At 41.1% G+C, this 144,179-nt stretch overlaps 5 protein-coding genes across 14 annotated transcripts; 2 read left to right on the forward strand and 3 right to left on the reverse strand.

The window, feature by feature from the left end:
• The first annotated feature begins 14,778 nt into the window (after positions 1–14,778).
• On the forward strand, positions 14,779–39,369 carry gng12b (guanine nucleotide binding protein (G protein), gamma 12b). 3 transcript variants are annotated; one of them, XM_061239501.1, is made up of 4 exons: positions 14,779–14,957; positions 35,247–35,279; positions 35,388–35,486; positions 36,416–39,369. In XM_061239501.1, exons 3-4 carry the CDS (start codon positions 35,394–35,396, stop codon positions 36,539–36,541), a joined length of 219 nt encoding a protein of 72 aa, XP_061095485.1. In that variant the 5' UTR covers positions 14,779–14,957; positions 35,247–35,279; positions 35,388–35,393; the 3' UTR covers positions 36,542–39,369. The 3 variants fall into 3 exon arrangements, with proteins under 3 accessions (XP_061095485.1, XP_061095486.1, XP_061095484.1); XM_061239502.1 differs by lacking the exon at positions 35,247–35,279 and having other exon boundaries at positions 35,344–35,486; XM_061239500.1 differs by lacking the exon at positions 14,779–14,957 and having other exon boundaries at positions 35,128–35,279.
• Positions 39,370–44,578: 5,209 nt separating this feature from the next.
• On the reverse strand, positions 44,579–47,616 carry gadd45ab (growth arrest and DNA-damage-inducible, alpha, b). Its single transcript, XM_061238777.1, has 4 exons — positions 47,388–47,616; positions 46,642–46,743; positions 46,242–46,455; positions 44,579–45,410 (listed from the first exon to the last, which is right to left on the reverse strand). Exons 1-4 carry the CDS (start codon positions 47,435–47,437, stop codon positions 45,297–45,299), a joined length of 480 nt encoding a protein of 159 aa, XP_061094761.1. The 5' UTR covers positions 47,438–47,616; the 3' UTR covers positions 44,579–45,296.
• Positions 47,617–49,927: 2,311 nt separating this feature from the next.
• sec16b (SEC16 homolog B, endoplasmic reticulum export factor) lies at positions 49,928–70,205 on the forward strand. Of its 6 annotated transcripts, none has more exons than XM_061237288.1 (25): positions 49,928–50,067; positions 51,198–51,538; positions 52,009–52,112; positions 52,255–52,357; positions 52,477–52,561; positions 52,797–52,938; positions 55,984–56,135; positions 56,728–56,789; positions 56,978–57,116; positions 57,594–57,836; positions 59,730–59,827; positions 60,829–60,910; positions 61,789–61,906; positions 62,249–62,360; positions 62,546–62,651; positions 62,985–63,122; positions 63,862–63,972; positions 64,543–64,627; positions 64,743–65,012; positions 65,250–65,278; positions 65,427–65,540; positions 65,696–65,794; positions 67,783–67,894; positions 68,449–68,516; positions 68,748–70,205. In XM_061237288.1, the coding sequence occupies exons 2-24, from the start codon at positions 51,231–51,233 to the stop codon at positions 68,514–68,516; spliced, it is 2,880 nt and encodes a 959-aa protein (XP_061093272.1). In that variant the 5' UTR covers positions 49,928–50,067; positions 51,198–51,230; the 3' UTR covers positions 68,748–70,205. The 6 variants fall into 6 exon arrangements, with proteins under 6 accessions (XP_061093272.1, XP_061093271.1, XP_061093273.1 ...); XM_061237287.1 differs by having other exon boundaries at positions 49,949–50,223; XM_061237289.1 differs by having other exon boundaries at positions 49,949–50,223; positions 68,786–70,205.
• Positions 70,206–71,223: 1,018 nt separating this feature from the next.
• znf648 (zinc finger protein 648) lies at positions 71,224–80,228 on the reverse strand. Of its 3 annotated transcripts, none has more exons than XM_061237581.1 (3): positions 80,067–80,228; positions 78,898–79,064; positions 71,224–76,236 (listed from the first exon to the last, which is right to left on the reverse strand). In XM_061237581.1, the coding sequence occupies exon 3, from the start codon at positions 76,129–76,131 to the stop codon at positions 74,845–74,847; it is 1,287 nt and encodes a 428-aa protein (XP_061093565.1). In that variant the 5' UTR covers positions 76,132–76,236; positions 78,898–79,064; positions 80,067–80,228; the 3' UTR covers positions 71,224–74,844. The 3 variants fall into 3 exon arrangements, with proteins under 3 accessions (XP_061093565.1, XP_061093566.1, XP_061093567.1); XM_061237582.1 differs by having other exon boundaries at positions 78,898–79,069; XM_061237583.1 differs by lacking the exon at positions 78,898–79,064.
• Positions 80,229–122,418: 42,190 nt separating this feature from the next.
• glulb (glutamate-ammonia ligase (glutamine synthase) b) lies at positions 122,419–126,807 on the reverse strand. The gene is made up of 7 exons (XM_061240327.1): positions 126,707–126,807; positions 125,745–125,929; positions 125,053–125,214; positions 124,787–124,933; positions 124,551–124,678; positions 124,007–124,206; positions 122,419–123,509 (listed from the first exon to the last, which is right to left on the reverse strand). Exons 2-7 carry the CDS (start codon positions 125,908–125,910, stop codon positions 123,191–123,193), a joined length of 1,122 nt encoding a protein of 373 aa, XP_061096311.1. The 5' UTR covers positions 125,911–125,929; positions 126,707–126,807; the 3' UTR covers positions 122,419–123,190.
• Positions 126,808–144,179: the final 17,372 nt, after the last annotated feature.

Raw genomic sequence — 144,179 nt, forward strand, 5'->3', positions numbered from 1 at the left:
CATGATTTGAGTGACAGGGGATTATTGGTTTCAGACTCTATTGGCACATCCAGAGTAATTTGTCTCCATCAGGCTGTGATTGTTCTTGAACAGCTACAGATGGTAAAAATGTGTTCTTATGTTTGAATTTTTCTTTCAATTACAGTAATGGCATTGATTTTCTCATACTATTTGTATAATTTTTGATAAAGCATGCCCCGTTCCACTTCTGCATTTATCGTGTCAGTGTCAATACCATGAGGGCTGGTGAACAATAGAACTGTGATGCAGTTTAAGTAGGCATGAGTGCTGATGTTCTGCAACAAAAAAATATATAAATAATAAAATATGGCAGGAGCAAGCAAGAAGCCCAGAACAGAAACAGTAGTAACGGGTTGCTTAGCTACTGCTGGAAACAGTGGCTCACAAAATATTTGTTTCTCAGATGTTTCTCAGCAAACACATATTCAGGTATGAAGATGTTTCATCTGTCAAAGCCAGAGCGTTTTCTGTTTTCTGTTTTGAATAAAACTGAGACAATAATTATGTTGTTCTTTTTTGGAAAGAAAATGGAAATTTTGACATTTAAAGGTCCCTGTTAAGATTGCAACCAACACTTTTGTTTCTTCTAAAAAAACCATAGGCCACTTTTTACATCAGGCTATATTATGATATTGTTGTTTTCTGTGAGAGAGCCGTGTGTATACTCAAACCAAACAATTTGTAATTTTTGTATTGTTAACCATGAATTTCAATGTTCAGTTTATAATTCCATTGCCTGTAGGTGTCTATTATCTGTCTATTAATAAGGGAAAAGGAAAGGCAGAAAGTAGCATGTGCAGGACTTTGCTATGCAGTGAAACATGAATAAAAACTGGAAAGAAAAATGTTTAGACTTGACGGCTATCTTCCTCAGTTTATGACCTGGTTTACTCCAAAACCATTTTATTTGGAGAGCTCTCGCAATCCATCTCTGGTGGCCACATAGAGTAGCCTGCCTGTTGCTTGGCAATCCATAAACCAGCTTGAAGGCTTCCACCCTTTACCCTTCTCTGATAGACAGTAATGCATTTTACATTTAATACTGAGAAGCACTATAATTACTTTTAATATGATGGCCTCTTTTAATATAGTTGAGTCAATTTGTCTCTTGCAGTGCTAGAAATACAGAGTCTAGGTCCTCTATTGATGTTGATTACTGGACGCTATTTTTCTACTATAAGAGATGTTGCTGCTATCTTGATTCATCTGGTTAAATAAAGGTTAAATAAATATGTAGCTAAATTATTTTATTTTTTTCTCAGCATTTTCAGTATATGCAAATGAAAGGAGTTTCATGCTCTTTCAGATGGAGTGCACAGCAAAATTATGGCCCCTGGCAGGATGGTTATTGGAAAATGACAGCTGGGATGGATGATTATGGAGGATGATAACAGGAATGACTGAAGATACAACAAAGCACAAAACAAAAGCATACAAGTCTTGGCAAGAGGCCATTAACGGTAATTGTCTACTTATGCCAAAATGTACCTGTCCTTGAGTGCTGATTTTGTTCTTGTGCAGAGGCGGTTGAAGTACCTGAAGCATAACCATAATTAATGCGTACCATCCCTCATGTTTTGTTTTATTTTTTCCTTTTTAAGCTGTGTTTTCTAGATTACATAGCCCCATTACCATTTATTTTCTATGTCACAGTCCACAGAGTCCCAGAAATAATGGCCACGTATGATTGACACTACCACAGAAATGAGAAATTGTTGGATTGTGACATTTTAAAGCATGTGCTGCTTATAGTTCATGTTTAAACTCATGTCTGTACTGCATGTAGTGTCATTTATTGGATACTTGATTGCCTCTAGACAAGCCCTGTGTAGCTCAGGCATGTTGTCAGAGTTATTAGAAATGGTAAATAGGAATATTTCATAACTTTGGTGACATTATTTTATGAGGGCATGATTTGAAAATTGATTATACAGTGAGCTCCCTGTCTTGGAACAAAGCCAAATTTTTTCTTGATTTGGCTCAGTATTCTTTTGATTTGTAGTGAAACGGCTCACATGTGGGAAATTAATAATTTCTCGAACACTCCTGACAAAATCAGAAACACTTATGGAGCCATTTATCCCAAACATATGGAGCTTAATGTATGTGCAAGATCCTTTTAAGGTCCTGCTTCCAGTCTGATGTCCTTTCTGGTTTGCTGGTTTTTCAGCCTTCATCAGAATATTGGCCTTATCAGCATACGGCTGGTTTCATTCAATATGAGAAAACTATTTTGCCCATTTGCCCCTAAATGCATTTGGATGATTTGGTGTCCTTTTTCTGTGATCATTTTTTGATTTGCATTATACATACTGTATACTACACAGGATTGGTGGTTTGGATTTTCGGAAGTAATACAAATGTGATTCCAACCTACATCTTTTGACCTCAAACTTAATTGTCTTCAGTCTATAGCAAAAACAAAAGGATTTACCTTGCTTTCCTTTGCCATACAGACTCTATTGCCCTAAAGCACCAGTGTGTGTTACCTATCATCTGTCCCTTTCTTTTCTTTCCTCCCAGTTCCCTTATTTTTCAGCTCTTCATATTTCGAACACAAGTTCATCCTGCAGCACCAGCTGACAGTAAACCACAGTGTTGCCTCTGGCCTTCCCACAATGCAAAAGGTCAGAGAGACACTAAGTTCACAGCCCAGTAATCCGTATCAGTCTTGTGTGAACACAGGCTCAGCTAAGCATGCATGGATGCAGTTCCCTTACTGGCCTCCCCACATTCATTCCCGGACCTATTGAAATTAAATTAGGCTAACAACAGCAAACAACTGACCCACTTTATTTTAAGTGTGGGTTATCAGGCTGAGAGCCCCGGCCTTTGGCCTTGTTGTTTTTTTTGTTTTTGTTTTTTGTTTTGTCTTTCCCTTGAATGATAAATGCAAGCCAAGGTCAGTTTGTGTTGGCTTTTATTTCAGTTTGTTCTGTTTGGATGGAGGAAAGGGCGAAACAGGATCAGCAAGAACAAACGTTTGGAAGAGAGGCTCCTGGCATGGGAGCCTTTTCTGAGAAGGCCTCATTCCTCACCGTTTCTGCAGAAATGACGTGTTTAGTGTGCTGGTGATATGCGCATCGAAGAAGATGGGGCCAGCTGACTCCTGCTTGCTCCTAATTTCTCTCCTTCATCAACTGCTGAAGTATAATAATCCTGTCAGTTTCCCTTAAGCAGGCAGACAGGCAGGGTTATTATCAAGCCCTCTCTTGACTGGTTGTCAACTAAATAAATGACAACTTATGTGATTTTCAAGTGTGGTTCTTCATCTGTAATGAGAATCATCAGTGTGGGCCAGTGGACAAATACAGTGAGGTTCGTAAGTGACAACAATTGCTGTTGTTAAGAGTGAGTGGGAGAATAGAGATAGCTGGTATCTCTATCCTGGGCTGCATGGAGGGGGCAGAGGTGCTTGCTAGTTGCTGTGTATGTCCCAGTGTGATAAAGAATGTTTGGGGAGAAGCAGCAGGGTCCGTCAGTTAATGTCCGGCTTAGCACGGCAGCAATTTCTCATAGAGCAGGCTCCTCAAATCTTTTCCCTGATGGTAAATGGGAAATCAATTCAATGTTATTTGTAAGTGACAACCCTGCATCATCAGGTATTATCCCTGTTAGCATGGATGTGTATTAGTGTATATGAATATAAATAGGGTATTGGGCCTCATTTACCATCGGAACAACTTGTGTGTTCAAATCTACCTGTGAGTGGGGCTCTGCATGAGAAAAAAACTATTCAAGGCTGTCTTGGATGTCATAAATCGCCCACAATTGCTTATTTGTGTTCAGACCTAGTGATGGAGAAGGCCATGGTATATTGAGAGCATGATTTTCATTCTCTTCAAATCATAAAGCATAACTGCATGCGCTCTGGATATTTTGTCTTCCTGGAAGACACCCCTCCTGGCTGGAATGAAATGGCGAAACATGGTATCCTCCAGTACCCTTCAGTGTGTGAACAAAGCACTTGAGCTTGAGCACTGAGTCACCTTTAGTTGTGTTGTGTGTCACCCATACACTCATCCAAGAACATTGTGACTATACTGACTATATCACATTTCTCCACTGCTCTGCTCATGTTCTTCACTGTCCATTGGCTGTACTTTTTGTGCCAGTCTACTTCCAACTGTGAGTTTATTGATTTGGAGCTGCTCGCTTGTTTAGCCTTGGACTTAATGCATGGAGATCCAGGTGTATGACAGTTTCCATGCCAACATAACTTTAGACATTGCTCTTTGAGAAACATCTGCAAGTTGAGCTGTTTCCATCTTGGATGCTCCTGCAAAACATGGTCTCATATTGTAGCCATGCTGGCCATGTCACAACCTACAAGTGTGGGAGTCACCCGGTTTTAGAGCTGGTACTTTGATCAGAATGTCAGTATGTTATCGAATGTCAGTATAAACGGAGGTTTAGCGGGCAGAACATTGTTTTCTGCCCTGTGGATGTGGAGAGCATTAGCTTTTTAAAAAATCCATCAATCCTGCCATGGATTATACACAGGTCCTGTTATTTCTTCACTATTTTATGGTTTGTGGGACTTGAATGAGCCACAGGTTTTGGCTATTTACCCATGGGCATTTGTACTTGAAAATGTGCCTGCCTCTGGATCGTATTTTCCTTGCAGTGAAAACTTTCACATATTTTCTTTCCTCCCCCTGCCCTTAAGGTTCTAGAAGGTTCTGAGCAGCTATATCGTGGGCCTCTGCATCCTGGGGACTGCATTGTGGCCCTGCAGCACAGTTGTTTGTTCTCATTGTTCTGACTCAGCCCTCTCTCATCTCCTCTCCTCCAGGTTCAACATACAGAGAGAGGCAGGATACATCCAAACCCAGATCTTCACACCTGGTCAGTTTCCATCCTCTGAGAAACACTCATTGTTCTCTCTTTTTTCAAAATACAAATGTGAATTGAAGAGAGATGTCACGTGAAGTATATCCTTAACAAACCTAGCTGTTTATGTTCTGTTTGATAGTTTTTTAAGTATTGGTTCTTACCTGAGCATTGTTATGTTGTTGTTCCTAATTGAAAACACTCTAAATGTAATTGATAACTTATCTGGTTTACCTTGCACATGAAAATACAGATACAATTGTAGGCCTTCCTACTCATATGTTTCATGCGCAAGTTATCTGCACAAGGAATTGCGATAATGTAACTCCTTGACAATCATGCTTAGAATTATTATTTAGCTCATGTGTCCAGAACTTCCACCTTGGAAAAATTTAACTTGCTTAACTGAATTGTGGGATACTACTGTCATCTTGTGGTGACCTTGTGATACTGCTTGAGACCTGACAGGATTGTTCATGAGGGAATTTCCTGCTAGTCATGTCTTTGGGAATTTCCCAATCTTTATTACTTTTGCAGTCCCAGTTTATTTTCAGTCAGCCTTAAAAGTACAATGGGTAATTTTGGACTTTCGAGGTCAAGAGAGGACTTTCAGACAGTCAAGAGAGGAATTGCAGCAACAAGCACCCTCAAACCACAACATTGTTTATCCAACCCCTTCTCTGTGAATGAACTGACTTGAAACCCCCCCCCCACGCCATTGGCTGCGGCAATTAGATCCAATTTTCAACCAATGAGCTTGAATTATTGTACAGCTATACAATGTTATGGTACAGAGTGTCGGCCCGTCAACTGTATATTAAACCCGAATTGAAGGACTATAAATACGCAGAGGGTGAGTCAACATGTCAGTGAGCCTTTTTCAATCATAGGAAGGGTTTTACAACAATGGTCTTGTAACAATGTTTTAACACAAAAATCTTACGTATTGTACCTTTAAAGCCTTCATAAAACATACAGAAAGCCTTCACCAGCATGAAATGACTGCATTGCAAACTTGTTATTTACCATGAGGGCTGTAATGAATTATGTTGTATTAATGTAAAATGTTCTAACATCATGTGAGCCTGTGGTATACTCAGAGAAAACAAAATAAAGGAAGCTACAAAGAGCATTTACATGCAGCTGTCATTACTTTCCATCCACTAGAGGGTGCTGTTTGTCAATAGGTAGATTGTTTATGTTTCTAAAAAATGTTCCTGATTGCTCTCCTGACCGTTTTATTTCAGAAATATACACTCACCGAGCACAGTTTGTTTAAACCTACTTATTCGTGCGATTATCTAAATCAGCCAATTGTGTGGCAGCAGTGCAATGCGTACGATCATGTAAATAGAGGTGAGGAGCTTCAGTTAATGTTCAGTTCAACCATCAGAATGGGGAAGAAATGTGATCTAAGTGACTTTGACCGTGGAATGATTGTTGGTGGCAGACAGGGTGGTCTCTAGAGTTTGCTTTGTTAAAGAGAGACATCAGAGGAGAATGGCCAGACTGGTCAAAGCTGACAGGAAGGTGACAGTATTGCAAATAACACATATTACAACAGTGGTATGCAGCAGAGCATCTCTGAACACACAACAGATCATAACTCTAAGCGGATAGGCTGCAGCAGTAGAAGTCTAATAAATACCTAATAAAGTGCTCGGTGAGTGTATGTTTAACGTACACATGGATTAAGTTGCACTTAAGTGCTCAGCATTGTAAATTATGTTCAGTCGGCCTCCCTGTTCCTTGAAGGCAATTCATGAAATCCTGTCCACCTGTGCTTGGTGAAAGTATTACCGAGCACAAACACAGAGTGCGCACCTCATGAATCGCCCAGATAACGATGACATATGGGCCTCGTAGAATTGGTCAATGTCAGGCTGCCGGCAGAGCGTAGAGTCGCACTGCGAGAGACAAAGAGCGCTCACTTGGGAGCAGGTGCCCAGTTTTGCCCTCTGTCACTTGTAAATTACATGTGCCGAAGAGACTATTGTATGCTCATCCCCTGTAATTGCTATTGGAGCTTGTGAGTAGGACTTAGGCGCTGCCTGGATGATTGTGCAGGTGTCTGACAAAGACTCTTTCTCCACCTCGACAGGTGTGCCAAAGGGGCTGAACGAGGCCTCTGTGGAGAGTACAGTCAGTCTGCCCAGATGGCAGGAGGAGGCTATTTCTGTAAATATTGCTTTCCGGCAACTATTGTCAAAAGTGTTAGTGGAGAGCTTCCCTCTATAACTTTTACACAGGTTAGATTTGCCTCCCTTAGAACTGCAGTTATTTTTTTTGTTTTGCTGAGTCACAGTGTTAAGGCAATTCCAGGAACTGCTAGCTTTACTGCTAAGCAGACGTTGTTTTTTTCAGTTGTGTTTTTCAGACTTGGCTTTTATTGTTGCTTGTATTTAAAACTGAAAGAACATTGCTCTTGATTACCATGGGTGTTTAGGGTCGTTGTTAGGTTAATTGCTGTTTGGGTAAAATGCTTTCTCGTGTGTGGTTACCGACACGTGGCCTGGGCTGTGACAAGGTGTTCGCCGTTGCAGCCAGACTTGCACAACATGTTGCTCGCACCTAAACCTAGACATGACTGCACTTTGTGAAGTCTTTTCGCACCAGCCACACATGCCGTGAAGTCCAGCCTTAAGTCCCTGCTTGCGGGCCTGTGTTTGCGTGTCCGGATTCACAGGGGCCGGATGAAGTCTGAAGTGATTATGATAAAGAACCGCTAGGCCTTGCTGCGAAGCTGAACATTCCCAGAAAACCTCCCAGCATGTGGCCTTGTGGTTAAACTGAGGTTTCATTGCAGCCCTGCTGGAGAAAAATTTATGCAATCTGGGTTCTCTGTGCTCCTCATTAATTTGGAAATGAACATGTGCACAGACCCATTCCACCTTCATTGTTTAATTTATCTTTTTAAAATCATAAAATTATTTGCAGGAAATGTAATTATTTTACATTGTGTACAGTTTTTTCTTTACTGAATTGAAAGATGGAAAACTGAGATAATTATAATATTTTATCTCTTAACACTTAAGAACAGTTTTATGGGAGGGAGAATTGCTTTTATCTCACTATAATATTATAGTGCCAATGCTGGCCATCTCCCAAGCCTTTCTATTCCCCACTGTTAATAAGCTGCTGCCCATATTTGGGCATCTTCCTCCCTGTGGGTGTGTGCTGCTGAATCTGATTATACACAACCACTTCCTGCTTTTCATGTCGGGAAAGCGAGGAGGTTTCGCCTCCACTGCCAGGGTGTGTCAGGAGGAAGTGCGGCTTCTGATGGCTGCTGTCAAAAAGACTCTTTGTGTACCAGAAAGAGGAATCAGTATTATTTGGGAGAGGTACAAGATGTAGGCTGGTATTTAGTTCACACAAAAGTTTATATGAAGTTGCACAATTCTGCAGTCCAACTTTTATTCCCCCCAGTGTCAAAGCTGTACGTCTGTAAGCAGCTATGCAGTTCTTCATTACATTCTGGGGTAGGATACTCACTGCATCTCAGAGCAAAATCTACACTTTAATCTGAAGTAAGATGCTTGCTGCAACTCTTATTGCATGCTGCTGTGGAGCGATGTTCCCACCGCACACAGATAGAACTGTGATTTAGAATGTCACATGATTTTTAAGACCACAATCCATTAAACTGCCTTTAAATAAGATGTGGCGTGCTGTGACTCACCTGCTGTAATGAGATTTGGAGAAATTTAACCGAAGATCAATATTGCAAGGGCAAAGCCGCACCTAACAGAGGGAAACCAGATGACCAATTTTCATGGCAAGTGTCCAAACTGCTGACCTGTACTTGCATTAATATGCTGTTCTATTTAGACAAGCCACTGTATTGTCACGTACCCTTAGTTAGTCACACTAAAATGCATTGTGTTGTCTGACTGTGGAGCTAAACCTTACAATGGGGGATGTGTGGTGGATGGAAAAAATGCTAGATGTGGCCCTGGCTGGTAAGAAGTGTCTCTTCTTTGCGCTGTGGGCCATAGACCCCAAGTATCCCTAACAGGTTTTAAAATGAGATGCAGATAGCCTTGCTTATCCTATAACATACATTATACATGCCAATAGCATACAACATATGCAGTATAGTAATAGCAATAGCAAGTAATAGCAGCTTGTATCTTTTCTGTGTTATGTCATAGTCTCATCTTTCAAGTTTGCCTCTTGGCAAATTCAGATGTAAACACAAACTGGACACGCTCTGTTGATGTTTGCTGCAACCACTCTGTGCTGACTGTACTGCCTACCATTTGCCAGTAGATGGCACACCGGTGAACATTGTTAACTTGGGAGTAAGGCAATCAGTCAGTCAGTCATTTGTGTAAATGACTGTGACACACACACACACACAGATTAACCTCTGCAATGGTGGATAAAAAAATAATTAAGCCTTTGGAGGTCATAGCAAAGCATTGCTTTGTCACATAATCTCTGCTCTTCTACTTCAGTGTGAGAACAGGTGGAGGGTGTCAGAGGTACATTGTCCAAAGGACAATACAAGTGTCCCAAGGAAGAGTAGGAAACACATTATTCACAGGTTCGGCTTTATTAACCCGAATTCCGTGCCCCCAGCCCATGGCCCATTTCAACCCTTTCACAAGTAGGTCAGAGCAGATCACGTTGCCAACCACATGATTTTCCACCTTGTGTTGTTTTCGGCCTAGCTTCCGGCACTAGTAATGGTCGTGCACCTCAAAAGTTGTATTTTTCCTTCCGGTAACGAGCACAAGAAGGACCAATTTCAGCTCAACATTTAGAAATATCTGAAAGGCCCCCCCTCTCCCCAAGTCTCCATCCTGTTAAAAAAATCATATTTCCATTGCTTTTATTCTGACATTCTAGAAAAATCCTGCGGACCCTCAAACCTTGTGGCTGCCCACCCCCAGGCTTTGAGGGAAGGGCGTCGCCTAATTAGTTTGGAGGAACGCGACAGCAAACACTGCTCCGTCTCTTGTGGGTAGGGCCGGATCATTCTTTGACGTCGTTTTATGTGGGGGCCCGGCCGAGTGCGTGCGCTACCCCCGTCCGTTTGGGGCCGCTTTGAAACCCAACCATGCTAAAACACGGCTGTAAGTAGGCAAGAAATCCCTTTCGCATACTCTTTCGGTGCCATTTCGCGCGCGCGAGCTGGCTGCTAGCTCACTCAGCTACTCGCTGGATGTGAAGGAGGCAGTTGAAATCTTGATGTGGTTGAGCGCAGAGTTCTTTCCAGGGAATGCATGCCATGCATTCCAACCATCTCTCTTTAATTTTTTTCACTGCCTGTTTGAAATGGCTCTCCACCAGTTAGGTCAAGTAAAGCACACACCAGTTTCAATTCATGGCTTTCCTGCAAGAAGGAGTAAGTTATATAAAATATTAAGAGGAAGTTATACTTCAGGAAGGTACAGGTTTGTCTTCAGTCTATATGACATCTTCAATGGGAACGTTCACAGCAGAACTTGATATTAGATTTCTAGTTATTTCTCTCCTAAGTGACCACCATACATTTTCCTAAATATTAGCATGCTAATGAGAATCTTCTCCTTTTCCCAATAGATGTGGAACCTGATCCCATAAATTCCTATTCCTTTTTAACCCTTAATCCCAGACGGAGGTGTAGGGTTACACTAGCAATCACTTGAACCAGCCCTGGGCATTTGTTGTCCTGTGGGAATTTACCACCTTTACGTAACCGCTCTTACTGCCCCCCCACTGACTCCCAGTCCTGGAGAGGATTCTGTGGATTTCCCAATTGTGCCCAGTTCCTCTGCACCTCTATCTGCTGCTGCTGAATGCTCACCCTAAGGCAGGTAGGAGGCTTTGTAAAGGAACTGGGTCAAAGCAACAGTGGTGCTTCCTGTTAGGTAAGCCCCTCTCCCATATCCATTAACTGATCGATGATGTCTCAAGGGCTCTGAAACAGCAGTAGGTCTAGTGCAGTTGAAATTGTACTTCCCTCTAGGGTCTTTCAGCGAACTTATCCCTGGTTATGGGTATGCACTTTGTTGTACGTCGCTCTGGATAAGAGCGTCTGCCAAATGCCAATAATGTAATGTAATGTAGTCCACCATTGAGCCGGAACCAGGTGGATGCACTAAGTACAGAAGCCAGGTGTAATATTTTGTCACACAGTTATGCATGACAGAGAAGGAGCTAAAACCCATTTGTTTAACCCAAGCCCCTCGTGCATACAACAGGCCCAGAGCTTTTTCAAATGTAATGTTCATTGTAAAGTTTCCGTAAAGATGTGCTTTTATTGCACCCTGTGGGGTAATTTGTCCTCTGCATTTAACCCATCTTAGCAACTTAGGAGCAGTGGGAATTCACAGTGTAGCGTCCAGGGACCAACTCCAGTTCTGAAGCTTGTGCCTTGGTTAAAGGCAATGGCGTATCGCTGCAGTGCATATATTTTAGTGTGGAAGAAAACCCGGAGTTAACATGGGGAGAACACGCAAACTCCATGCAGAGCGGACTCAAATCTGCCCGTCTTGGACTCCTCCTTCTTGTGAGGCAACAGTGCTGACCGCTGCATCACCGTGCCAGCCATAAACTCACTCCTTGTCCCTCAGTGGACCCTGAAATGAGATCCCGCGACTTCAAACAGTTGAGCCTCTGCTCCATCTCTGCCTTTTTGCTGTTTGCACGTGATGGTGTGGAGATAACAGGCACCTCGCTGCATGACACTGATACCGGCATTTCTGTTGGGTATCCAGCACGTCCTGCCGGGGCGTAAGCCTATATCAAGGATCATCAACTCTGGCCCCCGAATCTAAATCCAGCCCTGGTTTCCTTTCTCCCGGGTGCTACTGATTGGGCAGATTGTCTTCACACCTGACTCCCAGGTAAAGGGAGGGTGGGAAAACCAGTGGTTCTTGGCCCTTGAGGACCTGGCCTATACTGTTGGATCAATCTGATCTGAGACCTACACTGGCAGTGCCAGGATGACAGGTGGGCTCTCTTGGAGCCGGCAGCCACAGACACGTGGTGTGCTGACACACAGGTCAAGAGTGGCAAGTTTGAGTGGCACCCAGGGTTGGTGACTCAGGATGCATTAGGTGAATCTGAAATGTGTCGTGTTGCCACGTGGGACCCAGTGACTTTTATTTCAAGTGGTAGACATTGTTGCAGTGTTGCAGTGCACATCAGAGACACATATAGCACTGTGCTGGGCCCAGTAACAAGACTTCATCTGTACCATGCTCTGACTGCTTTAATGAAGGTACAATACCTGCAAAACTGCAGCTCAGGTACAAGACTGTCCACCCAGTCACTGTTCATATTTTATTTACGTTTATTTAACCAGGAATACCCCATCGAGATCAAAATGTTTTTATCAAGGGGGACTTTTTTAACACAAAGACCAAACAAGGCCGACAGTCAACTTATAAACAATGAATGGAGAATGAAAGTATAACTGTAATTAGAACAAAGAGCACATACAGTGCAGTCTGTATTTGGACAGTGACACATTTATTTTTGTTTTGGCTTTGTACTCCAGCACATTGAATTTGAAAAAAGACAATGAATATGACTTTAAAGTGCAACTGTTTTTAGGCCTCCGTGCTGGCAACAGCAGTGGCCAGTGGCATTATGTTTTTGGGTTGTCCGTCCATCTGTCCATCCGTCCATCCATCCGTCTGTCCATCCCATTCTTGTGAACACGATATCTCAGGAACGCCTTGAGGGAATGTATTCAAATTTGGCACAAACGTCCACTTGGATCCAAGGATACATTTTAGTGGTCAAAGGTCAAGGTCACTGTGACATTGATGGAGGCATACAACTGCGAGGCGGTTATTTTGCTCTAGTTATAAATAGTACCCACAATTTTAGGGGACCAAAAGTAATTGGACAATCGGCATCTCAAAACGTTTCTTGGACAGGTGTGTTTCATCATTCGTTAGATAAAAGTGCTAGCAAAAGGTCTGATTCAGTAACTGTTCAACAGATAAAGAACACTATCCAGGATGTAGGCATAGATGCGTCAAAGACAGCAATCACGATTACGTGATGAGGGGTAGATAAGATGAATATCAACCTGTACCAGAGTAATAGAAAGAGGAAAGTGAATCATCTGTTAATGGCTTGATGGTATGGCTTGAGCATCTATGGCTGTCACTGGAACTGGCTCACTTGTGTCCATTGATGATGTCACTGTGCTGACTGCAGCAGCAGGATGAATTCCAAAGTATACATAAACATCTTGTCTGTTCAGATCCAAGCAAATGCTCAAAATTGATTGGATGACGCTACTTCATGCAGCAGGACAATGATCCAAATCATACAGCCAAGGCAACCATGGAGTGTTTTTCGAGCAGTTTGCCCAAGTCAGTCACCTGACCTCAGTCCAATTGAGCATGCATTTCACTTGCTGAAGATGAGACTGAAGGCATACAGCCCCCAAAACCAAAAGGTACTGAAGAGCGCTGCAGTACAGGCCTGAGCATCTCCAAGGAACATACCCAGCATCTATGGGTCATAGACGTATGTGCAAAGAACAATTGTACCACTGTCCAAATATTTAAGGACTGCACTGTATAAAATTGTGTATGACACTGGTGTTTTAATGAGTTTACTTTTTTGTCGGTGATTAACATTTGAGATGTCTTGGCACAGTGCAGTATATAGGCTGAACAGGGATGGCTTTATGTTTGGTGTCTCCACCTCTTCCTCTACCACAAAATGTGGCCTCTCAGGTTTGGTATCTCTTGCATTCACAGCAGGACGGCAGTCCCTGATGGCTCCCATGGGGCTTGTTGGAGCAATTAGGCATTGTAAAACTGGACAAGTGCGAGAGCGACCTGTAATTGGCCATTATGTACTAGGCTGCAAAAGATACTGAAAATTAGGTCAAACATTGGTTTTTAAGGAAGCTAGCTAAAATCCCCCCCATTTCCCATATCAGTGTTTTATTGGTCATGTTAAAATGTAATTGTGAGCAGGGTGAAGATAATTATTATGAATAATAATTTGTTATTTAGCTGATGCTTTTATCCAAAGTCACTTACATTTACTAAGCGGGGACAATCCTCCCTGGGGCAATTTGGGTTTAAGGGCCTTTCTCAAGGGCCCAACAGGTGTGTGGATCTTATCGTGGCTGGGCCGGGGCTTGAACCACCAACGTTCTGGGTCCCAGTTATGTACCATAGCCACTAGGCTACAGGCTGCCCGCAAGTTACTGCAAGTTTCAGTGCTGAGTCACCATCTGCAGGGTGCACCAAGAGACGCTAAATATTAATTATTAATTAATGATGCTTTTTTGCAGCAGTGGGTTGCATTCCGTTGTTCAGCCATTATTCACTTGCATTACTGGATTCTACTTCCTTCTACTGCTCTACTCTTCTGCCTTCAGCCAACTGATGAGCAGAGGTCTAATTTTTTGGCCAGTAGTATTTTCCCAATGCAGTGTATTTTCACAGAGTTTAATGATGCAAAGTTTTTACAGTTTTCTGTCCTGAACGGGTACTGCTTGAACCAAGCAAGTTTACACAGGTTTAATTGTTATCCAAATATATGTACGTCAGTGAATCATTGTGTGTCATGAGGCACTTTAAGGATATCCTTGCCGCCATGGTTTTTGGGAAAAGTACAGGACTCAATTAAACACATCTGTTGGCTAGAAATGTCCTCCACTGTAGGCAGTGCAAGACACTCTTTAATGAATGTTGTTTGATTTGCATATTAGAGTTTGTAATTTGTTTGAACAAAACTTTCTTTGTGAATAACTGTCGGTGTCAAGCTGACTTGCTGATAAGGCTCGTTAGAAGTAATGTTTGTGTTGGCCTGGCTCCATGTGGCCTTCCTGGAAAAACTAAATGTGTGTGTGCACATTTCGCGACAACTATGTGGGCCATCTGTTTTGTTTAAATAAGCTTTGACAGAGCTGGGCAAATTAGTACATTATTTGAATGAAACTTTTTAGTGGCGGGATCCTTTTACCCTCCCTCTTTTGCAGTGTAAGGAATGGGAAAAGGCGATCTGGCTATATATTGAGAAGTTGTCACATTATTGTCTCAGGGATGTGACACTCATCAGTCATGTATGTAACGTGCGGTGCGGGATTTTCTCAAAAACCATAAAAAAGGTGTCGAAATTTGAACTGCGCTAATGTAAGTACGGTACAGCTGCTTTTAAACCACTTGCTCAAGATGTTTCAAAGTGTCACTATGCTTCATGCAGAAGCCATTTCCTTCAGGAATGTCCACTGTGAGGGGAATTGTATTCTGAGGATCTTAAGAGGGGAAGTATTTTTGTTCGTTTACTGTAAAGCTTGCTGTGCTTCCAAGGAAAGAAGGTTGGGTTCATCCGCAATCCTGATTCCCTGAAGTTATGCAAATTCAGATGAATGTCCAGGAAGCAGTGAATTATCGTGAGCCCAGTAAATACTGCTTTTAGTATTGTTATGTTGTGCCATTTCTGTGTTATGCATATCCTTAAAAAATCTGCATAAACTAATTATCATTTAAATCCAATGGATGCCGACACAAAAGCACTCATTCTGTGGGTGTTTCAGAAATATACACTCACCGAGCACTTTATTAGGTATTTATTAGGCTTCTTTTTTTTACTTCTACTGCTGTAGCCTATGGACTTAAAGTAATGATATGTTGTGTGTTCAGAAATGCTCTTCTGCATACTACTGTTGTAATGTGTGGTTATTTACGTTACTGCTTTGACTAGTCTGGCCATTCTGCTCTGACGTCTCATTAACAAGGCGTTTCTGTCTGCAGAACTGCTGCTCACTGGTTTTTTTTTCTTTTCTTGTTTTCTTTTGCACCATTCTTTGCAAGCTCTGGAGACTATTGTACGTGACAATCCCAGGAGATCAGCAGTTTCTGAGATACTCAAACCACCCAGCTGAACCTCTTGACCATGTCTGCATGCTGTTATGCATTTAGTTGCTGCCACATGATTGGCTGGTGTACAGGTCTACCTAATAAAGTGGTCAGTGGTTATATATTGCATCTAACATTAATATGCTAAATTGCCAATACACTTTACAGTGTATTACTCTAAGATTATGAGGTTTGAATCTTAAACAATCTGCCCAGTGGTGAGCACATGTTGTGTGACATACAGCAGGCATTATACATGGCTGTAACAGGCTTTCAACAAATGCAGACATTTCACTTTAAACATTTTAATAAGTTTTTGTGATAAATAGTTTATAAATTCCCAACCTGCAGATAAGGTCTTTGAGACCCTAGCACACTGAGTGTATTGTAACTGGTGTTATATTTACCTGCATTTTTCTCTGTTGGAGATGAATAGCAGTAGTTAGCAGGAATTGAGAGCAGGGGATGGTACGAGACACAATGGCTGAGGGTTTCATAATGCTGCTGTTGCACATTTGAGCGTTGCCCGTGGCAACACTGGCATCTGGCGGACTTGGGGGAGCCCTCTATCGGAGTGCTGGCTTTTTGAATGGGGAGCATTCATTCTGGAAAGTTCCAGCTCAGCCTGCCCTTGCCAACGTGTTTGTTTTAAAAGGTGAACCCTGGACACGGGCTGTGCTGTAAAGCCACGTCCTGCTTACGCAAATCTGACATTATCTGCGGCGTGCGTGTTTGCTTTGGATCCTGTTGCTTTCCCGCTGTCATTTAATAGGGGCCTAGCCCCTCGAAGCCACGCCATAGAGGTCTTTAGAGCATGCCAGGCAGACCCACGTCCCCAGAACCCATTTGTCCACTGGTGAATGGTGTGGGGAGTGGTTTTTCATTTACAGAAATGATGGCAGCGCAAATTGATGAGACTGAAGTGCTCAGTTTTATTTGCATGCCACACCTTCAATGACTGAACTATAACAAAGAGTAATGCAAGAGAGGCCATGGCATATATAGCAACGGCCAATACAGTCACAGATAAAGGGTGTTGTTAGGCACAAGGTGTGTGTGTGTGGATGGGATGTTGGGGTCATGTAAGGGGGATGGGATGTTTGTGGACATTAACTTGGGAAGAAAAACATTTGGGAACTGTTGTGTGTGAAAATCCCAGGAGATCAGCAATTTCTGAGATACTCAAACCACCCTGTCTGGCACCAACAATCATTCTACGGTCAAAGTCTCTTCTGATATTTGGTCTGAACAACAGCTGAAACCCTTGACCACATCTGCGTGCTTTTATGAATTTAGTTGCCACGTGATTGGCTGATTAAATATTTGCATGAACAAGCTTGTGTACAGGTCTACCTGATAAAGTGCTCAGTGAGTGTAAAAAAATGAATAAATAAAAAGGGAAAAAACCTGGGCCCAATTTTCTGCAGAGCTGATGTCATCAGAAGGTGCATCACATTAATTTTCTATATATTTCCTTCAAGCTTTGTATCTAATATAGTTTGTATGCAAGTATCTAATGTTGCATTATGAACCTTAATAACAAGTGCCACAAACCTCTTGTAGAAAGGCTAAATGCTTACTAAAGACAAGAAATGCAGTTTTAACTGTCTCTGCAATGTCACTTCACCGGACAAACACCTGTCCAAATTTAGCACGTTAGCAGCAATACATCATAAGGACCGTTGTAAAGATGTAAAGAATTCTGCTGTGTAAACAGGGCCCTGGTAGCAATAGAAATTGACTTTGTAGCAGGTGCTATTTTTGTCACAAGGATGAAGTGGCCAGTCCAGATATTTTCTAATGAACTCAGTGTTAGGATATGTGTGTACATTCCAGGTAATGAGCTCACATTGCACCTCTCTGAATTCCTGACAGTCTGTCCTTCCTTCTGCCCCAAAACAAAATATCTTGGCAGCTCCCTCGCTCTGTTACATCCCTGAGCTGCTCAATATTCATAGGCAGTGCTCAGGAACATTCCAACAATCTTGCGAGTGGGAGGGGGTTTCCTGTTAGTGAGGTCAGTGGTGTGGCTGCAGAGCTACAGAGTGCCCCCCCCCCATCAAAGCTCTGGCCACAATACCGTCACCCTGTGAGGTGACTGCAGCAGGGCCTCCTTTCTCAGATCATAGTGGAGCAAGGATGTACAGGAATGCCTTATATGGAAATTCCACAAGCTTTTTGGTGATCTCATCCCCCCCTCCCCTACCCTGAGGATGATGCCATCATTAGGTCATCATCGCTGTACCTACCACTTTCTCTGGCTCATCTCTAAAACAGGAGCAATTCTTTTTCTCCCATAACTTGTTTTCAGATACAGTTGGGAAATCTTGTTATATTTACCTCCTGCTGTGTCAAATATTTGCAACGTGCTGCAAAAAAATCCATTGGGATGTGACTGGCAGTAATGCTCTGCAGTACTTATGCTACCCCTGAATGAGATCAAATCTGTGTAGCTAAGAACAGAGATACCATACGCAACACCTGCTGCCTATTTTCATCCTCATTCATGAAAGCTTCCTCATTTCTATATGCATGTAACGTTTTTGGTGTGGAGTTTGTGGTCCATCATATTTCAGTTACTCTTCCCTCAAACCTCTTGGACATATTAAAAGCAGATTCAAGCTGCGTTTTTACAATTCATGCCAATATTACGAGTGTAGAGTCACGTTCTAATAACCTTTCCGGCTGGCTCATCTGATAATTCAGCTACTAAACACAATTTATGCAACGGTTTGTGTGTATGCGTCTGCACTGTGCAGCCAACCATAACCCCATGCTCCCCATGGTCTGGTTTACAGTACGTGTCTGTCACGCATGGTTTAGGGTACATGGTGGTGCTGAAAGCACTGCTGTATAACAGTAAATAGGTAGTGGCACTGTTATGTGTGAAACGAGACACCTGGAATGTGTGGGGTTTAGAGCTGTGTCTTGTTTATGACAGATTGACCCAGTTTGTGCTAACGGGAGCGTTCCTGTTTCATTTCGGACCCAGTGCTCCACCTGGGTCAGACTGTCCCTGAAAATCAGATTTATTTCCAGCGTAGGTAGAATAGAAGGCCTGGAAGTCAGGGGAGGAAGGAGGCAGGAAGTCTCTCTCATTATCTTTTATCAGCGGATGAATCCGTCCTTTTTTTATGTGGCTAGGAGATGATATTCACTTACCGTTACTGTGAATGGAAATGGAAAATGTATATTTTTGCACAACATACTGCGTCAGAAATTGGCCTTGGCTTGGCTAAAAATAACTATTTCAGCTTGAGCATGAACCATTTGTGGGTAGATTGATTGAGGCCATCAGAGTGTGCTCAGTTTAATTAAATTTATTACATTTTTATTAAATAGTTTTATTAAAACTATCTTTTCACATTGTTCATCTTATGACTGCTGAAAATGAATATTTTAGGAGGTACATTAATCTGGGGACACATATTCCTCCATTTAACAGGGGAGCAGGGTAATCTAGTGTTGATCTAATCTAAGTTGGAGTCTGGGATGCTGTTACACTGGCCTCCTGGTGCCTGGCAGATAGTACTGTAGGTGATCTCATCACATGTTGCCATGACAAAGCGATCTGTGCCTTTTACAGCCAGGAATAATCATTAAAACCCAGCTAAAGTGTTTAGAATTACGTCATTTCATTGATGTTGGGTGGGTGGGTGAAGATTCTCTGCTGGATGTACAATACTGTTCAAAACACTGGGGTCACCTTGTCTTTTTCAGCTTTTTCTGATTTTATATTTTATTTTCTCTGTAACCCTTGGGCCCTTTATGACTTAAAACCAGTGAGCCAACGAATGTGTTCTATGCTGTATCAGCATAATTTACAGCTGAATCTAGTCTCACCCCTGCAATTCCCATAGAGACCCATTCAAATGCAAAGAGTTTTATTATTGCTTGTAGGACAACCTGAAAATAAGATGATCTTGATGGGTCATAGACCTTTAATAAAAGCTCTGAGTCTACGTGGGCTCTGAATTGTTCGATTTTATACAGAGAAAATAAAATATTTGATCAAAAAAAGACATGGTGACCCCAAACCTTTGAACGGTAGTATGCGTCTGTGGCAGGAATCGAGAACTTCACGACCCCATCTTCGCCATTTTCTCAGATGGAGTTGCATTATGAATTCTGGACCCCCCCCCCCAATCCAGACAGTCCAATCATGTTTCACGCACCCTATCCTTTGTGCCAGATCCCCCTCTGTGAGCACTCACTCTCACTTCTTCGACATGTGCAGCATGTAGCATTGTGGCTAAGGTACACCTGGAAGGTAGGTGGTTCACACTCTGGTGTAGCCACGATAACAAGGCTCTTAATCACATTGCTCCCCAGATGGTTGCCCACTGCTCCTAAGAAACTAGGATGGGTCAAATGAAACGAAAGTATGTCTTCTGCTTTCCCTTAGAGCATGCAGCGTGCTTAGAGCAGTGCGTGTCTCAGCGCACTAGGCGTGTCTGGTTAAGGGTGTGAGTTGTTTTGCTGTGGAGATTATGTGGAGATCTTCTAAATTTAGCTCAGGACATGCTGTTTTGCACCTGCAAGAGGCTTAATGACGATTGATTTTGCATTTGATGAAAAGGACGGACAGTTAATTAAAAATATTAGGTTCCACACCAGAGATTACTATTCGCAGGCCATGAGAGACTACCCTATTTGCTTGGGTACCAGAGAATTTCACAGACATTATTCCTGTTTGCACCTTTTTTATGTAAACTTTAACCCTTTGGGAGCGAGGGCATATACTGTACTGTATCTGTGTGTACATGTGTTTGTCTGCATACCGACAGAAAGAATCTACTACACGCATTCCTTACAGCTGCAGCTAATGCTTGAGTGTGTGTGCGTGTATGCATGTGTGTGTGTTTGCATCTGTGTGCGCGTGTGTGCGTGTATGTGTGTGCGCGTGTGTGTATGTTTGCACATGTGTGTGCATGTGTATACGTGTGTGTGTGTGTCTGTGTGTGTGTGTTTGCATATGCGTGTGCATGTGTTTGTGCGCATACTCACAGAAAGACTCATCTGCTACACACATTCCATACAGGTGCAGCCAATGCGATGTATCACTGATATATTCTTTGCCACAGTCCAAGCTCGTTATCTCTAATGCTTTATATCTTTTGTCTTCTTTCTGTCCCTCCTGCATTCCTTTTGAGTTGGGCCAGGTGAATTATGTGTGCTTGTGTACAGTTCTAAGCTACAGTTCAAAGAGAGCTTCATTTGTCATGAGTGAAGGTCCCGCCCAAATGGTCGAAACTCACACGGCAGGCTGTTATGTGATAGCGCGGGTGCCTGCATCAGAAATGCTATTTACTTCAATTGAAATCATCCGGTACCTTTGTGCTTCACACAGTCTCTTCACGTGTCTGTTGGTTTCACTCACTCTGCATCAAAAAATAAGGCAGCTGTCTCAAAGCTTTTTGTTTGATAAACAGGGATTATGTATTAATGCCTGGAGACATTCCATTGTTGTGAGTGTGTCAACAAGACCCTTTACTGAACATGTAGTAGATTTGTGATCTGTCACCCTGCTGCAATGGTGAGAATTTTGGTGAAGGGCTTGGTGCTTTTGCTATTGTTATAGTGTTATTAATGGATTACATGCAATTGTGGGAAATGTGCACTATATACTGTATTTTATGGCTGTGACATCCAGGCAGGACATAAATTCAGATTACTTAAAGGGATAGTTTATGCATAAGTTTATGCATATCTCTTATCTATTATGAAATTGACTGCTGTACCTACTCCCTTGCTGGAACGCACCGCTGATTGTCACAAGCTTTTTCAAAACAATTTGCATTTCTGGTGTGTTCTTTCTCTCAACCAAACATAAACTAAGGGCACTATACTGTGCAGCACGTGTACTAGTATGACGGAAAGCATAATTTACATTACATTACATGTTATTTGACTAACGCTTTTATCCAAAACGACTACAGTTGATTAGACTAAGCAGGAGACAATCCCCCCCTGGACCTGAATGTGGGGTTAGGGACCTTGCTCAAGGGCCCAACAGCTGTGCAGATCTTATCGTGGCTACACCGGAGATCGAACCACCGACCTTGCGGGTCCCAGTCATATACCTAAAACACTACACTTTAGGCTACCCCAAGCTGAAGAGCAGCCAGTGGATGACTGCGCCCCTTTTCACTGTAGTCTCAGTCATTGAACCAATTTTGGAATAATCTTGTTTATTTTGAGTTTATTTTGAATGAGTACCAATATGCTTTTATGTTTTACTGATTTATTTATGCAACCAGACTTGCCAAACCAGCTGCACATTAAGGCAGCAGTTTTTGTTTTTCTTCACTGAAGCTGAAAGTCACACATTAAGAGGCAGTAATGGCAGCATAAAACACTTTTATTTTTCCCCACAAATATAAACCGCTGTAAAGAATCTGGTCCTGGCATTCTTTCAACATAGCTGAGTGGCCATCCCTTTTTGACTCATTTCACATTCAGGTGCCTCAAACTGGCTGAGTAAGTGCCAAATAGGGGCATTACAGAGTACTAAACCGTTGCTTCTATTTTTATCATTGTTTGGGAGGGTATGTTTATTGGAAAAGCGGGAAAACTGTTTGGGAGGGTATGTTTATTGGAAAAGCGGGAAAAGGTTGACAGTGGCCAACTGTAACAGCCTTGGCAATATTATGATTGAGATGTGAACTTTAGACATGCTGTAATTGCATACCTAAGATAACGTGACTGAGTGTAGTTCCGCATCAACGGCACATACCATGAAAATGAGTGCGCTGATTATTATCCATGGGCTGGTACGACTTGAAAAATGTGCTTTGAGAAATGCAGGGTTGCAAGAAAAAAGCTTAAATATTTTAGCACTGTTGAGCATTTTATGAAGTTCAATGCAAGATAGTAATTTAAGTCAAAAGGCATTTAATTAATGTGCATACATGTAGGCTAGCCTGTAACGTGAAGGATGTCTGCTAAATTCATACAGGCTGTAAATCACCTCAAACTTCTTAGGGGGTGGGAGGAATAAACATGAATTGCCGTTTGTTATTACGAGACGTTGTGGGTTCGTCTGATTCCTCCAAAATTAGTTTGGTCTAAGCTGCTGTCTAGACGGAGACGCTAGCGGAGCAAGCATAACAACTCGCGCTCTAAGATTTGCAGGAAAGTCTCTAGGTCGTGCGTGTGGGAGGGGAGGGGCTCGCTTTTTGGCACCTTTGTTCCTCGCAGGAGCTGGACAAATTACCAGCTCAAACGTCTTTGGGTTAGTTCCAGCCGACCCGCCGTCTCTTCCCTGCATCAAGCGAGACGGTGGGAAAGTTTCAACCGCGATACTTGCAAATAAATATGTGATCGATGCTGCCTTCAAAATTGTCCAAATGAAGGCAACCTAAAATGTATCATTTTGCACACATTTCAAATGTATTTTTGCCGTTTGAGTCGCAGCTCGGCTGTAGCTGCAGGAATGCCGTCTCTGGGGAGGCCGCGACGCAGTCGGCTCATTTTCGCAACAGGAAGCCAAAACGTTGTCACGACCACCAAACCGACACTGTTTCTCAAATGCAAATCCCTGCCGAGAACAGCGCCGCTGGAAGTAAGTTGCATCAGGAGGCAGCAAAGCCAAGCTCTGGCAAATAGGGAATTACAACCGTTAGTCGTTCAGACTGCAGGCATGCCAAAAAATAAGTTCCCACCCACTTTTACTGACTTATGTTTTGAATAACCTACTTTATACCTGGAAAATATAGATTTGAATTTTTTTTAATGCAGTTTTGCTCCTTTATTGGCCTATCGTGTATTGTAAGCCTTAAATAACCATAATTTAAATAAAACCGCAAAGGGAAAGCATGTGGTGGTCTGTGAGAGTGACCAACTCTTGAGCCATCGACAAATCCCTGAATGGGCATGACCTCTGCATGGCACCTTCTTCCTGTGTGCATAAAGCAAAAAATAGGAAAGGAAGACATGCTTTTCAGATAAAACATTTTTAAAAAGCAAATTAAATGATAAAAGCATGTGTACATTGTTTGTTTTTGGTTTCTTTACTCTAGAATCTCTGAACACCTTGTTTCTTAACCTTACTGTATGAAAAGTGTTTCCCTCAGTCTTGGCACCGAGATTACACCCTTGTTTTGGTCCAGCAGGATTCTTAATTTATTACGTTTCGTTGCACTGCCAAAGTAATGCCTTGAATTTTAACATTTCCAAATATTCAGTTGACCATTTTAGTCAACATTACCATATTAGTGTTGATTAAAAATGCATGGAAGAGATGAGATTCATTTTCTCCCCACTTTTACTTTCATTCTTCTGCACTGTTGCAAGTTGTTCTAAAAATAGTCCCTCCATTCCCAAAGGCAAGGCAGTGTTTCAACTCAGAGATTTATGTTGTAGTTACTTAACCTAAATTTCATACATCCCATTGGCGTACTGATCTGCAGACCTGGGACAAATACATAATTGCTTTGGATTCAAATACTTTTCCATGCTTTACTGAGTTTTTCTGGTGCATTGATGGAAATACTCTCAGAGTGCAAACCTGGTCCCCTTTGTTGTCTCAGTTGCACCAGGCAAGATCAATCAGAGCAAAAAAACTATTTGAATCCAAAACAATTGCTTATTTGTCCCAGGTCTGCTGGTCTGCGATTGACATTCCGTCAAATGAATGCCGTCCTTGGTCAAAGAAAATGCGTAATTTTCCTCAAGGTTTATTTCCGTGTAGGAAAATGTAAAGAGATTTGTATTGCGTCGCATCTTCTGAAATGTTATGTACAGTACTGCATGCCCCAATAACCTGGTTAAAAAAGGAGAACAAGCAGGCATGCTATTACGCAGTGGGCTAATGAGCTTGCTTGGCATATGAGAGCTCTTCATTAAGGTGGTAAGGCAGAGGTCAGGTGGCCACTCGACTAAAACAGGCGGCTTAGGACGCACCGCATACTTCACTGCGTACTTCACTGTGCACTTCACAGCATACTTCAGGGCGGCTGAGGGGACGAGGAGTCCTCGCACCGGCAGAAACAGTCCGGGAGATTGTGCTGATAATCACCGATGCGGGGGGAGAATATCAGACCCGTCTTTGTCTCCCCCCATCCTGGCTCCCCAGACACGTTGGTGGACAAAATGGCCTCCTGCCCTTCTCAGTCAGGCCAGGTGAAAGGGAGCCTTCGATACCTTGTGCTTCTCTGGCGCCGTCATGCTTTCATTTCATTAAGATAAGAGGAAGAACCTGCTGGGGTTGATGAACAGGATGGGAGGCTGCTGGTATCTCAGCTGGAAGAAGGAGCGAGTCGAGAGCAGACCTGGGTCAAATACGTCATTGTTTTGGATTCAAATACGTTTCTATGCTTTACTGAGCTTGCCTTGTGTATTGAAACCTATGAAATACTGTCAAATGTGCAAAGTCCGCCTCCTGGTCCTCTTGGTTGGCTCAGTTGCACCAGGCGATTGATCAAGCACGTAAAAGTAATTGAATCCAAAACATTATCTATTTGAGGAAGGTCGGGTGGAGAGGCATGCCAACAGCAGCCCTTAATATAAGTAGAAAGCTGCAAGCTGCTGCTTCAGTTTAGCAGACGAACTGTGCCAGAGAGCGCACTCTGCACTGAATCGAAAGGTTGAACAGTGCCTCCAGGGTTTGCCCTGAAATCAGACAAGCCTCACTGTGTTCTTTGTTTTTGATATTTTTGACAGGCAGAGTGCTCTCAAATTAATTCCAAGTAATGCTTTTCATTCACGGTGGCTGCCTGCCTTTTAAATGTTACGACAGCAGTCGAGTGAAGTTAAAACTGCAACCACCAGCCACTGCCACAACATTCGCCTAACCTCACGCACACCTGGCCGCCCCGGAGCCAGTGTACGGTAGCTATTTGAACTCATCGTGCGGTGCTTCATGAGTTCTTTCCTCTATTAAAATTCGCTATGAAAAGCTTTTCTTTGTATCGCAGCCAGGATGAACACTGAATCTGAACTGCAGCTGGTGAGCATGATGGGAGATGCGTGCAAAGCGTTTTGCTCATCATTGTCAAAGTCAACAGACTTGCCTACAACAGGTTTCCATGCCTAACCCCCACCCCACCACCCCCCCCTTTGTTCCCCAGCTGGTGAATTCTTTTCACTGGTGTCACGTGGCCTTCCTGCCTGCCTGACAGGCTGAATACCGCTCTAACGTGCCGACCGGCTTCCTGCCTCACCACCTCCGGAGAAGCTGTGGCGGCTAAACGACCTGCGAAAGCATGCTTCTCGATGTCAGCCACGCGGGTTTGGATGGTTCGGCCGGTCCGGCAGGGCTGCGCGTTCTTGCTGTGATACAGATGTTGCACAGGGGAGTTGAAAGCATGCTTTCATCCCCAAAAATGTCTCACCGTCCCCCTCCGGCATGCTAGCCAGTCAGGCAGGGTGTGTGGGAAGCATTCCTCTCGCCCTTTCTGGGAACGGGAACGCGCTTGAGGCGAAGCCAAGGCCGCCGCCCCGGAACGGAACCACAAAGGGAAGTGCACGGCCGCGACGCCAAGCCGTGCGTTCGTCTGCTTGCTAGCATGCTCTGATGGTAGGGAGGTTTTGGGGGCGGGGGGGGGGAGGGGTTGGCTGCAGGGTGCTCGAACCTGCTTGTCCGCTTCCCCTCTTCTGCCCACCGGTGTTGCGCCATAGGCAGAGAATTAGACTGTGAGTCTCCATGCCGCGCCCTGTTGTAGCGCAATCGTCTCCGCACAACAAAGTGCCCCGATACGCCCAACCGGCTCCCCATCTTTCAGCAGCCGTTCACCTACCCGCAGTCAAGGAAGATTTATGGCTCACAACGCAATTACATGTTGCCTCTTAGTATTGAAAAAGACAAAACAAAGTCATTAACACATCCTTGGAATCGGGAGCAAAAATCTGTATCCTCTCATTAAATGCACGTTGTGCTGAGTAGTCACAAAGACAGGCATTTCCTCTCTGCAAATATAGAACTGAATGGCGCATAATTTATCAGCGGAAACTTTCCATATGTCCTGCTCTCAACCTGGTCATGCGACTGCTATTTATGGTGTGCTGATTGGGGAACTCTAATGTGGTGTGTTCTCATTTTACTGTATCAAAGTTAATAGGAGTCCACTGTCTTAAATGCATGCAGATGCACATTGCAGGTCATAGTACTTTCAGCCTTACTGTGTTGACCCGAGGATTCTGTTCACTGTGTGGATTCTGCACTGCTTTTCTGTGTGCTTGTGAAGTCTTGTTTGTTTGGCTGGCCTGCAGGTAGCATCCCGGCAACCGAAATGCTAATAAGACTGTGGTCAGGCATCCCACCTGTGCCAGAAAGATCCGGGAATATGGAAGAAAATAAGGGTCTAAAAGAGCTGTGACCCCCACCCCCCGGAAACATTTTTTGCAAGAGTGGGATGTCTGGGTGCACTTGAACTGCCATTTAAGTCTTCTACACTCAATTGTTGGTGCTGAAGCATTCACAATGCCCATTAAGGAACACTTGGTGTCACGATGCAGATGTGACATCTGACCCAGTGGTGTCCTCGGGTCTCCCAGCTCCGAGCCTTTTGTAGTAACTGGAGCTTGCAACATTTTTGGTCTGGCAAGTGGTGGGGGCATCCTGTTGCTAGGAGGCCAAGAGGTGGGGACTTCAGCCAACAGATCTGCCTGCGGCTCCATTGAGGCCTGCTGGTGACAAGGAGCCTGATAAGAGATTACTTAGTGAGGAGACATTACAGCTCTTCACTGTAGGTTTTCTCACAGTTGCTGAATGGTGCTCTCACTCTTGCTATCAGTAGTCTTCCCTTAGTAATTTGCAATGCCCTGGGCAGCATAACCAGTACAACTGTTTCAGAACCTACCATGCAATAAGTTAAGTTGCAATAAGTTAATCAGCCTTACCATGTCATATAAACACATTCATATCAATCAGCTCTGAAAAAGATAAGTCTGTTCTCTGCCTTTTGTCTTTAATTATGCTCCAAATCCTTGAATTAGACATTGGAAATCTTTCTTGGATTCTTAAGATTTTATGCAACCAATTGATATCATTCCAAAGTGTTGGTTTGCATGATGGCTATTTCTGTTCTAATGATTAGACTACAGTGGTTACTATGATGCTGAGTTACTATGTATTCTCGGTGCTACCGCATCTCACCTTGCTGTAGTAGAGTCCCAGTTGTATGGAGCTTTTCTTTTACTAGTACTTTGCTAAACAATCATCCTCCTGCTTATAGGGGTTTATGTAATGCTGTATTCAATTCCATTGTTTAGGGCAATGCATGGAATGTTTACACTGCTGTATAATTTTAAAGGCTTGTAACAGTACTAGAAGACCGAATGAATTTAATGGCAAATCAGTGAAGACTTCCTTTGCTGTGTTTCAATGCTGAAGGTGGTCCCATCAATGTTTGTGGTGGTCCTGGAAGAGGGATCCATCCTTTCTTAGCCCCTGTCGATACCAGCTAGGTGGTCCTGCCACAGCTTTCCTGCACAGCATGACAGAGCTATTTCTGGAGTGGCATGTTGGAGGCCAGGAACTCCAGATCAAAAGGATTATGGAAACGAGATGATCGGTTGTGCTTCTCCTGGAGCCGGAACGCCAACTGTCTTACCCTGCGACAGGGTGAACAGCCAGTCACTGCACACTGGCACTGCTGGGAAATATAATCAGTGCTGGCCAGACCTCTGTCAAATGCGTAATTTAAATACTTTTCTGTGCCTGATTGATCTTGCCTGGTGCAGTGGAGCCAACCAAGAGGACCAGAGCACAGGGTTTTCCCTTTTTGAGAGGATTTCATAGGTTCCTATACAACCAGACAAGCTCAATAAAGCGTAGAAAAATAATTTTGAATCCAAAACAATGATGTATTTGACCCCGGTCTGGTGTTCATGTCCTTCAGCTGCTCCAGTTATACCATGGGGCCACTTTGTGCCCAATCTCACACTGCATCTGGCGACAACCGTTCTCTAAACTGACATGATGAATTTGTGGATGGCAGGCAGTCAGAAGCGGCAGATGACTCTCCCACTCAATCCCCGTGCAGGGCTGATAGGCATTTCGTATTACGCAGCTCACAACAGCTCCTCCCTCCAGTTATGAGTTGGACTGCTGGTGAGCTGTGCAGGGAAGACAAAAGAAACCCCGAGGGGTTTATCATGTGGCTCCCTTGATAAAACAGTCCTATTGCGATGGATTACATTGTAGACAGACATTATTAGACAGTTCCGGTACGCAATAGATCAGTTATGAATTAAGTGCCATTTGACTTTTTTTTAACTGATGGGGAGAAATGTGAAAGTAATCGGAAGGAAGTTGTCTGAAAGTTGTAGGTCCTCTGACATGAAGACTGAATTGAGACGGTTGTTTGAGTAAGAGGCAGATGAAGTTATCTCTTGCCTTGCGTTATAGTTATGAGTTTCCTCTTTTCTCCTGAAGAAAGTCTTATTGGGGGGGGGGGGAGACTGGCCTGACACAAGACTTGTAAGCCATAGTCTCGAGTCAGTCTCAGCAAAAGCATCTTCAAAGGATGGGGTGACTCTGATCTTAGATCAAAGCTCTTGTTCAGCCACAAGCCCCATGGCCGGCCCCTCATCCTCTGACTCATCGCAGAGCTGGTTATGAGCTGCCCTCGCCATCTCCTTTTGGCCCGCTTCCTAGCACAAATCAGTGCGTAAGTCAAGTTCCCCAAAATTGCTATGCATGGGACACTATTGTGTCATTTCTGTCCTGGACTGTCACGCAATTACATCCTGGGCATCACGGTTGAAAGGGGAAGTGCTCAACCGTCACAAACCTCCAGGCTTTTCTGCAGCGGGTTACCTGTGCAATAGCTCAGTACCCAAGCTTAAATGCCGCCCACCTTGCTGTGCTGCATGTAATGTCCTGGTATAAAAAGCTTTGGCTGGCAGTCAGACCCCCCCCACTTTATCCGGTCCTACTGTCAGTGCCCACGCCCGCCCCATCACAACGAGCTCGAGCTGAACCACTCCACTTCCTGCCGAACCCTGTGGCCCTTGGGCTGCCGTCTGGCTCGCAAAACCGCTGCTTGTTGCCAAACCCGGCTGTCATCGCACGGAACTCCAGCAGCTCTCAATTCAACTCTGACGGGGCCTCTGCTCCTCCTAAAAACACACTCACACAGCAGCTCTCACTCGCGCGCACAGTTCCGGCAGCTTCTCGAAAAGGGAGCTTGTGAGAACGGTCCTCCCAGGCAGTCTGAAAGCTATCGCGTCCTGCAGGAGTTTCTCATGTTTCATATGGCCAGTCGCATCAAAACGACATGCAGAACTTCAGTATGCACTTCTTGTGTATCGCTTTGGGTAAAACAGTCCGCTAAATATGTGATGTAATGTAGAACTCACTGCAGAGAAGACTGTACTTGCTGACCTGCTTTCATTGCCTCTTCAAATTATAGTTTCTTTCTACATTTATATTTAGTTGTCTGCATAAAGTAGGAAAAGTCTACAGCCCTTGAGGAGCATATTTCTGATATTTCTTTGCGTAGGTAGAGCACAGGGTACGGGGATGCAGCAATGTCCTGTCCAAGCGCTAATTACCAATGTTTGTCCTTTCATATACTCCTTGACGAATGTCTGCTCCTTGGAAGTTCTTCAGCTCCTCTTCCTGTTCCTCTGCTATTTTTACACACCAACACATCTTCAATCATTTATGCTGCACCGGGCAGGGGAAGTGGGGCTTTAGGATCCTGCAGAAAAGAGGTGGGAGGGGCTGATTAAAGCTATGTGGGAGCTTTATGGGCTCCAGCGTGCTCTGCATCCTGTTGCGGCTTCCGTCCGTTTCCATTTCCACGCAGCTCACAGCTAGCCCCCGCCCCGGCCAGCCATCGTATTAGCCCCCAGGCCAGCAGATGGAAGAGTCAGCCTGAAACGGAGAGAACACTGTCGGAAGTTGTTGGGGTTGGATGGCTACGGGTCGTGGAGTTCTCTTTGGCTGCACCGGAGCTCCCAGCAGCTGGAGCTGTGCCCTCACAGAAATGGAATATATTACAATGCACAAATGTCAAGCTTAACAGTATAGTCAAGATATTGCAATACTTTGATTGTTTGGGAAAATTACTACTGCTGTTATGCCTTGTAGTTAAAAGAAAATACACTACTGTAAAATATTGTGAGCTGAGAATTAGAAGGTTCTATCTGCGTTCTGAGAGTTTTGAGAACTTCAAAGATTCGAAAGTGAATGGGTTTCAAGCAGATACGACTTAAACATTTAGCATTTTTTCATACTTTTAAGCAGTACGTTTGTGTAAGAAACATGTATTTAGTGCCTTATAAACAACGGATTTCATGACACTTAACTGATTTTGTCAAAAAATGTCAGTTAGGACCTTCTCAGCTCACGTTATATTTATTGTTGTTTAAAAACTATATAATGCATATAAACAGAATAATCAATTTTCATAAGGGAGTCTTTGCATTGTTCATCCGCTGTCCTCTGTGTGGTGTGCTTAATGAACCACTGAAAGGCGTGTGCTGGAGCCTGTGTTTAGAGCCTGCCGGAGAGCATGAACGCTCATTGGCAGGGGTGCTGTATGGGGTGGGGGGCAGTTGGGACAATTCCAATGGCCCTGACTGACAGGGGCCCTCTAAAAGTTGTGCTGTAATTAGGCAGGGATGGTGTGGCCTCAGGTGGTGGGGCCCAATGTGAGATCATTTCCTGGGTCCCAAAATCCGTGGCGGTGCCTCTGAATACTTTGCATAGCTGCTCCGCCCTCTGCAGCCTTACAGGAAAGAGCAGATTCTGAGTGATGAACTGTAAATGCCCTGCAGTAGGGCTGGGCGATATAGCCATTGCAGTATAACAATTTGTTTTTGTAAGCGCAATAACAACTATCTCCGGCATGCAGTGTTAGATTTCTGTCTTTTTTATTTGATCATACCTGATGCGGTAGCACACCTCCAATTTTCTGAGCCAAAGTGAACTGCTTTTCAGGGTTAAAAAATATCAATGTTGATATGACAGCAACAGGGCCATGCTTTTTCCATGTGGAAGATAAAAACATGACTACAAGGATAAAGAGCTAAAACGTAAGCAATGTGTTTTTCAAAACTAGTAGGCAAGTTAACAAAGTTAACCAAATAGATACAGGTGATGTTTTTTTTCTCCCTCAGAAGCATTTTGCTGAAGTTTGGAGACGTGTTACCATATCAAGTATGACTAAAGACAAAAAGAAGGAACAAAACCTACCACCACTGGCCAGAGGTAGTTCTTATTGTGCTAAAAACTCTTTTACCTATTGCCTTGCAACTGTAACCTGGCCATCCTGTTTTTGCAGCTAACTGGTTTGCATCTTGCAGTGTAACCTTTGTAGATCTGTTTGTGAAGTCTTATGCAGAGATTATTCACTGACTCATCCACGTATGTCTCCTGAAGAGTGTTTCTGATCTGTCCGACACGCGTTTGGGGATTTTTTTCATTTTGACAAGAATTATTTGGTCATCAGCTGTAAATGTCTTCCTTGGCTTACAAGTAGCTCAGCTAACAAATGTTACCCAAAATGTACCCAAAAGGCTTTTGCAGAGATGCAGAAGTGAACAGAGGATAACAGCCCCACCAGTGACAAGGACAAGGTTCCTGTGTGCGTGCCCATGTGTGTACATTCAAGCACAAAGGCGTCAGTCCTGACGATATCTCCCATTTATGGCCCCACGTGTAGCCTCATGTAACGGCACACTGTGTGTCCGATAGGAGATCATGTTAAGGGCGCAGCTAAGTTTCATAACTTAGAAGCAGCTCCTTCTCTGGTGCATGTTGGCCCTTTACATGCACATTGAAAAATAAAGAAAAATAACCTTCCTTCCTGGCACGTCGTATATCGGTGTCCTCTGAGGCTATCGTTACTGTGCGCCTGCAGAAGAACTGCAAGAGTAGCACCCTGTTTCATTGTCTATTACTCTGTCATAACCAATGCAACAACATATGCCCAGCCAATCAACCGCTTAACCGCTCATCTCTCTACAAAAAGTTCCAGCGGTGCTCAATATTGCACGCGTCAGGAGTTGACGATTAGATTAGGCATGTTTGGGTCTTAATTGTGGTGTTAATTGACGTGTGATGTGCCTCAGACCTGCTTTCAGTATGTGGTTCTTAGGCTATGTTTTCTTCTAATCCCATTGTGGGGGGGGGGGCATGAATGTTGTCATTGGTGCTATCGCCCCTGCTGAGTTGATGGAACTGGAAAGCCAGAGCAGAGATATGGGGCCGAGTTTCACCAAGACTAACACCCACGAGCCACATGCCGTTCTGCTGCATCCAGATGTGCGATAACATAATCGCAAGGAGGAATGCCAGGCATTTCATTTTCTTGCGCTGAAGAGGGTGACCATTGCGGACATTCGGACACTCCTCTCATTTCCCCTTATCGTCAGAGCATTTGCCACTCTGCCTCCCTCTCTTAAAAACGCGCATTCATGTGCGTCAGCTGCTTTAACCACATGGAAACGCAGAGAAGGAGCTGTGTGCCTAAAAACCGCAGGTGATTTTTAGTGGGTTTGTGGTCAACGTGTTTGGATGGACAAAGCAATGGTGTTTGTGAATGACTGGCCTGTGTTCAGTCTGTGGTAGTACTGTATGTTCAAACAGCAGCGCTAAACTAAGACAAACTCCTCCCCTGGACCGGAAACATTCAAAGCACTGACTCACAACTCATGAGTCCTGAGGATAAAGTTTCTCACACCCTTTTATTTATTTTATAAAAATATTTTGCATACTGTATGTGTGAGTGTGTGTTTGAGTGGGTCAGTGCCCTGCAGCTCGGCTCAGTCTGAGAAAGTATTCTCCCTTGAATGACCTTTGACTCTTGGCTTCCTCAAACAACATATATTTGACAGTAATTCCAAGCTTACAAATGACTGCTCAGCTGAAACTAGTGAGCAGTTGCCTGTCAAACTGGATTAGCCCAAATGTTGTGGCAGTAGGGTGTGAAATAGCTGTGTGCAGATATTCAGTGGCTATGTATAGTATGGAAATACATGGTTGTGGAACACTAGGTGTAGACATTGGTCAAGTATATCATTATTTTCAATTACATTTTCAAATACTTTCCTGTGCTTGATAGATCTTGCCTGTTGCAATCGAGCCAATCAATCATTTTTTGAGAGCATTTCATAGGTTTCAATAAACCAGACAAGCTCGGTAAAGTGTAGGGAAGTATTTAAATCCAAAATAATGACACATTTGACCCAGGTCTGGCTAGGGGCGCTCGAGTGTAGCCATTGAGAATACAAGAGAGCAAGTGAGTACCTGTCTCTTACAGAAACTTTCATCATCTCAGCTCAACTGGAAACATAATCATTAACCCCCCCTGCCCCCGCCCCTCCAAATGAATTCCCGGCTTCCTCACTGCAACTGATGCTGCAACAGTCTATTTCAGAAGGAGAGGGGCATCTGAGCACGGTGTGCGGAGAAAGTGTTTATCTTTACAGCCAGAGAGAGGAGCAGGATGAAGACACGCAGGAAGCACAGGAGTGGGGCTGTGTCTGGGCATGTTCCTTCTGTTCTGTAGATCATTGACAGGAAGAGGAAATGTGAGCACAGGCTAGCGAAGCGGAAACTAATAGTCTGTAGACTGCGGCCGAACGTCACGGTAGCGGCAGAGCACTGCCCCAAACTGTTTTCCCAGAAAAAGATCACAGGTGTCCGAAAAAGAAAAGTGGCAAAACAACATTTGATATAAAGCATCTTTGATGTAAAACTCTTTTGTCACTCCATTAATCCTTCCCAAGCTTGCAATCTAGACAAACATGTGTCTGACAAGCTGCACAAATTGCCCTTTTCCTGTCCAGAATGACTAGTTTTGTTTTTTTAATTCAATTCACTGCACCGGTTCACAAGCTAACTGAAAACATGTAGGTCCTGGTGCTGAACTTTGAAGCTTCCTGTCTGGCCACTGTCCGAAAGTGAGAGTTTGAATGTGTATGTGTGTGTGTGTGTGTGTGTGTGTGTGTGTTTGTCTGTGTGTGCACTCACGTTCACCTTCACGTAAGATGAGTTGGCCGATAACCAACAGATGTCACTTTCGGGAAAGTGCTCTTGAGGGGCGCTCTGTTTGGCCGCGCTTCAAAGCTAAGCCACTCCAGACGTCCCGCCATCCCGTTTAACCCTCCAGGAAAGGCTGAGCATGGCGTGACACATCGCTGCAGGAGGACTTTTGAAGTCTGACCCCTCCGTCTATCCAGCTGTCCGTCCCAGTGCTGGCCCTGCCGCTGGTCACAATACTCCTTTTTAAGGACGTCAGTGGGGGAAGTCGGGCAGCATCTCCCACCACGTTACTATTAAACTGGGGAAGGGGGGGTTGGCGGATTGGCAGGGGGTTTGGCAGATTGCCAACTTGCCTGAAGTAGGAACTTAATATAGGCTGACAAAATTATATCTCAGGCATTTATAGATACGGGTTGTTATGACATATTTTCTAAAGCTGTTCATAATGTGCGAGGATTGCTTTGGTGTCAAATTATGAGATTCCAATCTGCTTTGAAGATTGGTATTACTAGGTGCAGGCCTTGTTTAGTGAAAGGCAGCTTTGCAAAGTTTGGTAGGGGACTGCAATGTGTTGGGGTGAAATATGCATGCAAATATGATCATTATTTGTGTTTTATATCCAGGAGTGAGACGTTCATTTGAAAGAGCGGGATAAGGTAAGCGTTTTCATTCAATATGCATGACCTTGCAAGCTTTCGTCATTTCATGTCTCCATTTCAGGCCACGCGATAACGTAGCCGTTATCTGCCTCGGTTTGAACGCAGGCTAAGATGTCCTCCAAAATGGCGAGCTCAAACAGCATAGCGCAAGCAAGGAGGACCGTGCAGCAGCTGAGGATAGAGGCGAACATCGAGAGGATAAAGGTGACCGCATGTTTTGACAAACAGGAATATCTGAGCTCTTGGTCTCATTCCACGGGAGCAGCACCAACCAGGCTTCCACAACTTGGAATGTGCTGAAGTTCACGGAGTGGGCGTGGTGTGGCCTTCTGAGTGGAGGTTGCAGAGGCCCCATTGGCCGAAACTGTTCCAGGGGGCGGCGCCGCTTCCAAGAATGTGCTGATGTTAATGATGTGGGTGTGGGGTCAGGCCATCTGTCTGGAGGGCTGGCCAAAACTCTTTCGGGGTTGGTGCCTCTTCTTAGAACCCTGGGAACTTCCTAGAAATGGAAAGCCCAAGGGGCCCTGTTTCTCCCTCAAGGGAACACATTCGCTCACCTATAGTACACAGAACTGTATTTCCTAAAATCCTGATTTCCCAGGAACGTGCACATCTGCTCACAGTGTTTGAGTGTGTGTTTGCTTTTCACTGCGCATGTGTGCATATATGTGTGCGTGTGTGTACGTGCTTGTATGTGTGTGTATGTGCTCGCATATGCATGCATGTGTATATGGGTGTGCATGCATGCGTGTGCGTGTACGTGTACATGTAAATATGTGCCTGTGTATGTGCATGTGTGTGTGTGTGTGTGAGAGAGAGTGAGTGTGTATGTGGATGCGTGCATGCATGTGTGTATGAGTATGTGTGCGTGTGTGTGTGTACGTGCATGTACATGCATGCATGTGTGTAACTGTGCATGAAGGGTGTGTGTGCATGTGTGCGTGTGTGCATGTATGTGTGTATGTGTATGTGTGTGCATGTGTGAGTGTGTATGTGTGTATGTGTGTGTGTGTATGTGTGTATGTGTGTGTGTGTGTGTGTATATGTGTGTGTATGTGTGTCTGTGCTTGCGTTATGCATGTGTGTGAGAGAACATGTCACACAGCAGTAACCCCTTCACCTTTGCCTTTCAGGTATCCAAAGCTTCAGCAGACCTCATGCACTACTGTGGAGAACACGCCAAGTATGACCCCCTGCTCATGGGCATCCCAGCCTCAGAGAACCCCTTCAAGGACAAGAAGCCCTGCACTATATTATGATGGGTCGCCCGATTTTTTATGTTGTTTTTTATAGACCAATATCCAAATTATAACAATCATCCTCTCATTGCCTTATGGCCTTTTGACCCCCAAAACGAACCCCTACTAAAACTACAACCCCAAGTCACCCATACTGAATTGCAAGTATTGACTATTTTGCTTTTCCCATTATATTCAGTCAGGACAAAAGATAGATACTAAGAAGCACAAAGATGAACTTGCGGCAGTTTTCACCTCAGAAACAAATCACGTGGATAATTTGTGAATGAACGCTAATTTACGCTTGGAGTGTTTCACCATTTCTGATTGCTATCTGCTGTGGTCGAGGCCTGTTGTCTGAAAATAAAGAGTGGGGTCAGAATGGGAGTTCCCTGAGCAGTGTAATCTCTGTGAGCACAAAGAGTCAATTTTGTATACCACAAACTTTCTTCACTCTGTTTGGGCCCAATTCTGACACTATCTACTAGGTCCTGGAAAATAACTTGTTTGAGCTGAATGGTACTGATAAGTGGTATCAACCCAGCAGTAGATCTCGTGGTGTCACTATCTTTGAACCAACTGGCCTGCACTGATAATGACCCCTCCAACTGAAAGGAAGTTCCTACGGCTGTTCCTTTATGCCTTCTGCCCGCTGTTTCTTTGTGCAGGTCGATACTGAATCGCTCTTTTCTTTTTGCCTTAAGTGAAAGACATTTAGTCGTATTTTTATGAGCCTGTGTTTTTGCCTTGTGTTGTTCTTTCTCATTGTGTGACTTGATGAAAGATACTTTTTAAAATCTGATCCTAGCCTAAAGACCTGCGGGTACAGCTCATACCCGTATTAACCTTTAAAAATCTCAAATCAAAATGTTTATCAACACTGCATTTTCGCTACTGAAATGTGCAGATGTTGTGCTCAAGGATTTCTAGAGATGTTCTGTGTTTCCAAGAAATGATCCATGAGTGGTTTATTGTTTTGCATTCCTTTGCTTGAGATATTGTAATTGCAATTTGCGAACTGCTAATACAAAATATTTCTGATGCTTTGAAATCTCACAAGGAAAAAGGTGGGGGTATATTTACTGCAAAAAATCTGTTTACTGGTGTTTTAGTCTTGCAATGAGACTTAAAACTAATTGGCAACTCCTGGAATTAGTAAAAACTCTCACCTCATTGGCAATCTTTTTGTGTTATTCAGCTGAAAAGTAATATAAATTGGATTTTAAGATTTAAGTCTAAATATAAGACTAAAATGCTTAAGATTTACTTATCTTTTGGCTTCTGCGGTATTTTCATGGAAAGTGTCAAGTCAGGCTTTTGTAGTTGCATAATTCAGCAACTCTCATTTCTCAGTATTCACTGGAGCAGTGCCAGAAACCGTTGACTTATCATGAGCATACCTGATCCTTGGCTACTTCCTGTGCCGTGAGACATTGTTTTACAGCACTGATATTTGCTGTACACTTTTAAATGAACTTATATTTCAGAAAACAGACAGCATCATGATAAAGCACTATTCAAGTTGTAACTGCAAAAGAAAGCGGCCTGAGATTTGCCCAAAATGGCTACATTAGCGCTTGAATGACTCCTGTTTTATGATGTGCTTGAAAAACTATAACCCACGGTGTATGTCCTGTACCCTGCGTCTGCCTTAGAGATTGTGCCCTGTGACTAGCATAGATAACTCAATCCGTTTGTAAGAATGTAGTATGCAGCAAGTCATGGTACTACAAATCACTGTAATATATTGTAACCCTTTAAATGAATATGCCTTACAATAATATGAAGGATATTTCTATGTTTGTTGCTTTGTATTGATTGGTGTCAACTATGAAGTGTGTGAAAAGAGGCTCAAGCGTGCCATCACATCTATGGATTGTACCAGTAATAGAAATGATTAATCTGTCTGATTGTACATCACCCATGGTGCTCTGGACGCAATGCTCTCAGTGTTTTTTTCCTCTTGAGAGTTTTGCTATTCGATAAATGTGTATTTTTGACATGACCAGAGATCAGTGTTCCGTAGTGAATGTGATTAACGTGACAACTGTAGAGCATCTCCCATTATCGACATTCCATGTTTACAACGACTTTTCAATTTCCGTGGGAACAACGAGGTTCCCGGCAGGTGCATGTACCACAACATGCAGATTTTACCTGCTCACAAGTAAAGGTAAATGTAAAGGTAAATATTTTACCTGCTCACAAGTAAATTGAAGTGTGTCTGCCTCAACTTCGCTCTACTGTTAAGTAACACTGCCAAAGTGCTATGCTGTGAACAAGCTGGCACAACACAAGCAAATGCAACCCCTACCCCACTTTATAGAGAATACCAATGGTTCGTATTTCTGCCAACGCTATAGTTTAATATTAAATATCCCACAGTAGCTGCGCTAACTGCACAAAAGATGGCAGGATGTCTCAGTATTGAGCAATGTTACATTGCTGTACCTTTGCCCAACAAGAAACCCACTAAATTAAAAGTGTTCTTACCAGTATTTAATTCACAATGTATTTTACATTATCACAGTGGAGGCCTACTAACTACATTGTATGAGATTAGTATATTCTGTCTTCATCATTTCAGTTGCTTTTGTATTTGTAAATTAATTAACCTGAATAAATAGCTTATTTTTGCAGTTGTATCTTTTGTACCTTAAAAGGGGCATCTCTTAAATGTAAAATGCATTGTTTTTGCCAACCTGACTCATTCTTCAAATGGATTTACTTTTTTTAAATGCTCTGTTTGGGTTCCCCTGAAAATCCTGGTGCTCCATTTTGTTTCTGGTTCTGTAAATGTTGATGTTTGCCCACTACTTCATCATTAAATTGTAATTTTATTTGAACAATCTGTACGTTGGTCTTTTTTGCTCTTTGCCTTGCTGTAAAAGGCTATTATAAAGTATGTATAATGCATGCCTGTAATTCTCCTTATCTTTCTCCCCTTGTATTCTCTGACCTTAATCAGTCACAGCAATCTTGTCAGGAGATGCATCCGCTCTATGTGTTAATCGACTGTCAGGCTTCGCCCTTTCCCTGACCAGGGTTGCCACAGCTCTCTGGAGTGAGATAAGCATTCTGGCCATAGTCCACTCCGTTCTAAATTCCTCAGCTCTCGCTCCTCTCGTCTGTATAGGCTGAATTCCTCTCCCTCGGCCAAGCCGTGTATGGGGGGGCTTTACGGCTGGTTCCCGCCCCGCTGCTCGGCTCCTGGATTACCCCCCACCTCGGGGGACTTGGGGGACCCCCTGCCGGGCGGAAGCTTCTCTCTGCATTCCACGTCATCTCACCGCATACCGAGGGGGAATGCAGTATTGTCAGGCAACGGATCTCACCGAAGAAGCATCGACCCCTTTAGCTGTTCATGGGCATCGGTTTAGAACAGACTTTATACAAAGTGCTGTGCAATTAATGCTTTCCATTCAGCCATCCACACACACTCACACACCAACAGCAATGGGTTGCAATGCAATGCAGCTCATCAATAAAGGAATTGGGAGTCAGGTGACTTGCTTAGGGGCACTTCGACCCACTGCTGGATCATTACATTACATTACATTACGTTACATTAATGGCATTTGGCAGACGCTCTTATCCAGAGCGACATACAGTTGATTCGACTAAGCAGGAGACAATCCTCCCCTGGAGCAATGCGGGGTTAAAGGCCTTGCTCAAGGGCCCAACGGCTGTGTGGATCTTATTGTGGCTACACCGGGGATCAAACCACCGACCTTGTGGGTCCCAGACACGTACCTTAACCACTACGCTACTGGCTGGGATTGAACCGGCATGCTCGTACCAATGTTGCCCCAATTGCCGCAATAATCTCTACTGTGTGGGCCTCTCTGCGTGGAGTTTGCATGTTCTCACATGTTACATGTCAGCATGGGTTTCCTCCGGGTAAAGACATGCAGGTTAGGTGAATTAGAAAGTGCTCCCCAGTTGGTCCCCAGGCACTGCACTGAGGCTGCCCACTGCTCCGAAGTTTAGCCCACCCAAAGGTTGATTAGTTGATCAGATCAGTATCTGCTCTTAAATGATGTTGGTGTACTGTTGGTCTCTCTGCTACACTCATTCACATTGGGTCCTGATGCATGGCTTTTGTGTCGCAAATTAAAATATCTCTGTTATCGTCACTAATGGATCTTTGCTTAAGATGGAGAATGATTATTTTGTTATATTGCTTGTGCCTGTCACACCCCTACCCTTGTAAAATACCCACCACAGCATAACCACATGAAAATGTGCCTCCTTCCAGCAATCAGAGTTGCCACGTTACAGTGAAGTCCATTCAGCTGCCAGTAGCAAAGCATCAACTATTTGAGTTATGTTTTCTTAGGTCTCTTTCCTGTGAAGCCTTTATTACAGTGCATTCTGTAAGTATTTAGACATTGACACATTTTTCTCTGTTCTCCAGAAAACAAACAGTTGAAATAAATCACAAAACCCTTTTTACGCATAGTCAAATTAACGCAAACTGAAATAGTCATCATATTCAATATCAATGTTTGTTTTCTGGAGTACAGAGCGAAAACTATTTTTAAAAGATGTGTCACTGTCCAAACACTTATGAACTGGACTGTACTTGTCTGGAATATTCTTTCCATTGCCACTAACAATCTGCTTCACCATGACTCTTTTCTTTGTGGACATGCTGTCTTTGGCGTAGTCCACCGCTTTCTGATCAAATCATTGTCAGTTGATGTTTTGTTTTTGTTAGCCTTCGCTACCTCATTGTTTAGCCCCTGTCCAGGATTGCTCACGTAATGTGTAATGGTGCAAGGTCTCCATGCACCGGTTGTCACAACAAACAGAGGCATAAAAATAGAATCGTCAGGAATTCTCGTTTCCTCTTTACACAGGAGAACCTATTTTTAGAGACTTTCGATGGTAGCCTGTGGAACTATTTTTACTTGACGTCCTTGAACATGAAAAAAAAAGGTTATTTCCGCTGAAGGCAAAACAGTCAATTGTGAGAACATGACACAAAGCTAAAAAGGTCAAAAGGTTTGAAGGACAAGCTTTTTCTAGATGAGGGAAAAACAAACATTACTTATACCTCATCGTACTATACAAAGTACTGTGTTGCGCATACTTAAATACCCACAATACAAGTGTGCATTTTAAAAGGTTGGATTCCTAAAATATTACTGGGAAATTTATACATTGAATTTTATACACAGTAATAAAAAAATCATATTAGTATACAAATACAAATATTTTTTCTAAATTAAAATTTTGAACCTAAGGTAAGCTGTAGTTGGCCAGTAATATACTTATGAAAATGTATCAGTCATTACTGAACTGCTAAAACACTCAGAAGTTTAGACACAACACAGACTTAATCTGTGGTTTACCCATCTCCTTGAGCATCAGATTATGCCCCTAATATTTATTATTCTTTTAATCTTGTGCTTTCATCCAACGTACATCCTCTTTTTCTCTGCTAGCATTGGAACACTGGGCCCACATTAGAACCGGACATTGTATATGCTTTATAGCGGTGTGTAACTGATCATACAGTATGTGCATGATCTACTGTGTTTGTCAATGATGTGCGTTGTGCCTTGAGATTTTCTGAGATTAAGCATCACTCCCTATACCCCCCCCCCCTTCCCCCCAATTATTGCATAAATATACTGATTAAATATGTAATTGCATATTACATTTTATGTATTGATCTTAAATTATGTATTTCCAACATTTGCAAGTTGTGTTGTGCTGTGAATGTAGTTTTTTTCTTTGTCTGCAACAAATTCCCAATTAAGTGTAAGGAGTTAGTGTTGCACTGTGCAGTATTGTATGTACAATTCCCATTTATGGGAATCTCTAGTGATTATTAGCTTGGAGTTCCTCAGCGATAAATTACATTAATCATGAATCAATGAAAAAGGCAAGCAGAATCTATCTAATTCTATACCACCTCTCTGTGGAAACAATATTACTGTATTTAATGTACAGTAACTGTCTGTCAGGATATATAGCTTTGTTCTCTGTTGAAAATGACATGTAGTCAACCATCATATGAACTCTGACCTGATTACCCACTTGCTGCAGTCCTGTGTGCTACTGAGGTCACTGTACTAATTAGGTGAATTATACTGATGTCTTGCTGGAAGCTAATATCTGCTGGGAGCTAATATTTGCAGTGTTGTAATAATGACAAGCCACTTCCCACTGTAGTGTAATTGTCCACCAAGAGAACTGAGACTAAATAATATGAATAGCTGTAGATGTTCCACTGTTTACACATTATTTGAGCACATTACTTGTTGTTTCAGAGCTGCTATTCTGTTGATTGCCTCTGGAATCTCAGGAGCAGAAACTCATATCCATCCAGTTCAGAAGATAACCTGAATCCACAGTTCATATGGTCTATGGTGTGACTAAGTTAGAATCAGTGCACACGTGACACAATTGGCAAGCTTTAAAAGGCAGTGTGATTAGAAGGAATGTGTTTGATGGGGAATACAATATGTGAGCACTGTTTGTGCACACCTCTGGTCACAAAAGGGGAACATCCCCTAAAAATAATGAATAAAAGAAATTAAATATATATAATGCAGACATAGTGTAGAAGAACATGTGTGTTTTTTTCCCATTTACATTAAATAAAAACTACTTTTAAACTTTTGTTGAAACATGATGTATGTTAAATGTATTATTTTGCCATAAAAATACTAAACATTATGTTGACATTTCATATTCAGTTTACATTTCATAACAGTCCTCAGACCATAAAATATTAATTAGCTGCATTTCAGTACAGAATAACAGTACTCATTTAGCTTGGTCAATGGTCATGTGATGACACCCCTGCAGTAATAAAAAGAGCTAGAATATGGATTATCGATCCCTTCATAAAGAGTCACAGTTAACAGGGGGATTGCCTGGCTTGCAACAGTGAAAAAAAAACAACCAAAAAAAACATACACCCCCATCAGTTTCGTCAGTTGGGCTACAGGTTCAATTACACAATCAGCATACCAGTACATTTCCGTTTCTGCCTGCTCCAAAGGTTTACAGTCTAATATACTGATTGCCTTTTTACTGCAATATCTCAGAATGACAAATTAAAGTTTGATGTATTTCATTAACAATACAGCAATATCCGGTTTCCTCTACTACAGATATTAGTGGAAAAAACCTGTCTATTAAACACATTTATAACAATTAAGGAATTGCCACACTGCTCATGATCTTCCTATAGTTGGGGAAAAGTACAAGAAGGTAGTTGAAACATTTGGCAATAATCATACACTTTCCTATTGTTGCTTTGAAGTACTGCATGTACCCACGGACATTGAACTGGCAGGCACCCAGGATGCTTTTAATAGGCCATCTCCTGCACTTAACTGTAGGGGGAATCGCTAATTTGCGGGAAGATTTATTGGCTCAACTTTTATGACATTCTAAGGCATGAAAGCAAACTTCAGACAGTTTTGTACACCAGCGAGACCTTAGGGCAAATTTGCAGCCACCTGCAGAGAATGTGTATGTTCATTCAACTCTCAGTGAGCACATTATTAGGTATTTATTAGACCTATTGTTTAGACTAATTAAGTCTTCTGCTGCTGTAACTTATCCACTTAAGAGGTTTGGTTGTGTGATCACAGATGCTCTTCTGCATACCACTGTTGTAATGTGTGGTTATTTGCATTCCTGTCACGTTCCTGTCAGCTTCCACCAGTCTGGCCCTTCTCCTCTGACCTCTCATTAACAATGTGTTTCTGCCCACAGAACTGCTGCTCACTGGATATTTTTTGCACAAATCTCTGCAAAGATAATTGCATTAATTAATAAGTAGGTGTAATAAAGTAAAAATGTTCCTAATAAAGTGCTTGTTGAGTGTATATAAATTAGTTGAATGGGATTACCACTTTAATGATTACCTTGGATTCAGAAGTGAAAACTTTGCGACATAAGATTATCTCTGAGGTCATGGACTAGACATCCATAATCCCAAAGTGGTTAACATGGCCAAGGAATGAGCCAAGTCCAAATAAACATGCAGTCTAATTTAAGTAAACAGAAATAAAGGTACAGTCACTGCCCATGTTTGGTTCAAACATTTTATTCCATCCATATACAGGTTTGTTGTCAAAGACAAATATTGCAACATAAATACAATTAAGTTAGTATAATAAAAAATAACTTAATGACAAACAGAACACACAAACCATTCGATATCATAAACGTCAAATGGATTGCTCATTGCTTTCTAGCCCTTCCCTTTTAAATAATTATGATTAAAAAAAAACATCAACAGTGTCAAGAGAAAGTAATTGCAGTTGCAGAAAGAAACTTTTGACTTTCTACCATGTGCATCTGCAATCTCTCCTGAAATCTTAAACCATCTCTAAGGCCCTCTCTTCTTGTGCACTCCTGAGCTGATCTGAGCTCGATTCAGCCCAACATATGCTCAATGCTGGCTGCCAATCCCTTGCATGATATGATGCCCGAACAGTGTCTCTTTTCCAATACAGTCCAACTGCATTTTCATGACCTGGTCATCCAGCGGTCCAAACTCCACATCGTTACCGGGTTTGGCCAAGAATGCATCTCATTCAGCTGGGCTGAAATCCATCACCCCCATCGCCCATCAAGACAGCTGGAACTTTGAAAAGGCGGTTCATTCTTTCTTCCTTTATTTATTTTTCCCGATTATCTTTCTGAAAGGGGGATTTCTCTCCTGAGGGGGTCCACCAGAGCATTACACAGATCCAGTGCAATTTCTTGGAAGGTTAAAAAGTGAAGAAATCCATGCTCTCCACTTTCATCGCTCCGGAAGGTTAATGACCGGCACCCACTGGTCCAGACAGCGGCTGTCTCTGCAGAAGCCGTTGACTTTGCTCAGAGCCGGGTCTTTCCATGCGGATGACTGAGGATTCTGCAAATTTAAAAAAAGCATAGAAAGAGTTAATTCTCTATGTAAGCCGCATTAAAAGCATACACTCGAGCAAAAACACACAAATATTAAAGGAGACCGGTATCATTCCCAGGTGCTCTGTACGCATGGTTTACTGGCAGCACATCAGCCATAATCATTTTAGTGCTGGAAAATATAGCCAGCATGTGTGTTTTTGTAAAGACACGGGCTTGGCTTACGTTTGGGAATTTGCATTCAAAGAACATCCTTTCATGATGTGGACTCATTACCCTAGCGAACAGTTCCTGGAACATCTGCTTGCATAAATGCCCCAAAGGAGGTACACATTCTGCCAAGTCAGCCACCCAATCTCACAAACTGGAATTAGATCACTTGCTAAGCAGCCAATTACCGCAGACTCCTGGAAACCTTAGCCCACAATCTACCTCATAGACAAATTAGCTTCTGTGCAGCAGCTTGAAAGAACTTCAGTCTGTTCTATCAAATAAATTACAGTATACAGATTACACTCCAAATGGGGGGTACTTTGTACTGTCAGAAAGAAAACCAAAGAAATATGCACATGCAACCAATGCATACTGCAGTATCTAGTCACCTCCTCCATTCCACAAGCTGTTCATTTGAGAGTGTATGTGCATTAGCCTCGCACTGCTAGGTGATCATTTGCATATGAATATTAAGTGAATATGTAGTTTTGAACAAGGTCACACGGTGGACTTTAGTGACTCAGAAATATTAGGGAATTATTCATTCCAGTACAATAGGTCATGTGAATTAATCATGGAACACACTGTCTGTCCTTTAAGATAAACATCGATATATGAATCGTACCGTGACTAAAATGCAGTGTAGATCCATCGGCTCTCCACCCTGTTTTACTCCCCCAAGGATCTCTGCCAGACGTCTCGTGTTGTTCACTCGCAGGATGTTGATGTCATTTTCACAGCAGAAAGCCTGAATCAAAGTAAAATGGATTTGGAGAGCAACGTCCTTCACATCCTCTTCGTCGGTAGCCAACAGGCATAATACCACGTTATCCGGATCTCTGGTGGGAAGGAAATGAATCACGCTTCGTTAGGCAACTTACCGCAATAAAGCAACACGCCAATGATTCATTCATTTCAATGCTCTAAAGCCGCAGTACCACTGTTTGAACATTAACATTATCCATACACACGCGTTTTAAACCACGTTAATACAGAGTAAAACGGACGGAATCAATTTCACTTACATGTTCAGTGACTTTGCAGCTTCGTAAACGCCAACAGTAATACATCCTTGTGGTAATGCAGAACTGAGAACTTCTTCCAATGCTTTTGCCACTGAATCCATCCTGTGAAGAAATTCAAACATTAATATGTAGTTGACAAATAACTTTTTTTTAAAGATGCTGCCAAGTTTACGAAAAGTTAGATATTCTTGCTAATTGTTCTCATTTCCATAACGTCGCGGGCTTCCACTGAAGAGAAATACTCGTAACTTAGCCAACGTTACTCAGCAGCAATCAAAGTGTGAACTCCACTTCAACCGAAACAATTATCTTACAAAACGATCCCGCAAATATTTGGCTTTTCAAAAGAATGTTGATGAAGTCACCTTTGCCGACTATGCATGCTCCAAAACATAATAAAATTGACGTTTCAGTTTAAAATGCAACAAAGGCTATATTCGCAAGTTACACTATCTAGCTAGCTACTTAAGGTTAGTGTGGCAAGGTTAGCTGGTACCTCGCAAACGTTTGTTACAACTACGCCAGCAATTAAACGGCAGCAACATTGACAGGAGCCTGTTTTAATAAAATCTTCTTTCATTAATTTCATGAACTTCAAACAATAGGGATGTCGACGTTTAGTTTGTTAACGCATGATCCAAATGCTGTAGCAGACACTCAAGCACCATCGTCAGCAAATAAAATGAATTGGTCTGAGCATAAAATGTATGTTATCGATGCAATAACAATATGCAAAGCGTAGCTACCTTTCTGCAGAGTGTTCCCCACTTAGCTCCTCAAATGTCATATTGCACATAAAATCCGAATAAAATCCAATGACGTCCTGGTTGGCGAACAGTAACTGCCGTTTGCGTTGTAGCTATTTCTAGACTACTAATGATGTCTATCCCTGTAGTAGCTATGTTCTCACAGTATCTGAGCAACTCGCGCTTGGTGCTCGAATATAACTTCGACAGTGTACAGTAGCTCCTTCTGACTACACTGTCCAACATTTGCATTTTGAAGCGTATTGGCCACATGCTAATTAAGGACCAGGACGTGCATGCGGATTGGTTTCCGCTGAACTCTCGAAACAGGATAAGCTTAACTGAACGAACAGATTGGATACACCCGATTGAAGAGGTGTGGCCAGTTACTACCAACAATACTGTCTCTCTCCCTCCACCTGGGATAAGGCAGGCACTTTTCACTCACTCACACACAAACAAACAAGTAAACAAACAAACAAATAAGTAAGGTTATTATATAACACATAGCATGTGTTCATGAATGATACATTTTGGTATAGGCTTCTATATGGTTTATATATATTTTACAGAGCAAAACAATATCGTTCCATTAATAGGGAATATGACATCCCATCTCGACATTTTTCTCAGAACGTTAAGCGGGTCATACGGTCCAAGTGCGACGTCCCGTGGCTGAATAGAGTAATCGAAACCCATTGTTAAAGAAAATGCAGAAAGTTAATTGAAACGAACTTAGGTAAGCCTAATAAATATGCATGTTCCTTTTGGATTTTCTTTACTTGGAAAATGCATTTTCTTTCATTTTATCTTAAAGAGATAATAAATATAGTCGCCATGTGTATATTTACACCTTTAAAAAAAAAAATTAGGTCATTCATACGCACTTTTTTATTTCTATATATTGCAACATAACCAATAAGTGGATATTCCTGAATTAAACTAACGTCATAGCCTACAATGTAAAAAGCGAACGACCTGCTTTATGATATTTATTAGCGCTTCTCCATTCTAGCCACAAGGTCGCGGTTTACGACCGCTAACACTGATTTTGAAATGTATGCATGTTCCTTTTGGATTTTCTTTACTTGGAAAATTCAATGCCTACAAGAATTGCAGACATAAGGTTCAGCTGTGTAAACATCCGCATTGGGAAGATATGTGATCTTAAGTGACTCTGGGTGGTTTGAATACCCAAGAACCAAGAGGTCTCCTGGGATTTTCATGCACAACAGTCTCTAGAGTTTAGAAAGAATGATGCAAAAAACTAAAAACATCCAGTGGGCAGCAGTTCTGAAAAAGCCTTAAAAAGCATTAAAAAGCCACTGAGAGAGGTTAGAGGAGATGACTGGTTCAAGCTGACAAGGAAGGTGACAGTAACTCCAATAACCACACATTACAACAGTGGTATACAGAAGAGCATCTCTGAACAGAGAACACACTGAGCATACACTGAAGTGGATAGGTGACAGCAACAGAATAATAAATAAATAAATAATAAAAAATCTCATACAGTGGGTTCCAGAATTATTGGCACCCCTGACTGGCAATGCACAAAAATACTTCAAAAAATAACCAATGTGGTTACTAAGATAAAATGCTGAACACGTTAAAAATACAGTACTTTATTGACATTTCAATAGAACCCACCAAAATCAAACATTTATAAAAATGTTTGATACAGATACAGCATAGTAATATTGGCATTGAAACACCGATGCATAAAAGCAGATTTGCCCATGGTGAAATTTGGAGGTGTGTCAGTGGTATAATGGGTTCCACCAAGTATAATAAATATTAAATATATATTTTTTGTGCATTGCCAGTCAGGGGTGCCAATAATTATGGAACCCACAGTAAATACCAAATAGTCACTGAGTGGATATATTTTATGCGACCAGTTGCAATGGTCGGCTACTTATTGTTTGTCCTTTCAAAACATGAACTCAGATTCTAAATCATGTAGGCTACTTCTGAAGTGATGTAGTTTCTCAATCAAACTTGTAGTGCGCTAAACAAATTCTGTATTCAGAACAGTACGGAAAACAATGTTATTACAAATCATATGTTGATACAAAATTTTTTGTTTATTTGGAACAAAAATTTCCTTTTTGAATTGCCAGCTGCATATTTTCTTTAACAATCTTATATTTTCCAAAATATCTATATGAATATAAAAGCCTGTGGTTGATTTGTGCTGTTTTAAGTAAGATAATTCAAAACCTTACACTACTTGTTTATACTTTCTCATCACCTTCCTTTTGGATCTATATGACCTAAAATTACTTTTTGATTTTGTTTAATGTCAAATCTTGCCTTACCTTGCTACTTATCCAAACCTGAGTGTTGATGATGACATTTATGAAAGCCAAATGAGTACTAGGCTAACCTAGTAGGCTACACAATTAAGCGCTTTTGCGTTTCCCTTCTCAACATGGAGTTTATCTGGTACCATAGCGGTTTGGTTGCACTGATTCATTTTCCGTATGCTCCAGCATAGCCTGCGAATGGTTCCGCACGACGTGGCAACGGAAAATCTCCCAAAATCGAGAATTTGGAGTTCTACAGTAGGCTGATAAAAAACGAAACATTAGGCTACAGTGCAAACGGTCGTAAATTCAAGATGACATAGATGACAATTAACTGATCCTAATATATGCACATGTTTTCGAATTCACGGGCAAGTATGACTTTTAATAGTTTAATAGTTTTACTTTTTAAAACTTTTTTTGATTGCAAAGGGTGTGTTGCTTATTCGCCGGCAGCGTTAATGTAGCCTAACGTTATTGCAGTCGAAGTACGACCATTGACATCTCGTCCTGCAGTTTGAACTCAGGTGAGGTTATAAGATGTATCTAACTTTAGCTTTCTTAATACTTTAGTAAGTTAAGATGTTTCACTGAATTTGTAGGTTAGGATTGTGCAAAGAACTCTTACCAATAAAAGACCTGAAGAGGAGCATCACCAGTCATAAAATTAAATTACGTAGGCTAATTCATATGCACTTATTTGATTTTTATATATTGCAACTTAGCCAATAAGTGGATATTGAATTAAACTAACGTTATAGACTACAATGTAAAAAGCGAACGAACTGCTTTATGATATTTATTAGCGCTTCTCCATTGTAGCCACAAGGTCGCGGGTTACGACCGCTAAGATTGATGTTGAAGTAGTTTGATGCTGATTTCATTGTGGTAGCATTATAGTCTACTACGCCATAGCTTACTTATAGTCTACATAGCCTTAAAATGATCTAGTGGCTGGTCGATGCGTAGGCTGAGAGTTTGGATTGCTATTGCCTAGACTGCTATATGATGCCATAAATCAAAGCAGTTGTACTTTGTCCACGTGAACCAAGGGGGAAGGGGTAACCTAGGTTAAAATTGGCAGTCAGTGTTGTTATTTGTAAGGTGATGTGGAAGGTGTACTTTGACAGCATTATAGAGCGCTTTGAACCGAGCAGAGCCGAGCTGAACCGTGAGTCTGAATCGCTACCTTTGCTTTCCCAATTTCCAATTACTTTCTTTTATTATTTGGATGAACAGTCTCTGCAATTAAAGTAAAAAGTGCTGTACCTGTTCTGTTATATTTGTGGCTGATGTTGTCTTTTGAATAATATTCTGTTGGAGGTATCATAAGGGAATAAACATCTCGGGAATTTTTTGGTTAAGGTTGAGGACTGCTAAACAATATCAAGCCTCTGACAAAAAAATCATGCGAAATAACATTTTGAAGATTTTTTGAATAGTTACTGTAGGCAGATAAGGTTTTGATCTCAGTCGGTTGTGCGGGTCTCCTATGCTACAGCCCTAAGCTGCCAGTAAAGGCTGCGAGAGCAGGATGGATCCCAGAGATTACCCATGGCATCGATTTGAACCCCAGGGACCTCAGTACTACCCTCCCAGGCCTTCTTACCCACAAAGATCCAGGGACAGGGATGGGTACTACAGAACCGGACACAATGATGATGCATACTACCCCCACCGGGATCCTAGAGTTAAGCAGTGGCCGGCTTTGGACCCCCGGTCTGGGAAACACGTCATCCGTCCCCCGCCCCCGAGACCAGACTTCACACCCGATTACTGGAGCGGCCCCGCCACTAGACCAGGCTATGATTCTGATAGAACAAGTGGTCGAGCCCACTCAAGGTTGGTCTACACGGGCTAATGTACGTTCTAGAATCCAAAAGAGGGAAGATTGTACGCTGTCTTTGCTCCTATTCAAAATGAGGAGCAATTTGAGTGTACAGCCTTCCTTTTTTAAAATGTTTATCCTGGGTTGATTTGCACTCTCTTAACAATTAGGCCACTAGTAGAACCTCTCACTTACAAGAGTTAAGGTTTTTAAGAATTAGGAGAATTACACATTTGTTATATTATGTTTAGGACAAAATACATCATTGACATCTGAACTTAGACTCTAACATCATAGAAGATGTACACTATGAAGAGTAAAAGAAGTCCACAAAGGAAAAATCCATATTTCTTTCTAAAATGCTGTAATGTTAAATATTTTTTAACTGGCCACACAGGTGTATCATTATCCATAGGCCTTGATTAACACCTTGTAAATAGAGCATTGTCACAGCTGTTGTCCTTGTATGTCCATTTGTGTTCAGACAGGGTTATGAGCATCATCCACACAACTATTCATCTTGGGACACCAGAGAAGACTATGGGTATTATGATCATGGCTATCACACAGGGCATTACCAGCACCCAGGTACATATATACGACTGTGCTGTTAGTTTATTTCCAGTATTTGTACAGTTTTCAAGGATGTGATTTTCACCAAGTGTGGAAATAAGTGTTCATAATTACTTAATTACACCGATTATCAAATACACATGTTGATGATGTCCAGATGCTGTCCGATGGACTCAGCAAGATTACTGGGGGTCAGGGCCCTATCAGGACCAAAGATATGAACAAGACTGGACTGGCACCGCCTACCCAGATCAGTACAGGTCAGTCAGATTATTTTGGTCAATACTGAGTGTCTGTATATTGGGAAATAGTAGTTGTTGCCTTCCAGCCCAGGCACTGTGTTCTTGACCAGACACGACTCTGTCCCTTTAAATTTCAGAATCAATCAGCAAACAGACAATGGCAACGACTTTAACAGTCCTGACAGAGACCATGCCAGGGAAAATGGAGAAGGTTCAGGGCAGGTAAACTCCAATTAGGCATTTTACAGAAAGGAAATGGCTGGTCCTTCACCTTTCATTCTTGCTTGTGGCTGGATGTTTCCTGTAGATACAGCATCTAGTGCAATTTTGACATTGAATGTACAGTGTGTTATACAGTATACGCACACATTACATTTGTCAAATTAAGGTGTTGTTGAGAGCTTTTTAATGTAAGTAGATCCAAGTCAGGCCATTATCATGTGTTGTTGTCTTTCAGGCCTCTCTGTATGGAACCGGGACATTGGCAGAGTCCAAAACCTCTGGGCTCTCCTCCAGCAGCTACGAGTTGAGCCAGTACATAGACGGCACGGATCAGAATGACCTGCCCCCACAGTCTCGCTGGAGTCCCTCAAAAACAGGTTTGTCTGAAATGCAAATCATCCATCTTTAAAGCCAGGGTGTGAAACTCCTGGATCTGTGTGTATGCTGGTTTCAGTTCCAAACAATTGCACTGATTTAATTGGATCAGTTAATGTTATACTGTGGTTTTTCACAAAATATGAAGTATCTTATGAGTACAAGGCGAAAGAACAATGCCACAAGATTATATTAACCCTCCTATTAAGGTTGGGTTCAATTTGACCCCACTCAGTGTTTGACATGTCTTAAAAACCAGTTAACCCTTTTTTTATAATAATTAGGTTTTTCTGTGGATAAAAGGCTAGTAATTTGTGTGACAATAAATTGACACTATGTGTCAATTTTTCACACAATATTTTTGTGTTTATTTCAACTGTTGGGCTCAATTTGACCCCAAATGTAAAACCGGTCATAAAATCTGTACATAATAGAATAATGTTAAATGATGGGTTAAAATGATGAGAGCCACCAATCAAAATTTTTTAAATGTAAAATAAATGGAAGCTAGGAAAATTAAATTATAGGTAGCGTTTATCATGTCTTTGGCATTTAAGAGATAACAGATAGATAAAAAATTAGTTTGGCTCCAACTACTTGCCCATACTGCAATTAAGTGCATACTGTCTACTTCAAATCAAAAATATTTCAGACATGTTTGCTTTGTGTTCCAGTAGCAGTTAAATAATCATATTTCCATAAATGAATCAGTAGAAATATATTCCATCCCTGATGAGGGACATCACTTACTTGGACCCTATTTACACATGTCTTTAAAAACAAAAATCTCTATCCAAACATTTTAATAGATGCCTATCAATCATTATAATGTGTTGTAAAACAATGCACTATTGTCCTACCTTTCCCCTTGTTTTTTTTTTTTTCTTGCTTTTCTAATATTCTCCTAAATGGGAATGACTGATCTTATATCAGCATTCATAATGGAGAGTAGCGATATGCGTACAGTGCAGTCCGTAAGTATTTGGACAGTGGTACAATTTCTGTTCAATTCGCTCTGTACTCCAGCACATTGGATTTGAAATGAAACCAAGAATATGTGGTTAAATTACAGACTGCCACCATTCATTTGAGGGTATTTACATCAATATCGGGTGATCCATGTAGGAATTACATCCTTTTTATACATAGTCCCCCCCACCTGCTTCTGATTAGTCAGGTGTATTCTTAGTGCAGGTATAAGAAAGCTTTCAGAATCTAGTCTAGATTCTAGGCTTTTGATTGGCTGCACTGTATATGCTCTCAAAAGTGTGTGAAGTGCCATTTCTTATCGTAGCCCAGCCCAGCCCAGCCCACAAGTTGGCCTTTCACTGATATAAGTCAGAAGAAGACACATGCTCAGTTTAATACGGATTCAGTAGTGTAAATTGTTGTAATAGATTATGATAATCAGCATGGTTGCTAATTGCAGTGAAAGTGAGTCACACCTCTCACGGTGAAAAAAGCATCATTTACACCTTGTAATTATCAATGAATTTCTAATGGGACTTCTGCTCAGGGTTTATGTTGGAAACACCTTCTAACTGATATGCTGATATAATATGCGAGTAGCTTTGGGGTTTGTCAAGTGTGTATGTATTAGATAGCTAATTATTAGTGAATCATGGTTTTATGGTTTTAAACACCTTGTTTAATCACTTTTTTGCATTTATTAAGTGTACATTATGCCACAAGATAACGATTATAGTTTCCCCAAAAAATACTGGAGACAATAACTTTTTTTTTTTGTGCATTTCATTTTTAAACATGCTATATAGAGATATGACATGACTTTTTTTATTATGTATTCACTTAAAGTTGGCTTGATTAGGATAAAAATGTATCTTTTGGCTTTAAAGGTACAAAAGGTAAGATTTTTCTGTTAAAACATTGTTACAAGACCATTGTAAATCCCTTCCTATCATTGAAAAAGGCTCACTGACATGTTGACTCACCCTCTACCTGTGTTTATAGTTCTTAAATTTGGGTTTCAAAATATGCAGTTGACAGGCCGGCACTCTACCAAAACATCTATAGCTGTACAATAATTCAAGCTCATTGGTTGAAAATTGGTTCTAATTGCCTCAGCCATTGGCGTTTCAACTTCAGCACGTTCAAAGAGAAGGGGTGGTATAAACATTGTTGCTGCAGTTCCTCCCTTGACCGTTACCTCATATCTCACAGCATCTGTTTTCTTTGGTTCTTTACATACAATAACTTCATTTTCTTTGATTGCACAGGTCTTTTAATTTCGCTGTGAACATTTTGACCATAGATTGTTGATGGTTGGTTGTTGCTTGTTGATGGTCACTGTAGTTACTCGACTGTGTGGAAGCCTTAGTTCTGTAATGGGCATTTGGATGGCATGTTCAGCTTGAGCTCTAGTTCTGGGTGAGGTGATGTGCCCTCTGGCCTGCAGCCTGCTGACCGCACCATTGGCAGTCGTAGCAGGGAATCCTGTGGGGCGACACATAATTAGCGTATAGCAATTCCCTGAGAGGGAGAAAACATGGCGTTCATTGTCCAATGGCAATTCCTCTTCTCCACTGCACACAGTTCAGTTTGGCCGGCTCACGTGGAGCGGTGTAAACGGCTCGCCGCTCTGAGGGAGGGGGGAGGCTCGCCGCTCTGAGGGAGGGGGGAGGCTCGCCGCATACGACAGCAACGCATCAATCGCCTCGGTGTCACGGTCACGGTTGGAGATGTTGTGTCTTGGAGAAGGCGGATCCATCTGTGCTTCTGGGGCACGTGGTCGTATGAATGCGGTGTATTCTAGATAACATGGGTAATTGGTATGGATGGGGTACAATTTGCAACCAAACTGGGAGGAAAAAGGGAATTTTCTTTATTTTTTTATTTTTAAAGTTGCAGTGACTGCTCGGCCTACCTGGTGAACTGCAGTGATTGGCATTTCGGTGCCAGCCTGCACACTTCTGATTTGACTGTATCGCAATGATAACACCGCTGTGGGAAGTATTTGAATCCAAAACAAATACACCGTTGGCCCAGGTCGGGTGTGAGGTAACAAGAGCTCCTGTGTGTTGCTGCAGATGTCAGCGCTTACCCCCGGGTGGAGGCCCCGCTGAAGCACTGCCTGCCCCACGTGAGGGCCAGCTTCGGGCCCACAGGTCAGCTGGTCCGGGTCAGCCCCAGCCTGGCCTCACAGGGAGAGCCCGCCCTGGTGGAGCTCCACAGCCTCGAGGTACTCCTATACAAGCAGAACCGGGGAACTTTGGATCCAGACATGACTCTGGGTCAATTATGTGTTTCCCATCAGATTCATCTACAGCACAGGTGTCAGACTCCGGTCTTGGAGGGCCGCAGTGTCTGCTGGTGTTCTCGGTACCATTGGTTCATTTGAGTCATTGATTGGCTAAAGAATCCACATGCCTTGTTCTCAAGGCCTTAAATGGCAGCTGATTGAAAGGGATCCACAAAAACCTGCAGACACACTGCAGGCCCCTTGGGAATTTAGTTTGACACCCTTGATCGACAGGGTTCAGGGTTTTATCTATGTGGTCACTTCTAGCATTTGGAACTCTACTTCCCTCTAGGGTTTTCAGTGCTCTTGTCCCTGGTTGTGGTTATGCAGTTGTAATGGAATGTAAAAGTAATGTAAATGTTGTAACCCAAGTTGTAACATCACCAGTGCTTAAAAATTAGATCTAATGTGAAACAAGTCTGATTTGACTGATTTTGCCCTTGAATAGACATTCCAGGTATTTAAGGTAATAACAGTTATAACCATGTTAAGTGTTAAGCTCAGCGTTAATGTGTGAACTGGCTGCCTACAGATAATCCTTGTGGAGACTCAGGATCAGCAAGAATTGCGAGACTTCCCTGGGCCACTGGCGAGGTACACTTCAGTATAGCCTACCCAAAATCTCCTCAAAAATGTTGAAATCAGACAGACTTTCATAAATGATTGATTTACACCTCAGCAAATAATCATTGCAAAGCAAAGAAAGATGATTAACCTGGCCCTGGTCAGTTTACTGTGAGTGTGTGTCAGTCCCTTGACAGTAGCTTCTGCTTATTTTATAGGGAAGACCTACACAAGGTGGATGCAATTTCTTTTGCCCTGAAGAGGGCAGAATCCTGCCTGAAGGACACCTCACTGCAAGACAGTGCCTCTGCTGCCCTCCTGTGGCAACTGCTGGTACTTCTGTGCAGACAGAATGGTGTAGGTGTAATATGCATAAACTCATCATTGTGTTTTTAAAAGGGACAGTTCAGATTATACCGATTTTCAGCCTACATTTTCTTATCGATGTTTCTTCGCATTTGGAATGTTATAAATCATCAGTAATTAGTGATATCTCTCTCAGATTCTGTTTCAATAATTTGTACAAGGTGAGTAATTTATACACTCTACCTGATGTCATGTGAAAACATGGCACATTTGCTCCATGTTTATACTTCCGTTGTAATTTTAGTAAGAAATGAATTTATTATTGTGGAGCCATATAAATACCTAACTACCTTGTTAACATGTTACTCGTTTATACTGGGTATTGACACTGAATTAAACCTTCAATCTTGTGGTCGAAGTAAAAATCCACCCACACTGTCTACCAACTCCATGCAATACATCTGCTCTAGTCAGTGACAAAACCACTAGGTCGCTTTCTACAAACGCAAAATGTCTGCTTCTCTGCAGAGGATTGTGGGCTCGGATATCGCCGAGCTCCTGACCAGAGGCTCCCGGGCCCCGGGAAAGTGCGATGGGGAGGTGGGTCTCTCTGACGGGCCCAGCCTCATCGACCTGAGTGAGGACCCCACTCCTGAAACCGAGGTTCTGGAAGGGCCCGACCTGCTGACCGGGGCCCCGGCCCCGAGCATCCAGTCCGCAGACGAGGACCTGCAGAAGTACGCGCAGCTCCTATTGGCTGGGAGGAAGAAGGTTAGAGTCACACAGGAAATTGAATGGCTTTCGTCTGTATTCTTACAGGTCCCGTATTGTACACCGTTCCAGTGTTTTATTTTAGGTCCTGATGTCCATAAGAATCCGTTAGTAGTTTTATGTACCAAAAACAATCTCTATCCAGTTTTACATGTCAATTTGTTAGCGCAGGGGTGCACAACAAGGGCCGATTCGTTTCAGGATTTTTTGCCAACTTCTTAAGATATGATTGAGTCAATTAAATAATTATCTGACATGCGTATGAGTACCGGCTACAGCTGCAGACTACAAGTGTATCCTTATAATTATACTGTGCTCAAGTACAGTTTTGAACCAGGGTCATTTATAGAGCTGTCAGCAAATCAAAAACAAGGCAGTTGGTTGGAACAAAAACCAGTATGCAGACCGGCCCTCGAGGACCGGAGTTGGGCACCCTTGCGCCTCTCATGAGCTTTACCAAGAACAAGCTGTCACTGTGTGAAAGGGGATTGATTGGAGGGCTACCTGAAATTGACAGACATTTTATCGACTTACACACCCTCTGGTACACAATGATGTAAAATCTCAATTCAAATAGTTTTCCAGGAAGTGGATGGAAAAAAGCTTTGCTGTGAAAATACACAAGTATTACAATTTTATTAATTTTATGGAATATTTACTTGAGCGTATGGTTATGAAGAATTAATTAAGACTAAATTATGGAAAAATCTATTTTTGATTTCATCTTGTCTTTTAAAGAGGAACGCTAAGGGGACAAACTCCTACTTTGTACTTCCATAATTTACATTGTTATTCATCAGGGGTTATGGGTAGCTCGGTTGGTAAAAAGCGGTGCTTGCTGGGTGAGCACCACGAGTGAGCACCAGGAGTCAGCACCATGAGTCAGCACCGTGGTTTCAGTGTCGGCAGCAGGGGGTGTATGTGGTCATTCTTGTACAGTTTGCAAATTGGATATTCCAAATTTTAAAAATGAAATCATCCTTTTCAGATGAATATACCCTTTGGTTCTCTGACTGATGAGTATCCCAGTTCATGTATGGGCGACATGGCTCAGGCAGTAAGAGTAGTCATCTGGCAGTTGGAGGGTTGCCTTTTCGATCCTCCGCCCGGGCTGTGTCGAAGTGTCCCTGAGCAAGACACCTAACCCCCAAATGCTCCTGATGAGCTGGTCGGTGCCTTGCATGGCAGCCAATCGCCGTGAGTGTGTGTATGAATGGGTGAATGAGGAGCATCAATTGTACAGCGCTTTGGATAAAGGCGCTATATAAATGCCAACCATTTACCATGTACTATGAGTTACCCATGACGACCATAACAATGCGTGTCACTGTAAAACATGGTGCCACAGAGCGAAAATATAATGCCATCCAAAGCAAAGCTTGCCCTGGCCTCTTAGTAGACTAAAAATGAGCATGCACCTCTAAACGGTTATTTAGTAGACTACCTATATCAGAGATCTCCACTCTAATGTGAGAAGGTCTGGATTCAGCCTAATAAGCTAATCATGGTCTTGATTGATTCCATCAACTGTTTTGTCACTAAGCTTTCACCCCCACTGTCCCTCTGTCAGATAAGAGAAATTTGCCCTAATTCTAGTTGTGTCCTCAACTAGACTTTACTCAACCATTAAAACAGACACATTATATAAGTAAGGCATTTTGGGTCAACCAGTGTCCTGCAGTTTTGGACCTGTGACGCACAGGGACCTCACGATCTGGTTACCTCGCTCCACACACCCTAAATCTTATGCCCGGTAAAGTTTAGTACCTGCCTGTACTGTAGGTCAACTCAGGGCATGTTCAGATGACACATCTCACTTGCAGCAGTGACCAGTGTTGCATTCAAGCCCATTCCCATGTTAAGTGACACACTGTACTCTTGCTCGATTCTCAGGAGGCTCTGGAGTCGGCCATGAAGAGTGGACTGTGGGGCCATGCCCTGTTTCTGGCCAGTAAAATGGACAACAGGTCCTACACCGCTGTGCTAAACAGGTACTGTTACTGAAAACCCTTTGAATGTATGAAAATATTCACACTGCCATTGTTTAGTTTAAAGCAGAACATGGGTTTACACACTGTAGAAACTGATATCTATACATATAGCTAAGAAGAGTTACATAAATGTATGTTAAGGGGCAATATTTTAAAGGAGGAGAATGTGACACTCAGCAGTTGTCTTTAGGCAAGCATAAAACAAATGTCCTTTTTTTTATTATTCAGTCATTTAAATCAGTTGTCAATTAGCTGACATTATTTATTTGACAGTTGTCAAATACACTTTCCTGTGGGCCAGTGGCACAAACTGTGGGGCACAAATTATAGGGGAGGGATAAGGGTCATCCTCATGTGACGTACTTCTAGGAGAACGTTCTCAACCAGTTGAAAATAGGACGATAATTTTAAAACACCAAAACTAAAGAACGGACATATTTAATTTAATACTTTCATTGTGTTTCTTCAATGCCCTCTTGTGCTACTTGCATATAAAAAGCTAGAAAGTGTGAGCAACCACCATGTTGCTTTATAAAGTTTATAACTGCATAACGCAATATCCTGCTTTGCTGTGTGAATGCAGGACTGGTAAACTAAATACAACACTTTATTTCCTATGCCAACTATTCCATTACAGTGTCGAATTAGGCTGGCCACAGTAGAGTTAGCGCAATTCCTTGGCTGTGTATATGATACGCATGCTGTTAATTATGGAACTGCTACATACTTAAGTTACTTCCCTAAAAATATCCTTTAACTTACGTTCCTGACAGGTGTCTTGTTATGAAAGACCGGTAGCCCGCCTAGCATTACAAAAGGGGAGAAGGCTTTATCACTAGACTGCTTATCCTGCAAACTGCCCTCAAACTCTTGCTAGCTGGCCATGTGCTCAACAATATGTCCATCTTGACTGTAAAAAAAAGGGAGGGGGGGGTGTTAACGACAGGAGTGTGGCATTTACAAGTTTGTGGCTTGGCCTTTTGGCTGCCGCTGCATTGCAGGTTTACAGGAAGTTTGGCCGCCAGTGACCCCCTCCAGACTCTGTTCCAGCTGCTGTCCGGAAGAATCCCTGCTGTTGCCACGGTACCGATCTAGCACCGTGCCGTTTTATTACACAATTCCTCAACACAACGTCAACGCCATCAATACTTGGCATTTCTAGTTCTGTACATCCAATTTTGTACAGAACATCATCATTTTTTATTAGCTTGAGCACTTATAAACGTATTAATTTCTTTTACATATTGCCTGCATAGGTTTCTATTTACTCTGTAAAATGTGCTAATTTTCTCCAGTCTCCAGCTGTCTCGCTGCCTCTAGTGCATGAGCCAGCAGTGGGAATGTGGGTATCAGTGATTGCGCTGATAGTGTATCCTGTTCTTCATGCTGTGGCAGAATTCTAACAGTATAAATGTCCACTGGTAATGCTGAATGTGGTATATCCTGTTCTTGTACTGTGTGTTCCAGTAGTATGAACGTAAATGGTAAATGGTTGGCATTTATATAGCGTCTTCATCCAAAGCGCTGTACAATTGATGCTTCTCATTCACCCATTCATACACACACTCACACACCAACAGCAATTGGCTGCCATGCAAGGCAGAGGAGCATTTGGGGGTTAGGTGTCTTTCTCAGGGAAACTTCGACCCACCCAGGATGGGAATCGAATTGGCAACCCTGACCGACTGCCAGACGATGTCACCCCAATGTCCAGTGGTGATGCTGGTGGTGGTGATGCTGAGTGTGTTATATCCTGTTCCTAGTAATGTGGCAGTGTTCCAGCAGTTTGAATGTCTACTCTGATTGAGTGAGTGTAGCGTGTCCTGTTCCCTGTGCTGGGGCAGTGTTACAACAGCATGAATGACCTCCGGTGATGCAGAGTTTGTTATATCCTGTTCCTAGTTCTGTGACACTGTTCCAGCAGTATGAATGACCACTGGTTTGGTCTGTCTTCATCCTAGAGTTGTCTCAGTGAGAAGTGGGGAGACTGGAAGCCTCACCTGGCGGTTATGCTGTCCAACGAGACTGGAGATAGCGCCCTGCACCAGAAAGCCATCATCACTATGGGCGATACTCTGGGTACAGACCACGTCAACTTCAGAGCTGAACACATCGGCACACATATGGGAATCTTTTGCCATAAAGGAATGTTTAATCCATAAGCTTCTGTGGAGAGTGTTTGACTATGGTCCACTATAAGCAGAGGTGTGAAATTCAGGTTCAGAAAGTGAAAAGTCCTCCCCAGTATTTTGTGAGTGATATATAGAACTAATGGTGAAATTACCTGGCCGAGTTCATGTTCAGAAGGAATACATGGCAGGACTTTTACTTTCCGACTCCTGGACTTTTACTTTCCTACACCTCTGACTTTTAGCTAGTCTCCAATGTTCTTACCGTAGGTTTCTTCATATCTTTTTCCAGCCACCAGGGGTGTGATGAACGGAGCCCAGTTCTGCTACCTGACAGCACGTGCCCCTTTTGGTGTTTACACCTCCAGAACAGATAGACTTGTCCTTCTGGGAAGCACTCATAGGTAAGGTCTGGTTCAGCTCAATCCAGCCTGTGAGAGATTGACTTTTGAGCCAGAAGCAGCTTGGTACTGAAATGAAAGGCAATGGCCTGTATTAGCAGTAAATTGAATATCCTGCTTTCTCTTCAAAACACATCCAGGAAGACACATCACCTTTTCCTCATGCATAAATCTGTCCTTTTCTGCAGTTTGCCTTTCCGGAAATTTGCTCGGAATGCTGCAGTCCAGTGCACAGAAGTGTTTGAGTACTCCCAGAGATTGGGAAATGCCACTTTCTTCATTCCTTCATTCCAGGTAACTGGCTATATCCACTCCAAGTGTCAATCAAAATGAACACTTCTGCTGCTGATTCCAGGCCAAAATTTAGGGTGCCGGTGTATGTGTCAAACCTGGGTCAAATACATAATTGTTTTGGATGCTATGCTTTACCAAGCTTGTCTGGTGTCTGGTGTATTGGAAATACTCTCAAAAATACTCTCAAAAGCACCTTCTGGTCCTCTTGGTTGGCTCAATTGCACCAGGCAAGATTAATCAAGCACCGAAAAGTATTTGAATCTAAAACAATTAATGAATTGACCCGGGTCTGGTAGCCGTTGGCTGTAATTCTGAACATGTGCATGATTCCAGGTCTACAAATTTCTGTACGCCTGTCGCCTGCTGGACTATGGTCTGGCATCTCAGGCCTTCCACTACTGCGAAGTGATCGGAAAGGCCCTGCTAGGGCAAGAGGTCTCTTGTGCTGTCTTGCTGGGAGAGGTCATTAAGGTAGTGTATCATGTACCACATGCCAGATAATCTATGTACATGGACAAGCACTCATGCAGGTTTCTGCATGCAAGCACAAACTTCCTAATACATAGACCTACACACCCTAAGCCATGCATATTTAAACAATTTCAGTTACTTTTTCTGAAAGTGTTTTCAAATGAAGTTATGTTTAGACATTTGTGTGATGTATATAAATATCTGTATTCATTTGTGCTTGCAAGTGTTTGATTTCATGGATATTTTTGGAACCGCTCTCATTCCCATTATGTAGAATAGCAATCAAGAGCATTGATTGGACCTGTTTCACATTTTTATTACAACGTGCTCACAGTAGCATACCCACATTTGCTAATAATAAAAAAAGACATTTTCACTTCATATTATAGCATGTCCAGGAGTGTGTATGTGCGTGTGCATGTGCGTGCATGCACGGGTGTGTATGTGTGTGTATGTGTTTGTGCATGAGTATGCGTTAGTGTGTGTATGTGTGTGCATGCATGTGCGTATGTGCGTGTGTGTGCATGTGTGTGTGTGTGCATGTGTGTGTGTGTGTGTGTGTGTGTGAGTGTGTGCATGCGTGTGTGTATGTGCGTGTGTGTGTGTGTGCATGTGTGTGTGCGTGAGTGTGCGTATGTGCGTGTGAGTATGTGCGTATGTGCGTGTGTGTGTGTGTGTGTGCTTTGACCCCCTCTACATGTTTTGCATGTTCAGCACTGTTCCTGTCTATTTCCTGCAGCTGGCTGAGAGGCTGAAGCAATCAGAGCCGCAGTCGAGCGATGCAGACGCACACAGTCCCACCCGGGAACCTGAGTGGCTGGCACAGCTGCGTCTCCGACAGGGGGGTCAGGTGGAGATGCATGCGTGCTTCTGGGAAATGCCACGCATACGTATCAGTCAACTCACAGCCCTCTACTTTCAACACATAACGTTTAGCTCTTAGCAAGAACTGTCATCAAACGTATATGATATTTAATAAATGAAGAATATCAATAGTGCTGATATGAACTGAGGTTAATGAAGATAACTAAGAAATAAGAAATAATATTTAGCACTTATGTTAATGATTTATAGCTAATGTGAAGGATTTATAGCTGATTAGAAAGTGAATTACTACCTTTGTGACACTCTAGATGAGAACCGCGTAGGTTTTAGCTAGTTGTATTGGAAGACTCGATATTTCTTACTTTACTGGTTCATTCAATACCACATAAATTTTACACAAATGTCATTTTCTGTTTATTTTTGGCTGAACCACAAACCATAAAACGTTATGGACCTCATTATGTGTGAAAAGTGTTTAGTACTATTTATTACCACAGAGGGCAATGGCCACTGTAAACTAAAATGAATTGTAAAGCATTTTTCACAACAAGCAAATGAAGATGCCCAAGTGAAATTAATGTTCATGTTTGCATAGATGGGGAGCTATGGTTATAGTGACACCAGCCAATCAGCTGCTGAAGAAAATGCATTAGCAAACCAGGAGAATGGAGTGTACCCAGGTAGCTTCTCGGTCCCAGATCATTATTTCTGTGTCAAACTGCATGATATTTCCAGAATATGTGTAGAATATGTGTGTCATCACAAAGTTGAGATTTATGTTTGTGTTTCCTGTAGATCCCTATGCAGAAGATCAGGAGTTCCCTACAGGTGGAATGGTAGATGACGTCCAGCCACCAGATACTCTTTGCCCACAGTTTGAAGGTGCCATAGAACAGCAGGTTTCCCATCCCTGGCCACAGCAGCCCATCTGGCAAGCGCACAGCCAGCCTGCAACACTCCCAGTAGTCGGAGGACAGCAATACAACCACCAGTTTGATCATAGCACATACCCACCAACTGCACCTCTGAATCCGCCACTTAACCATCACCCCTTGGCTTGTCAAGGTAAGCAGGTTAGAAGAAACCTCAGGTTCTGGGTTTAACAAATGTCTAGGAGAGACTATACATAGTAACAGTAAATCTGGTATGGCCTGAGCTGTGTGGTGGTAATTTTTTTTCTTCTGCTGTTGGTATTCTGCACATTGTATTTGACATTGAATCTATAAAGAAAATGTCCATACAATGTTTTCTTTTATTGATTCAAATTGTTAATGTTGTTCATATTTTTTTTTGTTTACACAGGGGATGAGATTCAGCTTTGCACAGTGGGGGTAAGTGAACAGAATTCTTTGAACACTGACCACTGGCTGGTTGGGGTCTCATGTGATTTTTCCTTTTGCTGGAAACAGTTGCCTGCAGTGAAGTTAAGAGCTGTCTTTGAGTCCATATGAGTGAACACCCTGTTTGTGTCATGTGAAGGATCTGCAGTTGAATGGGCCGGAGCCAATCACAGAGGGGGAGGGAGGGGGCAACCATCTGACAGCCAACCAGGACAGGAAGGCTGAAGAGAAGAACAATTTGCAGCCTGAGAAGGTGTGTCATGTCTACAATCAGGGTGGGGTTAATAATTGAATCAGGTCTACTTCCCAGCCTTTACTCTGTACAACTCCTGCATGAGTCTATAAAATGGTGGCGTCCATAATCTCTGGCTCCCAGTTGCAGAGGGTGACATTCAGTTTGTTTTCCAGAGCACTAAATCAGGATGGTTTAGTGGTTGGTTCAAGTCAAAGCCTCATGACGTCCAGAAGGTGGGCAGTGAGGATGCTGCTCTTGCCCCTGGGGTAAAGGTAAATTAGAAAGTCCATGAGTGAGACAAATCGCATTCAACATGGCATTGTGAGTGGTTTCGCTTGCAGTTGGTCAAGTTGTTGTTTTCTGTGAGATTGGGAGTAAACATTCTTTGGATATAAATGGTTATTGGACAAGAAGTGTAGCCGAAAGTCCTTAAGGCGACGTGTACCCTACAGTGGAGTAGGGTGAAATGAGTTATTTTAGCTATATATTTGAGGCATTTGGATTTCATAAAAAAGATGAATAAGAAAAGTACAGACAATCAGCTTTTTTTCATGGTATTTATATGCATACATAATATGTTTTACCATTTTCCATGGAGTCCCTCCATTTTCAAGTGTTAACGGATGACTGACAGGCATCGACAGCGTTTCCTTTTACATGGATTGTTCAATCAGAAAAAAAACAGGGATTGTCTAGTCTTAGTTTTAGCCTTTTTTCATCTACGGAGATTCCATTTGTAGTCAGGAGGCACCATCATGAAGAGCAGAGGACTAACTCTGTCTGTAAGCTGAGAGGACAGAATGATTCATTTCGAAAGATAGCACAGAAACTGTGTATATCTACAGTACTACAGCAGGTTGGAAAGTCTTGAAAAAGAAAAGTCTTGAAAAAACCCTGGTGAAAGACAAATCCTGGCTGAGAAGAGCTGGGAAGTAAAACCCTAAAACAATGGTCTGAGACATCACCAGCTATCTCCACAGGGAAGGGCAGAAAATATAACAATCCACCTCATACCCAAACTAAATATGAAGCGGCGCGAGCGTGGAGATAGATAAATCACTCGGACACATTTGTTTCTATTAAGTCTAGTTTGACAACAAATGTTCTAGGCCCAAATATTATTTCAAAAATATTTCGCTGGTGTGTAACAACCTCTAAATTGCTACTATTGGTGGAAAACCAACAATGATGGCAAATGCCGCTAGGAATGAAGGAGAGTGCTTGTAGTTTCCATACATTGAGAAAAATAAATGTTTTTGTTTCCCTAAATAACTAAGTTTTACTAAATGTAATTTGGAAATACACACACATTTTTCCGGAAAAGAAGGCATAAAACTGAGAGACTGCCTAGTGTGTTATCCGATTGGTTGCAATCTCATCATGGCGAAATCCTCGGATCACATCAAGACAGGTTTGCGATACGACCAAGCCCCGTTATGCAGAAGACGTTGAGGGCAGAATTTTAGAGCCAACATTGCAAAATGCAAATCTCTCATCAATCAATCAATCAATCAATTTTGCAGAAAAGTGCAGAATCATCATGCAACAGCTGTTTGTGGGCAGGTTTTATGGGCAAATGAGACCAAAATAAATCTTTACCCAAGTGAAGGAAATCTGAGTGTAGAGAAAGGAAGGAGGGATAAATGATTCACTGAAATTTGTGAAATATGGAGGAGGTATTGCCATGTATGGCTCACTCATCTTTTTTGATTGTGTCACAGAGAATGGCAGCAGTAGGATGACTTCAGTAGAGTACAGACAGGACAGATATAGATTTTATATGGAAATAAGTACACAACGAAAGCATTCACCAATGGGAAAAAGTGGAAAGTTTTGGACTGGCCCAATCAGTCACCGGATATAAATCCGATAGAACAGCGCTACTCAACTTCATGTCTTGTGGGCCACAGTGTCTGCAGGTGTAATGGATGTGGAGTTGAGTAGTGCTGCAATAGAGCATACATTTCACTTGCTGAAGAGGAAACTGAAGACAGAAAGCCCCCAAAGCAGCGACAGTGAAAGCCTGGAAAGGCATACCAAATAGTTGGTGATGTCATTGGGTTGTTGACTTGATGCAGTTATTGCTCGAAGTTGCTTTTCATAAGTTCATCCCTTAACTTCTGCACAGCTGAAAATGGGGGGATTCAACGGCAAAGCAGCTGTTTCTATAAAATGGTAAAACGTTTGTGTGAAAAATCTGTGAAACAGATTTTTGAATTTTTTTGTTAAGTGTAATGTTATATTTGGCTTGCTTCCACAGGACACCCCAGCACCTCCTCTCTTCTCCACCCCTCCCCCATCAGCCACCATTCCAGCCATGTTTCCTCCTCCACCTACGTCCACAGGGATTAACCCATTCTCCAAAAAGGCTGGTGAGTACATGGTTGTATCATGATTGTTTGGTATTTACATACACTTCTTTGCTCCATGGATCTTGCCTGGTGCAATTGAGCCAACCGAGATGACCGAGAAGGTGGGGTTTGGACTTATTTACTTTTCTTATTTTTCCCTTTGAAGTGCTTTTCAGGAAGATCTTTTCTTTTTCACGATTTTCTCCCAATTTGGTTGCCAATTGTACCCTATCTATTCCAATCACACATGCTAACTGCTTAGGATACACTCTACATCCTCATCCCTGGGTGGCCCGGTGAGATCTAGCCCCACCGCTCCAGCCCGTGACCTTGATTCCTAATTGAGGAACTTTATCGTGATTTTTATTAGGAGAATAATTCTATACTATAGTAGCGTATTTTCGCCTTTGTTTTACTCTTTGTAAGCCATTAGCAATTCATTTGCAACCAAAATTACGGAGTGGGGCTTTAAAGGGGTAATATTGCCGCATAGCATCATTGTAAATGATACTGCATGCAGTACAGCCAAGTTGTGACCGTGCTAACCTGCTTGTGATGTCACCTGGTGCCTACAGGGAGGCCGCAGTCTGCAATGCAGGGTCAAGTTCCGTTCCCCAGCTCCACCTCCATGGGCCTCCCTTAGGTAAGAGCCTGACCACGGTGGCCATAACAGAGCCTGGCATCAGTGAACAAGAGCATAACCCTGCAGAAAAAAAACGCTCCAGCTGTTTGACCAGCTTATGACCAATTTGACCAGCTCGGTTTTCAAGCTGGTCAAGCTGACATAGATGGATTTCACAGCAGGGAAATCTGTTCCGTATCAGTTGAGTATTTGATGAATCAACTTTGCTTTCTTCTGTGTTCTCATTAACAGGACCTTTTCCTGTTTATGTTTTTTGGCAATACTCAAAGAAGCCGGGTAACAGGAGGAAACCTGGCAAGAGAATTTGATCAACTTGAAGCTGATGGCACCCTTCAGCCAGGAGCTTGTCGCTCAGCCAACGCTCTGTATATCTTTTTCTGGATCACCCCACGGGCCCCCAGTACCCCCTCATCAGCATTGCGTGGTTACAAAAATACACGGGATGCGCTAGGCCCATCAGTGGGGTTTTAAGGTCATGTTATCCGTCACGTTCGATTCGCTGAAGAACCTCGACAGCTGAGGCGGGGCGTGACGGAAAAAACACGGCCTGCCATAAAAACCGCCACCAAAGGTTTTTTTCGTTTCGCATAATACGTACTTCGCCAAAGAACAGCTGATGCCTTTTACAGAAATGTATATGTGTTAATGGTGTGTTGTGGAATGCCCGGAGGTTCACAATCTGGTTTAACACTTTGTCCGTTTATTTCAGGTCACACGCACTAAAACATTCAGTATATAGAAAGTATAGTATCTAGAAGTAAAGGCCTGGTGTAATGCAGGGTTTCTGTCGGATGCCGCCACGTTGTTAAGTTCGCATTGAGGACAGTGTCTGCTCAGACAGCATTTATATATTTACAGTAACCGCACTGACGAGATCCTGTTACACTATGCTGATTCGCTAAATTGAATCCAAAAATAAATCCAATCCAACCTGGAAGGTGCCTAGTGGAGAAGTTTGATACACACACATCATTAAAATTAAAACATTTATATGGCACTTAAAGTGTATGTTCAGGATTGATTGTGGTACAATATATTTCAGCAATAACTCACAAGAGGCGGTGAAATATTGGGGGCTTTGTTCCACCCCATGTGCAGCATTGTTCATTTTTAACAATTTGATTTTACGGAGTGCATAATTGAAACTGTAAACACGCATTGGAAGTCGTAGCAGTGATATATCATTATCTTATCTAGTTGTTAACCAATCAGATTTCGAGATTTGTCTTGCCGTTTTAGAAAAATATATTGTTGTTAATGAGGCAGTGTAGTTTATATCTATATCGTAATGTTTCCTGCAAATTAATTGTGCTGTGTGATGCTCAATATGAACCTTTAACAGTATTTTATTTATTCAATGAATGCCACTTATGAACATGCATATATAGAAATAAGCTCACTCATTTTAAAAATAAGCACAAATTCCTATTTCTCAAGTGGTTTTTGTTTTGGTGACTGATGAACAATGATGAACAACTGATGTGCAATCAATACATTTTTGTCATGTTCAGTTTTAAATGACTGAAGAATTATGTAGCCAGAAATCTATTTTATTTTTATTCAGTTTTATATATTCCTTTTGTATTGTATTGGATTGACATATTTTAATGGAAAATGTCATATTTTTTAATCTTGCCGTCTCTGCTTTCAGTTAATTTATGGTTTATAAAATACAGAAATGCAACCCAATTCAGCATGTTTGCGTGATCTGGTTTGTCCATCTGCCCATTTTTGGGGATATAATAGGTGATCATTTATTGAGAGGTGTTTTCTCTGTGTATTCAGATGGTTTCCCTAACTACTGTTTCTACTTGAGTGAACAACAGCTGTTGATTCCTTTTGCTGTTGAGCTAACTGAATTGGGCCAGTTAGGATGACCTGGAAGCTGATGGCTGGACCTTGGCTGGAGCTAATCCTGGAGCCTCCTCGTCGGCCTTTATTTCATTTAGGTTTTGTTGTACTTGGTTGCCTGCAACCAAAATTAGCATTGGATATTGGATGAAAATGTCATGAGACTGTAGATGCCATGTAAACGAATAATGCCAAGCCAATATCCCCCACCACATTTGCCTATATGTGTGATCTTTTCAACATACAGTAAGTATGCTTATGATGCCAAACACACTCCTGGTGTGTGTCGCCGAAGAGCCCATTTTTGTCCTCACCTGAATATAACAACTGGTTTTAATCAAAGCTCGAATACTGAACTTTGATTGGAACAAGATGTTGTGGTCAAATGAGATCAAAATGTTTGGTAAAGGACGATGATCAATGTACTCTCTTGGAAAGATAAAATAGATAAAATAGAAAAAAAGATTTGATTCCTGATTCATGAATAATAATAATAATAATAATAATAATAAAAAACAATATCGTTGCCTGTATTTGCAATCATTTTACCAACAAACCCACTAATGGAGCATGTAAATTTATGCAACCCAGTGCAGTGTTTGAGTAAAATTGTCACTGTTTTTCTTGTGATACCTTATGATGATTTTTTATACAGATTTATCCGTGGCAACACACAGTCTTGTCTACACACAAGATTTGTTACCGATAGACTTAGCGGTGGAGATATGTTTGCCACATAGCATAATTGTTGTATCTTAAATGCAAATACCAGCTCAGGAGAATATGGTAGCCTTTTGCTGCCATTAGCAAGAATATCTCACCATAACATTAAATGATGCTGAGGGCACAATTCACATCAAATATATTATGTTTTATTGAGCTCAAATAACAATGTTTAAGTCAGGAGGTGAAATTATAATCTTGATGTTCTGAGATGAAAATGAATGATCAGTGTGTAATTACAAACATGAATCAGATTATGAAGCTAATATCTGACACATAGTAAATTGCATAAATTTTATCCAGAGCAACAAACAGTAGTAGAACACCTGTTACTCTCAGGAATACAATAATGTGATATCACCATGAAAGCATGGGGACCCATTGATAATCACAAGTGTAATATTAACCTAACCAACAACTTTGTAACAACAAAGTATGGTGATAAATATAACCTTAGCCAGCTATACCTATAACGTTATCGGAAATAAATACATACATTAAAAAAAACTAAAGAAAGGAAGAGGAAGAAGAATATGTCAAATGGTTAGGAGAGCCTTTAGTCTGTATCGATAATGGGTAGGGTTTCTGCTGTTCTGACTGCAGTAGGAAGCTCATTCGACCACCATGGACGTGCAGACACACAGGGGGCTGGGAGGGAACTTGCCATGAGAGGCTGTGGATCGGATGAGTGGGAGCATTCTGGATGAGCTGCAACCCTGTCAAATTGCCATCAGGTGTGACAAGCCCTTGGGGCATTCACGTTTTGGCATAATGCAGAGCTAGACACGTTACAGTCAGTAGGCAGATGATGAGCCGAGATGGGCTGAATATCCTGTTCCCTTCATATATATCATGATCAGGGTCCTTGGGCCAAGGGAGGGGGGCTGGTTTTGGAGGTCACGGAGGAGGGCAATGGAGCTTTTGTACCTTTCCCCAGTTTGAGGCCGACTGGTTTCTTTTATATTTCATAATAAATAAAAGCAGCTTTCTACAGCATTTCTTCCTTACTTTTTTCTGCTGTACCAAAAATGCATACTGAACTGTGAAGTCAAAACCAAACCAAGACTTTTGTGTACCTTTACACTAACAACTGGTCCATTAAGATCAGTATGTATTTCATAATATTTCTTCAAGACGTTTTATAGATTAAGTGAGGGAACAGAGTGGTGCACCACATTCTTTGGGGAAAACCCTGCTTATATATACTGGTTCCAAACTGGAACTGTTTTTTATCACACTCAGTGAGCACTGTATTAGGTATTTATTATACTTATTTTTTAGACTTCTGCTGCTGTAGCCTATCCACGCAAGAGTTTTGAGGCATTTTGATGCTCTTCTGCAAACCACTATTGTAATGTGTGGTTATTTATGTTTCTGTAACCTAATAAAGTGCTCATTGGAGTTTATGGAGGAGGACTAGGAGGACATGAATTCAGCAGTCTGTCGTCATCCTATTTTAATAACCTGAGAAATTTGTCCCACCTAATGTTTTCATTAAGTTCAGCAAATTCCAAGCATTAATCACACGAATAATTATATAATTAAATGAATCTGAACATATCGACAAAACTAATACCAAAAGTTTATTATCATCTTTTTCGCCATGGCATTACTGTTCCGTTGGTTTCCATTCTGACAACCCCCAGGTAATCATCTGAATCAAGTATAAACTGAAAATTTCAGGGTGTACATTTGGTACCTGATACCCATAAATATTAGATGAATGTGCAAATAAGGTTTGTAATAAGAACTTGGAAAAGATCAACATGTCTTCCATACCATAGGGTTGTAGCACAACAAACCTACATCGAAACTAAGCTAACCACTAAATTAAGATGCAATGATGCACCAACAGCTGTCACTTGCATGGTGCTAGGGCTCAGGTTACACGTCTTGGCAAAGAAGCAAGGAAACAAGCACACTCCAGGAGAGCCTTATCCATATTATTCAGCCTGCTCTCACTGTGTGTGTGTGTATGTACATGTGTTTTTGTGTTCAAATGGAAAAAATCTATTTAGAAAATAAGTAAATTGTGTATTCTAAGAAACTATCTATACACTTATACTTTTTATACATATTTTAAGTACATTGCTAAGTTTAAGAAAGGACCCTTCCTGTCATAGTGTGGACTATATATTATTTATATACATATAAATTATTTCCCGTGTTGTATTTTTCTTGTTCAATTACAGTACAGGAAAGCAGACGATGCTGCGTTTGAATTGCTTCATGATCTCTTCTTAAGACATTTTCTCCCAAATTTGGAATGCCCAATCATATACAACTACTCTGATGCTGCAATCTCCACAGCTGAGGGAGAGTTAAGACAAGCATGCACACTCTTCACCTGTGATGTCACCAATTGCTTCTATTCACCCAAACCAGCCAAGTTTGCACAGACGTGCGATGGGAGAAGACACTTCATTCGCAGCTTTAGTGAACTGCAGGTGCCCAACTGACCTGTATGGGTTGCTGGAGACCAATGACACAGGGATTCTGGCTGACAGAACCCTCCCTAACACAGCTATCACACATTAAATATTGCCCTGTGGGTTGGAACTGGTATTTGACAACTAAACAAAACCATGAAGAAATCTGGCACCTCCAGAAGGTAGGATTCTCAGGACTTCCTTAGTCCCACCTGGACTATTGCAATTCTCTGCTGGCTGGCCTTCCCGCATCTGCCATCAGACCCCTACAACTGATCCAGAATGCTGCAGCCCGTCTGGTATTCAATGTTCCCAGACATTCACATGTCACCCCCCTGCTCAGCAACCTCCACTGGCTGCCTGTTATGGCTCGCATCAAATTTAAAACTTTGGTGCTCGCATACCAGGCAGTTAAGGGATCAGCCCCTGTATATATTCAATCCCTTATCAAGACCTATACACCAACAAGACCCCTCCGTTCTGCCACTTTGTGCCGTCTGGCGCCTCCCCCTCGCCACACCTGCACTTCACGCTCACGACTGCTGTCTGTCCTGGTCCCACGGTGGTGGAATGACCTCAGAACAGCAGAGTCTCTGACCTCCTTCAAGCGCAGACTGAAGACACATCTCTTCAGGCTACACCTTTCCCTCCCTAACTCACCACCATGATTAGCCTTAGACTGTAATGGCACTTATGTATAGATTGTATAGATATTGTTACTTGTATAGATATTGTTGTTGTTTTATTGGCTGTTGTATTGTTGTACTCAGGGTATTCTAGCTGCCAACTGTGGCATGCTAGTTTGGAAGTTGATTGTACTCTTCAAGGGTTCTGATTATCTGTATGTTTACATTAGGACTTGGAACTGTACTGTCCTCTCAGGTCCTCTTTGCACTTATACTTATAATTATGCTGTAAATATGAATATTAGCCCATTGCCTCTGGAAATTAATGACAGACTTATACGTTTCATTAATTTGTTCTTAAAACAATGGGTTCAAATACTTTTCTATGCTCAACTGATCTTACCTGGAGCAACTGAGTCAACCAAGAAGACCAGAATGCAGGGTTTGCTCTTTTTGAAAGTATTTCACAACACCAGACAAGCTCAGAAAAGCGTAGGAAAGTATTTCAATCCCAACCAATTATCAATTTAACACTTTGAGATTTACTAGGATTACTCTGCATAGCAGGATGATGGATTTGAAGATTCTCTGTTCTTTGCCAGTAGCAGGTGTGTGTGGCTTAGGCCAGCTGCTGAAAGCGTGAGAAGCCGATGACACCCAAGGACCCTGCGGTTCGACGGAGCGCGGCCGCAACGCGCGCTAACCGCAGAGCTGCTCCTGGTGGCGCTTGAGCGCGCTGGGACGGCTGAAGGCTCTGCCGCACCGGGGGCATCCGAACGGCTGTTTCCCCGTGTGGACGCGCTGGTGTCGAGCCAGGCGGGAGGCCATGGCGAAGGCCACCCCGCACTCGGAGCACTTGTGAGGCCGCAAGCCGCTGTGCAGGGTCTGGTGCTCCAGCAGGTTGGAGGACTTGGTGAAGGCCTTGAGGCACACGTGGCAGGTGTACGGCCGCACGCCCCGGTGGGTCTTCTGGTGCTCCACCATGCGGCTGGCCACGGCGAAGGCCTTCCCGCAGTCCGGGCAGCTGAAGGGCTTCTCCCCGAGGTGGGTGCGCTGGTGGCGGAGCAGGGACAGGGGCTTGTTGAAGGTCTTGCCGCACTGCGGGCAGGGGTAGGGCTTGTTGTTGGTGTGTATGTTGCGCTCGTGCTTGCGCAGGTCGGACGAGCGCACAAAGTCCTTCCCGCACGACCCGCAGACGTAGGGCTTCTCACCCGTGTGGGTGCGGATGTGTTTGCGGTAGTCCGACGACCAGATGTAGGTCCTGTCGCAGAAGGGGCACAGGTAGGGCCTCTCTCCCGTGTGCAGGCGTTTGTGCTGCTGCAGAGTGCCTTGGTGGGAGTAGGCCTTGCCGCATTGCTCGCACACGTGGGGCTTCAGACCTCTGTGCGTATCAATGTGGCTCAGTAGGTTGCTTAACTTTTTGAAAGCCCAGTCGCAGTGTGAGCACTTGTAGGGACGGTTCACATTGTCTCCCTGGACACCCTGTTTCTTTATAGCAGGAAGCACAATTGGGGTCGTCTGCTCTTCCACAGTTTTTTCTACATTTGGTCCACCATTTTGGGTCCCCATCATTGAATGCTCATCTGAGGTAGGTTTCCGGTGGCTGCTCTGGTCCCCATCTTGTTGAGTTATCAAGCTGTATTTGATGGGACCAGCTGACATGCTCTGAACATGGTCACGACTACATGTGCCTCTCTCCTCTTCAGAGACCATTCTACTAAATTTGTCAGGTAGTGTCCAGTCAGGTGAGTCATCAGAAATGGAGAAATCTGACCCACTGGTGCTGCTGGCTAAAGACAAGGGTAGAGGGTAGTGTCCTACTAGTCCCTCAGCATTGATAAATGTGATGTTCTTGGACAGAGGGTAAACAATCTCATCCCTACCACAAGCTGTTTTGTTTCTTCCCTGTGAATAACCCTCATCATTAAAACTCTTTGAATTCCCCTCCAGTACAAGTCTGAGCTCTGCTTGCATCTGTTCAGCCATCGTACATTTTTTGGAGCCTGAATTTATTCCTACTGGGGCCAAGTGCAGTGAATATGATTTCTCTTCACAACTGTCTTATTTTGTGGTTAATTTCCATTTCACAACCTGAAACAAATCACATACAATAAAAAAAAATTATTACAATGGATACTGTAATAATACAGAGATTACACAATAACTACAACAACTGTATGTTGAAGAGATGAATTTATATCAGATTTTGAGGTATTATTTATGTCTTTTCAGTAAAAGTTGACTTTTCCTGGCATTTTATGACAATATACATTCAGTGAGGTATATTGGTATTTATTAGATGAGGTATTTATTAGACTCATTAAGTCTTCTGCTGCAGTAGCCTATCCACTTAGAGGTTTGACATGCCAGAGGTTCAGAGATGCACTTCTGCATACCACTACATTGTTATTTGCATTGTTACCTTCCTGTCAGCTTTGACGAGACTGGCCATTCACCTCTGACCTCTCTCATTAACAATGCATTTCTGCCCGCAGAACTTCTGCTCACTGGATGTTTTTTGGGTTTTTTTTGCATTATTCTCTGAAAACTCTAGAGACTGTTGTATGTGAAAATCAGAAGGAGATCAGCCGTTTCTGCATGCTTTTAGGCATTTAGTTGCATAATAATATTTGCATTAACAAGCTGGCACAGGTCTGCCTAATAAAGTGATCACTGAGTGTATGGGTAATGAAATCAATCAATAGGAAAAATTTCCACTGAAAATTATGCTTTGGATCATAAGGTTCAATGAGACAATGCAGTCCACACAATGGCTGAAATTGGCTGTTTTTGAAGATGGGATATATAACTCATGATATAAAATCGGATTTTCTGCGATATAATTCATAAGGTTAAACGAGCATTCTCTTCACATTGATTACATTACACATTGATTATAATCAGTAATAACGATCAAAGAATATGTCTCTACAGGATACATTTGGTACAATGTAAATATGACTGTGGTAGGATATTGTCACTGTAAATTGTGTATAATTTTCTTGAGAGAGAGAGAGAATGCTCAAAGCTGCCATCCAGTAGCAGGTGCAAGTTTAGAAATAAAATATGCAGTCGGCCATTGAGCTGAGCTGGGCAATGAGGGTTGTGTCCGTTTCTGGTTTTCCTGCTAACTTCTGTCCTTAATTACTTACAGTAATTAGCCCTTAGCACACCAATGACAGCCAAAGACTGTTCTTGTGTCCGTATATGAAACGCATTACTGTGAATGAACCAGTGTCGGTGTACACAGCCAGTTAGTTCATTTAGCTAGGGTAACTGGTGGAAACAAAAAACACTGGTCGTCCAGGCCCAGAATTGCCCACCTGTGTTATAGTGTCAAAGAGCCCCACACATTTACATTTACCATTTACATGTCTGCATGATGAAGTGAGGTGAGTTTTTGAATGTAGAAGTTGCAGCTTTACCCTCTTTTTTGTTACAAACCTTTTTAATTTGAACAAAGAAGATGCAAATATACTGTATATTTCCAGTCATGTATCTATAATTTCTTATGTGTATGATTGTAATTGTTCAACATATGGGTCTGCAAATTAAAAAAGTATTCCATGTTGGCCTGCCTCAGAATATCAGCTATCTAACTCTCATTTGAAATATAAATGTTTTGAAGATACTCACTGTCCGACTGAACCAAACACACTGCAACTGTTCTCAGTGACCTGTTTTGAATGTCAAACATCTGTGTGGCACTGTCTCTGACCTTGAGATAAGGGTTTGCTTTCCCTTACAGAAGCCAAAAGTACACATAGTGTACTGTAATTAAAGTGCACTTTAACATTGTTTAAAATGCTTGATACCAATTTATGATAATATTATATAACATAATGGCAAGAACAGGCCATTCAGCCCAGCAATGCTCACCTTTTTCCTCCCACTAAAGCACCGTATCAAGCCTGGTCTTGAAAACCCCCAGTGTTTCTGACTTCACTACATGTCCTGGCAAGCTATTCCACACAGTGAACACTCTTTGTGTGAAAAAATACTTAATATCTGTGCAGAATTTATCCTTTGCCAATTTCTATTTACGCCCCCTCATTCTGCTCACCTTGAAGAATTGCCTGTAGTTCACTTTGTTAATCCCTTTAATGAATGTAAAGCCTCAATCAAATCCCCCTACGTCTCCTTTTACCAAGCTTAATGAGATTAAGCATCTTAAGTCTTTCCTCATAACTTTTATCTTTTAATAAATGAAATCAATCTGGTTGCCCTTCTCTGAACCTTTTCTTGCGCCCCTATATCTTTCTTATAGTACAGTCCCCAGAACTGCACACAGTACTCTAAGTCTAGTCTAACAATGGTATTGTATAAGGTGAGTATAACTTTCTCAGATTTATACTCAATACTCTTAGCTATGTATCCTAGCATCCTGTTGTCCTTTTTTACTGCTACCGCACATTGACTAGAACCTGAAAGGCTTTGATCTCGAATCAAATTATTCTTGTAACCCACTTGTGTTTGATTGGAAGGGTGATTTGAAAACTTCATCAAGAGTTATTAACACCCTGAAAGTAATCTAATGTAAATGTTTTTCGATTAACTGATGATGCGTAAGCCACAGATTCCAAATATACGTAATTGAAATCACTTCCTTGTGGGTTATAAAGGCTAAGCAGTATCATTTTGGCACATTTCACTGGCAAGCAGAGACTGTGAGTCATGCAGGAGTACAGAACATTTCTACAGGGCAAACATTTTTTCATATGAAAAACAGCAAGAAATGCTGGATTCACCAACCTTTGACTTGTATCAAAAACCCATTTTCCAGTCCGTTTTCCGATATTTCGGACGCTGTTTAAACTTGCCCCAGAGCTGTTTAAACTTTCCACATAGTCTGGGCATTTTGGAACAGTTTCACTCACGCTGCTTTCGATTGAACGGTAATAGCCAGGAATGTCCTAGAACTGTACTGACAAATCGTACAAAGCAAATCGTCAAAGCAGAACATGTGACTTCTTTCTGGATTAAAAATATTCCCTCTAAATGTGTAGGGTATATATTTTCGCACTGAACGAAAACGTAAAAGTATTTGAGTATTTAAAAATGACTAAATGAAATGGAACCTGTTTAAAGGTGATTGGACAATTACAAATGTGAACTAGCCTAAATGCTGACGTAAAGAACTTCTGCAGTTGAAAATAAGACACAAGATCTAATTTTCCCACGTAACTATAACCTAAGATTCGATAGTCGTATAGCTGCGTTCACTGAAACTTCAAAAGAACCTGACACTTTTTTTTTTTTGCACAAACTTTAGTTGAACGTTATTATTTTAGAAAATGCTAACAAGTAATTCCATAAACGTAAACTCCCCAACATATATTTTTAAAAATAAGACTGGCACCGATTATATTTATAATCATTCATTCAAGCTATCTTCATTTAAGCTATTTTCACCCGGAGAATGTGAATCAATAATTTCCCGTTTACTTTAAATGTTGTTAACCAAACATCTTCGTAATTAAGAATGGATCGAAATATCCATCTCATTTACTTAATTTTCACAATTTGATTACACTTTCCAGGCCTAAAATTCATTCATGAATTCAAAATATTTGGGAGACGTGAGCACGTGCCGTAGTAGAGAGTATACATTTAATGTAGCCTCGTTGTTTACCTTGGAATAGGCCTACACGCAAAGATTGCCAAACTCTATATCGGTCCAATCTATGACTCCGCTGCCACCAAAATACAACACCGTGCAAGGATCCATACAATGAAAATAGACATGAGTACATTATAGCTTAGCAATGGAGGTATGCACTCGCATATAATCTTAATTAATTGGAATGTACGAAGCAGCTTCTCGTACTCTAGCTGTCAGCACGTCCCCTGCAAATGTATTCTCTTAACAATGACACTCTTAAGTGTAGCCACTGCGCACTGACAGGCATTCCGTTTCTTACCTTAAATACATCACCGTAGCCTATAGCTTCCCTGTCTTTCCACTGTCATATTTATTGATTAATATATAACAGTGCCTGCAAGTCTGTATATATAGAATATAGACTAGGGCAAGTTAAGCGATGCCAAACTGAACCCCAAACGGCAAACGAGCGAATTTAACATTTCTCATTCTGAGTCGTCAGCAGGTTCGCTTCACACAAGACGCCACTAGTTGACTACTTGAAACCAAGTTGAAGTAAGATATCATATTGCAACAGAAGTCATAGGATATCCCCCGTAACGCTCCAGAGCAGAGTTCCCTGAAACATGAAGTTGATATCTGTGCGGAATAGGACAGAAAGAACGATTTTAAGATTTATCTTACAAACACATTTCTGTTTAAAATTCTGATTAGAGATAATCTGGGACAAGAATAACATATGCTGATGCCTTGCATAACTGACTTCTTGATATGCTCCTGGTAAGTGTAGATATGGATGTAGAGGGAAATGTGAGAATAAGAGGGATGTCCAGAGGAGTTTAGAAAAGACACCTGCTAGCAGTTACATGTGCTACTCATACTTGGAGAGAGTAGTACTGCAAAAAAGTAGCAAGAACACAGTCTATTTTACACTTGGCTACATATTATGGCCTGTATTGTTACTTCGAACTGTGTCGATAGAACTTGGGGAACTTTTTTTTCTGTCACATGAAACTTTTGAACAAACCCTGAAAAGGTCTGGTGGGTTAGGGTTGGGGATGTAACAAGTCTCATTACATGCATATCTCTGCTAGCAGTGGGTACTTTCATATTGTATTTTTACATATTTTAACTCCTCTTGATGTGGGAGAATGATAGTTCAATTGTATTTTGTGTACTCTCTCTCAGACCAATGATATTTTGTACATTCTCTCTCTCTCTCTCTCTCTCTCTCTCTCTCTCTCTCTCTCTCTCTCTCTCTCTTTCCTTCCTAGGACATTGACATTTCTTTCCATCAGGTGACTGACGCCTTGAAGCAGATGTCTTCAGGCCATGTGGCTGGTATTGATGACGTCCAAGAGACTTTTTGGGGGTGTGTTGGCAAGGACTTGTCTGTTGTGCTGAGACTGCATTGCATAAGCACTCCCAACGAGCGGTATCAGCAGGCCGTCTTGGCTCTTCTCCCTAAAAAAGGGCATCTTTTGCCTCCTGAGGAAGTGATCTGCTTCCCACAGACAATACATTTTGTCTTAGGTATTGTCTTAAGTTACAAACAAAGTCAAGCTGCAGCTGGATGCCAGTCATACTGTGTGCTTGTTTGATCCATAGACAGTACTGTGCACTCAGTGACCACTTTATCTGTTATTTATTCATCTTAGTCCTCTGCTACTGTGGCACATCTACAAGGTTTGACGTGTTCTGTGTTCAGAGATGCTCTTCTGCCCTCTTGACCATGTCTGCATTGAGTTGCTGCCACATGATTGGGGGGTGCAGTGTCCATTGTGGAGGAAACTAACAGTAACTAACTACGTCTCTGTGCAGGGAGGCAGGGGGGCGAGGAGAGTTACTTAAAGATGAGGCTGCTGAGAAGAGTTAAAGCTCCCATATTGTAAAAAATACATGAGCCTTAAAGACCCTTAAAGACCCAGTAAAACAGTTCTTGGTAAAGCTCAGAAGAGGTGCTGAAGAATGGACATGTAAAATTGGATGGAGATTGTCTTTGGTAAAACCATGAGCTAAATAAAACTCTGGAAAGGTGTACAATATGGGACCTCTAACAGAAGACAGTATAATTTCTGAATAATCCTGCTACTAGCAGACCCCTATGGTCCTGATTTGTAGATTTATTTTAGACAAAAGACCTTATTTATTTATTTATTTTTATTAAAAATGTATTTCAGCCAAGCTGGTCATGAAGCTGGTCTAGCTGGGTATGAGCTGGTCAACCAGCATGGCCAAGCTGGTCATGAAGCTGGTCTAGCTGGGTATGAGCTGGTCAACCAGCTAGTGCTGGTAACTTGTCTGAGTTGTCCAGATACCAGCTGTTTAAAAACATAGCTTGGGATAGTCAGTTCTGGTATGTGCTAAAAGTGCCATGCAATGGGAGTGAATGGAGAGAAAAACATAATTCTCCATTGGCCAGTTGCTGACCTTTGGATCAAACCATGGAGATGAGTGTGAAAATTAGGACTCATGTATAGCCAGGTAGCTATACAACATTATCAAAGTCCTGCCCTTCAGTAACTGCATGTATAACCGATGATGTCTTTGTTAGCTGTGAATGTAGCAAGCATGTGCTTTACTTATTGGCAGCTACAGTACTGTGCAAAAGTTTTAGGCAGGTGTGGAAAAAATAAGAATAGAAAAATAGAAGTTGGCCTATAAGTTTAATAAATAGTAAATGTACATGCAAATTTGCAGATATGTCATGTTTAAGTTTGTACCCCGCAGAGGTTGTAACTTATTTTTGCTTCGAGATTCAACAAAACATGCTTTTAACATTTAATCTGGGGTGCCCAAACTTTGTCATATCACTGCACTTTCAGTAATGAGTAGCATCATACTGTAACAGGAAGTAAAAATTAGTTACATTTCATTTACATTTTAGTCATTCAGCAGACGCTTTTAATCCAAAGTGATTTACAAGTGCATAAGTTCCTCAACAAGTGAAAAGCATCAAATCCATAAAGAGCAAAACACGCATGTAGAGCAGTCATTAACAAAAACAATAGTCATAATAAGTGCCAAAACAGTGTCAAAAGTATAACTCAAAGAGTTTCGACTTCATAGAATGACTGTGTCATTCTATCACGATATGTTGGGGATGAGTATTCATTTTTCAAATATGGGCAGCAATATAGCATCTAATATAGTGCACTTTATATCACTAAAGATACTTTATGATGCGTAATGTTACTCCATGTGCTTTCAAGTAAAACCATTCGGGGACGCCAAAGCACTATTACTGAAACTGGATTATGTAATGTTGCAATTATACTTTTTGCCAACAGATGTCAGTACGACATAATATTCACCAGAGCAATAGCTCTATCTGCCTGCACGTCTGTCTGTCTATCTACTGCTCTGCTGTGCCTAATGTTGCAGTCTTTTTCCTATTGCCTGTTAATAAAAAGCAGTTTTCAGACTAAAGACACAACTGACAGATAAGGATAACAGGAGCAGGGATGGTGCTGAATCTCTAACTGATATGCTGGAGATTTGGTCAGTACAGGAATACTCGGATGGAACAGGTACAAGCATCCCTGGGTGAAAGCGGGATTTGAAAGCACAACTCTAGGGCTTTGAGTTGCACAGCATGCCTAATACAGCTGACACGACTGATACCCTGCTTCCCAATGAGAGTTGGGAAAAAGATTCATGAGGTTTATTTTTTTGGCCTGGAGAAGGTTGATAAAGGTTGTCACCTTTCTTCAGAACATCTGTAATAATTTGTCCTGGTTTTGTCCTTTCAAAAACATTTATTTACTCAACTGAGAACCATGATGTTTTTAGTGCTTGCACAATACCTGTCCATAGTGTTTTGAGATCCAGCGAATGAGCAAATGCTTACAAATATTGAATATTTACACAGTTGAAAAGAACAGTTGTGTGTAACAGCAGTAATGTTAAGAGGAAATAACCCATGTGCTTTTTTCTAAGTCGTTAATTAACAGAAGCAGTCATGATCCTACTGGATAGATTTATCAGCATGATACTACTGGATAGATTTATCAGCATGATATACTGGATAGATTTATCAGCATGATATACTGGATAGATTTATCGGCAGGTCACTATTAGCATCACAATTCAGCATCCTTTGACTGTTTTACATTTCTCAGAGGCAGATGACATTGTATTATGCATGCAAAAAAAAATATATTGCAGAAAAAACAGAAGAAAAAACAATTAATATTCTTAGCTGTCATCTTCAAAGATGCAGTCTTCTTTTTCTATCATTCCAAATTTGGAATCAATGCTGTAAACTCTTGTGTCACTGAAGGTAGAATTGAAACACTATATACAGTAGACTAAAATAATCTTTAAAAGGTATCTGTGCTATTATTATCACATTTATCATGTTTTGCATAAAATAAGATTTTATAATTTTGTCAAATTAACCCCTGAACAGAAATTCTGTCCACTGTAGTACTGCAAATGTGAGTACTTGTAAGTTGTAAGTACTCATTCCTGTTCCATATTGTTTAACAACTGTCATAGACTTATATTTCTTTATGCCCTTCATACTGTATAGCTGTAACTATAATACATGTTCAAACAGGGCAAAAGTGTATTATTTTATAGCATCCCAAAGATGACTCCAAAGATGACTCCAAAGATGACCATATCAGCTGACCTAGCATTAGGAGCAATGGGAATTACTTGTGGATAAACTGAATTACTTAATTGGTTTGGATGATTATGGAAAATGTTGGAAATATAAAAATCCATGTTTCTTATCATCATACTGTAATATTAGTCATCCTTGATGTTTGAAGACCTGTTAGCTTCCCATTGCACTGAATGTAACTGGTTTTATATCTTAAATAATGGACCACTGTTCTAACCACAATTTGCCACTGCATTTAACCTACTTTGGTTATCTGAAGCAATACAAATGTGTTCTCTGTCAATTTAGGCGATTTAGTTAATGACGTTGTTCATCATGAATTATTCAGAAAAAAAGTACTGTAAGACTTACAGGAGAAACATACAGTATGAGCTGGAATACTGAAAATGTCAAGTCTATGAGCAGAGACTTGACATTTAACATATGTGGACAGAGCAGCACTGTTAATTTCTTTACATAAGCCGAACCACAAAGCCCAGGCAGAATGAGAGTATAGGAGGGATGGTAATCTGGAATAAGATGGGGTTGGGCAGGGAGGCAGATGCTGTGAAATGAGAAAGCCGGTCTGAGGTCTCAGCCTACAGCGGTTATGTAACACTAACCTACTTAATTTTCACCGCTCTCGCAGTAAATCACTATATATCAGTCTTCCTGCTGAAGTCTGGAGAGCAGCTTTGCATATGAGTATGTTCGGCTGAACAGCAATACAAGAGGAAAGGGGATATGGGCAGAGGGATATTAAGTGTTGTATTTCCGCAGTGATGATATTTCAATATTGTTCTGACAGTCATAATACAATTTCAAAGGAATGTCAAATGCAAACAGATGTGTAGCCTTCTGATAATCATTTATATTACTTAATCTCGTCTACTGCAAGTGTCATAGTAGTAATACCTTAAGACCATAGCAACCTTACTTGACTGTATTTCAAAGAGTGAATTTTTACTTTTTATGAAAAATTGTTATTTACCCGCTGAGGTAACTAAAGAAGTACATGTTTTCCATTAGGAAACAACTGGTGCTGCATTATCCTAACCCGCTTATCCTGAACAGGGTCGCAGGGGGGTTGGAGCCTATCCCAGCATACATTGGGCGAAAGGCAGGAATACACCCTGGACAGGTCGCCAGTCCATCGCAGGGCCCACACACCATTCACTCACACACTCATACCTACGGGCAATTTAGACTCTCCAATCAGCCTAACCAGCATGTCTTTGGACTGTGGGAGGAAACCGGAGTACCCGGAGGAAACCCACGCAAACACGGGGAGAACCCGCACAGAGAGGCCCCGGTTGACGGGGATTCAAACCCAGGACCTCCTTGCTGTGAGGCGGCAGTGCTACCCACTGCACCAACCGTGCCGCACAGTAGTCTCAGCCTTTCCCAAATTCCAAGTAGCGGGCAGTAGCTGACAGGGTTAAGTGAAGGTAAAATCTGAAGGAGTCACAGGTGGGAAAAGATTGCCGAACCGTAATCGCGCTCTGCACAGAATTGTTTGGGATCTCGCTCGGCCGGGCCTGCAGCCGTGCCACTGTGGCTGGCGGCATTCCGGTGCCCCTGTTTGTGCCAGTGGACTCACCAGTCAGGCCTTTCTGAGATCTCAGGGACAAAAGACCCCATGCCTCCGGAACAGGAGGGAGCTTCAGATTGAGAGATTTAGACATCGCTCTAAACGGGCTTTTGAATACCAATTGGTGGCAACAAAGCGTCTGACAACTGTACCTCTTCATGCTGCGGACCACAGATTGTTCCAATCGCCAGGCTGTTACATAACACTCCTTTCAGACTGTCCGATAAAAGAGCCCTGAAGAAAGTCCTTGTACGTTTTGAAAGGAAAGTCTTTCAGAAGCACTTTCAGCTAAATAACTACCACAGATAGACAGATGAGTTTATTGTTTAGCAGGAAGTTGCTGTGAAAATATATTGCTATCCTCGCTGTATTTTACCATTTAAGTGCAGACATTGATTTTGAGACAATCGAGTCCATTAAGTAGCCTACAGTAGCACTACAATAAATGATTACTTGAAGATATGTTTTGTTGATACATTGATGAATGGCATCCAGATTGTCAGAATCTAAAAGTGTTTTTGGGATAAAAAAAATTTTTTATTTCAATGAATTAATTTACTTATTTTATTATTTAATTTTATGTTTTATGTCTACCTTTTCCTGAATAGTCCGAGAGTGTCCATATGGGTTTAAAGCATTAAATGACAACAAGGTGGGGCCTGTAGATTTAGGGCTGGGATGTGGGTACAGAATGTTCTGTACGTTTCCCATTTATCATCATGGCTTTTTGCAGCCTTCTTAAACACAAGGGGTTTGGTAAACAAGGTGTAATTCCGCTTGTATCCAGTAGAGGCCTCTATGTTTAAAAAAGGTTAAAAAAAAGTGTCCTTTGGGAGGGAGAGCACTTCAAAACATTTACTTTTTACTCACACTAAAGATCATGTTTACTCCTGTGCTTCTCAATTTACTGAAATGATTCAATGCCTGCCAAAATTTGATTTGATTTCACAGCGCAAACCATCTTCTTAGCCTGAAGTAAAATAATGACAATAAAAACACAACAAAGCATGTACTGTTTTTCTATATTGCTAACTTTGAATAAAACTATGCTCCCATTTTATGACCATAACCTAAATGAGCACAAATTAGTGCTGTTCTTCTTTCATTTTGCAATACAAATGCTAAAACATTTATTGTGTGGAGTTGTGTTTTGCAAATCTATGAAGTAAATCATATCAAACTATAACTATCAAAGTATTTAGTCCTGGTTGAAAGAAGCTCCCGCAAATGTGCATATGTACATTTATTCAATGAAAATCCAATCTGTATTCAGACTAGTATCTCAGAGTTGGTGTTTGGGATAAGCAAGAGGAAGAATACCCTGTAGAGGAAGGAGGGTCTGGATGCACAGTGGTAGAGTGGCAGAAAAAGAAAGACCCAGTGTTCCAGGAGAAATCCTTGCCACAGTATCTGTTCATGCCATCAATCGAGGCCATTCATCATCATGTGTCAATGGTCAAAGAGCTGCTATCAATACGCCAGGCCAAAGCAGAGCCAGCATAACCACAGGTTCCATCTCATCTCCAATGAGAACAATCGCACATTCCACAACTGGGCCATACAACACACAGCACATTGCATTTCAATATTCTCAAAGATACTTTATAGCAGAAGTGAGTATGAAAGTATGGAAATAGGATCATTTAGACAAGGCCAAGCCCTCAGAAATGTAGCAGGTCAGGAAAACTCCCTAGTGGTGAGAAAAAAAACTCTCTGAGGAGATATCTTGGGAGGAACCATTTTTCTTAAGAGTATTGTAACATATATCAGAAGTGAGAGGGCAGGAAATGCCTGACATATCACACTTTGCAATCATATGGGAACTAGTGGGGGCGACATTGGCTCAGGCAGTAAGAGCAGTCGTCTGACAGTCAGAGGATTGCCGGTTGGTGCCTTGCATGGCAGCCAATCGCCATGTGAGTATGTGTGTGCATGGGTGAACGAGAAGCATCAATTGTACAGCGCTTTGGCTAAAGGCACTATATAAATGCCATCCATTTACCATTTAGTCACATTTCAGCACTTCTGTCAGATGACTGAATGGCTTGCATCCCTCCCCCGTGGATAACAATGCAATTTCGCCCCCTTTTACTCCCTGGAAAAGTGGCCAAATAGACAAAGAAGAATGGTTTGAAAGTGAAGTATTGGGTATTGTATTTGTTTTGCCATGTTGACCTGACTTTGTTTCAAAGAAGTACCCATTTTTTAAATAATTGGCTTGGTATATTTAATTTTGTTCCCTGCATTTACAGCATCATTGACTTTGTAAAGAAAACAATGGAATTAAATTTTTAAGTAGCATTTTGTTCTTTATTAAAGTTCTTTCTGCCTTGGTCTCTTTGGTAAAATTGGGTTTATTGGGTGAGTAATAAACCCCCCCCCCCCCATTTTCAGAACCCCAAAATAACTGGATGGTTGGATTCTGAAGGCCTTGCACCAACTGGTGGTGGCCAAGTTCGTCTGGCACAGGCTCAGAAAAGAACTGGGCTAACACCTGTGTGGAGTGTCAGCATGCTAAACTGCATTGCCATACCTGAGCTCCATTGGCACCGTTCATGGTCCCCGACAGGCACTTTGACCACGTGAATGTAGACATCTGCCCCCTTCTTGTGGGTTTACACATAATAGTCCACAGGACAGTCATCATGTATAGTTTCAGCCACACATACTCCCACTTAGCTACATCAGGGTCCAGCCAAACCAGGCTTGCCTGGTCTTGTTTTAAATTACAGTGATCTGACTTCCATACTTTAAGCTATTAAAAACCCTGGTGGTTTCACCTGCTACTCCATAATTGAACTAAACAATTCTAGAGAGAACTAAAAGCCAAATTAAGAAAAATGCGTACCACATTATACAATTCGGACTATTTTAATGGACTCGTGCAGGAACAGATCTTTTTCCGTAATATCTGTTTGACATCTTCCAAAATCATCAGTCATATTAGCAGTCTGCTAAGGGGCAAAAATGCAATTGACTTTAAAGGGAATGGAAAATACGTAACATTCTGATTGGTTTATTGTATATTAAGACTATGAAAATACAGTTGGTACACAAAATACTTTCTTGGTTACACATAACTGCTAAGCAATATACTTTTATGTTATAAATGCTATACACTCAGTGAGGTATATATGAGGTGAGGTACACTTAGGAAGACCTGTACACCAGCTTGTTAATGCAAATATTTAATCAGCCAATAATGTGGCAGCAATGAATAACAGCACAAAGACATGGTCAAGAGGTTCAGCTGTTGTTCAGACCAAATGTCAGAATTGGGAAGAAATGTGATCTAAGTGACTTTGACCGTGGAATGATTATTGGTGCCAGACTGGGTGGTTTGGGTATTTCAGAAACTGCTCATCTCCTGGCATTTTCATGCACAACAGTCTGTAGAGTTTGCAGAGAATGATGAGAAAAACAAAAAACATCCAGTGAGCAGCAGTTCTGCGGGCAAAAACACATTGTTAATGTTAATCAAACCTCTAAGTGGACAGGCTACAGCAGCATAAGACTTAAGTCTAAAAAATGAGTCTAAGCTCAATTTTAAGTGCTCAGTGAGTGTATGTGAAAGGTTATGACATATGTAAGCATAATACATTCAGACTGCAACAGGCTTACATTGCCAGACTCAAATGAGACACTCAATAGAATGTTTCATTAGATTTTGTACGTGGAGGCCCTGGATCAGACATATGCCCTGGGTGTACCTTTATTCAAAAGCAGCCCAATAGCAAACAATACCTAGCACCTAGTCTCCTCCCTCATCCGTCATGAAACATAATCTTCCTCCAGCATAAAAACTCCCTTAAAGAGAAATAAAGGGGGAAGTATACACTTTAATGAATTTCCCACAGCCTTTCAAAACCCACTCTGCAAGAGGCTGGGTAGAGAACCCTCCCACACAAAAAGGCTGGGCTATACAAGTCCTTCTCGTTCCACTCTTGCAGTTTGTCCCACAGCCAAGAAGTTAGATAATCGGGCTTTATCGGGCCTGGACTAGGGGGACAGCGTTTGCATTGTCTGTCCCAACACTGTTTTACACTCCAGGGGCCACGGCAGGGTAATCCTGCCACTTCCAATCCAATCTTAAAATTCCAAAATCCAATCTTAACCATAGGTAGCATACACTTTATTTTTCTGTGTAAAGCGTCCACGATTTTAATAATTAAAATTAGGACAATGTCCATGCCAAGAATATATGTCTGAAATCAAAATTGCTTTCAATTGCTTGGATTCTTGCAATCCAAATTGCACACAAGGATAATGACAATCAAATGAGTATTGTGGTGCTGATGTGGAATTCTTTAAAATGTTTTTCGTATTTTGTTTTGTGATTCTCTGTTAAACCTCAACCAAATGAATGACATAACAATTGACACATCAAAAAATCTATTGATGACTGAAGATTGCATCTTGAAGTAAATACTAGGACAGAAATGTATTAATGATGTCAGAACTGATTCAATACAAAATACACCTTCTTCATGGTATAACCGTTAAAAAGTTATTTTAATGCTGTCGGGTGAGAAATATTTGAATATATTTGAAATATTTGTATGGTGCTTGCAAAAGATTTGTATGCTTCAACAACTACACTGTTTTAAGTAATCAATAATATAAGAATTTACTGTATTTTATTCCTTGTTTACGCATTTATATACAATGTTTATTTGATATTGGACATTTTTGTAATAACTTGTGAATTTCCTCTCTTTGGTTCTTCATAATATTAGCCATGAATTTAGTTTAAATCTATAAAATTATAAGCACAGCTCATTTTTAATAACAAGGATGCCACATTTTTGTGGAATTCCTGAAAACAAAATGTTACAAAAAAAAACTACCCTAAGAAACACAGCAGCGATAACCTGCAAAAATAACTAGCTCCATCTGTCATCAGACTTCACCAAATTGCAATTTCCATTGCATCGTATTCTATTTCACTTTGGACAAAGAATTACTGAACAAATTATAAAACTGCTTTCTCTGGGTATTCACGTCATAGTTGAAGAACAGGAAGTGGAACGATGACCTTACACAACCCCAAAAAACAGTGTTTATTTGTTCTTTTTTATTCAATGTATAAAGAAGTTACCTAAGTGCACAAGGAGTATTGCAAAATGTTCAATGCCCAAAATGGCCCTGTGGCTGGCAATTCATAAACAAATCACTGGCTGCTGAGCAAGGCTGGCCACAATAACTGACAGACTGCATGCCTTCCCTTACTTGTCATCTCCAACCTTAGTCACAAGTTCTTCAGCTACATTTAAAAGCCCCACTCAAGCTGTTGTTACCTGTAATGTAAACAGCCCATTGATCAACGTCACTGTTATACTGTTAGCCAGCACTGCCTTGCCCCTCCCCCATCTCAGTGTGTTTTGAGACAATGGAAGTGGAGACCATCTTGGTGAGCACAACAGTGCAAGCAGGAAGTGACGGGGCAAAGAAAGGGATGAATCCTGGAAAGGAACCACTAATTAAGCACAGAAAATGATTGACAGTAATTTCAGCGTATAGAACTGCACATATGAGGCAGACATTTTATAGTGTTGAGCAGTAATATGTTTTCCTAAGCAATGAGAAGTAGGTCTACACTTAAAAAGTGCAATTATTTTTGCCTACACAAAAATGTTAAATAAGGCTGATCAAATAAAATAGTTAGCAGTGGTGTAGGCTTATCAAAAAATAGCTAAAGTGTCAGGTGACTGTAGTTAATTACGTACAGTGACCTCACCGGGATTTATTTGGTAATGTAGGTTACAATAATTTTGTGCAACATGCCCTAGATAAACAGGTGTGCCTGTTCACAAGGCAAAACTTATGTTTCATTCAAATGGGGTTAGCCTGATTCTTGATCTAGTCTTTTTACACTCTTGCGTGAGAGTAAACACAACAACTAACTCCATCAGCAGCTTAGTGGATTGCCTGGTCGCTTATTTCCACTGCAGTGGCTACACTGCAGATCCTCATTCCTAACAAGCCTGTATGGCGTAATGTGTTTCCTATGTGTCATAACTCCTAAAATCCACTCCTAATCTATACCTTGACACAGAAAGCCAGACATCTGGGAACTTTATTTTGCTAACCCTTTCATATGTACAATACACATACAACAAGGGTTGCAGAAAGCATCTTTTTGAAATTCACAAGAATCCCGCTGGAGAAATGTTCCTCCATGTTCATCTACGTATATACTTCATTACATAATTGATGACAACCTACCAATAAAGGATCCTACTGGTATCTGGAATGTTATGTTCACCTGTAAGGTATGGTGATAGAATCAACATAAACAGGAAAGCAAACATTCTTGGGTACACACATATCTGTTATATCTAAGTCTATGCCCTAACTCACTACCATGATTAGCCTTATATATGCCATAGACTGTAATGGCACTTATATAGTTGTATAGATATTGTTATCTATATAAGTTGATGATGCTGTTTTACAGCAGAAGCATACCTCTGTTGGTGATATCAGGTACATTTCGTTCTTATCCAGATGCACAGCAAAACTACTTGTCCCTTTACCCCTCAGTTGACAGCAGACATTCATCCTCATAGCTTCTCATTAAGTCATTGTTCTCCACCCATTTTCAGCCCCTTGAAAAGAGGACCCTTTTCAAACTGCGTCCTCCCCCTCCAAAAGGTTCCCATGGCTCTATCCCAGTGCTCATTTGAGTTCAATTTACTGCAGGCCATGGACAAATATGTAATTGTATTGGATTCAAAAAATGTTCTGTGCTTGATTGATCTCGCCACGTGCAACTGAGCCAACCAAGAGGACTCGAAGTAGAGAGTTTTTCATAGGTTCCTATTCTCAAGACAAGCTCAGTAAAGCACAGAAAAGCATTTGAATCCAAAATAATGTAATTGTGAAAATTAGGACCCAAAAACGTATCAGATGGCTAGGGTATGCTTCATCACTGTTTCTACTGTTTCATTTCTACTGAAAGCCTGCAACACAAGTGACAATAGATCAGCAATTTATATCATAAGCTGCAGCTGTCATGTGACAAGCCTGCAAGCTGCACATGTTGAATGTTTGGTGAAATACAGTTCATTTTGGCATACTTTTAATGATGTGGCCCCAAGCAATTCGCGAGAGTTAGTTCATCCTACAAAAGCCTTTTTACATCTAATGCCCACACATTTGCCCAGGATGAATTTCGATGTGCAGAATAATACAATCTCATGCCTCGTTCCACCCCCCCAGGCTTCACACTTCACACATACTCATCAACACCAATTCCTGTGTCTCTGCTACAGGAATTTAAGGTTACAAATCTTAGTTGCCACATATATATTAATTTAGAAATATTAGTTCCAGTGAAAACTCCTTTCAGGATCTTTCTTGGCCCAAAAGGTTTCGGAGGAGTGAAAAACTCTTGTGTGAAAAAAGTCAGCATGGCACTTTTGGCTTATTGGCTATGGGGTTTAATCCCCTCTCAATCTATTTACAGTCCATACTTCCTGGAAAGGAGAACAGTCATGAAACCTAAAACCAGATCACATTAAAAAAATATTAGTGGCCCTGTGTTCCAAGAAAAGAGTGTTGGATTGCAAGTGGAAGGTGAACTGGAGGTAAACGTATGGTGACACTGACACATTGCCTACAAGGTCTCTTGTGCTTTCTAATATGTGACGCTATTTTTATTTGCAATAACAAATAGTGCAAAATTATGAGGGTCCATCCTACAACATGAATGCATTAATAATTATTAATGAGCTCTTATCAGCTCTTCCACCACTTTTATTCAATAGATTGTATTCAATAGATCCTTCAAAGGATTGTCAAAGGATCCTTGATAATCTGGGTCAGTGCATTCCCAGTGGTGGCTGGTGGCCGTTTACCTGGGTGGGGTGCCATACACAAACATACACACGCACATACACACACACACACAAACAGTACTGACCTCCAACCTCTATAATTACAAAGGAAAGACAAAGCAATGGCAATTATAGGGAAGCAACACAAAAGATAAGAGGAATAGAAAGAATGCAACTCAAACAGCGTACCCTCTCTTTAAACCGAAGGGATTTCCTCCACAGTGCCAAAAATAGTCTTAAATAAAAGCATATATACAACTCTGATCAACAGATCTAATATATCAGACAACAAAACATATATGTAATGTAAATAAACCGCCAAGCAAGGAATCACAAACCATCGCGAATTGAGACACAACGAGACCAATTTCCTCAAATGAGGAAGTTAATAATTGAATTAGCTAGGTTACAAAAACACAAACTGTGCAACTATCAATAGGCTATACTTACGACCATAATTCTTTCAAATTTGTATCAACATCAGTAGCCTAAGGAGTACAAGAAATAACCACCTGGCTAGCTAGCCATCTAGGATGATGCCTGTGTTTGGTTTCCTGTCAGAAAAACATTGTAATAAAACTAAAAATGCTCACAAGTGGTGGAAAATACATTTTTATATTGTATTGCCTATATGCTAAACTAAGCCCATGTGGGATGGGGCGGTGCTTGATGCGCCACTATTGAGTGGCCACCGCTGCACCTTCCTCTCATTCCCATGTACTATTTGCTATTTTTGTAACAGAAACAAAAACATCTAAAGGATTTATTTTAAAAACTAGGTAGATAGCTAGCGATTTAATTACAATTCGGGAAAGGATATGATGTTAAGTTAACTGGTTAAATATTGGCAGTGCACAGTAGCCAGCATCTTGCTTTTTTATTCAAATATTCAAATCACAGGCAGGGATCCCACTGACAGATCAGGGGCCACCACTGCTGCTTACTCTCATTCCCATGTACTATTTACAGCTATTGTACTCTGCACAACTTAAATTTTTTTGTTTATTGATTCTTTTTTTTTCTTTACAAAATTACAACTTGAATAAGGTAGAAAGAATGAAGCATCAAAGCCTCTTAACATTATGGTCCCCAGAGTTGTCATGCCAACAGCATGGATGTGTATGCATCTGCTGGTTTGTAGTCTGAAATTGTAACGCGGGCGGCCTGTAGCGTAGTGGTTAGGGTAAATGACTGGGACACGTAAGGTCGGTGGTTCTAATCCCGGTGTAGCCACAATAAGATCTGCACAGCCGTTGGGCCCTTCAGCAAGGCCCTTAACCCTGCATTGCTCCAGGGGAGGATTGTCTCCTGCTTAGTCTAATCAACTGTACATCGCTCTGGATAAGAGCGTCTGCCAAATGCCAATAATGTAATGTAATGTAATATAATGTAATGCATGCTGGAGTATTGCATTACACCAATTGAGTTGAAGCTATGGAGCGCTGGATACTTAAATGTTTTGTAAGAAATCCAAATTGCCTTTCTTCTTTATTCTGTTATTTGTTTTGTTATGCACAGCACAGTGGTCAAAACAGTTATGTAATGACAGCATGTCATCCTTATAAATATATATATTTTAAATGTTGTATGCCTTCATGAAACAGCTGCTTTTTGCTTTTCTGCCGCATGAGAAATGCTGTGAAGTATTTCTGAACATAGTACACCCACCCCATTTTTATTCTCCTTTAAGTGTCAGTTTACAAGCTACTTTGCTACAATGGCAGCCTGGGAACCAATCGTAATGGACACAGATGTGAGGTAGTGTGTGCAGAGTCTGCAGTCCTGTTGAGGCTGCAGCATGTGTTCCAGATTGAAAAGGAAGGGAAGAAAGATGCTTTTCTTATGGATAAGAAATAAGGGACTTTAGACTCTTTCACTGGTAATAAAAGTGGAACAATTGCATTGATTTCTAAGAAGCTTCAATGCTTTTGGCAGAACCCTGCATCTAGTCTAGTAACAGCATACAGTAGACTATCTAACCATATACTGCTCTGTTATCTAACTGAACTTATAGTAGAGGGAGGGGCCAGGGATTGAGGAAAAAATACTGGTTTAGTCTGGTTTAGTTTTCAAATCCCTGTGTGTGTTTGTGCGTTTGTTTGCGTGTGTGTGTGTGTGTGTGTGTGTGTGTGTGTGTGTGTTTCAAATGGCTACATTAGCAAATTCAACCAATATCAATTAGCCACTTGAATCTCCAGTGCAATTCCAGGTACAGTGCTGTGAAAACAATATTTAGACAAAATGTAATATTAGACAAAGAGAACCTAAGTAAACACTATCCCAAAATACATTGATGTTTCTCTTGCTTTCTGCCTTGCTCCTCTCCCATGAATCCCATTTTTTCCCAGTCTCTTATTGTGGTGTCATGAACACTGACCTTCGCTGAAGCTAGAGGCCTGCAGCTCTTTGGATGTTCTTCTGGGATCTTTTGTGATTTCCTGGACGAGTTGTTGCTGTGCTCATCTAGAAAATTTTGCATGCTGGCCACTCCTGGGAAGATTCACCATTGTTCCATGGGTTCTTCATTTAGAGCTCTCATTGTGATTTGGCGGAGTCCCAGCGCCATAGAAATGTCTATGGAGTGGGCTAGCCAGCGTCTTTACCTGAGCCCAAAAGACATGCAGTGGGAGGACCTGAAACAAGCTTTCATGCTCAAAAACCTACCTTTGTCTGAATTAAAGCTGCACTGCAAAGAAGAGTGGGTTAAAACTCATCCACAGTGATTACATTTTGGTTAAAGACCTTTCGGCGTAACATATATGCAATAATAGAGTAAATCAGGAAGGGGGAAAAAACCTTTTCATGCCACTGTACATACAGTATACACTGTACTAGTTTTTATCTGGTTAGCAGTAGTTCTCTGTTCGATGTGATGTATGACTACCTTGTTCCATGAGGTGATATCATTGTACAGTATATGTTTTGTAGCTGCTCTTTCTTATAATTGTATTTTTGAAGATGCACAACCAACTGAACTGGCAGTATTGATCAAGAGGTATTGATCAAGGGATATTGCCCAGAGTGATCTCTGAGAATGATCCAACGAAGGACTGATTACTCCTGTAATCTATGTCTGAACTGATAGCGCAGAGAGACAATGCAAAATGGCACTCTAAATCTTTAGGTTCTCTGTATCTCTTTCATCCCAAACTCTCTGTCCCCCCAATAGTAAGGCCATACATGTAGTCTGGTAATATTTGGTGCTGGAGTAAAAAGTGAGTTTTGATCTGTTGCATGTTTGAAGGGGCCCAGCTGTAAGAATCCATATCTTTAAGGTCAGCATGTTACGGCCATATGGTGTAGTGCTTGAGGAAAGTTAACCCTTTAACTGCCAGCTCAACTAAGTGGCTGAGGTATGACTTGAAGAGTAAAATCACGAGCATTGTAGAATTTCTGAATTACATCAATAACACCCAGGAGGAACAACAAATAATACTGGAATTCTGTGCCATAGCATAGATGATGAAAGTGAGGATGAAAGCGTTCATTGACTGATTAACAATACAGTGTCCTTTCATTGTTTGAGTGTGAAATATCTAATGTGCCTTGTGACCGCAAGAGCGTGATGATGATGTCATTCATCATCTCAGCTAACAAAAAGAGCATTGCTAATATTCCAGAGGCCCGAGTGACCTGATCATTGTTCATGAAATGATTTTACCCAATGCTCTATAAAAGTGGTTGCATTCATGGACATAAACACACTTTTTAAGAGAAAATAAAAATAACCTCAATTACAGTGATACTTATTGAAGCCCTGTGAAAATACTTGATTAGACTTCAAAACAAAACCACAATTGAATGTGTGTTAAGGCTTTCAAATTAAACTTAAAGTGAAATAACAATGTTCAGTTGAAAGCCATACCTACATTTCAAATGACAAAATGACAATAACAAATACAATTCTACACGATTTCTGTTGCTAAACAATTAGAAAGCATAGATTTTGGAGTCACAGTTGCTATTGCAATTGATTATGAAAACCAGCTTAAAATGCAACACCACAGCGCTCTCAAAGTAGTGGAAGTAAACATGCTATTAAGATCTAAAGTCTACCGCAAAAATACGTAAGCAGTGAGGCCGGCCTTGCTCCATTCTTCATTCAATCAAAATCCCTTATTGCAGTGGAGCAGTACCTTAATCCTGGGATTGGGCCCATTGGAGACAACATGGACCAGGCAGTGGAGGAAGGGCTTAGCTGTGCAATAAGGATAAACTCAGAAAGCGGGGCTGTAGAGCCCGCTGATGAAATGATGCAAGGAAAATTTGCGTTGCTTAAATGCAAGCGAATATTACTGAATCAGTTTTTCAAGAACAGAAAAGCACAAAGTCACAACTGTTTGTCACAACTGTATTTACTGTATGTGAGCGTAGGGAAAGCTAGACAGGATAATATTTACAGTCACGAAAAGGGATGCCAAACTGGAACAATTCCTGAGCCTTTCGTTGACAGAAAGTGCAATAAGGGATTTTGAAAGAGGGTAGGGTGTAAACTACTTTGCGATTATTATTACCTTCCCATTTTAGGATAATATAAATATAAATGAAATGTAAAATTCTTGAGTGAAAACAGAACTGGCTGTTGTTATTAAACATAATTTATCTCAAATTAAGGGCACTCTTGTTGGGAGACTTCAGATATTGGTTCTTTGTCCCAAGACCCATACAGGTATAAACATTCAACTCCAGAATTGTTGGCACCCTTGATACAAAATGAAGAAAAAAGGCTGCATTAAATAAACAACACAGATAATAATCTATATTATGTTCAAACATATTAAAAAATATATACTTTTATTTAAATACATTTATGTTTCATTATGTAAAAGTGTCAAAAGTAATGTAACTAAAAAAACATAGTTAAAATTATTGGCACCCAGAAAACTGGATTAAATCTATATCGGATTACATTATCAGTTCCTTTCTTTTTTAACATGAAGGCAAGAGAAAGGCCTAGTAATGCAATAAAACACTAAAATGTAACATTGCTCCTGGTAACATGGACTTTATTTGATTTAGGTTAATTAATTATTTGGATCATTGAATCCACAACTAATTTTACTGTCAAATATCATCTCATTGACAATACTGGTATGAGCTGCCATGCCTTCAATATGTGGTGGACATAATAATCACTTTAACCCTATCAACTTTGCTCCTTTGTGGTTTCGTCATCAACGTCTGAAATTATTGTTGCATTCATATTTAACATATAAAAAACTATCACGTAATAAAACCGCAAAACAGCAATGCCTGATTGACCCCGCTAGCGAGAACAGCAGGTTAGACGCTTATCAGTCTCTTATTTGCAGAGTAGGGCAATACAACTACAGCCTCCCCATCTCCACACTCACTGTTTACAACCCTCACCTTGACTCAGACAATAAAAGGCATATTCTAACAATCCTTGATACCATTTCTCAAAAAATCATGTTCCAATATAAGAACAAAAAAACACAATTCAGAAGTTGCTTGAATGAACGAATTGGTTTTTTTTTGTAGCTCACTTTTATTACACTTCCGGCCAACATATTTTTCTGGTTTGGCAGAAATATAAGTCAAACCATCCTTCATCTTAACCGGAACAAGTTCGGCCTATCCCAGCATACATTGGGTGAAAGGCAGGAATACACCCTGGACAGGTTGCCAGTCCATCTCAGGGCACATACACCATTCACTCATACCCACAGGCAATTTAGACTCTCCAATCAGCCTAACCTGCATGTCTTTGGACTGTGGGAGGAAACCGGAGTACCCGGAGGAAACCCACGCAAACACGGGGAGAACATGCAAACTCCACACAGAGAGGCCCCGGCCGATGGGGATTCAAACCCAGGACCTCCTTGCTGTACTACCCACTGCCGTTAGTTAGTTTAGCAAATTATTAGATACAGACATAGTTATGGAACCAAATATCCAACATGGTTATGAAGCTACAACTGTTTTCTGACTGTAATTTTGAAGTTTATTTTGTAATCCGTTCAGCATTTTCGAGAAAACGATCTATTTGCTGTGACTATACCTAAGTGAATATTGTCTTGAACTACTTATTGTTGTATAAATGCTTTGCATGGTAATTTCTGTACCAAACTAATGTAAGACATGGTAAGCTTCTTGTACAGGGTTTCCTACCCTTTCCAACAAGGTACAATGTCTCATAGCAGAATGAATATACAGATGTGCATAACTACAGGATTTGGACTTACTGTAGATAAACCTGTAATTCTACGGCTTAACGGGGCTAGCGGGGCTCTGGTTAACCTCATTTTGAAATAAAGTTCCATTTTAAATGTGATGCAGGTTGGTTAGAAAGCATTAGAGTGAGCAATCCTTTTTGGAGAGCTTTTTGGACACTTTGGCCATTCTTTATAAAAACATACTCTCATACATGTGAATAAAACACATGAGGGTTCCTTTTCTTTACATTTTGTGTCAAAATGTTTGTATTGGTATTTGGATAGATGTGGGGACACTTAAGGACATCTGGGAGCAGTTTTGGGAAAACTCATGTGGAATTTGAATGTCTTTCAATATCTTTAAAAATTTAGGTACATAAGTTGACATCAAGTGCATAAATGCCCAAAGATAAAGTAGGTCTGGGTTGGTCCTTGACTTAGGAATTAAGATTCAGTGCTAAGGATAAGGCATTTTATGATTTAAAAGAAAATTATTTTAGTGTAAGTTTGGTGTACACTGTATGTTCCTGCTCCGACAAAAAATTGTTCTGTCTCAAATTTCTGAATGGTACAAGCCTCTTCTTTAATTTATGTCTTCAACCATGTGTTGAACTATTGACTATTGATACAAATAAACTATTTGTACAGCATAATTAGTGTACAGCCTAGGAACATTTCTTACATTTCTATATGTTTACATACCGAAATAAAACGGTGCGAGGACTAGTGCTGCTACAGTGAGGAAGTTGGGCTACGCAAGATAAAAACAAACAATTGCACCAGACAATAATGCAAGAAAGGACTGGACTACAAAGCTCAAATGAGACCTACCTGAACTATCGGTGTTGAGCAACACTGAAAGGCACCGCAGCTTCCAAGGATAAGCTGATACAAACAAGGGGGAAGTTAATACAAGGCATCTGGTGATTCTGGCAACATGCCGCAACACAACCAGCAGATCTACCTCTCGAACAGTGGAAGTCAGGTGGCAGTTCAAGTTAATGTAATTTGAGCTCACTGACATGTTCCTGCTTGGCTGTTGAATGTTCATCTCTGTGTATATGTCATTCGATCTAAACCAAGTCTTGGTCATTTCATGGTGTCGCACTTAATTTGTTAATTTCTCAAGTGAGACCACAGGGCATAGTTTAAGATTCCCCAACACATCAATGGTACAAGAATAAATTAATATCTTCTTCAGTAATTAATGCAAATGTTCTTAAAGTGTCTGGAATATGTATTTATACATATACAAGCCAAAGGTAATTCCTTACTTCAAACCTAGCATAAACATCTGTAGCACTTAGCCACTGCACATAATATATGTGGCATTGTAGAACATAACAGGTCTTTACTCCCAGGTTCTGGGTTTTTTCTGAAGTAAGTAATTTATTGAGCAAGGTACTGAAACATAACTACTTCAATTCACTTGAATGAATTTCCAGATCCAGCTGAATTCGAAAATACGTAAGTTGATTTGCTAAAAGCCTAAAGTAAAATATAAATGTTTCCTACAGTATTACAGAATACAGCCATTGTGTAATATTGAGTGGAATGTGTTCTGTAAGCTTTTATGGACATGACCATCGACTTCATGAATGTAATATAATGAAATGTAAGATAATGTTATATAACTGTGACTGTCCGTTTATTGTCAAAAAATTTGGACTATATCAGTGATGTGTGAAGCTGTAACAAACAGTGATACATGTTTATGCATTGTTTGTCAGATTGGTCCCTTACCACTGAAATACTGTAGCGTATTGGCATAGTGAAACCCAGTTGTCAGTAACCAATAGTGTACTCTTTTATGACCCATGAATTACTTTTAAAACAAGACCTGGGCTTCTCATTATACTGCAGAATAAAATCAACCCCCTTATCCTCTTAGTCTGCTAACACAGAACTGAGATCAGCCAGCAAAGATCTCCTGATTGTTCTTAAGTCTAGACTTGGAACAGAAGGAGACCTTGCATTTTAAAATAAACTCTGGAATTCTGGAACTGCCTCCCTGATAAGATAAAAACTGCCAGTTTTTGAGTCCTGAAAACTCATTTAAAAAAAGCTTTCGATTAATTCTTATATTGAAATGCTTAGAATGCTCTGTGTTTTTTCATTATATTTTCTTACATTTATTGTATTTGTCTTGTCATTTTAATCAGGATTGTGAAACACCACAAGCTGAAAGTATCTACCTAAAGTGTTGATGTCGCCGTTGTTGTCACCATTCGCAGGAAGGGATTCACAATATTCTTGTCACAATGTTTTAACACTATTTTTTTTACCTATTGTACCTTTAAAGACTTGGCCTATCTACCTTGTACTAGACTTAAGTTTGTAAGTTCATGGTTTTCCAACCGATCCTATGTGAATTGTACCTTATCCGACCTGTTCTGTAGTTTGTTCCATGACCTTGGTATGCACTTGTACCTTTGTACGTAACTTTGAATAAAAGCATCTGCTAAATAAAATGTAATGTAATAATGAAACAGGCAAAGGCATTGTTGTGTATTGGGTTGTGTTCCTAAGCACTTGCTTTATCACACCAATTGGGTTCACCATGAGCTCCCTGGCTGTTCTCAGACTAAGCAAGTAAACACAGGTTCTCGGACATAATAGGCATACCTATTCTTGTTGCAGTGTTACATTGTTCTAATCATTAGCCCCAAGCATCAATAATGACACAAATGACAAAAAAGGGTTCAGGGGAAGAGTCCTGGTTATATTGACAATAAGAAAACATTACGGGCCTCAGATAATATTTGTCAGTTACCCTAATCCAAAAGTTCAAAACTTATCATTGACTTCCAGTCCAAAGTTCTATCCTGTTCTTGCCCAGGTAGGTTATTCACCAGGGTTTCCCTGATTTGTATTTTTCAAGCTTTCATACTTTTGTACTATTGGCCTTTTTCCAAAACAAAGATAAAACGTATCATTTATCATGACAGGGATCATGAAATGTTTGTTTTCAAATTCATGATTTACCTTCTCTAATAGTTGGACATTCTTGTATCTAACAGAATATCCAACTTGTTAGCTACAGTATATCTCAATGTTCAACTTGCCAGCTACAGCAAGGAGGCATGAGCTAAAATAACTGGCAGATGGGTGAGCTATCTAATTGTAGTCAGAAACTATTTTTATTTTATCCTGCTATCTGATTTTATTTATTGCTAGCTGGTTATCTAAATAGGTTGCTTTGGAACTGTAAAATGTTTGCAACAGTTACTCGGGAATAGGCAAATCTCTTTGTATGTTGGCCTACTGTATAACACATCTCCTTTTGCAATCAGGTTTTCCCTGAATGTCACTTACTGCTCATGACTGCCATTAGTTAGCCTGAGATTAGAGATTGTAAATTGCCTGCACACACTTTAAGAAAACTCTTTGTAATGGTCCTATCCCTCTTCACAGGCTGATAAGAATATGGTTTTGCAGTTCACTCGATATGAACAAACTTTTGTGTGTGACTTTCATGGTGACCGATATTCTGTCAAACTACATGTTGGTATTTAGACCCCTTTACTTTTTGCATACTTTATTGTGTTGTAGTTTGTGGATGCCATTTCTGCCCCAATCTACACTACAACGCTGGGCTTCTACAAAGTACTGAATTAATGGTCTGAATACTTATATATAGATTTCAGTTTTTGAAGTAATTATAAAAACATATTTTCACTTTGTCATTATGGGTTATTGAGTGTAGATTGATGGGCAAAAAAAGTGAAGGAGTACTTTCTGAAGCCACTGTAAATATTTGTTCCTGGATGGCATCTCTGCCCAACACTAGCTAGATTCCGTGACACCCCCATTGTCCAGTATCTAATCTGTGTAGCCAGTCCCATCCAGCCATGGTGGTGAATTTGAATGTGAGCTAAATAAGAATGAGCTCTCATATAAACATGATGATGCTGGCCTTGCAGGCTGTAAAGTGTAAAAGGGAACAATGTGATTCCTTATTGGTAAGGACACATACTGTATGCCTGTCCCCTGGAGCTCATACAGTACAGACCCCATGGGCAAGGCCATCTATGTTACAAATGGATTTGTGATTAGGGAAGCTGATAAATTGAAGCAGAATATTACCCATTTTCAATTTTGCAATATGTTGTCCATATATTATTACACATGCAATGGTACCTATCTACCTATTTTTGTTGGGGGGAGGACTCAGCAAGGGAGGTTAGTGAAATCGGTGTATACAACAGTACCCTGGGCGTCGTGGGCAAGACAATGCAGATCACCAACCTCCATCCAGGCTGCCGAGGGATGGGCGTAAGCAGGGTATCCACAGTTAATACACAGGGAACTGGAATAGATAGGGTATAATTGCCTATTATTGAGAGAAAACTGGAAAAAAAGACTTCGGAAGCAGCTGAGAAGCCAACTGTCCAGTTATTTTTGGTCCCCTTTTTATTTTTTCATTTTATTTTTTTATTTTTTTGGGGGGGGGGGGGATGCTATGTATAAAAAGGATGTGATTCCTACACACATCACCTGATATGGCTGTAAATACCCAAGTTAAATGGGACAGTCTGCACTTCACATTTCACATTTATTGTTTCATATCCAATCCAATGTGCTGGACTACAGAGGCAAAAGAACAGCAATTGTACCAACTGTCCAAATACATATGGACTGCAGTATAGATGGTACACAGATTTGCATTCACCCACCTTCAGCATGATTAGTAAGGGATACATACAAGACAGAAAACTGTTAGCATTATTTACCCAACAATAATACCAAATCAAATGTATTTTTAACACACTTTTACATACAGGAGATACTGGATATCAGAATGTCACAGGCTAAAAGTTTAATTCAAAAGAGCACTTGCAAACATTTTTTCATAGAAATGGTGTTGTTTTAAATTGCTGTTAGGTTCCATAGAAATGATGTGGAGTTTGTCAATAAATGTTTGCTAACACAATTCAATGGCAACATGTTCCCTTGCAGCTGTTCAAGGAATGGTACATTCCTGGAATGGGCGACATGAGTAAAACACTGGAGTGACACCATTTATACAGAAGATGACCTCTGTCATTCATTTGCTTTGTTGGAGATATTTTTAGAGGAAAGAAAAATGGTTGCATGGCAATCCCGTGGGAAGATTTTGCCTTGACATACTTTCCTCACGTGTCGACCAAGCGGAAAACAAGGCCGGTACAAGGGGGGTACTTGATAGGTAATGCATGTGATATTAAACTTTGAATATCACATGTTGTTTTGTTTGTTTTATTCTGATAAATAACAGGTGATCCATAAAAGTATATCCTGGAACAGCTAACAACCTTGTATAGTTACATAGGATTTTATAGCAGTTATGTGATGTTTGATTGTTGTGCCAAAACAAGTTTTTGTGACTTGTTTGTGGAGAGGTTTGTGTGCAACATTGTCTTTGCCTTCAGCTCCAAAAGCATCACAATGCACCAGACATGCTCATGTTCCTGCTAACAACAAACTTACAAAGACCCTGTCTATTATTTCCATCAAAAACACAGCTTATTGTTAGGGAACCTAACAATAAGCTAAGAATGTCTCAAAATATACACTCAGCACTTTATTAGGTATTTATTAGACTTATTAAGTCTTCTGCTGCTGTAGCCTATCCACTAAGAAGATTGATGCGTTGTGTGTTCAGAGATGCTCTTCTGCATACCACTGTTTTATTGTGGGTTATTTGCGTTCTTCTTCTTTGATCATTCACAATGGAGATGACACGAGAGATGGGTGGAAGGGCACCATATAGTATGTTGTTTGGAATGTGATCCTGTCAGGAGACGTCACAGCATGCAGCATTCGTGTGGGTGCCATAGATGGACTTGGTACTATTACTGGTCATGGCCCATGACTCACTTGCATAGAGAAGGATAGACTCCACTGACATTTTAAATTTTAAATTTTAGAACTTTTGCGGATTGAAGATCGCCAAACTTTCTTAAGTGAATGTAGAGCAGACCAAGTTGCGCTTTTCTAGATTATTTGCGTTACTGTCACCTTCATGTCAGCTTCGACCAGTCTGGCCTCTCTCCTCTGACCTCTCTCATTAACAATGCCTTTCTGCCTCCAGAACTGCTGCTCACTGGATGTGTTTTGTTTTGTTTCTCTGCAAACTGCAAGAGACTGTTGTGGGTGAAAATCCCAGGAGATCCTGGGAATTTTTTTTACGTTTCTGAGATATTCAAACCACGCTGTCCAGCACCAAAAATCATTCCAGGGTCAAAGTCACTTTGTTCACATTTCTTCCCCATTCTGACATTCTGACACAGTGAGCAGTTTATTAGGTATACCTTTTTAGAATTTAGAACCTCCCTTTGTCCATAGAACAACCTGTATTTTTGTGGAATTCTTTATTCTTTATTCTTTGTTCTTTTACTGGTCCATGTTGACATCCTAGCATCACACAGTTGCTGCAGATTTGTTGGCAGGACATTAATGCTGCACAACTCCCATTTCAGCACATCTCCAATTCTATTGGATTTAGATCTGGTGACTGTGGAGGCCATTGCAATACATTGAACTCATTGTCATTTTTGTGGAACCAGCTTGAGATTGTGTGTGCTTTGTGACATAGCGCATCCGGCTGGAAGTAGCTATTGGAAGATGGGTAGACTCTGGCCATAAAGGGTCAATACTCAGGAAGGCTGTGGCATTTATACAATGCTCAGTTTGTATTAAGGGGGAATAATGTGTTCCAAGAAAACATTCCCCACACCATGACACCACCACCAACAGACTGACATGTTGACACAAGGCAGGATGGGTCTATGGATTCATGTTGTTCACACAAAATTTTGATCCTACCAGTCACAGCAGAAATATCTCAGAAAGAGATTTGTCATTTTTCAGATCTTCCTGCGCCTGTGCACACTCAGTTTCCTTTATCATTCAGTGGAATCTGGTGTGGTCTTCTGCTGCTGTAGCCCATCCATTTCAAGATTTGACCTGTTGCATGTGCAGAGATGGTCTTCAGCATACCACATGTCACCTTCGTGTCTGTTTGAAACAGTCTAGTCATTCTCCTCTGACCTCTCTCACCAACAATGTGTTTTCACACAAAGAACTGTATTCAATGGATGTTTTTTTGTTTCTCACACCATTCTCTGTAAATTCTAGAGAGTATTGTGTATGAAAATCCCAGGAGATCAGTAATTGAGATACTCAACTGGCATCAACAATCATTCCATAGTCAAAGTCACTTAGATCTGATTTCTTCCCCATTCTGATGTTTGATTTTAAGATTCCATTGCAATAGTGACAACGGTTCCTTATTTCATAACATGTGGGTGGAAAAAGAAGTATGGGGGACCTCACCTTCTCTGCATTTTGAAAATCCACATACTACACAAAATAAGGTATCGAGTGCCCTTTTCACAGGAACGGTCCAGCAAACTCAATGCATAATACATACTTTCTAATTACAAAAACTTGCTAACTTGCTAGAATGTCCATTGTTCACCTAGAATTTCTCTGCAGGAATTATAATTGTTTTGCCGTTGCATACTTGTACAAAAGTAGTTGTACGTAGGAATGTTTTTATCCATGGTTTGTATAGGTTCTCTGGAACAAGGTGAGCTCACATACAAAGTTATGTGACCAGAAACTGCAATGCAGTTGCAAAGTGTTATCAGGCACTCAGAACAGGGGATCCAGATGCAAGACCAAGGCGTAGTGTGTATAATAAAAGTCTTTATTATGAAGTTGCAGGTCAGACAGGCGAGGTTCAATAGCCAGCAAACAGATACAGCAGGGATCAGGCAGTTCCTAATACAAAGTCCAGGCAATGGGTCAGAATTCCAGCAAACAGGTGTATCAGGGGTAATCCAAAGAGAAGTTGAGGTCACAGGCTAATCATACACAAACAAAATCCAGAAACAAAAGTCAAGGTACAGAAACGGGTCGAAAAGCTATGGTTCAAAATCAGACAAGCGGGATAAACAAAACTCGGAGGTCGGGGGCAAAACAGGTCGTAACAGGTATCAATCTGAAAACTCTGGAAGGTGTGGTACAAACACATAACAATCTAGCAGGGAACTGAACAAACAAAGGGGTTTAAATTACAGAGGTAACAAGAGGGAATGGGAATCAGGTGGGGGAAACAATCAGGAAGTGAAACAGGCAAAACGAATGAATGAAGTTAAACAAACTGACAGGGTGGCTCCGGTGTGCAGAGAGGTAACAAAAACATGGAAACACTAACAACATAGACAGAATACAATACATTGAAAACATGAAACCTAACAAGTATACAATGCGATTTTATGGCTAAAAATGTTGAAGTTTTACAAAAATCTATTTTCCGATGTCTACCTCTAAATAGAACACTTCCAAAGAAGTGATAAGTGAATAGTTCTGAGGAAGACAGTGAAAGCAACTTTGACTCCACAATAGAGGGCATTTGCAGTGACGTGACCCCATTTCATATTGGTGAGCATCGACTGTATATACCTTCACTGAGCACTTATCCATGTGATTATCTAATCAGTCAATCGTGTGGCAGCAGTGCAATGTATACAATCATGCAGATATGGGTCAGGAGCTTCAGTTAATGTTCAATGATCAACCATCAGAATGGGGAAAAATGTGATCTCAGTAATTTCCACCGTGGCATGATTGTTGGTGCCAGATGGGCTACTTTGTGTATTTCTGTAATGAGTGTTTCTCCTCGGATTTTCACGCAGTTTGCGGAAAACAAAAAACATCCAGTGAGCGAAAATTCTGTGGACAGAAACACCTTGTTGATGAGAGAAGTTAACGGAAATTGTCATCACATTTTTAAGTAATCTGTATCCACCGAGAAAATATTTTCAGTGAGAAAAAAAAAAATCTGTAAAAACATTCTAATCACATAATTGTGATGTTAAATCTATTAGGCACATGGGATTTGCTGTTTCAGTTTTAGTGCTGTCTTGGTGTTTTATTACAGTAGATGCAGATGTACTCACAGGTAGAGAAACATGAAGACACATTCACATCCCCTTCACCATCTGCCAGAACCTGAGATGATACCGTAAGCGCAGGTCTGCTGTGCGTCAGATGTAGACATTAGGCAGTGATGTTCAGGCTGAGCTGTATCCTGCATATCCACTGGAGGGCATTCCCTGACCTGCTGTTCTGATTGGGCATGCCAGTCACAACCACAGCCTCTGCGGCCAGTCATCCCCATGTCCTGATGACTTTCATGCCAGACAAATTCAGTATTCAGTCGCACCTGGGAACTGATCCTGTTTTTTGCATCTGTCTTACCTGATTGTGTCGGGTTTGTACCGTATAGCAACTAATTTGCCTGCCAGCTACCTTGGCATCATCTTACTGACTGGTATTTTTGTCTGATATTTGCCTTTTAGCTTCAGAAAGGATTCTTATGTTATCTCCTGTTCATTACATATGTGACAGAGGTGTCTTATTCCTGGAAGTGCTGCTGAGCCTGTTTTGTTTTGTTTTGGCTGCACTATTGACCTAAGGCTGTGGTCCCAAACCTCTCCTCGGTTATGCCCAACTGGAGCCAGGTATTTGATGTGTTTCATCGCAAGCACATCTGATACAACTAATCTACTGTACATATTATCAGATCCCATGCTTTCCCCACTTTTGACAGACTCAGTATAATTTACATTTACATTTTAGTCATTTGGCAGACGCTTTTAATCCAAAGCGATTTACAAGTGCATCCTCAAAAGTATCCAGAGTTTAACAGTAAATTTAAATCCCTCTACTGTTAAGGTGGGTTTGTGTCTTTTTGTGCGTTTCTTTTTAAACCACAGTCACACTTGCTATGTAAATGTGACATTGAATGATATAGCCTATCTAACTTCATTGTGTTCAATCCCTACTGTGTGACACATCTTAAAACAATAAATTACAAACTATCTCAGGAAGGAGTTGTACAAATCCAGTTCAGATGGAAGAATCCATTGTGAGGAGGGCAATAATGAACCCATCATATAAAAATGTTGCATGAAAACCTAATCACGTGGATAAGTGCTCAGTGAAGGTATATGCTCACCAATATGTCACTGCAAATGCCCTCTATTGTGGAGTCAAAGTTGCTTTCACTGTCTTCCTCAGAACTATTCACTTATCACTCCTTTGGAAGTCCTCCAAAGGAAGTGTTCTATTTAGAGGTAGACATCGGAAAATAGATTTTTGTAAAACTTCAACATTTTTAGCCATAAAATCGCATTGCATATACTTGTTAGGTTTCATGTTTGCAATGTATTGTATTCTGTCTATGTTGTTAGTGTTTCCGTGTTTTTGTTACCTCTCTGCACACCGTAGCCACCCTGCTTTGTTGCTATCAACAGGGTGTGCACATGCAAGAACTTTGTAGTGATCTGTGGGATGTTTTGCAAATTCGAACTCAAACAACTGTACACTGATAGAAAGACATGAGAAGACCTCCACAGACTACTTTCTCTCTTAAGTACCATTCGCACGTGTTGTTGTCCAGTCACTACTCTTCGGATCTGAACTGGAAGTGTTTATATTAGCAAGCGCACCTACGGTGATAGTAGCTGTTTATTTTTAAATTAAATTAAATTTACTGTATACATTCATTATTTTGTAGCAATATTAGGTTATTATAACAACATTTGTTACCCACGTTCACACACTGTCTGGTAGTGAAGACTAATAATCGTTATGCACTGGCAGGGCATGCTTGCAGGCGGACATTTTGTACATGCACATACACTACAGTGTTCCCATTGGTTGATGTTACCTGCTTTATGTTTTATTGAGAGGAACTAGCCAATGGTAACCTGACTCTATCACCTTCTTCATTCAGCTGCTACCTCTCATCTCCAGCACAGAGATTTTTAAAGATCACAGCTGTTACGGTGGGTGTGCTTTAAGAATGATTGCTATGATATAGCATAACACTTTTGCCAAAGTTTCCAGCCAGCATATGACTATCTATTAATTATATGTATTGCCTGGTCAAATAATGTATACTTGCAGGTGCATGGGTCTACAGATTCAAATCACCAGTGGGTCAAATTTTGTTTTGTCTGAATTCGCCAGACTCAACAAGCCAGACTTAAGCGCATGTAATCTGTAACACCTAAATCTACAGTTGTGCAGTCTGTGACCTCTTTTATAACTGCTATTATTTTATGCATCTCCGGTCGTACATAGTTTGTCACAATGTTGAGAAAATTACCATAACGTTTTTCAACAATGGGTTTGCGGCCTTGCAGTTAGAGCAGCATTGCTGATATTGTAGGATCTATACCCAGAGAAAGAAAAAGAAGGTCAAAGGAGGTTAGCACATTCCACTTTCCAAACCCCTTTCCAAATTGTGAGTGCTGCGGTGGGCCAAAACAGGGCAAGAAGCAAAGACCCTCAGGTCATGCTGCTCTGCTTCACGTGTCATTGTGGGAACACATAAACCCGTGACTCCATTGATCTTACTCAAGCTGAACCAACAGAACAAAAACCTCAGACTGTTTTTTAAACGTGTCAGCAGGAAAGGTCAGGATGTGTTGGACCATTTGGTGTTTTCCTTCTCTTTGGGACAGGTCCACTGGCTGCATCCTTGTTGATATTTTTGTGTCGAAACCATGGGGGTGATGCAGCAGGGGTCTCAAATATGCAGTTCTCCCAGAACCAGCTGCACGGAGATTCCTGACATGTACTGTACTCACGTACTCATGGGGAGAAATACTGTACTTATTTTATTAAGAACATCACACAGTCTGTGGATAATTAAAATAAGTGGCCAAAAAAGATGCTATTTTATAATACAGTCACTTTTAATTTAGAGGAATTTGACATCACTCTTACAAGAGAAAGGCAATGAACTTGTGCTTTGTTGATAGAGGTGGAAATTGCTCCCTGTTGTCATTCTTGCATAAAATGCAACTATGCAACATGTTTCAACATGCTGTCATGGCGGGGAGGACAGAGGAACCAGAAGCAGACACAGGGGTGTGGAAAATGGCAAGTTTACGAGCAGGTGAAGGGGCAGACAGAGCGTAGTCACAAAACAGGCCAAGGTCAAAAACCAGGGGTCAGTCCAACAAAGCAGAGGTACAGATTTCCACAACAACGAAAGAAGAATCCAGGGAAGCAGGCAGGGGTCAAAACAGGCAATCCAAAAAAAAACAAGGGCAAGGACTCAGGAACAAGGGCAAGGACTCAGGAACAAGGGGGCCAGAACTGGGGGAAGGAATAAGGGGCTCAGGAACAAAAAACAGGACAAGACGAATTAGCAGCGTGCAACTGAAAAGGACAGGTATAAATACACAGGGGAATGAGACAAACTAGGCGGGGCATGGGAGTGAGGGCGGTCTAACAAACAAACATCAGGTGAGACACATGAAAGGTTAATAGCACAATAACAAGGGGGAAACAAAAATGTGGACTGGATTCACAAAGACACACATATAATACAAACGGCTCCGGACTAGGGAGTAGACAATTTGCAGAGAATCAGGAGATGCAGAGATACAGAGAGACAGGTGCGAATACTTCGCTGAAACTAAGCAAGTAATCAGTGATAGAATAGGGAGGCGGAGTTACACAACAGAATTGAAACTGGAGATGCGTTAGTAAGTTAGTTAAGTGATTTAAATTACAAATACCCAAAACTAGTGAATGTTAGTTTGTTAGTTTGACAAACATATTAGTGTCTTAGTATAATTAGTACTGTACAACTTCTCTGTTAGTTGGGATTAGTATATTAGTGCTATGTACAAACATGAAATGGAGAGAAAGCAGGAAGTAAGCAAGATTGGAAGGAAGGTTGAACTCCGTAACTACCGTAAACACCCGAATGGGGCACGCAGACAGGGGAGTGACTGGGCTAGTAAACATTCAGACTCAGACATCACAGGGGAAGACGAGTGCAAAGACTAATGAATACAAACAGAACCAGACATGAATATGAAAAATAATAAATTACAAGAATAATGATAATAAACAATGATAAACTAACAGACAGAACACAGGAACATAACACATGCCCTGTGTCAGTATTTAATTTGGCATATAGAGGCAAATAAATTCCTCTGAAACAAACAGTTACACTGACAATAAGCTGAATGCTTTGGTAAGAGAAAGGATCTGGTAATAAAGATTATGTTGTATCTCTCAAGAATAGTTTCTACTCATGAAAGGGAAAGTTGTTTTGTGAAAGTATGTCCATTAAGATAATAAACCTCAATTTGCTGTCATCATCCTGGAAAAGTAATGTAAACTGATACGGTCAAATACCTTTGGGAAAAAGATCTGGTGTCAAGGTGTTGGCCATCACTACAGGAAACTAAAAACTGCAAAGTCACTGTGAGGATGAGTTATTCCCCCTTTGTGTTCGGGGAAACTTGACTCTAATTAAGAACATACCTTCGAAAATGTTCGACAGACGGTTCCACTTGTGCTGGAGCAGTATTGGATTTAGAAACCTAGGTTAAAGCTGGGTTATGCAGAGAAAGTTGAGCCTTCCTCTGTTTAAATCATGTTTCATTTGTCTCTGCATATTAACAAAATGTTCTATCTAGATATCTTTAAAATGTTTGTCAATTCCTAGAAACTTATATTATGAGTAACATTGTATTTTATTCAATGTCTTGATTTACAGTGCAACCTAAAGATGTTTTCAATATAATGAGTTAGAAAATATCTTTTTGGGGGTATGCTCATTGCTATTGGGGAGGGCGTGGGGAGTGATTCTTCCTGGACCCCTGGTAAAAAAACTGGTTCAAGATCAGGGAGCCAAATTTTATTTGAAAAGGGCCTCTCTGTGTGCAGGCTTTTGTTTTAACTCAGGACTAAGACACCTGCCTCCATCCAACAAGGTTCTGCTGGATTCATTAACTAATCATGGGAAGCACAGTTGCCGCACAAGAAAGTGCTTATGTATTTCAGTCCCGGTCTGGGTCCTCTTCCTGTGTGCACATTGGTTTCCTCCAGCACCAAAAGACATATACATATAGTAAGGTCTGTAAGTGTTTAGACATTGGTAGAGTACAGAGCTAAAAGAACAGAAATTGTACCACTGTCCACATACTTACAGACCTCACTGTATGCCAAGTTAGGTATACTCCTGCCGCGTTCCCTCTTAAATGCTCTTCTTACGAAGCTGCCTCGTTCATCGACAAGAACCTTGCTTACCAATGCTGAGCTAATTTCTGCTCACTCATTTCTGAGTGTGATTGCCTTATATTGGCTATGTACATGTTATCTTAACCTTAAACCTAGGGTTTTGCAGGTTTGTGCTCAAGACACTGTTGTCCCAGCAACAAGCCCATCTAAAGTGTGAAATCCATTCGAAAAACCAAACATCCTGACTTTATCGCAAACAATCTCTTCGGGCTAACCGAGTTAGTGGCATATGGGTCAGTGACGTTTTAAGTTTTCAAAAAGGCAAAAAAAAAATAAAAATACAATTGATTACAAGTTATTTGCAGCATTATTCAGGTAAATTAAAGTGCCAATTTAGCATTTTATTACGTGCCCCTCAAGAAAAAAGCAAATTAGGTCATTATTTTGTGTTTCCTCAGATGTCACCCCTCCAAAATATCATTCAGCAATTTTTTCTAAATAAAATCAATTTCATAATAATGTCATATAATAACACAGTTACACTGTCAATGTCACATTAAAAAGTAATACCTATTGAGAACATTCTATCTTAAATGTATACTTGTGAAATATTTAGCATTTTACTGTTACTGTCTCCCATATGGTAGCAATTTTCCAATGCAATTATAAAAAGTAAAAAATGAGAGAAGAATTTCCAAAAATCTATTTTGTTGTTATAGTTAAGTTTCAAATTTAACTAATTATGACTATGTTACCGTATGACTTTCTGAATGACACATTGTCATTAGGACAGAATTACCTGTAATATAACTGTCAATAGTTGTGTAAGCCTACACTTTTATCAATGGGGGGTGTAGACCTAAATATAAAGATACACATCTCCCATATTTGTTGAACTGTGAATCCTTTAATGACATTTAAAAATCTGATGGTTTTGTGGATTTCACAATACATTGGAGTCTCAACTCCGTTTCGTTACTGAAATACAAATACAGTTTTTGTATGCATAGGCTACATATGAGCAGGTAAGTCTCTGAACGTTTAATAATTTGTATCACAATAATCCACTACAGGAGGGGAGGAGAATAACAACTGATTGTGTTTTGTTTCTTGTTTCTTCTCTTAGGAAATTAGCAGATCGTATCTCCAGTACAAAAAAATGTTAAAAACTTTATTTATCGCCATCTCACTTCCTCACTATCCGTTGATAGCTACAAATCAATAACAGCATTCATTCATTCATTCATTATCCTAACCCGCTTATCCTGAACAGGGTCGCAGGGGGGCTGGAGCCTATCCCAGCATACATTGGGCGAAAGGCAGGAATACACCCTGGACAAGTCGCCAGTCCATCGCAGGGCCCACACACCATTCACTCACACACTCATACCTACGGGCAATTTAGACTCTCCAATCGGCCTAACCTGCATGTCTTTGGACTGTGGGAGGAAACCGGAGTACCCGGAGGAAACCCACGCAGACACAGGGAGAACATGCAAACTCCACACAGAGAGGCCCCAGCCGACGGAGATTCGAACCAAGGACCTCCTGGCTGCCGCCTCACAGCAAGGAGGTCATAGGTTCAAATCCCCGTATATAACAGCATGTATCTATTTATATATGATTCCAAGGGCCCCTGAAGAGACAGACACACATTTTGTGGTCCTCAGTGGTCCTCTGAGTGATTGTCATCATGTGATTTAAGTTCAAAAGGGCTTCTTATGATTATGTTGCTGAAGGACATTGAGGAATATTTGTGTTTGGGGACAAAAGATATTTATTTAAAAGATATTTAATTCTGTTTCTAAAGGGGTATCTTGTCAATATTGCTACAATGCTTGGTTCCTGCCGCACCTTCCTCACCTAGTGCTCACTGGTTTTCGAGTTTCAACCCTATTAATTCTCTGCCATCAGGGGAAGGCTCGTGCCTGGGGAACATGGTGTGCTGGGAGTCAGGGGACCTGGCCATTGCTAACTTTCTGTCCTTCTCCTCAACCAGACAGTTGGACACTCTGCAGCACGACAACTGCTGCGCCTCTGTCAAGAATAGGAATCAGTCTCTGACTTTTCTAGAGAGCAGAGGACGACAAGATACACCCCTACACTTCTTCTTGCACCATCTCTCTGCGGCAGAGAGGAATTATAGCATTGGAGACAGGGAGCTGCTGGTGGTGAAGATGGTGTTCGAAGAGTAGGGCCATTGGCTAGGGGCAGCCTCAATTCCATTTCTTGTGTGGACTGATCACTGGAACCTGGAGCACCATCACTTAGCCTGAAGACTGAATCCGCGTCAAGCCTGGTGGTTCCTGTTAATTTCACGATTCCACTTCACCCTATCCTAGCGACCGGGATCAAGAAATATCAAGACGCCCTGTCCCAAGTGCTCACCTGGGCTCAAGCCTCCCCAATGGCATGTCACCCCAGAAACGCTCGCACCCTGGCCCTGCTATCCTGCCTGTTCTGGTGGGCCACCATGAGGAGGGATGCCACTGAATTTTTTGTGGCCTGCAACACTTGTCAATACAAGCAACTAATGCCCCAGTGGTCTACTCCAATCCCTGGCTGTGCCTCATCGTCCCTGGTCCCACATCGCGCTGGATTTTGTGACAGGATTACCAGTTTAAGAGGGGAACACATTGGTCCTGACCATCGTCAACCACTTTTCCAAAGCAGTACATTTTGTGGCGTTGCCCAAACTTCCCTCCATCAATGAGACAGCGGAACCTCTGATCCTGAAAGTGGTTCTGGTCTTGCAAACTAAGATACAATAGCGAGCGGTGATTAGGAGCAGGTGGTGGTGATAATGAGGAATGATTACAACTCTGGAGCACTGAAATCCTCCCGTTCCCAACACGCAGCCAACCCGGGCCAGTACTGAAGCAAGCCCTACGGAGATAGGAGTCCAGGAGGATCTTGATAGCAAATGTGGGGGGGCCTCAACGTCAAGGGGGGGTGAGGGTCATCATGGGGAACAGCATCTCCACCGGCCTAGGGAAACCTTGCCGTGCCCCACAGACCAGGGGCTCTGCTTTTGGCAGAGCAGGCACAGGTGAAGGTTCTTGGCGGAGAGCCAGGTGTGATCCCCAGGCTGGTAAATAATGACCTCACTACGGTGGTGGTCAGCTTGCTCCTTCTGACTGCTTTCTGTCAAACATGCAGGGAATTAGGCTGAAGGGAATCAGGCCGATAGAGGAGTGATGGAGGGAATTCAGCACATACTCCACCTAGGGAAGGAACTGGGCCCTCCCTCTGCTGGTTCTGGCTGTGTGTTGAATAAGGCACAATAATTAAGGCAAAAAAGTGAAGTCAGGACAGAACTAGGTTCATTTAACAGGTAATCAAAAGGGTAACCAAGGCTGGGTTTAAGTTAAGGCAAGAGTTAATGGGTGATATGCTAAAGAAACAAGGGATAACCAATACTGCCTGCTGACTACAGAAAATAGAAAAAGGAAGATAAATAGGGAGTGGTGATTAGGAACAGGTGGTGGTTATAGTGAGGGGCAGGTGCTGATGATTAGTACTCTGGAGAGGTTGAGTGCTAAAACAAGGGTGTGGGCATGGCAGTTGAACTGCTCCTCCCTCCCTTTCCTTTGGCATATCTGATAATTCTCATGTTTGAGAAGCTTTGAAATGAAACCAAATCTTCATTTGGGATTTGATGATAAAATATGATTTGTTTTAAAGGCGAAATCTGGCTAAGGGAACGCCTTGAAGGTGACTGCATTGTCTTTCCTGTTGTGGATGGAAAAACAGCTGCTCTGTCAGACAGGCGGATGTGGGTAGTAGTTGACGTCTTCTCTAACCTCTCAGCTATGTGTCTCTGCTTTCTTAGCTGTGCAGTTCCCCAGTGTCTGATCACATCCTGGCCCTCTTTTTTTTGCTTTGGTTTCATGTAAATACATGTCACAACAGGTCAGTGGAACAAATTCAACTAAAAGATCTGTTAAGAACTTTTCTGTCAACTAACATCCATGTATAAACAGACTATGCATTGCAGTAATTAAACATATGCATTTGCTTTAACTATGGTACCTAACCTACCAAGTCAGCCACCACTTTTGACCCTTTAATGATTTGCTGAACTGTTTGGTAGAGCACATTTTGAATCACTATATCTTATTGAAAAATGTGTTGAACTTAAGTCAACCTGATTGAGCCATCTCTACCACTCGGTTGAGGTATGTTGTGGTAAAAAAAATCAACTAGATTTCACTGTCTCTTTAAATAGTACTCATTCCCAGTCTGCCTCCAACCAGGAAGCTAACAACAACAAATTCACTCCTGACATGTGGACTCTATTTGGCGGAAATTTCAATAGTAAGCATATATTTTCAACATATTATTGTTTGAAAGGTCTTACTAAACAGAGTTATGTAACTTGATACAAAAATAAAATAAGCAAGTAGCAGTTCTGCAGGAAAAAATGCATTGTTAATGAGAGAAGTCAGAGGAGAATGGCCAGACTGGTCAAAGCTGACAGGAAGACAAAACACGTCAAACCTGTAAGTGGACAGGCTACAGCAGCGAAAACCAACAAGTATAAAAAAATAAATCCAATAAATACCTAATAAAGTGTTCACTGAGTGAACGTGCAATGTATGAGCAAATGACAAGGCTTTAGGTTGGAGATATGTTTTGCAGGAAAGGATGGGATGGCGAATCTGGCTGAGGGAAATTAGGAATGCTTCCAAACCTTCAGTGTGTCTCCGGTTCATTTCACACTGTGGTGTCTTTGATGGGATTATTGGAAGTAATGACAAAGGAATGGTGCCTGGCTTCTATGGAAAAAGAGATAACAACCTGAGATCTTATTTTTCAGTTACATGCTTAATATAAAAATGCAACCTGCATGTTGCTCATATCTCTAGTTTTATCAGCCACTCTGCATTGATCTCATAACAGGGGATACCCAGAAGTATTAATGTATTGTTGTCAAATATTATTACTCTCCGTTATTTGCCGTAGTGAGAAGGAACAACAATGTCCAAGGGTTGAACAGATATGCGGTGTATTATATTAAAATAAATGATTGAACAAGAGATTACATTCTCAATTCCCACTACCATTCTGACAAAACAAGAAATTAATAATTTCATGTCACTATGAATCCTTTCAGATTTTCAACTGCACGTTCACCTTGGAAGTGATGGATATTTTCACGTTCATTTTGCAGTTTTGCATTAGGGGCATGCGACTGTTTCTGAATGTGCACACTGTCTGAAAGGTTTCCTCGTTACATAACAGCCGACCCACCCTCCTTCCATGCAAGCGCTGTCTTGGCTGAGCCTGTAAATTCCGGTTGGCACCATGGCAACGGAGGAGCATTTACCCCAGTCCTCACTCACTCTCGCTTCCTCTCATTCACCCATTTGCTCAGAAAAGCATATATGCACACATGATTACATGCGAACACACACAAACACGCTCATGTACGAAGACACACGTGCATGCACATGCACACACACACACGTACATGCAGTTTATCTCGCTCTTGGGCGGGTGACGTTCATAGTCGGTGTGCTGATAGAGATTTGAATTAGGGGTGATCTGCTGTGGTGATGGTGCATGTGATAAATGCGTGACTCCCACAGACCCAGCTGCCCGTGATCAGTAATGTGTTGGAAGAAGGCCGCCGGGCTCGTCGCGAGCATGAAGAGAGCCGATCACCCGTGATGTTCGCCTTTCTAATTACCAGCAAGCTTGCGCTCAATTAAGAAATCAGCAACAAAGAGTGACTGATTGCTTTTTAGTTTGAAGGTTGACGCTAATGTCTCCATTTTAGGTATTTGCGCATAATACTGCGCTCTGTAAGATGACAAACAATGGAGTCATTTTTCTCAGCAAGCGCAGCATAAATACTTTTGTGATTCGTTCTTAGCGCTTCAGAGCAGTGGATAATTCAGAAACTAGGTCAACAACTCAATTATAATTGCCTGACGTTTAATTAGAATAAACCAGCATTATTTCTGAGGGAAAATAATGACGGAATATATCCAAATTTTGGTACAGGTTTTGTTTATGAAAGAAAGATATGGTATCTCGGAACTGCCTATCTTAAAAAAGCCCATGTATAATTATATGACTGGTATAATTATATGATACCAGTAAGGTTATGTTGTAGTACTGGTCAAGAAGACACTCTCAAAATGAGTACAGTAGTACAGTGTACAGTGCAAGCACATTGAACATGGGATCTGTTGGTGGAGTAGTTCATTTATACAGAATTGTGCTCTTTTCTCCTGTTTCACCATAATGCAGTTTATTTCTGCCAGTTGTCCTACCATCCATTTTGATAGCACCCATTTTCCCCACAGAGGGAGTCATCAAAAATATTTCAAACAAAAGGTGTTTGTTTTTCCTGTAAATGACAGTAATGCAAATAAAGCAAAAATGATCAATTCATATTTTAATCAGAATAAAAATATAGATAGCAGCTAGGAAACTAAATATCCATATTGCTTGCATGTTATATCCTCCCTTTTCTCATGCAACACATTCAGTTTTAGAATCTGTTCTGTATACTCATCCACAGGTATTCTCATCGCACCTGTACTATTTACAGCATAACTTGTTTTTATTCAGCTTTTTTATTTTGAATGTGAGTGTAGCTGTTTGTTTGAACTCTCCCTTTAGTTACTAACTTACCCTTTAGTAACACAGCTGTGGCGTTTATGTCATCATTGATGCTGTAAATGATAACTAAATAAGTATTCCTCTCAAACATAAAAACTTGTTAACTTGGGAGGACTTACCAAGCCAGATGGAGAACTTCTATTATCCTAAGTAACTATACTGTAGCTTGTTCAATAACTTTAGCTCTAGTTTGATATATAGTATAGAACATCCTCTATGGATTTATACACAGATTATTGTCTCTGTTAGCTTCCAAAAACCAGACAAACACTTGTATGCACGCACGCACACAGGCAGACATACACACACTATGAAAGGATGTTAAGTGTGGCAAGTTGGCTTGGTTTGCGGGAAGGAAGCGGGGCAGTCCGAGGACTATGCCTGCTGGTTAAGTAGGTACACAGCGTATGACAGTAATCACTATATAATAAATACAAATAATAATATATAATTTAAAATCATCTGTCATATTTTAAAACATCACATTACAAATTTACAGCCGTTTTGATTTTCAAGTATGGCTACAGCATCTCAATTGACTGAGCAGTTTGTCAGGTTCCTCAAAGTCTTTTTGGTCTTATCTTACTATGCAAGGCTATGGCTTATTTAACAATCTACTGGAGTGAATGCATTATTTTATTTTTTTCACAAGAGAGCTGCCAGATAAATGCATTGCCCAGTGTCACACCTCTGCCTGCCAATCAAAGCACATTATTACTTTTCTTGTGTTACAGTACAGAAACATATGCAGAAAGCCTGAATGTTTTGTGCCAATCATTGAATCCCTGAATACTGTCATATAGAACAAAATCTAAGTCAATATTCAGGAGGTATAGTCTTTCATGTAATGTCATGCCACAAGATTTCTCATATAGTGTATGTACTTATTCAACATTAAATCAAGATAATATGCTGTTCCTTTGCTCCAAGTTTTAGATATTGTGCAGTTTATACAGTGGTGGACCACTATTTCCTCACGTAAGACTCGACAACACTGAAATAAGCTGTCTGAATCGGCCCTTCTAGTTTTCAGATGGAAATTGCTCAGAAATAGCTCAAATAGCTCAGACGCTCTCCTTAAATCCTCCCTTCAACTAATCACATTTCGTCCCGTGATGTTAAACTGATTCTATTTGAGATGTCCGTCCTGTTCATGTCTGTCCTGCATGGGCAAGACAAAGGCTGCACTGTTTTAATTACCGGGTGCTGTAAATTACAGTGTAATTCGGCCAGAAACGTTGACAATTTCTGTGCGGTCCCTGTGCAGCCTGGGCCATGTGAGCTCAATCTTATTGCAATTATTCTAATGTTCAAAGCTATGACAAGATCGGCACATTTCATTCCCGGGAGATTGGAGTCCAAGAGAGTGCCAAGAATGGAACTGCTATTAGGACACTGTCTGCTCATCCATATTCTTAGATGTAGATGTGTGAACTACATTTGTATCAATCCATATACTCATACGCAAATAAGTATTTCTGTTTCCCGTCATATTTGAGGCAGTCAGCATCTGTCAGCATTTGTCAACATCAGGAAGGCTCAGCCGTGTTGAAACAATCAAGGGTGTATAAGTTGAATAAGTGGATTTCCAACCCATTTTGAAGTCTTTCCCATGTGGGGGACACCTTAGAGCTTTTTGGTTTTACTTTGTGCTATTTGGGGTTTAGGGCTGGTATTTCCATTTGGGACAGTCTTCTCTGAAAAGCACTTTACAAAGAAAATGTAATATAGAATTGAAGACATGTCACTGGTAGGCGCTCAGGAAAAAACAATGCAAGTTTTTCATTGTGGTAAAAATATAACAAAATGTTTTAATGTTTCAATAAAAACCACCAGGTTCAGCAACTTAAAAGTATTACCAAAACAGGTGCCATAAAACTATATTATAGTACTAGACAGCGAGATGCAAAAGGTATCGAGTCTTCCATGAATGTGATAAGAATTATACACAAGGCAGACAAAGGGATCCACATGTATAAAAACAGTCAAATGCATTTGGACCCTTACTTCAGAAGTACCATACAACATGAACCAGTGCGCAAAGTCCAAATGGACAATGCAGTAACAGAAGTTGCCATTTAAGAAGAAATGTACGCTTTCCGGTTAGTTAAACATCACGTTATGACATTACAGGCTCGAATAGCAGGTCAATATACATGAACATAACTAACTGAATCGAGAGATATCCATTAACCCCCACCACTGAATGTCCAAATATTAAACCTACATCCAAAAGTTCAGAATAATTTTAGTCCATTTTAAACATTGGCAGTGACAGAACTCAATCTAGGGAATAGAGAAGATATCTTCACTTCCTCTAACAAAGAAATATGGGGAATACGGTCACACTATCCACCCCTCTCCAGTTTATCGTGCTCAGCTTAAATTTGATCGAATTTCGTTTCTCGTGTGGCGTTGACCAGTCAACTTACCGTTGAACGTCATTTCAAGTGTACTAAATAAGCGATACAGTACTAGTTTGTAAGCGTTTGGCCCTTAAACTGAAAGCACGACCGGGAGTGTGGAGGAGAGCGATCTGAGGGGAGGGGTTCAGTTCTTGTAGTCCACAGGCTCTTCCCCGGTTTCGCTGAGCAGACAGGTGCGGATCAATGCCTCAGTCACACCGTAGGGGTCACAGTTGGCGGAAGGGCGACGGTCTTCGAAGTAGCCCTTTTTATCCTGGCCTACGGTTCGCGGGATGCGGATGCTGGCTCCGCGGTTGGCCACGCCGGCCGAGAACTCGTGAATGTTGGAGGTTTCGTGGTGGCCAGTCAGGCGCCTGGCATTGTCCAGGCCCCCCTTGGGGTCGTAGGCACGGATGTGGTAGTGATGCCGCTTGCCCAGCTTCTCGATCGACTCCTCAATGAATCTGTAGGCACAGAACTGAGTGTTTAACCCTCGTTTTTGGAACATTGTCAAATTACGTACACGTCTTCTTGACTGTATCCGAGGCCTTAAGTTGTCTAGAACTTGCTTTCATTTACCATTGACTACATTATAATGTTCAGTTAAGAAAATGCGGTAGCATGTAATCATTAATTCATGTTAACAACTACATTAGTGAATGCCAATTAATATTGGAATGAAAACAAAACTGTTTATGCATTTATTAATGATTAACTAATACATTCATCCTATGGTTTGCAAATGAATAAGTCATGTAATGAATACATTAATTAGTAGTTAAATTCATTAACTAATGAAAAGGCCGTTTCATGCTTAATTGATGCATTTGTACATCAATTAATGAATGTTAACAACTACATTATACCTTATTGTAAAGGGTGACAGAAGATTCTAGTCACATAGTTGTGATCTTACATCTTAAGGGTTAACCAGAGACAAAAAGAATAATAATGCTCTTACTTCAGGCCGTCGTCTTCTCGCATCTCCTTGGTGCTGAAGTTGGTGTGGCAGCCTGCACCGTTCCAGTTCCCCGGGATGGGCTTTGGGTCAAACGAGGCCACCACGCCAAAGTCCTCGCACACCCGGTGCAGGATGAAGCGCGCCACCCACAAGTGGTCTCCCATGTTGATGCCTTCGCACGGGCCCACCTGGAACTCCCACTGAAGCACAGAAACCCCACAGTGTTACAGCACCTCAAAGGCTGTTCGTTCTGCAGGATCCTGCTAAGTACACTGCAAAAGAGGTCCACCTTAACAAGCATTTTTTGTCTTGTTAGAAGACTTAAGGTCTTTTTTTTCCCAAGTAGAAAATATTACTATTGTTTTAAATTATGGTTTACTTCATTCTTCAGTCAAAACGGTCTCACCTCCTTGGCAACATGTTTGTCTTATTTAGCAAACACATACAAGAAACATGATTCAGTTTCAACATAAGTGCTAAAATACTTGATTTACCATTTCTTTTGGTTTTGCAGTGTTTATCATCACAAAATGTAATCGCTCACCTGTGCGGGCATCACTTCAGCATTTGTGCCGCAGATCTGAACCCCGGCATAGAGGCAGGCTCTGTAGTGAGCCTCTACGATGTCTCTGCCATAGGCCTTATCAGCTCCAACTCCACAGTAATATGGACCTGCGTGCCATGCAGACACCTCATCAGCTAGGTGTACACTGCACTCAATTTACTCAGTCAAGCCCTAATTTGACACCAGAACCATGATGTGCTGTTCGGAGTTCTCACCTTGGGGCCCGGGGAAGCCATTGGAGGGCCAGCCGTAGGGGTGCCCATCCACACCCAGGATAGTGTACTCCTGCTCCATGCCAAACCAGGGGTGCTGATTTTCTACCATGTCCATGACCTTTTTACAGGTCAGCCTAAGGTTGGTCTCTGTTGACAGGAATGGGAAGGATTACAGTGCTGTACTAAAACACATCGTTTCCTCCAAGACATATTTTAACAACAACAGCGGCTTTCAAAAAGCGACGCAAGGTCATGATATTTCTCACCTGCGGGCTTGCGGTTGTATTTTAGCACTTCACACAGAACTAGTTTGTTGGGGTCTTTGCGGAAGGGATCTCTGAACATAGCCACAGGGATCAGGTACATGTCACTATTTGATCCTTCAGATTGGTAGGTGCTGGAGCCATCAAAATTCCATTCAGGTAAATCTGAGAAATGAGACAAAAGTTAAGATTCAAAAACTTAACATGAACTTCTAGTCATTAATGGTCAATAAACAAAAGCCCCAATATAAAATGATTTAAACTAATAATCCACCCTGGACAGGTCGCGAGTCCATCACAGGGCACACACACCATTCACTCACACACTCATACCCACGGGCAATTTAGACTCTCCAATCAACCTAACCTGCATGTCTTTGGACTGTGGGAGGAAACCAGAGTACCCGGAGGAAACCCAGGCGACACACGGGGAGAACATGCAAACTCCACACAGAGAGAACATGCAAACTCCACACAGAGAGGCCCCGGCCGAGTGCTACCCACTGCACCATCCGTGCCGCCCTTAAAATTATAATTATAATTATAAAGCTTCAGCCCTAGAGTTAGAACCAAATGATTTAATTAAATTAATTAATATGCAAGCAATGCAGTGCAGCCTAAAGAATGGCCTCTGAACAATGTCTGTCAAAAAACATTGCTTGCTGCTAGATAATCATAGTAACATGCATTCTTACCATCAATGGTCTTAGGTTCAGAATCTAAGGTTCTGGTCTTGCAGCGAAGCCCTTCTCCTGTTCCATCAATCCAGACGTACATAGCTTGCACTTGATCTCCCTGAGGAAGATCCATGTACTGCTGTTTGACAGCTTTACTCAAACTCGAGCTGGCAGACGTGGCCATCTTTATTACTATAATAACCCTGGAAAAACAACATCGAAATAAGTCTATAATCACACTAGCATGCCACAATCGGTAAAACATGCGCTCATAAGTAAAACGTAATGTTATGCAACACGAGTAGTTAACCGAAATGGAAGCACGGTTGTATTTTTACATAATAATAATAATAATAATAATAATAATAATAATAATAATAATAATAATAATAATGTGTTAAACGTTAGTGAATAGAAGACATAATGGAAAACACTTGAAAATCGGGGGGAGGGGGGGGGACACAAATCCCAAGAATTCATTGCGTGAGAGGCAAGACAAAGAAATTATTTCAGTCAAACAATGTTAGCCACCTGATATAACAGTCTTGAATTCTGGGATTTACACATGCCGTCGTCGTTTTAATGTTTTCAGTGCGAGTAATTGAAGAAAATAGTCTACATGCCCATCGATAGACACTGGCCACCGTAATACAAGTGCTGTATTGAAGGCACATCAGTGACATCTCTGCTACCAGTATTGGTATCATTATGGGAGTACAACGGTTAACATAATTTCATTCGCGTTTATTCATCGCAAAAATATATTGCCTACACATTCGACATGAGAATATCAATAGATATTCCGCAGCCGGAACCCAGCATGATTTAAAAACAATGGCTTTTAAGCCATAGTATGTACCAGCTTTGAACAAAGATAACAGCATGCATGCCAATAAAAAATAGAGCTCTCATCACCAGTATCGCCACTATTATACAACCGAATTGAAAAGAAAATGGAGGTAGCAAAGACAGTGTTTTACCTGGAAATAAGTGAAAATTAAAAAAGTAGAGAGGGGACTGGCGCTGACTCCAGTTCGTCTGTACAGCTGGTCTCGTATATTGCTCTATCATTCTCCTCTCCAAAAACTGGTTTACACTGAAACTTATAAAGTGGAAAACTGGATCCCGAGGCTTCTGATTGGTCAGAAAAAAACGTGATCTATTCGTGCTCAGGTGATGGAGGGCTCATGCGGTGAACTCATTGGACGGAGACAGTCGTTTCGTCCCACAGCAAGCAAAAGGACCATTGTGTGTGTAAATCGGAAACCGCTTTTGTTTGGACATGTATAACAAACGTTGATATTTCTGGCAGATTTACATAAAGTAATACTTTCACAATATCACATTAAAAGACTTAAAACGTTACCTTATTTTACAAATTAAACATGACTGTGTAATGTCTTCCGAACTGAAATGTTCGGAAGATTCGGCGTCTGGCACTGCATGAATGAATAAAACGCCACCTCGTGGCTGTGAAAATGCGGCTGATGAATGCCAGGGTTATGTAAAGCGTCTCAATCGCATGGAGTTCGCCTTTATTACCAAGCAGCAGCACTGTTTTTTGTGACACGGTACCAGTTCTGTCGTACCCAGGTCAGTCGTTGCATACCAAGTTCTGCAAATTATTATCACAGGCACAGCCAAAATCACAAATGTTGGCAAGATAACTTCTACCATTCTGAAACTACCACTGTTGGAAAATGACACCTCTGGTTTAAATGGTCAAATAGCGTCCTTACAATGGGGTTCATGGAAATTTCCAACTTCTAGCTAGTCCTCTTCATCCCTGTTGGGATTGAAGACATTTATCAGTAATTCATAGTTTATTTATTTACATTTCCCATTCATGTGCATTTACCATTTTATCATTTTAAAGACATTAGCTTCACTTAATTACTACATTTTACTATTCAGCTCAATCAAGTTATACTAAATGAATGTTCAACATAGGTTACATGTATTCATGCCACAATGTTTCTTGCTTAGTAATGTTTTCCTATGTATGTTATTTATGAAGAATTAATGATTTATATTCATTCATTCATTCATTCATTCATTCATTCATTCATTCATTCATTCATTATCCTAACCCGCTTATCCTGAACAGGGTTGCAGGGGGGCTGGAGCCTATCCCAGCATACATTGGGCGAAAGGCAGGAATACGCTGTGGACAGGTTGCCAGTCCATCGCAGGGCACACACACCATTCACTCACACACACATTCCTATGGCCAATTTAGAATCTCCAATCAGCCTAACCTGCATGTGTTTGGACTGTGGGAGGAAACCGGAGTACTCGGAGGAAACCCACGCAGACACGGGGAGAACATGCAAACTCCGCACAGAGGGGCCCCGGCCGACGGGGATTCGAACCCAGGACCTCCTGTGAGGCGGCAGTGCTACCCACTGCACCATCTGTGCCGCCTAATGATTTATATATGAAATATATTATTTGTTTTATTATTGATCATCACAAAGTAATGATGGTGATTTCCTGGTATGGTATTAAACAGATTTCCGTGCCTAGCTGGAACACATGGAAGTGAAGAACAGTAACCAATATCTACTTCTTAAGTTTACCAGCTCTTGAAAGCGCTAGTTCTGTCCTGTCAGACCTTCAAAGCCAACCCTCTGGTAAAAAGAATTGCCTGAAAATAAGGGATGTAAAACTCAAATCCTGGACTACTGCAGTTTATGTTGGTTTTTGGTGTGTTTCAGCCAGTTTCAGCATTAAAATGGTTCAAGCTGGCAAGCCTTTTGATGTACATTAATCTGCTATGTAATTTTGATAACTTACTTTTTTCACTCAACAAGAGGGGCATATCTTAAAAATATGGACTACTCACACATTTCATTCTTACCAAAGAATAAAGTATTCTTATTGGAAAATTTCTTATTAGAAAAATTGCTTATTGGAAAAAGTACCAATGTCCTTACTTATAAATTTGAAATATGCTCTTTGGCCTTAAATTATAGATTGTAGATAGAGTATCTAAAAGTCAATTGGATAATGATTATTTTATCTTTTAGGATGTTTGTAATGTTACTTTGTCTAGAGTTTTGTTTTTGTTTGTTTTGAAGAGGACAATTACCCACCTCTCATGCTGCATGTTCAAAGTCCGCAGTTAGACATCACCGACCACATGAATAGGATGACAGATGCTCATGGATCTATAAACCAGATATCACTCCGCAGTAATACAATGGCATAAATGGAAAACCAAAAACCACAGAGGACATCAAAATAATTCCAGCAATATCAGTAATCCACCGCACTGTCCCTAAATCTCCTCGTCTTGTGTTCATGGCTGTCTCAGGGATTGGGACCTGAGGGTCTACAGCAGGGCTGTCCAGTCTTATTCAGAAAGGGCTACTATGGGTGCAGGTTTTTGTTTTAGCAAAAATGCATAATGCACAAGGTCCGACAGAATTCCTTGACACCACAGGCTGAATTCAATGACACATACAGTACAGTAGCCTTGTTGCTTATTTTTTATAAATCCTTGCACTGGACAAGGATAAGGAGACATTCAAATGTATCTTAATTTATGATACACTTTTAATGATAATGACCATTTTGAGATAACATTTTTTTAAACAACATGATGTGATGATACAATACAATGAACTGAGAAAGTGTGTTGCCTGCAAGCTGGTCATTCTCTTAGTTTTTTGATATAATGGAAAGCATTAACTATCAATTGTGAGCACACAGGGCCATCTAGTGGTGGCAGTTATTTACTTCAGTAGTTGCTATGGAGATTTGTTTTTGCTATGCAAACATTTTGGCACCCCTGGTCAAAAAGCCTTTTACAATTCATATCTTGGAGAACACAAGCAATTGTTCCTTCTGTTTTGCCCTGTGCAAAACTTTGGGAACCCTTTTGGATTATTATCTGTTACGTTTCATGAAGATGATTACTAAGGCCCAGACCCAGGTTATTTACTTGTTAGAGCTTCAGTGAATCAGGTGAATATGATCCTAGGGCTGAACTTTTTTTCTGAAGTAACTACATGACTTCTAAAGTATACAATTGCAGTGGCTGTTCTGTCTGGTGTTAACAACCATGGATTCCTCTAAACAGTTGTCCAAGAATTTCAGAATGAAGATGGTTCATTTCCACCAGGAAGGAGAAGGCTATAATAAATAGAATGGAATAGAATAGTTGAAGTCAAGGCAAGGTCTGGAAGACTAAATGTTCAGATAGAATGGCCCAAGACCTGGTTAGAAATGCTCAAAACCACTGCAAAAGAGCTGCAAAAAAGAGTAGCAGGCACAGGTCTAGCTGTTCACAGGACAACAATACAACATACTTTAAACAGCAAAGACCTACATGGCAGTGGAGTTTTCAGAAAGAAGCCTTTCCTATGACCTCAACACAAAATGAAGCCTCTGAAGTATGCAAAATAAAACAATTTGGAACAATGTGCTTTTGACTGACAAAACCAAAATTGGCCACCACCACACCACCAAAGGGTGAAGCCTTTGTAGAGAAGAACACCTTGCCAACTCTTAAGCACAACATTATTCCAGAACTTTGCAGGCTCTTTCATGTAGTACTTAGCACTGTAACATGGCTACCCTGGTTTTGCAGCTAACTAGAGATTTACATCCTCTGTATATCTGTTTGTGAAGTTTTCTGCAGAGAGTAGTCACTGACACATCCATGCCTGTCTTCTGAAGAATGTTTCTGATCAGCTGTTTGGCCGTTTTTCTTCATTATGGTGAGAATTAGTCATTCATCAACTGGAGAGGTCTTCCTTGGCCTACTAGCCTGTTTGCAATTACTGAGCTCACCAGTGCTCTCTTTCTTCTTAATGATGTACCAAATAGTTATCAGTCTCATAATGGTATCCCTGATTGTCATTGGCACAACATTGACCAACTGAGTTTATCCATAAAAAGTGATGAAATTCCTACGTGGATCACCCAATATTGATGTAAATACCCTCAAATTAAAGATGACAGTTTGCGCGTTATATCTCATTATTTAATTTGAAATCCAATGTGTGGAAGTACATAGCCAAAAGAACATAATTTGTACCGCTGTCCAAATACTTATGACCTGCACTGTAAGTAAGACTACGAGGGCCATTGCAGAACATGAATGTTATTTTCACATAGCATTTCTGCGTGGATTTTGATACATGTTTAATGTCATTGTCCTACTGGAAAATCCACCTCTTAGCAGAAACAACAAGATTTCCCGCCTTTGTTGAATTCATTATGTCATTAATCTTAAATAGTTCCCCTAGACCATTTACAGCAAAACATCCCCAAAACATCCACGAACCACCTTTAGATTTGACAGTAGGTATGAGGTGCTTCTCCTTGTATGCATTAATCTTTTACCGTGAAACATGTTGATGGTGTGTATGGCCAAAAGTTTTGATTTCGGTCTCATTTGACTACAGCACTCTTTTCCAGTAATAATTCCAATGACGTCTGGCAAACTCCAGATATTTGGTTTTGTTACTTGTCCTCAATAATGGCCTTCTTTGTACAACCCTTCCAAAGACTTTGTTGGTATTTTGGTACAACCTATGGTCCTTTTTGAGACCTGGTGACCCCAAGATGAAACCAGTCTCTGCCATTATTGAATATGATCCTTGGGTTCTTTATTGCCTCCCTCACCATATTCCTCAACGCCCATGAGGACAATGTACACTTTCCTCTTCCTGGTAACAATTCCATGTGTTTAAAATGTTTTTATTATTGAGTTTTCCTGAGGATTTGTTTTTCTGAGGACTGTGGAAATAGGTAGTTTAAAACATTGCATTGAGAGAGTTTTTGTAGCCTTCTCCTTCTTCATTCTGACATCCTTGGACAACTGTTTAGAGGAACCCATGGCTGTTAAAACCAGACACCAGCCATTGCAGCTGGATATTTTAGAAGGCATGGAGTTACTTTTGAATAAAAAGTTCAGCCCTAGGATCATATTCACCTGACTCATTGAAGCTCTAGCGAGTAAATAACCTGGGTCTGGGCCTTAGTAATTATCTTTATAAAAAGTAACAAAGAATAAACCAAAAGGGTTCCTAAACTTTTTCACTGGGCCTTTTTCCTTTTTTTATCATTTATAAACAGTAAAAATGCAATCTTGCTTTAAAATTTGCCGAAAGGTCCACTGTTTAACTTTTACAGTTCAGGTTTGCTTCCGTTCACATACAGACTCATTGTGACAGACATTTAAACTAGGGGTGCCCACTGTATTTAGAATTTGTACTTCGGTTTTTAGTTAGTTACGATACTAGTTAATGTGCAACTGATGTTATTCTCCACTTCCTTACACACCAGTCTGGGAATGTGGTTAGCACTATATTGCTCATATCAGGTGAAATTGGTGAATGCAAGGTAATGGGAACCTTAGCTGTGAGGTAAACTACTACAGTATGTATGCAGATGAGGTGTTCCTTTTTCATGATTGAAAAGCAGATTACTTTGCCAGGTTCTGCAATCTCCTACGTGGGATTTGTCAACAGAAAATGCTGCTGTTCTACTAGGCTAATTGGTCACCAAAGATGTCAGAGTGGTGACAGTGCATGGGGGTGGGGGTCAACATGTTTGCTATTTGCTTGCTAGGAATTCACATAGTTATCACCTCCACTCTAGGGATGTGATACTCTTTAAAGTCCCTCATCCTGCTACTGAATTTGGAAAGCTTGGTTTCAGATATTTTGCAGTTTATAGATGGAACTTGAAAAATGGATTATGTAAACTATAAACATGTAATTCACTGGGACAAGACTACGGGTGGGCAGAAGGGTTGTCTGCCCACCCTGGAGAGACCGGTGAGTGGGCAGAAGTCTCCCTCAAATTGACTATCGGCACCATAGGCAGAAGTACATTTTAGAAATGTACATTACCCTGCTGTGAATTGTTGACAGACTATCATCTCCTCCCTCAACCTGGACACGTACCCAGCAGCTTTCTTCATTGCTGATCTGCAAGTCCATCCAACTTCCATACCAGTGTAGCATAGATCAGTCATGGGCATGGAGTCGCTACGAAGTAAACAACAATGTTTATTTTATCTAGGCAGGATCAAGCCGACACAGCGCTTCAAGTAATGATTGACTGCTTTGTTTTTCATTTTTATTTAAATTTTGATGAAGCCACAAGCCAAAAGCATCAGGTGTTCCTCTGAATGAAAGTCAATTTACATTGATGAAGCAGTGTTGTTTAAAGGCTGTCCTTGAACCAGCACATCTCCATTTTCCCTCTAAAACAGCTTATGAGAAACATTCATTTTACTTTTGATATTTGAATATCAAAAGCATTTAATTCAACCACTCTCGTCTCAGATCGGTGCGCAGCCAATTTTACTTCATGGCTTCAATTCCCTTTTTAGAAGAGCTGGCCTGTCATGACTCATTAAACACCTTTCCATGTTTTCGTGGCAAAGGGTCTAATATAACTGTAGATTGCAGTTGTCATTGTGATCAATTTTGTATTGTCTGTTCTGGAAAGGGCTATAAAATGGAGAGATTGCCCTCTTAGAAGCCTACTTTATATAATGTCAGTGTAATGGCACAGAATGCAAAGCCAGTCTGACAGGCATATGTGGGTATTATGCATACCCAGTCCGACGTGCATACGTGTCTATCATCTTGAAAGGCGATTCATTCAGTTCAGACAAATGAGAGTTTATAAAGAGACCTAAATTGCTCCAAAAATGGACAGTAAACTGAAAACTAAAAAGCCAGAACAGAAGGACTGTTCTGTCCCTAATGGAAAGACTGACTGAAGCAGAAACAAATTGATAAATATTGAATATGAGGTCATGAGCAAAGTTAAGGATTCAACATGCAGAGGCTTCCTCACAGGTGTGGATCATGCATTAATTAAGCCAGAAAAAAGCCTATTTGAGGATACTTCAGGGGGTGACCTCGAAAGGGGGGTGATTGTTGGGATGTGTTAAGTGGGAGTTTTAGTTTTCAAGACAGTCCAGCTTGATAATGATTCACAAGCAGTGTCTAGTGTGATGTCAGCATGGAGCTCTGGGGGGCAGCAAAGGGCAACAGTATGTGGAAGTGCAAACTCCAGTATGTGGTTGTCTGTGTATTCATTTGAAATCTAAGGCAAAACAGTTGAGCAATCACATATCAGTTGACCACAAATTTCAGCCGAGGGTAAGAGGGTAAGCTTGTTCAATAAAAAACGGTAGTACTTCCATTTTCATAGATCACAATAATATATACGCAATGGGTCAAACTACCATTTACAACAGACTGTAGCAGTCTCATGCAGTATAAAACAAGAAGCACATGCAATTAGGATATATAGAATTCAGAAATTAATTGGGATATAATTTGACTTATCAATTCCATCTGCAAGTTTAAAAGGAAATCCCACTTCAGACTGCTTTGTTGTAAGATCATCATTCTGTTGTGGTCTGTTAGAGAATTGGCTCAATAAAAATCACAAAATATTTGCATTAAAACAAATGAGTTATTTGATCCGCAGGGTTCAACTGTTCTCTGAGGTATTCTGAAGTCACTAGAATGCACCATCCACTGGAGCTGTGTTAACCCAGTGGGTTATTCCTTCTCAATCCAAGCCCCTCGGTCAAATTGTGTGTTTACAGCTCTGCAGAACAGTTAAATATGTCCAAGTCCAATGTGAAATATGTGGCATGACATGTGAAACATTTAAAACAATGCGGCCTAATAGAATAATAAAGCCTCTATGGACATTTAACAATGGGTGGTTAAGACTGTATTACCTCCATAATTACTGATATTGTCATGTGCTATCTATGACTTCCTCACTTGAGCCATTAAAATAGTTATTTTAGAGAGGAACTTTTTTTTAAAATTGGTCTATGATTGACAGTACATGACAGCTCCATTCATCCTGAGGTTAAAATAAACATTCTCCCACTGCTCTATAAAATATACAGTATGCTTTCTTTAAGATTTTAGCTTTATAGCAACAATGTTTCATATACTCAGCTGTTATATTGGAGGTATCTAGCATAAAATTTAAAATTGCTCAAATGTGTTTTACATGCAAATGCAGCCTGTTTTAATTATGTTTCTTTTTATATTTTTGAGAACTTTAACCGAAGAGCTGGCTGGTGATTAAAAGAGATATCTCTTTGGACTTTCCATAAATCTGTCAAGCTGCAGTCTGGCTTGAGTGGTTAAGAAAAAAGGAAACCACTCAAAATGGTCTTACTCAGACAAAATCTTCACAAGAGTTCCTGTCACATCTAAAGCAGGATTGCAGTCATCCAATGGGCTGAGTGAGTGAGATATTTGTTCTGTAGCAAAAGAGAAATTGTTTGAAGTAACACATGAAGCCAAACATATACAGTGGTGTGAAAAAGTGTTTGCCCCCTTCCTGATTTCTTATTTTTTTGCATATTAGTCACACTTAGATGTTTCAGATCAATAATAATCACTTTTTCACACAGGGCCATGTAGGTTTGGATTTTTTTTCTCCCTTAATAATAAAAACCTTCATTTAAAAACTGCATTTTGTGTTTACTTGTGTTGTCTTTGACTAATATTTAAATTTGTTTGATGATCTGAAACATTTAAGTGTGACAAACATGCAAAAACATGTCTCAATTGCCAACATTCAGAGAACAAGAAGCCAGTGTTATGTTTGGGGACAAAACTTTTTTTTCATCTTGATACTGTATGATTTTTCAAATGTTCTAATTTGGTGGGCAATAAGGCACATTTTTCTATTGCAATGATTTTGTGTTTAAACTGTCAATTTGAACATAAAAGCGGTCATACAATCTTTACATAGCATTGAAAGGGTGAATAATGAATGTGGTTGCTTATTGGCTATCCCAGACCCTAAAACACTTTGATTGCTGTGAATTGGAGCAATAGGTATATGGAGTTACTACAAATAACTACGCAACTTCCCTGTGTTAAGTATTCACGATGTTTAGAACAGCACCAGAAGCACAACTACAACAGTTTTGCACTCTGTTATGCAGTGAAATCTCTATTAAATCTTTATCTGGTAAATCTTAACATTAATTAAAAACTGATACCCTCTACATGAAACGATGTGCACACGTGCGTGAACAATTTTACAGGGAATACTTTTGGCTGAGCAATATAAGCCATATAAGCCCCTCTTCCCGGTTCGTAGTCTCTCTTTAGCAACAGCTTCCCCACCACACTATCACTGGGGGGCACCATTACCTTGTCATTGTATGCTGAAACGGATCGCTTACATGACTCGGACCAAGTCTTTATGAAAATTTTTATGTATGCTAGTTTACAGTGTGATTTGCAGTTAAATAGCTGAAAATTATGGCTTGCATAACAGGCCAATCAAAAGTGTTTGCTTTAGGTGCAGTTAGTTTGGCCTATGCGAATGAGACAGCGTGGGGGGCACGCAGATAGGCCTACATTTTGCGTAAGGTTTTTTTATTTTATTAAACGTAGTTTTATATGTATTATATACTACATAAACACATGTTTGTTGTACTGTAATTAAGATAAGACGCAAGCCTGTGATTGATGAATAAACAATTGAAGACATCTTGGGGAGGCCGTTTCGGCAGGGGAGGCCCTGGGCTGCAAGCAATGTCATCCAACATGGACATGGCTGAATAATTAAGAGATGCATGTTGGAGGTTTATTCTGTAATATGACACTTTGGTATGAAATATCTCAAAGGCTGGATGAGAATGGTTTTAATCTGTAAACCTCATAATACCTTTGCAAACCCCTCTGACAACAACAAAAAAAATAAAATCTGTCATCAAGACCTCATCAGAACAGCAAGTTAAAGATTATTAGTGATCTCTTTCAGCATGTTTACTGGGTAAAAAAACTATGGAGTCCAAGGTGGTGACTCATTATAAACCAAACTGAAAACTAATTTCCATCAGTCAGAGTACAGCATGTATGCCAAAGTCTCTCAAGCTTGTGTGTAACAGCCTGTCAGCAGATGAGACGTTGAGACTTCAGACCATATGCAGCTCTTTCCTCCTTAAACTAATGTGCATGCGTGCATAATTAAGCTACACCTGGGCCTACGCATGGATGCACATGAAATGTTTCAGTAAACACAATACAAATCCAATACAAAGAGCAGCATCTGTGTCTGTGATTTGCAAGTGGAAAACAGAAGCTGGGCAGAAGCAAGAGAAGAAAAACTTACCTATAGAACATGATTAGTTATGATTAATAAATTCATTGTATGGCAAATTTGGATATTAATTTACATTATGCCTGCTAATCATTTTAAGCATATTTTAAACACATTTACAATTTTAACCTGAATGACAAAATTGCAACAAGCTCTCACCATTATGGCCATCGCAGTGACAGGCCACTGTTGAGAGTGAGGGTAAGCAATGACACATACAGCCAAATCAGTTTAGTGCACATATATATTTCTTATTTTATTCAAATTAAATATTTTCAGAGGAAAAGAATGATGAAAAGGAAAGGGTCAGCATGAGAAACTGCTGAGTAGATTATTATTGCTTGAATATATTCATATTGGTAATTTCAGGCATTCTGCAGTCAAATATTAATGGACCGCTTTTGCTTAGAACTACTTTCATGTTACTCCACAGAAATACGTGTTGCAACGGTCAATTTCACCCATGTCATTTTAAAGGTACACTTGGTAAGATTTTTGTGTTAAAACAATGTTACAAGACCATTGTAAATCCCTTCCTGTTATTGTAAAAGGCTCACTGACATGGTGACTCACCCTCTGCCTGTGTTTATAGTTTATTTTCCCTATAGGTATTGTTTTCTAAGTCGATAAGCAATAGTATACAGAGTTTCAGTGATCGCTGGAGTGCAATTTGGGCAGCTACACATTCCTTTTATCTCTTTACGTGTTCAATCATCCATGTTTTGCGAAACCGTTATTTCTCTCAAATTGCATCGTTTGTGGTAGACTATTATATCTGTTATATGGACAGCTAGTTACATAGCCAAATAACTTGCTTGCTCATAATATTAAAGTTAGTTAGTTAGTTAAAGTGAAAACTTTAAAAAGACATTAAAAATATAATTAGTGTTGCGTAGCACACCAAAGTGACAAAAGACGGCAGTCACTGTCAGCTTTACAAAAAACGAGAGCTGCACGAGAACACTAAACTGTATAATAACGCTTTATATTACACGTTATATTAATCGACTGTTGGAACAGTGTTGTGGTTTGTTGCTGCAATTCCTCTCTTGACCATTAGGAGTCCAGAATTACCTGTTGTACCTTTAAGAAAATCAGTCTGCCCTCTTGAAATCCATTTGGGTTTAAATCTTTTTGACTTTTATTGACTTTTATTGCATTTACCATTGCTATATGTCATTTGAATATCAATATTGCATAAGGGAATAAGGTTAAAAATATTTTCTAAATTAGCCTAAATTGCCAACAGCTGTAGGCTGTGCTTCATCATTTTTATTGTGTTGTTGCAACATGACACGGCTGTCTATGCAACACACACTTATGTTGCCTAGTAATTCTAATCATCATTAGTCATGTTACAGTACAGTCAAAGAATAGTTTAGAATTTGGTTTAAAATGTTCCCATGATTTATGGCATGCATACCCTACAGACACATTATTGAGCCATTCTATACACAAGCAAACAAAGAAACCAATAGCCAATAGCCAATAATTCTGCACTATACATTTTATATAAGCCAAAATGTGTCGTCCACACACAAATGATAAATTATGAGTAGTAATGAGGTAGCCATGCAAATGAAAAACTGTCTCAAATATATCTATTGCTGTGAGTCCTTGTTCAGTCCAATGGTCCTCAAGTTTGGTCATGTAGGACCCCTGTCTATGCTGGTTTTCATTCCAATTAGTTACAATTCAAATCCCAGAATTCTAATAAGATCTTTTCTTAATTTCGCTTTTCAGATTTTGCAGGATTATTTACCTTCTTTAGCTACATGAATGCAACAACGTTCCGGTTTTCTACATCAAGACATTTCTCATTTCTGTGTTTTTTTTTTACAGAAAAGTGACATAATTTCCTCTTTGATATAACATACAGATAACAAGATGGAAGACTTTTAGATAACCTAAAAGTGATACTTTGAATGGAAAGAACAAGAATGTAGCCAGTTAGAATACTGCACCAGCCTTTGACAGTGTTCAATTTCCTTGTTTAATTTTCCTGTGCCCTGCTGAATGATTATGAGAGCTCAAAGCCATTGAGGTTCCAAAATAGAAATTAATAACAAGGGGAGTGATCATTTTCTTCAGACAGAAACAATGTCCCTGTCTGCATCTGCACTGCACAGAGAGCTACATTCTACAGGATTTCATTCGACCATTAATTATGCCTGGTTGAAAAGGTCTGGTTTTCATAGTAAAAGAAATCCCTGTCACATTGGAATGCAGACCAATGTTTTACCTATCAGAAAATTAATCTATATATAACTTGAAATTGCACTTGCCAATATCAAATAGGGCCAGCAGAGAATCATCTTGTCTTGTTATCTGGAAGAATGTAAAATTACCCCGTTGTTAAGTACATGGAAAATAATTTAAAAGATTGAGTGGGGTTTGATTCTATGAGAAATTGCTAACATTGATTTCTTTCACATTTTTAAAATCATATGACCACTTTTTAATTCATAGCAAAATGTGTTCAGATGTATTTTGCACTGTGTGCCAGGGAATTATGATGAGTCGTCTAATCTGAAAGAAAAAATAACTGGAAATGAGCCGATGGCAATAATGCCTTGCTAATGCTTTGTCTAGTGTCTGTGATTGTTAGGTGGAAGATTGGTATATCTGATACCACATTACAGTTAGTAACAATGAAAGTGAGCACAATGTAAGCCTTCAAGTGGCCTGAAATCCTTACGATTCTTATGTGTCTTGAGGTATGTCTGGTTAGTGTTTCATTTTATAGCCTACCCGTGCAAGGTTTTGCTTCTGTATCCTGGAAACTACATTGCCAGGTAACATCAGAGCTGCACAGCAAATATTTACTTTAAAGTCTCTTAAAAAACTCATGTCTCCCACCTGATGATGTGGGGGGTGGGGGGGGACTATGGATCAGTCGCTGTCAGTTTGTTTGTTCGTCACACTGTGGTACTATCTGTCCCCCACAAGGTGGCGAACACACCATGAAACACAGCACTGCTGTAGGCCAACTCTATCGCACTGATCCTCCAGCGAGTCAGCCGCTGCTTAGAAACAGCCTGGCATTCGCACTGAATTCCCAAAATAGACAAAAAGCTGATCTGTCTGTCTAATCGAGCAGGTGCGAGCAATGTAACTCATCAGTGCCCAAACTGGGCAGACTAGCTGCAGCCTAGCCCCTTCTGGAGACCCTTGAGGAGGAGGATGAAAGTGGTTGAAAACCAAAGGCCTCACCAGAAAGGAGCGAGTCACAGCCCTTGGTTGGAATGCCAGGTTATGGAGGAGAGAGATGGCTGAGCCTTCACCTCTTTTACGCAAAAATGGTGGGTGCATCGACAGAGCTCTGTAAGGGAATTCAAGACCAACCTCAGGTTCCATGAGGGGACCAAACAAATCTTTGGCGGGCACAGCCTCTGTGCCCCCTAAGAGGCAGCTGACAAGGTGCTGACAGCCCACTCACTGTCAGGCCATTAACAAGCCTGTGGCGGCTAGATATAGCTAGATATAACCCCAACTCTCCAGAAGGGACTGAAGAAAACCCCTGCACCTGAGACAGCATGGTCTGGCTGGGAGAGTTTAGGGGGATCCCCTCAGCATCCTACCAACTCGGTCGCTTCTGCACTCTTCTTGCTCAACAAGAGGATCAATACTTATGTACAGCCCTACGGGCTATGGCAGGAAGTACCCCAAACAATGCCTCCAACTCAAGCAGGTTCACATGAAGCTCTCTCCAGGAGGTGTCTGTAGTATTGTCACTCTGGAACTCATTGGACCTATAGAAAACCCTCTTGAAGACCCGGGGTTGTAAGTCACCATACAATGGCTTGCCAGCAATCTGGGCCCAATCAGGGGCTCCCACTGTGCCGGGCAGACCACTACTGCAGTGACCGCATGTGAAGCAGCTCGAGCAGCTTCTCTTCACAATCACCTGCTTCCTCACAATGATAAGGGACAACGTTCCCTCAACACTGATAGCCTCTTGGGAGTCAGGGAGGCTCCCATCATGGTTGAATCCAACCAAAGCCCAGATAAGTTGCTATGCTCAAAGGAGTAAGGCAACTTTCTTCCCTGTACAAGATCAAGCCCTGCTTGCTGAGATGGGCCAGCACAGACTCTGTTCTGACAGGGCACATATCAACCAATAGTCCAGGTAGCTCACTTGTGAATACCCTGGCACTGGAGTGGAGAGAATGCCACGTCCATACATCCGTAAAGGTATTGTCAGATTGGTCAACGGTGGTGAACCAGTCCCCGTGCCTTACGGACAAAAGAGACAGAAAAAGGCAGGAAAAGGCAGACACCTCAGACAAAGGCAGATTCAGGATGGGCCAGAAACGCCCATCCTACTTGCCATCAGGAAATAGGTTGAATTACACCCCTGTCCCATTGCCTCTGAGGGCAGGAGTGTTATAGCTCCTCTTACCAACAATACTTGTGCTCTGCCCGGTCCCTCAGAATGGAAGGAACAATACCCAGAAAGGTCTACTTGGTCTGAATTGGAGCCTATAGCCTGATACGAAGGATACTGGGTACAGTGGCGCCAATTAACAGGTGTAGAGGTGGGAAATGCAAAGCCAGAGGCTGACGACAGTCAGTGATGGCCTTTGCCTTAGGAAGGCTGTACTGTGGCTGAGCCACTATAGCAACCTCAGCAAAGGAGACCCTGATCAGCCTCACCCAAACCTGGTGAGGGTCCAAAGGCAGAGGTGTATGGGGGGCCTGAAGGGACCGGGGGCGATGCACCACATCATGGCCCCAGCCACACCTGATTTAAGGGAAGCCAGTGCCCACTGCTCTGAGTGCATCAGCTCCCTTGTAATGCATGACTGCTCCAAAGGTGGCCTGTAGCGTAGTGGTTAAGGTAAAGGACTGGGACACGCATGGTTGGTGGTTCTAATCCCGGTGTAGCCACAATAAGATCCGCACAGCCATTGGGCCCTTGAGCAAGGCCCTTAACCCTGCATTGCTCCAGGGGAGGATTGTCTCCTGCTTTGTCTCATCAACTGTACGTCGCTCTGGATAAGAGCGTCTGCCAAATGCCAATAATGTAATGTAATGTAAAGTGCTGCCTCACTGGGAGCAGTGGAGAAAAAAATCTTGTGGCAAACCCTCCAAATACACTAGCAAGAGGGAGTTGCTTTCCCTTCTTTTTTCCACATAGTAATAATAGTGCAAGTACAGTATTAGACTAAGCACCAATAGCACGCTCACATTGGCCTGCTCCCTTAGCTAAGAGAGATGCGTAATATGATGCTGCTGCAGAAGCAGAGTACTCAACAACACACAGCCGGTATAGTAATACACGTGGGGACTGTGCCTGATTCACACATTTCTTAACTTTCAGCTTTATTCGTAACGCAACAAGCTCAGTGCATAGCGCTTATGCAGGCTGTATACCAGGTATTTCCCACAGACTTTTGTTTATTAGCTGTATACACAGTGGATGAAGTAGCAATTAGACTAGACCGTATCACTAGGAATATGATATACACACGCCTGTTTTCTCCATGCTAAAATATGGGGTTCGGACAATGGGTGAAATCACACACCAATGGTTGTTAGCTCTTTTGCCTACAAGCCTCCCTACCATCACAGAGACATATAGGCTTTATCAGCCTATTATCAGTTGTCCTGCAATGCTTGATGGGGTGGCTTGCAATGTGATCCACTTCCGCCATTGCTCACACCAGCATAGCAAAAGTGGGCCTGACCTAAAAAGCTCTGGCAACCCTATAGGCTGCAACTCCATCCAGATTGGCCAGCTGTGACCCTTGGAGGTTACCAGCTCTTGGGGCCTCCCAAGACACGAAAGCACCTGAAGCTGCCACTGACTACTCATCAGGCCAGTGACAAAGACATTTAGCTGCTACATATGTGCATGCTCCTAACAGCTCAACCAAAGTTGGTGGCATGTTTACTGATATGAAACTACAGATGGTACAGATTGGCAAACCAAAAGCATGGATTGCAAAACAAGAGTATGGATTTAAATTGTATCTTCTCAAGAGTATAATTTTCTTACCCATAATAGGGTATCTAGGGGGGCTCCGTAAACAGCAACAGTTCTACTGTTTCCTAGCAATTTCCAAGCACTTGAAGTTAGTCTACCGGTTATCCATTAAAAGCTTAGCTCAACTGTATTCATACTACCAACATCAGGCACCAAGTAGGTGAATTGTCACCCACCCAATGAAATCAGAGGTGGCCACAGTGCATATTTACTATTTGCTTGTTTACCTTGTTCTGTATTTGCATCATGTTTGCCAATAACAATCCATCCTTCTAAAAGCTTTAAGTGTCATACCTTGGCAATACATACACTTTATCTTTTCTCTTGACTCTTTCTCTACTGTTGAATTTTCACTTTGCATTGTTTTATTTGGAAAGTGTTTTGAAAGCCATGTAAGTGCTCATTAGCTCAGTAAATGGCATTACTGTATTATTATGATACATTTTTGAGGTAAACCCATTTAAGGCCATATGATATTTAAACAATTAACCATCTCATTTCAAATAATTTTCCAAAGTCAACACACTATTGTGAGGAAGAATCCTGCTGCCTGCATGTAGTATCTGTGGTTAACACAGGATGATGTAATGTATGGAAATAGGAGTGTGAAGATGATGGAACAAAGTTCCTCTTCTACCCATCTTGCTCTGTATCGTTCCAAAAGTACAATATGAGACTTTCAAAGCGCACATTTATTGTTTATACATATGGGAATACAACGTCCAGAATAACTGTATTGAAAAAGACTACACATTTGACATACCGTCTAAGCATTGCACCAGTTCAAAATTGCCCGTGGCATAATAAGAGAACCTTGCTGGATAGCATATTTATTCAAGCCATTGACTTTGTTTCTAGCAAAAATGCATATCTGTTTTCAACCTGATCTTTATGAACCTTCCATTTTCATGGGATTAACTGTATTCATAAATGACAAAAAGAAATAAATGGTAAAGTGAGATCTTTTTAATCAGCAAAAAGACCAATAGGTCTTTAAAATTGATGTTCTTAAGGTCTAGTGCTCCTGTCTACATTATAAGACAAAGACAGATGAACCGCCAGTGAGGATAATTGTGATAAACTAATGAAACTCCCAAAAAAGTTATTTTCCACTGAGTCTGGAAAGACGACAGACGACGGAAAGTATTTGACAATACAACTTGCCTTCCTCTGCAAAATGTCAGCAGTCTATCCTCACACAGAGAGCCACAACATGGACAAAAACAATGGTAAATCTCCAAAAAACAGGGTCCTTTCATTGAACAAGCAGGTCCAAGAGAGAAAAGGTGGCAGAATTCCTGTGAAAGAAGGAACTTGTCAGTATTTATTGGCTCTGTGGA

The sequence above is a fragment of the Conger conger genome, chromosome 4, assembly GCF_963514075.1.
Source record: "Conger conger chromosome 4, fConCon1.1, whole genome shotgun sequence".
In the NCBI taxonomy this organism is placed as follows: Eukaryota; Metazoa; Chordata; class Actinopteri; order Anguilliformes; family Congridae; genus Conger; species Conger conger.

Excerpts from the sequence above, each read along its gene's own strand:
- gng12b (XM_061239501.1), top strand. The coding sequence starts at position 35,394 with ATGTCCTCCAAAATGGCGAGCTCAAACAGCATAGCGCAAGCAAGGAGG. Across the intron at positions 35,487-36,415 it reads CGAACATCGAGAGGATAAAG|GTATCCAAAGCTTCAGCAGA; the intron begins GTGACCGCATGT and ends TTTGCCTTTCAG.
- znf648 (XM_061237583.1), bottom strand. The coding sequence starts at position 76,131 with ATGGCTGAACAGATGCAAGCAGAGCTCAGACTTGTACTGGAGGGGAAT.
- sec16b (XM_061237288.1), top strand. The coding sequence starts at position 51,231 with ATGGATCCCAGAGATTACCCATGGCATCGATTTGAACCCCAGGGACCT. Across the intron at positions 62,652-62,984 it reads TCTTCATTCCTTCATTCCAG|GTCTACAAATTTCTGTACGC; the intron begins GTAACTGGCTAT and ends GCATGATTCCAG. Across the intron at positions 65,279-65,426 it reads TTCAGCTTTGCACAGTGGGG|GATCTGCAGTTGAATGGGCC; the intron begins GTAAGTGAACAG and ends TGTCATGTGAAG.
- gadd45ab (XM_061238777.1), bottom strand. The coding sequence starts at position 47,437 with ATGTGCAATATGACATTTGAGGAGCTAAGTGGGGAACACTCTGCAGAA. Across the intron at positions 46,456-46,641 it reads GCTGCAAAGTCACTGAACAT|AGATCCGGATAACGTGGTAT; the intron begins GTAAGTGAAATT and ends CCTTCCCACCAG. Across the intron at positions 45,411-46,241 it reads TACACTGCATTTTAGTCACG|AATCCTCAGTCATCCGCATG; the intron begins GTACGATTCATA and ends TTAAATTTGCAG.
- glulb (XM_061240327.1), bottom strand. The coding sequence starts at position 125,910 with ATGGCCACGTCTGCCAGCTCGAGTTTGAGTAAAGCTGTCAAACAGCAG. Across the intron at positions 125,215-125,744 it reads TGAACCTAAGACCATTGATG|ATTTACCTGAATGGAATTTT; the intron begins GTAAGAATGCAT and ends CTCATTTCTCAG. Across the intron at positions 124,934-125,052 it reads ATACAACCGCAAGCCCGCAG|AGACCAACCTTAGGCTGACC; the intron begins GTGAGAAATATC and ends TCCTGTCAACAG.